General features: G+C 41.3%; 3 protein-coding genes across 13 annotated transcripts in view; 1 reads left to right on the top strand and 2 right to left on the bottom strand.

Annotated features, from left to right (window-relative positions):
* The first annotated feature begins 25,668 nt into the window (after positions 1 to 25,668).
* Positions 25,669 to 78,564, top strand: prkaa2 (protein kinase, AMP-activated, alpha 2 catalytic subunit). Its single transcript, XM_034180443.1, has 11 exons — positions 25,669 to 25,758; positions 25,790 to 25,897; positions 31,314 to 31,455; positions 38,904 to 38,997; positions 55,080 to 55,224; positions 62,291 to 62,378; positions 63,129 to 63,353; positions 64,320 to 64,482; positions 71,153 to 71,491; positions 71,591 to 71,717; positions 73,700 to 78,564. The coding sequence occupies exons 2-11, from the start codon at positions 25,798 to 25,800 to the stop codon at positions 73,948 to 73,950; spliced, it is 1,674 nt and encodes a 557-aa protein (XP_034036334.1). The 5' UTR covers positions 25,669 to 25,758; positions 25,790 to 25,797; the 3' UTR covers positions 73,951 to 78,564.
* A 1,681-nt stretch (positions 78,565 to 80,245) lies between these two features.
* LOC117519131 (titin) lies at positions 80,246 to 134,387 on the bottom strand. Of its 4 annotated transcripts, XM_034180433.1 has the most exons (20): positions 134,153 to 134,387; positions 131,091 to 132,322; positions 130,802 to 130,971; positions 117,818 to 118,012; positions 117,480 to 117,744; positions 117,243 to 117,352; positions 111,777 to 111,805; positions 110,256 to 110,290; positions 109,971 to 110,139; positions 99,234 to 99,393; positions 98,993 to 99,122; positions 98,876 to 98,910; positions 98,708 to 98,792; positions 96,867 to 96,913; positions 93,998 to 94,055; positions 91,843 to 91,917; positions 91,734 to 91,753; positions 87,934 to 87,964; positions 83,771 to 83,901; positions 80,246 to 80,304 (listed from the first exon to the last, which is right to left on the bottom strand). In XM_034180433.1, exons 1-19 carry the CDS (start codon positions 134,159 to 134,161, stop codon positions 83,811 to 83,813), a joined length of 2,946 nt encoding a protein of 981 aa, XP_034036324.1. In that variant the 5' UTR covers positions 134,162 to 134,387; the 3' UTR covers positions 80,246 to 80,304; positions 83,771 to 83,810. The 4 variants fall into 4 exon arrangements, with proteins under 4 accessions (XP_034036324.1, XP_034036323.1, XP_034036325.1 ...); XM_034180432.1 differs by lacking the exon at positions 80,246 to 80,304 and having other exon boundaries at positions 83,439 to 83,901; XM_034180434.1 differs by lacking the exon at positions 80,246 to 80,304 and having other exon boundaries at positions 83,439 to 83,901; positions 91,734 to 91,750.
* An 8,407-nt stretch (positions 134,388 to 142,794) lies between these two features.
* dab1a (DAB adaptor protein 1a) overlaps positions 142,795 to 144,179 on the bottom strand; it is a 929,000-nt gene continuing 927,615 nt past the window's right edge. For 7 of the 8 annotated variants that reach the window (XM_034180437.1, XM_034180436.1, XM_034180438.1 and 4 more), the window contains one exon: positions 143,053 to 143,089. The gene's annotated coding sequence lies outside the window, so the exon portion shown is untranslated. Of the gene's footprint in view, positions 142,844 to 142,939; positions 143,090 to 144,179 lie in introns of those variants that run through there. The other variant, XR_004563183.1, reaches the window with a different exon arrangement.

The raw sequence follows: 144,179 nt of genomic DNA, 5'->3' as shown, positions 1-144,179 counted from the left end.
CCTGATGTGGTTCCACAGCTACCAGCTGGTTTTATTTGTTTTTTTTATTCCACTTAAGCGGTGTGATGTGGTCCCACAGGTACCAGCTGGTTTTATTTTTTATTTTTTATTCCACATAAGCGGCGTGATGTGGTTCCACAGGTAACCAGCTGGTTTGATTTATTTATTTATTTATTTATTTATTATTCCACATAAGCAGCACGATGTGGTCCCACAGGTACCAGCTGGTTTTATTTATTTATTTATTATTTATTCCACATAAGCAGCACGATGTGGTCCCGCAGGTACCAGCTGGTTTTATTTTTTTTATTTATTCCACATAAGCGGCGTGATGTGGTTCCAAAGGTACCAGCTGGTTTTATTTTTTTTATTTATTCCACATAAGCGGTGTGATGTGGTTCCACAGGTACCAGCTGGTTTTATTTTTTTTATTTATTCCACATAAGCAGTGCAATGTGGTCCCACAGGTACCAGCTGTTTTATTTATTTATTTATTTATTTAATTATTTTATTCCACATAAGCAGCGTGATGTGGTTCCACAGGTACCAGCTGGTTTTATTTTTTTTATTTATTTATTTAATTATTTTATTCCACATAAGCACCCCGATGTGGTTCCACAGGTACCAGCTGGTTTTATTTTATTTATTTATTTATTTAATTATTTAATTATTTTATTCCACATAAGTAGCCCGATGTGGTCCCACAGGTACCAGCTGTTTATTTATTTATTTAATTATTTTATTCCACATAAGCAGCGTGATGTGGTTCCACAGGTACCAGCTGGTTTTATTTTATTTATTTATTTATTTTATTCCACATAAGCAGCGCGATGTGGTCCCACAGGTACCAGCTGTTTTTAATTTATTTATTTATTTATTTAATTATTTAATTATTTTATTCCACATAAGCAGTGTGATGTGGTTCCACAGGTACCAGCTGGTTTTATTTTATTTTTTTATTCCACATAAGTGGCGTGATGTGGTTCCACAGGTACCAGCTGGTTTTATTTTTTTTTATTTATTCCACATAAGCGGCGTGATGTGGTTCCACAGGTACCAGCTGTTTTTTTTATTTATTTATTTTATTCCACGTAAGCGGCGTGATGTGGTTCCACAGGTACCAGCTGTTTTTTATTTATTTATTTATTTATTTTATTCCACATAAGCAGCGTGATGTGGTTCCACAGGTAACCAGCTGGTTTTATTTATTCATTTATTTATTTATTATTCCACATAAGCAGCGCGATGTGGTCCCACAGGTACGAGCTGGTTTTATTTATTTATTTATTATTTATTCCACATAAGCAGTGCAATGTGGTCCCACAGGTACCAGCTGGTTTAATTTTTTTTTATTTATTCCACATAAGCGGCGTGATGTGGTTCCACAGGTACCAGCTGTTTTTTTTATTTATTTATTTTATTCCACGTAAGCGGCGTGATGTGGTTCCACAGGTACCAGCTGTTTTTTATTTATTTATTTATTTATTTTATTCCACATAAGCGGCGTGATGTGGTTCCACAGGTACCAGCTGTTTTTTTTATTTATTTATTTTATTCCACGTAAGCAGTGTGATGTGGTTCCACAGGTACCAGCTGGTTTTATTTTTTTTTTTTTTATTCCACATAAGTGGCGTGATGTGGTTCCACAGGTACCAGCTGGTTTTATTTTTTTTTATTTATTCCACATAAGCGGCGTGATGTGGTTCCACAGGTACCAGCTGTTTTTTTTATTTATTTATTTTATTCCACGTAAGCGGCGTGATGTGGTTCCACAGGTACCAGCTGTTTTTTATTTATTTATTTATTTATTTTATTCCACATAAGCAGCGTGATGTGGTTCCACAGGTAACCAGCTGGTTTTATTTATTCATTTATTTATTTATTATTCCACATAAGCAGCGCGATGTGGTCCCACAGGTACGAGCTGGTTTTATTTATTTATTTATTATTTATTCCACATAAGCAGTGCAATGTGGTCCCACAGGTACCAGCTGGTTTTATTTTTTTATTTATTCCACATAAGAGGCGTGATGTGGTTCCACAGGTACCAGCTGGTTTTATTTTTTTATTATTTATTCCACATAAACGGCATGATGTAGTCCCACAGCTACCAACTGGTTTTATTTTTTTATTTTTTTTATTCCACATAAGCAGTGCAATGTGGTCCCACAGGTACCAGCTGGTTTTATTTTTTTATTTATTCCACATAAGAGGTGTGATGTGGTCCCACAGGTACCAGCTGGTTTTATTTTTTTATTTATTCCACATAAGAAGTGTGATGTGGTCCCACAGGTACCAGCTGGTTTTATTTTTTTATTTATTCCACATAAGAGGTGCGATGTGGTCCCACAGGTACTAGCTGGTTTTATTTTTTTATTTATTCCACATAAGCAACGTGACGTGGTCCCATAGGTACTGTCTGGTTTCGTTTTTTTTAGTCCACATAAGTGGTCCGATGTGGTGCACCTTGCACTGTTCCTGCTCAAAAGACACCGTCGCGTGCATGAGCTCTCGCACCGGGGTCGTGCACGTCTGCCCGTCAGCATCATGTTTTGTGGTCCGCAAATTCGAACTGTTTCTCCGTATTTGTCCAAACGTCATCTAAACTTCGCACTGTGTGAAATGGCCTTTAACAATGAACCAGATGGGGCCAGAAGTACTCTTTCAAAATCTTTCTGAAATATGTTTTTATAATGATGGTGAAAAATGCAGCAGCTTACATTAAGTTAAGACCTGGTGACTGAAAGCATTAAAATTTTGTACTTTTAATAGTTTAGAATGTTGAGCAAAGACAGCATAGTAGCAGTGGTTAGCAACTGCTGCCTCAAAGTGAATAGGTACTGGGTTCGCTTCCCACCTGGTCCCTTGTGTGTGGAGTTTGCATGTTCTCCTTATGTTCCCATGGGTTTCCTCCGGGGGCTCTGCCTTCCTGCCACTTCAGAAGACATGCAGGTTAGATGAAGTGGAAACTCTGAACTGACTTGGTGTGAGTGAGAGCATGAATGTGTTTGTCTGTCTGTATGTGGCCGTGCAATAAACTGGCATTCTGTCCAGGGTGTCCCTGGCCTCTTGCCCAGTGACTGCTGACTGCAGCCCCCTGTGACCTGTAACTGGAGTAAGAAGGTATAGAAAATGACTGTAATAAATGTTGAGCAAGGTCCTTTATCACCAAGTGATGTGCAGTTGAGCATGGTCTAGCAGCATCCTGACATTAGTGTGTGTGTGTGTGTGTGTGTGTGTGTGTGTGTGTGTGTGTGTGTGTGTGTGTGTGTGTGTGTGTGTGTGTGTGTGTGTGTGTGTGTGTGTGTGTGTGTGTGTGCGCGCGCGTGTGTAGACTTTCATCTCAGATGTACCTTCTGGTAAATGTAGATGAACTTTCAGGTCTTCTTTTTAAGAAAATTCTCCTTTATACCACTTCATCATGAAGCTGTATAAGTGGAGATACAAAATGTAAAACATGCACTATGCAGAATTTCTCCATTCATAGCCACAGAAGCCTGTGACTTCTTCTGGGTTGTCTGGGTGTCTTGGTGGCTTTCCTCACTCTCCTTCTTGCACAGTCACTCAGTTTTTGAGAACTGTCTACTCCACACAGATTTACCATAGAGTGCCATACTGTTTGTATTTTTTCATAACTGATGTAAATAAAGTTCAAGACATATTCAGTGACTTGGAAATGTTCATGTATCCATCCCCTGACTTGTCTGAAGAAAACTGGCAGTAAAACTGATTATTTACAGATATTATACCAAAGTGGTGCATTATGCACCCCATCATCTTGGCTTTTATATTTTTATTAAATTTATATCAAGTTGTAGAGATTTACTTTGAGTTTGACTTCAAGGATGCTAATTTTAGATTTTTTTTTTTTTTTTTTTGTATTTGAAATGGCATAAACAAATGAAAATGCATGAAATACCAAAGAGCCAAATACATTTGGACTGAACTGTATATGAGCACATGCAAAAGGTGCAGTTCCTCGATGAGGCATTACGAGGGGAACATATACAGCCTCAATAATTTAAAACATGTTTATCTCCATACAAATAAAAACTTAATTTGCCATACATACATTCAAATTTCTCAAAGCTTCATTGTTGTGTTCATGAGTCTTGTTACCCGTACTGGGTATGATACACCAATCAAACAGACTTTTTAAGAGACACGCAGCTTGCAGAAGTTGATAATAGACAGAAAATTACAAATCTCATTCTACATTTGTGGCCTTGCTACAAAATCAAAATAAAATAAAATAAAACTTGGCTGAATGCTAAAGGAGCTCATAGTTTAGAACCCATCATGGAGTAGGCTCAATGAAGGCATTGCAATCCACACAGTGATCTTCCCATTAGTTTTTTTCCTTCAATTTATATTTACAGTGTATATTAATAAGGAATAATACATTTTTTAAAACTTGTGTTTGTTAAAGTTGATCAGAAAAGCCTTATGTTTCAGCTCAGTTATGGATAATAAACATGAGTTCAAGTCAGATGAGTCTCCTGTGTTTTTTCACCCAAAATCAAGCCGACTCTGCCATCTCGTGGTTAAAATATGAATAATTAATTTATGTTCTCCACTCAAAAATCTATTTCAAGATGTGAAATTGATGTGGATGACCCCAGACATAACAGCAGCATTAAGGCTATGCCTCTGTTGCGCCATTATGTGAAGATAATTTGATATGGATACAACACATGTGATGTCACACCTTCTGTACAAAACTCAACGGAGGCCGTCTTTAATTAAGCTCTTGTTAATATGTCAAATCACATGCAGTCAGAACAATATTTTAGACTTTGTAGAACATGGAATGTCAGATTCTGTCATTATCGTACTTGAGTCTGAAAATGGTTACAGGTAAGAAGTTAGCAGCGTCATCTCCCAAAGAGAAGGTCCCCGGCTCAGGACTGCTTCTGTCCTCTTGTCCATGCATCTGGAGCCAAATCAGGAAGGGCATCCAGTTGTGAGCAAGCACTTGGCGACAGTGGGAAGGAAAAACTCCCTTTTAACAGGAAGAAACCTCCAGCAGAACCAGGCTCAGTGAGGGGCAGTCTTCTGCTAGGACTGGTTTGGGCTGAGGGAGAGAACCAGGAAAAAGACATGCTGTGGAGGGGAGCAGAGATCAATCACTAATGATTAAATGCAGAGTGGTGCATACAGAGCAAAAAGAGAAAGAAACACTCAGTGCATCATGGGAACCCCCCAGCAGTCTAAGTCTATAGCAGCATAACTAAGGGATGGTTCAGGGTCACCTGATCCAGCCCTAACTATAAGCTTTAGCAAAAAGGAAAGTTTTAAGCCTAATCTTAAAAGTAGAGAGGGTGTCTGTCTCCCTGATCTGAATTGGGAGCTGGTTCCACAGGAGAGGAGCCTGAAAGCTGAAGGCTCTGCCTCCCATTCTACTCTTACAAACCCTAGGAACTACAAGTAAGCCTGCAGTCTGAGAGCGAAGCGCTCTATTGGGGTGATATGGTACTATGAGGTCCCTAAGATAAGATGGGACCTGATTATTCAAAACCTTATAAGTAAGAAGAAGAATTTTAAATTGTATTCTAGAATTAACAGGAAGCCAATGAAGAGAGGCCAATATGGGTGAGATATGCTCTCTCCTTCTAGTCCCCGTTAGTACTCTAGCTGTAGCATTTTGAATTAACTGAAGGCTTTTCAGGGAACTTTTAGGACAACCTGATAATAATGAATTACAATAGTCCAGCCTAGAGGAAATAAATGCATGAATTAGTTTTTCAGCATCACTCTGAGACAAGACCTTTCTAATTTTAGAGATATTGCGTAAATGCAAAAAAGCAGTCCTACATATTTGTTTAATATGCACATTGAATGACATATCCTGATCAAAAATGACTCCAAGAGGTCATCCATATCTTTATGTCTGTAAGACAATCCTGCAGTTTAGCTAATTGGTGTGTGTCCTCTGGCTTCATGGATAGATAAAGCTGGGTATCATCTGCGTAACAGTGAAAATTTAAGCAATGCCGTCTAATAATACTGCCTAAGGGAAGCATGTATAAAGTGAATAAAATTGGTCCTAGCACAGAACCTTGTGGAACTCCATAATTAACCTTAGTCTGTGAAGAAGATTCCCCATTTACATGAACAAATTGTAATCTATTAGATAAATATGATTCAAACCACCGCAGCGCAGAGCCTTTAATACCTATGGCATGCTCTAATCTCTGTAATAAAATTTTATGGTCAACAGTATCAAAAGCAGCACTGAGGTCTAACAGAACAAGCACAGAGATGAGTCCACTGTCTGAGGCCATAAGAAGATCATTTGTAACCTTCACTAATGCTGTTTCTGTTGGGAAAGTGTAGTGACACCGACCCACAACAGGGGGCGTAAATGAACGGACAATGGAAGGAGTCAAATTATAACACTTTACTGTTGTGAATGACACAACCAAACACAGCAGATTTCAGAATGTGCAAAAGTCAATCAATAAAGGTGTCGTGTGGGCAGGCTCGACGATAAGAGACGCCCGTCTGGAAACGAACCGGAACCACACGATTTCCACTACCACCGAACCCGAGGAATACTGGAGCCGCCAAGTCCCGAAGTCCCCAGGTGGCCACCGTCTCAGCGTGTCGGATCTGGTACTGCTGGCAGAAAGCAAAGACAGTCAAGTGTGGGTGTGTGAACACCCAGCAACAATCCTGGTGGGAATTCCACCTCCACCTCTCACTCAATACTTGCAGCGGAAGGAAAAAGAGTGCAGTATTGCACAGCCTCCACAAAAGGACCGGTACTCCTGCAAACACTCACAATAAACTGATTTACAAAATATCACAAAAAGGCTGAGGATATTACCTCTAGATGAAGATGATATCTCGGCAGTGTGGTGGAGGTGTCTTCCTGCTTTTATTCCAGATGTGGGTTGGTTGATTAGTGACAGCTGTCACGGATGATGGGTGACAGCTGTCATCATGGCTTGTTCCTGAGGCGGCAGCGCCCTCTCGTGCCTGAAGCCCGCACTTCAGGCAGGGCGCCCTCTGGTGGTGGGCCAGCAGTACCTCCTCTTCTGGCGGCCCACACAACAGTTTCTGTACTATGATGAATTCTAAAACCCGACTGAAACTCTTCAAATAGACCATTCCTCTGCAGATGATCAGTTAGCTGTTTTACAACTACCCTTTCAAGAATTTTTGAGAGAAAAGGAAGGTTGGAGATTGGCCTATAATTAGCTAAGATAGCTGGGTCAAGTGATGGCTTTTTAAGTAATGGTTTAATTACTGCCACCTTAAAAGCCTGTGGTACATAGCCAACTAATAAAGATAGATTGATCATATTTAAGATCGAAGCATTAAATAATGGTAGGGCTTCCTTGAGCAGCCTGGTAGGAATGGGGTCTAATAGACATGTTGATGGTTTGGATGAAGTAACTAATGAAAATAACTCAGACAGAACAATCGGAGAGAAAGAGTCTAACCAAATACCGGCATCACTGAAAGCAGCCAAAGATAACGATACGTCTTTGGGATGGTTATGAGTAATTTTTTCTCTAATAGTTAAAATTTTATTAGCAAAGAAAGTCATGAAGTCATTACTAGTTAAAGTTAAAGGAATACTCGGCTCAATAGAGCTCTGACTCTTTGTTAGCCTGGCTGCAGTGCTGAAAAGAAACCTGGGGTTGTTCTTATTTTCTTCAATTAGTGATGAGTAGTAAGATGTCCTAGCTTTATGGAGGGCTTTTTTTTATAGAGCAACAGACTCTTTTTCCAGGCTAAGTGAAGATCTAAATTAGTGAGACGCCATTTCCTCTCCAACTTACGGGTTATCTGCTTTAAGCTGCGACTTTGTGAGTTATACCACAGAGTCAGGCACTTCCGATTTAAAGCTCTCTTTTTCAGAGGAGCTACAGCATCCAAAGTTGTCTGCAATGAGGATGTAAAACTATTGACGAGATACTCTATCTCACTTACAGAGTTTAGGTAGCTACTCTGCACTGTGTTGGTATATGGCATTAGAGAACATAAAGAAGGAATCATATCCTTAAACCTAGTTACAGTGCTTTCTGAAAGACTTCTAGTGTAATGAAACTTATTCCCCACTGCTGGGTAGTCCATCAGAGTAAATGTAAATGTTATTAAGAAATGATCAGACAGAAGGGAGTTTTCAGGGAATACTGTTAAGTCTTCAGTTTCCATACCATAAGTCAGAACAAGATCTAAGATATAATTAAAGTGGTGGGTGGACTCATTTACATTTTGAGCAAAGCCAATTGAGTCTAATAATAGATTAAATGCAGTGTTGAGGCTGTCATTCTCAGCATCTGTGTGGATGTTAAAATTGCCCACTATAATTATCTTATCTGAGCTAAGCACTAAGTCAGACAAAAGGTCTGAAAATTCACAGAGAAACTCACAGTAACAACCAGGTGGACGATAGATAATAACAAATAAAACTGGTTTTTGGGACTTCCAATTTGGATGGACAAGACTAAGAGTCAAGCTTTCAAATGAATTAAAGCTCTGTCTGGGTTTTTGATTAATTAATAAGCTGGAATGGAAGATTGCTACTAATCCTCCGCTTCGGCCTGTGCTACGAGCATTCTGGCAGTTAGTGTGACTCGGGGGTGTTGACTCATTTAAACTAACATATTCATCCTGCTGTAACCAGGTTTCTGTAAGGCAGAATAAATCAATATGTTGATCAATTATTAAATAATTTACTAACAGGGACTTAGAAGAGAGAGACCTAATGTTTAATAGACCACATTTAACTGTTTTAGTCTGTGGTGCAGTTGAAGGTGCTATATTATTTTTTCTTTTTGAATTTTTATGCTTAAATAGATTTTTGCTGGTTATTGGTGGTCTGGGAGCAGGCACCGTCTCTACGGGGATGGGGTAATGAGGGGATGGCAGGGGGAGAGAAGCTGCAGAGAGGTGTGTAAGACTACAACTCTGCTTCCTGGTCCCAACCCTGGATAGTCACGGTTTGGAGGATTTAAGAAAATTGGCCAGATTTCTAGAAATCTGCTCCAGAGCTGCTCCATCCAAAGTGGGATGGATGCCATCTCTCCTAACAAGACCAGGTTTTCCCCAGAAGCTTTGCCAATTATCTATGAAGCCCACCTCATTTTTTGGACACCACTCAGACAGCCAGCAATTCAAGGAGAACATGCGGCTAAACATGTCACTCCCGGTCTGATTGGGGAGGGGCCCAGAGAAAACTACAGAGTCCGACATTGTTTTTGCAAAGTTACACACCGATTCAATGCTAATTTTAGTGACCTCCGATTGGCGTAACCGGGTGTCATTACTGCCGACGTGAATTACAATCTTACCAAATTTACGCTTAGCCTTAGCCAGCAGTTTCAAATTTCCTTCAATGTCGCCTGCTCTGGCCCCCGGAAGACAATTGACTATGGTTGCTGGTGTCGCTAACTTCACATTTCTCAAAACAGAGTCGCCAATAACCAGAGTTTGATCCTCGGCGGGTGTGTCATCGAGTGGGGAAAAACGGTTAGAAATGTGAATGGGTTGGCGGTGTACACGGGGCTTCTGTTTAGGACTACGCTTCCTCCTCACAGTCACCCAGTCGGCCTGCTTTCCCGGCTGCTCGGGATCTGCCAGAGGGAAACTAACAGCGGCTAAGCTACCTTGGTCCGCACCAACTACAGGGGCCTGGCTAGCTGTAGAATTTTCCACGGTGCGGAGCCGAGTCTCCAATTCGCCCAGCCTGGCCTCCAAAGCTACGAATAAGCTACACTTATTACAAGTACCATTACTGCTAAAGGAGGCTGAGGAATAACTAAACATTTCACACCCACAGCAGAAAAGTGCAGGACAGACAGAAGAAGCTGCCATGCTAAATCGGCTAAGAGCTAGTAGCTGCGCTAAGCTAGCGGATTCCTAAAAACACACAAAGTGAATAATGTGTAAATAATTTAGAGGTGATTCAGCAGAGGGAGTGCTTTAGTTAAGGCACGTGAAGATTACACTGTGAAACAAATCGTTATCTAGTTAACTAGATCAATCTAACTGCGCAGATTAAACAGCTAACAGATACAGCAAGTCCAATGCCTTAACCACTAGACCATCACCTCTTGCCCCTATATACAACTCCTGGACCAGAGTGACACAGAGATGGTTGTCACTCCTTTGGCAGACTACAAATTTTCTGTGGCTTGTTGTCACCCATCCAATCCTTTCAGGTAGCTCTGGAGTCTCGCTGAGGTTCACCACCATTTTGGTTATCATGGGTTTGATAGCACTGTCAGTCTGAATAAGCTTTGGCTTATGTTGGAGCAAGGGCTCTGACCTTTAACACCTCATTAATAACATTGTACTTGATTATAGGTCTCTCTGTGACACTGGGGTCATCTGACAAAACAAGAGGGACAACAAGGGCTTCTGTTTCTCCCTCCTTTTGCACATCTTAAAGTCCACTTCAACCCAGCCACTGAAGGAATTTCAACTGCCAACCCATCAATGTCCCCTCTCACCAATCCATTCTCATTCCCCATCTGCTTTGGCCTCCTATATCCTCGGGATACATGACCATACTCGCCACAGTGGAAATAATAGTCACAGTGATGTCAGTGGTCAATGTGTTGAAGGTCTTAAATCAGTGATGACCAAAGTATTCCAGAAAGGACCAAGAGGGTGCAGGTTTTCTTTGTAGCCACGATGTTCATCAGTGAAATCACCTGCTGGAGTCAGTGAATGTAAAGAAAATCTGCACCGTCTTGGCCCTTTCTGAAATACTTTGGACACCACTGTCTTAAATACAAGAATAGATGTATATTATTAATTGTAATCCAATTACATTTTTTCTGCAACTCTGATTGGTTAATCGTGTGAGATTTCAGACAGTATAATATCGGGTGTATGGTCACAAAATATTCAACCATTTCACATTTCATGTATTACTCCGCATCCTGCTGCTACGGAGATAGCTCAGAGCGAGAGAAAGTCTTGTAGTGACAATGATACCAAAATGGGTGAATTTAAGCTACCTTACGAAAGCATTGATGTGGATTCTGATACAGAATTACCATTTCACATTTGATGGATTTGATGGCTTTTCCCATTTGATGGATTACTCCATGCCCTGACCACTGTTGGAGCGACGCTGCCTCGACGGTTAGCCTCGCCGACCGAATTACCTACAAAAAACTAAACTGTGCAAATAATGGAATCGGATTAGAATGGGAATAACCCCCTTGTGTCTGATGATTTGCGGACATTCATGCTGGATTACAGTCGCAAATATCTGCTGGTCAAGCTCAATTTGTGACCGTAAAACCATCTTGAACGTCCGCACATCATCAGACACAACAGTGTTATTCCCTAAATGCAATTACTTTAATCACACAAAACATGAAATGTCTTGGGCTTGTAAATAAACGTTTTGTGTGTGTGTGTGCGTGCGTGCGTGCGTGTGTGTGTGTGTCTTGTAACTTTGATCAATAAGGGCAGAGCAGATCTTAACCATATTTTCTGGAGTATAAGTTACACCTGTCAAAAAATGTCTTTTGAAGAGATAAAACCATATATGAGTCGTACCTTTTTCGGTATTATGAACGCTTTAATTTGAAATTTATGTTCACTGTTGCAGTGTACTTTTTGTTGCTGACATTTGCTGTTTCATATGTATTTTGGGTCAACGATGAAGCTGCCAAACTGGAAAGTTGAGGGCACTAATTTTGACTATCTTGGAGAAATTAGGTATATTAAGCAACAACAGTGAACAGTGGACATTGATAATTAAATTTTGGACTCACACACCATTCCAGCAGGGGGCGGTAAATCATCTCTATATTAAAAGCCAAGTGGCCTCTGTGTACATGTATGTGTGCGTGTGTATAACTTTGATCACGGACAAACTGGGGAGAGCTGACATTTGCCATTTGGTATGCTTATGTATTTTGGGTCAAGGATGAATGTGGCCAAATTGGAACACTGATAGGGCCAAACTTTTGGAGCAACTATGGAATGGATATTGATGAATACTTTATTGAGCAAGTTAAAAACATTTATACATTGCTCACATTCATCTTTGAAAATCCGTACATTACTCAAAGGGAGTAGAATGAAGTAAAACTTATATTTTCTACCCCCTTTCACATGTTTTATTTTTGACTACGCAGACAACAATAAATAAAAAAATTTTGAGATCATATATACCTATATAAACACACACCTTGCATTATACATATCAACATGTATTTACATAAATACACTACCTCTATACACAAATACCCTTGCATACACCAATACACACACTAGATTCAATGAGATTTGACAGTATAACACTTTTAACCCACATACATGCACCCATGGGCACCCAGCCCATGCATGCACGCACATTTACCTATATTTGATTAAACTTGATGATATAATAATTTTTTTTTTCCCCACACACATGTATCATGGGCAACTCGTGTGCATTCATATTTCCCATATGTTCGTCATGCCCAAATAATATAACAGTTTAGATCCACAAACATGCACACCTGTATGTATACTAAGAATTATGTTATTCAGTTTCATATTTTTTTAATATTTTGAGTTTTAAATTTCTTTTGAATTGATGTACTATAGTACATACTTTGATGTCCTCAGTTAGGTTATTCCATAAATCCACCCCATGTCTCGTAAGGCACATTTGTTTCATTGTTGTACGAGCACACTGTTTTTTTTAAATTATATTTCCTTCTTAGATTGTAATCTCCCTCTCTTTCACTAAACAATTTTTGGAGGTTATCTGATAGTAGATTTTGTTTCACTTTAAAAATAATTTGTAAAGTTTTAAATTCTGCAAGATCTCTAAATTTTAGTATTTTGGATTGTAAAAACAGTGTACTCGTATGATCTCTGAAGCCTACATTATGGATGATTCTTATTGCCCTTTTCTGTAACTTGAAAGTGTGTCTACATTACTTTTATATGTATTACCCCATACCTCAATGCCATAGCTAATATATGGTAATATTAATGTGCAATAAATAATATATAAGGACTCCTGATCTAAGAAATGTTTGGCTTTCCCCATTATGGAAATACTTCTGGCCATTTTGGATCGTATGCTAGCAATGTGGGGTTTCCAGCACATCCTGTGATCGATTATTATTCCTAAAAATCTATGTTGTTAACCCTTTCAATAGGAACCATGTCAATTTTAAGATTTAGTTTTGTTTTCATTTCTCGGTTTCCAAAGAGCATTAATTTTGTCTTTGAAATATTAAGTGACAATTTATTACTATCAAACCAATTTTTTAATTTAATAATTTCTATTTGCATTTCGATCACAAGTTGTTCCAGGTTTTCCCCAGAACATACTATCGTTGTGTCATCAGCAAAGAGGATAAATTTCAGTTTTTCAGAGATGAATTGCAAGTCATTAATATAAATTAAAAAAACTTTAGGTCCTAAAATGGACCCTTGTGGAACTCCACAGTGTATCTGTTTAAACAAAGATTTATATTCTCCTATTTGTACATATTGTTGCCTGTTGTTTAAATAAGATTGGAGCCAATTTAGTGCAATACCCCTTATGCCAATTTTTTTCCAATTTACGTAATAATATGTTGTGGTTAATAGTATCAAACGCCTTTTTTAAGTCAGTGAAGATCACCATTGTATGTTTCTTTTTATCAATATTATTTGTTATTTCTTCCACTAAATCAATTAAAGCTAAAGTTGTTGATCTATTTTTTCTGAAACCATACTGGTTATCATTTAATATCTTGAACTTTTCAATGTATTGATCTAACTGTACTGTATATAGTTTTTCTAAAATTTTTGAGAATTGAGATAACACAGATATAGGTCTATAATTTGAGAATAGATACTTATCTCCACTTTTATATATAGGTGTAATTTTGGCAATCTTCATTTGACTTGGAAACTCTCCATTAATAAAAGATAAGTTATAGATATGACTTAGAGGTTTTGCAGTTTCATTAATGACTTGTTTAATTATTGTAGTGTCCAACTTATTGCAATCTACTGATTTTTTTGCCTTCAATTCATTAACAGTGTTTATTATTTCCATTTCGTCTGTTGCTGATAGAAAGAATGAATTTGAATTTACTTGTTCAGTACCTATTTCTGAGGCTGAATATGGCATTTTTATTTCAGCTGCCAATTCTGGCCCTATATTGACAAAATAATGATTAAATGCATTTACTAGCTCTTCGTTGTTATAGATCTTTTTTATCACTGTCAATGAAATAGTCCGGCAAGGTACTACGGTTCTCCTTTTTCCTGATGACACTATTTATTACATTCCAGAGACCTTTAATATTTCCCTTGTTTTGTTCTAGTTGTGTTTTATAATACATCTTTTTACAATTTCTTAATACACATGTCAACTTATTTTTATATATTTTATATTTATTTTCTGTTTCGATTGTTCTTTCTTTAATAAATATCCTGTATAGCCAGTTTTTCTTTTTACAGGCATTAATTAAACTGCTTGTCATCCATGGGTTGGTTTTAGCTTGTTGTTTGATTTGGATTGATTTCAAAGGGCAACATTGATCATAGAGAGTCAAAAATTTATTCAAAAAAGTGTTATAAGCCGAGTTAACCTCAGTTTCATCTAATATTACTTTCCAGTCTTGTTTTAATAGACTTTGTTTGAATATCATTATTGATTCATTTGTTTTTACTCTTATGAAATTAGTAATCTTAATATTTTTCTTGGCTTTCCTATAGTTATAACTTATTTTCATAGTTTAAAATACTGGTAAGTGGTCACTTATATCGTTTATTAATATGCCACTGGAAATGTCATTGTTTAATATGTTAGTGAAAATATTATCAATTAGTGATGAACTCTGTGCAGTGATTCTGGTTGGTTTAGTTATTTTTGGATGGAATGACAAGCTATACATAGTGTCTATAAAATTTTCCGTAGGCTTATGTGTACTCATTTTTAATAAATCTATGTTAAAATCCCCACATATAAAAACATCTTTATGTTCCATTTTCGTATACAAGTTATGCATTAGTTCCGTAAACATTTCAATACTTGATCCAGGAGATCTGTAAACACACGTAATCAATATATTTTTTTCTGTTTTCCATTATCAGTTCAATTGTTATACACTCCATAATATCATCAATAGCCAATGTCATGTTGTCAATCTGTTTTGCATGTAAGTTTTTATCCACATATAATGCCACACCACCTCCATTTTTTTGTTTCTGCTCTGTGCAAACATCTCATAATCTTCTAACATAAAGTTGTTTGTTTCATCATTTTTTATCCAAGTTTCTGAAATTGCTAATACATTAAACAAAGTACCCAACTGGCTCAAGTAATCTTTTATCTTTTCAAAATTTGCATGAAGGCTGCGACTATTGAAATGGACAATTGACAACATCTCATTAGGTTTATTCTGAGTTGGTATTTGCTGGTCTTGATAATACATGCAGTCATCATTTATGTCATTATAAAAGTTTATATCCGGGTCGACTTCATCTATAACATGTTTCATTTTAGATTCACTACATTCAAAAGTTTTAAATTGCATTTCTTGGTTTTGTACTTTCATTGTCCTCTATAGGCAGGGAATTGTTAATGTTTAATTTGTCATTTTGAATTGAAGGTAAAACTATCTAGATTTTTTATTTATATTTCATTTTTCAATTGTATTTGTTCAGTTCATGTTCTTCTTTGATGCATAATACCTTAGCTTCTTCTGGTGTACCTAATAGTTTTATGTAAACTCTGCAGTTAGAGGTCCATGTTCCTTGGATTTTGTTTTGTTTCTTTAGTAGATGGGCTTTTCTAGCTATATCTGCATTTTTTTTGGTCAGATGATCATTTATGTATACCTTGGTCCCTTTAAGTTTCTTTCCCTGCTTTAATATGGTTAACTTATGTTTCCTGTTAACAAACCTTACTATTATTGCTGATTTTTGTTGCTTGTCTTTTCGGGGCAACAGATGACATGCCTCTATATCCTGCGTGTTCATTGTAATTCCTTTGGTAGCAAAGAAGGTGACCACCTGCTGCTCCATTGATTCCAGGTCTTTGTCAGTAGGCTCCTCTTCGTTGGTTACTGCTCTTGCATAAGTTCTTGGTTTGATGTCAAGGCCTGTAACCATAAGATCGTTTATCCTGGAATATTGTTCAAGCTCTGATACTCTATTTTCAAGAGTTTTAATCTTCACGTCTTTCTCCATATTTTGCTGTTTCAGTTCATTCACTTGGGCCATTAAGTCTATAATTGTTTTTTGTTGGTTCGATATGTTTTGCATGTCCAGTGTTATAAAGTTCAGAGACTTCTTAATGTCCTCTAGCTCCTTTTCAAGGGTTGGACCTATGCTTAAAGGGACTGATCTTATGTTTGACTCTGATGTCTCTGTGCCGCTCTTTTTTGGCCCCATAATGGTTAATAAGCTCGGTCCTGTTACTTATGCTAAGCTGCTAGCTGCCAGCACGCCGCCTGCTTATAGCCGACTACTTTTAGTTGCCTCACCGGTCAACCACAATGTTTCCCCGCCGGACCGTTCGGGTCCAGAAGAAAACAACTGTTTAGCAGAGATGGCCACCGAGCAGAATTTAATGCGGTTTTTTCATCTGTAACATCGCCGCGCCATTAACGAACAACAGTGAACAATGGATGTTGATAATTACATTCTGGACTCACATGCCATTCCAGCAGAGAGCAGTAAATCATCTATATATTAAAAGCCAAGTTGCCTCTGTGTACGTACATTCCTGCATGCGTGTGTGCGTGCATGAACCTTCAATCATGGAGAAACTGGGGAGAGCTGACATTTGACTTTTGGTATCAATCAATCAATCAATCAATCAATCAATTTATTTTTATATAGCGCCAAATCACAACAAACAGTTGCATGTATTTTAGGTCAAGGATGAACACCACCCAAACGGAATGTTGATAGGCCTAATATTTTTGGAGAAACTACGGATATTATCTAACAATAGTGAACAATGGATGTTGATAATTACATTCTGGACTCACACAACATTCCAAATCATTACAGAAACTTTGTATAATTTATTGCCACCTTTGAAAAATGTCAGCTACCTATTTTATAAACACTACCCAATCTAGAGCCCGGGGATAACCACGGGCAAATGTGCTAGTTGGCATTTATGCTTTTATTGTTGAAGTTTATTTTGTTTAGTGTTTTGATTCCTGGGAAAGTCCTTTATAAATAGTTATCATAATTACTAGTATTAATAACAAAAGTAAATGTCACAGAAGCTCCGACACAAGTAAAAAAAAACTTGAAATATACATGAAAAATGTGGTATAGTATCTGTTAAGAGGTCTTCAAAACTTTAAAAAGATGCACTCTGCCACTTAATATAATTAATATCCTGCCATACAGTAATGGTCCAGTCTCCTTTGCTGACATGCAGAGTGAAAAATCATCTCTTCATTTGCTCTGGGTCATGTTTTACTTTGACAGAATATTTAATTTCCCAGCTGAACATGTGTCATTGTGTGCATTTCTCAGAAAGATTACACCTATATCAAATGCTGTTTCAAGTTTGGATTTGAATATTGAAGAAAATCAACATGCACTTTTCAAATTCTTCTTTTACTGCTGTAGCACCATCTAGCGGTAAGAGCAAGGACATAATGAACATGTTTGAAAGGATCCAAACAAAAAAGCAAAGTATCAAATAAATTAAACACAGTTACATTCGTATCAGAGAGAGAGAGACCTGGTGAAACACAGAACAAAATGATGGAGTATCTCCATGACCAGCTGAACAAGTGTTGGATTTCCCTCTCTCGAGCCCCCATATTCCTCTCCTGTGGCATGCCTGAGAAAGAAGGATGGAAGTCTTCACCTGTGTTGTGACCACAGGGAGCATTGAACCAGTGCCTGACCATCAGTCCATCCCTCGAATGCATGACATAATGGACTGCTGCAGTTCATGGTTCTCCATTCTCAATTTCAATTTATTTAGTTTATATAGCACCAAATCACAACAAAGTTGCCTCAAGGTACTTCACACGAGTAAGGTCTAACCATACCAAACCCCAGAGCAAGCACAGAGATGACCGTGGTAAGGAAAAACTCCCTCTGATGATACTGAGGAAGAAACCTCAAGCAGACCAGACTCAAAGGGGTGACCCACTGCTTAGGCCATTCTTCCAAAAAAAGTTTACAATACAGCATACGACACAACAACAATTGACAAAGTGTCCAGTCCACCATTGGGGGTTGGGGGTGGGGTGTTATCGTGCCACTTGTTGGATCTGTTCCGACAGTGTTGTAAAGCGCTTTTGAGCGTCTGATGCAGATGGAAAAGCGCTACATAAATGCAGTCCATTTACCATTTACAGTGGAGTCTGTCCCGTGTCCGGCACAGGAATCGTCCAATCCAGCACGTAGATCCAGCCGCATCTCAGACAGAGAGACAAAGAAAACAGAATCAGTCGGTCACAAAAACTACACTTAAGGTATAATTCGTCAGCACTGAGCAACAGGAAACCAGAAGAAATACTAAGGTGATCGCCGGCCACTAGCCCTAAGATTCACTAATAGACCCAGACTTTCGATAAAGTTGAGGCCGCGACCCGCTCTTTTTAATAATAAAATGAATTTAAAAGGGTAGGAAGCATAGTAACATACTATGCCAGTATGCTAGCCCTAAGAAAGGGAAAATAAGTGCTTAAGTCTTAAGTCTGGACTCGAAAGTTAGTACAGAATCTGACTGTTTATTGACGTAGGGAGATCATTCCACAGAACAGGGGCAAAATAAGAGAAAGCTCTGTGACCCGCAGACTTTTTATTCACCCTAGGGACACAAAGTAGTCCTGCACCCTGAGAACACCGAGCCCAGGCTGGTACGTAGGGCTTGACTAGGTCAGCTAAATAGGGAGGTGCTAGTCCCTGAATAATTTTATAGCTTAATAGTAGAACCTTAAAAAAAATGCACTATGCACAATTTCGCCAATCATAGCCACAGAAGCCTGTAACTTGTCTGGGTGTCTTGGTGGCTTTCCTCACTCTCCTTCTTGCACAGTCACTCAGTTTTTGAGAACTGTCTACTCCACACAGATTTACCATAGAGTGCCATACTGTTTGTATTTTTTCATAACTGATGTAAATAAAGTTCAAGACATATTGAATGACTTGGAAATGTTCATGTATCCATCCCCTGACTTGTCTGAAGAAAACTGGTGGTAAAACTGATTATTTACAGATATTATACCAAAGTGGCCCATTATGCACCCCATCATCTTGGCTTTTATATTTTTATTAAATTTATATCAAGTTGTAGAGATTTGCTTTGAGTTTGACTTTAAGGATGCTAATTTTAGATTTTTTTTATTTTTTTTTTGTATTTGAAATGGCATAAACAAATTAAATGCATGAAATACCAAAGGGCCAAATACTTTTGGACTGAACTGTATATGAGCACATGCAAAAGGTGCAGCTCCTCAAAGAGGCATTGTAGGGGAACATATACAGCCTCGAAAGTCTACCCTTGTAAAACATGTTTATCTCCATACAAATAAAAACCTAATTTGCCATACATACATTCAAATTTCTGAAAGCTTCATTGTTGTGTTCATGAAAGTCTTGTTACCCGTACTGGGTATAATACACCAATCAAATAGACTTTTTAAGAGACACGCAGCTTGCAGAAGTTGATAATAAACAGGAAATTACAAATCTCATTCTACATTTGTGGCCTTGCTACAAAATAAAATAAAATAAAATAAAACTTGGCTGAATGCTAAAGGAGCTCATAGTTTAGAACCCATCATGGAGTAGGCTCAATGAAGGCATTGCAATTCACACAGTGATCTTCCCATTAGTTTTTTCCTTTAATTTATATTTACACTGTATATTAATAAGGAATAATACACTTTTTAAAATTTATGTTTGTTAAAGTTGATCAGACAAGCCTCATGTTTCAGCTCAGTTATGGATAATAAACGTTAGAGTTGAAGTCAGATGAGTCTCCTGTGTTTTTTCACCCAAGATCTAGCTGACTCAGCCATCTCGTGGTTAAAATATGAATAATTAATTTATGTTCTCCACTGAAAAATCTGATGTCCTCTAACTTTTTTCATCACTCCATGGGGCCTCTATCAGTAGACAAGTATTTCCTTTAGCCTTAGTTCCACCCATGCTGAGTTCCAGAGGAGTATGGAGGAATGGGGATCAGGCCTCAGAGACAGAGTATGTCAGTCATACCTTGAGATAAGCTTATACCTACTCCCACCATTGAAGACCACCTGGGCCATGTGAGAATGGTGGTAAAGCGGTGGGCTTAAGGCCAGAGGATCCTTGATTCAAATCCCTGTCAAAGCCACGAAGGACCCTTGGACAAGGTGTTTAAGCCCCAAATTGCTGTGCAGTTGAGCACCTTGCATGGTGAGAAGCTGATATTAGTGTGTGAGTGTGTGTGAATGTGAGACATCATTGTTAAGAACCTTGAACATCTGCTACAGATGGAAAAGAAATGCAGAGTATTTTTTTTTGTGTGTGTGTGTGTGTGTATGTGTGTGTGTGTGTGTGTGTGTGTGTGTGTGTGTGTGTGTGTGTGTGTGTGTGTGTGCGTGCGTGCATGCGTGCGTGTGTGTGTGTGTCCAGGCAAATATTTCAGGAATAGTTTGGCCAATTTCATTGTTATTGCACACGTGAATTACTAGAGATAACATCTGGGCATGACATTAATATGAAGATCAGTGATAGAGGTCAAGAACGGTCTTTGAATAGTCCGAAAGTCACTTTTTTCACTACATCAAAACCAGGAGAGCTAGATGAATGACATCCAGTGGTGAATCACCAAACCCAATACCATCTGTTGTTCTATGGTGAATCCCGAAAGTATTCACAGCGCTTCACTTTTTCCACATTTTGTTATGTTATATTCCAAAATGCATGAAATTCATTTTTCCCTCAAAATTCTACACACAGTAGCCCATAATGACAATGTGAAAAAAATCCACTATGCCATAAGCCGAGGTATGAAGAGCTGTTAGGATGAAAACTTGAACAAATTTCTGATGTGATTTTTCGCTGGACTGAGGAAGTACACAGAGTCTCTCTCTTTTTTTTTTTTTTTGAAGTATCACGGACTACACCGTCAGAATTATTTTTGAATTATCTAACTGGTTTTCCAAGTTGACTGAGAAAAATTTGGACTCCTATTTAAAGTTTGTGTTGGACTGCTGATGTCAAAGCACTAGTGATGCACATCAATATGTAAGTCCCTTTTCTGTTGTTTATAAATTAATATAATATCAAATGACAAGGATCTGTTTCAGCGGTGATATAAAACAATTAATGAATTCTTTCAATGGAACAAAGATTTAATTTGAAAGATGGAATGTTCCATCTTTCACCTCCTGAAATATTCGTACCATTGAACTCATAAACATTCATTATTTGTATATTACCTTATTAAAGGTCACTGGGGGAGGGGACAACACCCTATCCCAACAGTTACTAGGTGAGAGGAGGTGGTACACCCTGGACAGACACCAGGCTACCACAGGGCAGACACACATAGATGATCAAACTTGGTCACACAGTCACTCACACGTATGGTCACTTTAAAGTTGCCAGTTCTTCCAACTTTTATTTCTTGGGAAGTTGGAGGAATCTGGACCACCCAGAGGTAATCCAAGCAAACATGAAGAACACATGCAAACTTCACTCAGAAAGTACTAGTTTGGAAGCAAACTTGCAACCTTCTCACTGTGACACAACAGTGCTAATCACTAATCCACGATGGTGCCTGTGTTTAAAAACTCCTGTGGGAAATACTACAAAAACTACAATTAGTCAGTTCATGTGTGAACGTGAGTATGTAAACAGGATGCAACCAAGCTACTTTAGAAAATCAAAAAATCAATCAAAACAATCAATTTTGACCCCATTATATTTTATACTTTTTAATTGACCCCATTATTATATTTTATACTTTTTAATGGCTCTGTTTGTGTTTATCAAACTTATACTGCTTTCTTTATCTATGACAGCTATTCCAAAATATAATACTAATATGTATATGTCGGGGACATGAACGAGCAAACTGGCCCCATGGCAAGTTGTGATTTAACAGTAAGAAATATACATTAATCTATTTGTTTGTGATATTGTGACGAAAAGCGCCTCATTTTCATCACGGCAGCACAAATTCATTCTAATTCATTCCATTATGGCTGCACGAAATTAAAAGTGAAGCGGGGGGGTGGTTACGGTTAGAGTGGGGGGAAGAAAAGGAGTAGGATTAGGTTATGGTTAAGGTTAGGGTTGGGGGTAGGAGTAGGGTTAGTAATATTGAGTTAAAAAAAAAAACCCTGTCACGAAAATTTGACTCCTTTCGTGACGGGAGCACAAAAAAACAAAACAAAAAAAAAACGTGAGACTGGGCTGGAACGAGCGAAGCTCTTCAGCATCTCACCATGTCGTTTAGGCCCTTCAGACTTTTTTTGAGTAAGTGCTTCAGGGGAGCATTAGCATGGCTAAAACCTTTGAGCTCCCCCCGACACTGTCTTTTTAAGCATTTTTCTTTATTTGCCTCTCACATGCCTGGAAGCTCCTCATAATCTAACCATGTCATTTAGGCACATCAGACTTTTTTCAGTAAAATGGTTCTTGGGAACGCACTGTTGCCTCACAGCAAGAAGGTCATGGGTTCAATTCCCGTGGCCTTTCTGTGTGGAGTTGCATGTTCTCCCCGTGTTTGCGTGGGTTTCCTCCGGGTGCTCCGGTTTCCTCCCACATCCAAAGACATGCGGGTTAGGTGGATTGGTATCTTTAAATTGTCCGTAGGTGTGTGTGTGGGTGTGTCTGTGTTTGTTTGTCTGTTTGTAGCCCTGCGACAGACTGGCGTCCTGTCCTGAGTGTACCCCGCCTCACGCTCTATGGCTGCTGGGATAGGCTCCAGCCCCCCGTGACCCTTAATTGGACTAAGCGGTAGAAGATGAATGGAATGAATGGTTCTTGGGAGCATGAGCATGGCTAAAACCTTTCACCTTCTGGGGAGCTCCACCCCCCCAGACCCCCACTTTTTTAAAACATTTTTCTTTTTTTGCCTTTCAGCTTCTGTGGGGCAGAGCCCCCCCAGACCCCCTACTAACAGCCCTCTTAACCCCCTGCCACTTTAAGCATTTTTTTAATGTAGATGTAAATTAATATTCAAAGTTTTCAGCTAGTTGACAGTAGGGCTGTACAATATGGCCAAATTATCATATCGCAATATTGTCATATCAATATGATATACGATATGACTACGATTTCACACAAAGTGCAGCAACAGTGAAAATTAAACATTCTTAAACAAAACAGTAATAATACCACACTCATTTTGGACTCATCATAAGGTTAGGATACTGTGCCCTCCAAAAGTATTGGAACACTTGGAATTTCACACATTTTAATTTGTTTATGCCATTTTAAATACAAGAAATACAAAAAATATAAAGAATAAAAATTTCTAAAATGATCTTCCTCAAACTCAAACTGAAAGCAAATCTCTAAAACTTAATAAATCCTGTAAATAATAATCAGTTTTATTGCCAGTTTTCTTCAGACAAGTCAGGGGATGGAAACATAAACATTTCCAAATCACTGAATATGTATTGGACTTTATTTACATTAGTTATGGAGAAATACAAAAGTTTCTTTCACCAAAACATCAAAGCTAGGCTTTCATCTCAAATGTACTTTCTGTCAAATTGTAGCTGAACATTCAGGTCTTCTTTTTATGAAAATGATCCTCTACACCACTTAAGCAGGAAGTAGTATATTATATATTTAATTAATTTATATGAAGTTGTAGAGATTTGCTTTCAGTGTGAGCTTAAGGAAAATGACTTTACATTTATTTATTTATTTGTATTTGAAATGGCATAAACAAATGAAAATGTGTGAAATACCAAGTGTTCCAATACTTTTGAGTACAGTTGAGAAACACTGTGGCATGTGTATTTTTAAGTGAAATGCCTCATCCTGGTGTCACTCAGAGAGCAAAATTAAGAGGTTATTTAAGTCCTTCAGACAGCAAAATTCAGAGGTTATTTAATCAACAGCTGCCTGCTCATTTAAAAATCACTGTAGACACACGCATATATAAAACAACCTGAATTGAATGAGAAATGCCTCTTTTAACAACCTGGACCTCATTTCTGGCATAAAATATGGTTGTTTACTCACCAGTATAACTTTGGTGTCATTATTAGTCCAAGGTTCAAATGACGTGTTCAGTTCAAATCTGAGGCAAACATTTTTCTTCTTCTACTAAGGTGGATTAGAATTTTTGGTGGTACACAGCAACAACTACTGGACAGGAGGAACCTATCAGTCAGTGTTACTCACTGATTTCAAAATGCAACTCTTTTCAAACAGACATGCAGTGCCAAGACATGTCAATCATCTGTGTCCAATCAGATTTCAGGAGAGTCCAGTGCATCCCTAGCCTCCACTTTAGCTCCATGCCAGAAACATTTGACATTTCCTGTTTCACTGTGGACTCAAAATTTGGCACTTCCTGTTTCTGTGTGAACTTGCCACTGAGTTCCCCATTCCATGGGATCTTGTCTGTCAATCCAGTAAGTGTTGATCCAGGAAGTGTTTGATATGTGACATTTCCTGTTTCACTTTGGACTCAAAATTTGGCACTTCCTGTTTGGGACTCCCTGTACCATGAGCGAGCTTTGCGCTGCTGCACGGCACTTCACTCATATAATTATTCCTTTTATGTGACAAAAACAAAGCCTGTAATGTTTAAAAAACACTGTGGTAAATAAATAAATAAACATTTAAATTAAAATTAACATTTAAATTATCTCTAAACATTTTAGTTGCTGAAATTATTATTATTATTATGAGTATTATTATTAGTAGTAGTAGTAAAAAAAAAGGCTTCAAAAGTGGACCTTAGGCTAGGGGTTTTGTGGGGGGGGGGGGGGGGGGTCCCCTGCCCTGCCCTGCTCCATGCCCACTTTCTGTTTGGATTCACCCCTGCTTTGGCATTTGAGCATGAAGAAGGGATGTTTATTTATGCAGAAAACACAACCAGATTGACAAGTTTTTCATGTTTTTTATCTCATGTCATCTTCAGAAAGAGAGTTTAGGTGTATTTGGGTGGAAAAAAGTGTTAGTTATTAACACATCACGGATCAGCTGGACACACAGAGCAGCTCAGAGTTTTTAATTAAAAAGAAGTTTAAAAATGTCATCATCGCACTTTGAGAGTTGACGGCTATTTTTTCAACTCAGAGCTGCTGCAGTTTGCCGAAAGTGAGCAAAGTAGTCAGTTCAGTCATTCGAACCCCGACCCCCTGCCCACGACCAAGTGTAATGCTGCAATCGACCTGCATTGCAAAAATAATAGTAATGCAGTGACTTGCAGGAGTAACTTTAATCTGATTACTGATCTGGAAAGATTAATGCCTTAGATTACTCGTTACTGACCAGCCTATTGAATTTTTTTTTTTGGGGGGGGGGGGGTGCTACAGACCCGTGAAGCTCCAACCTTAGGTCGCCTTTGTATGCTGTTGCATCATAAAAGAGTCAGTCGGTGAGTCTTACTGTGCGGGCAGAACAGATTTTTGACCAGGTGCCAAATGTGCAGTAACTGTTTGTCTGATTAAGTAATGTATGGCGATGACACTTTGTAATCTCTGACAGAGATCATTTCTAGCTATAACGCCTTCCTTTCCAAACCCGAACGTGCGTGTTTAAACCTGTTCATTTTGTTGTTGTTGTGCCCCTGCTCCGCCCCTCCGTGCGCCCCACGGGCACACAGGCAGCGCACCCTCGGACGGAGCGCGAGCTGGGCTGCGCCAAGCGTCGCAAGCGGAGAAGATGGCAGAGCGGCAGCAACAGAAGCACGAAGGCAGAGTCAAAATCGGACATTACATTCTCGGCGACACGCTCGGAGTGGGAACATTCGGGAAAGTGAAGAGTTAAGTCGTGTTTTTATGTCTCGCCACCCAGCATGTGTACATTTGTGCGTTTCTATGGGGAAATACGTGAAGTAAATCGCTGTGTCTCGCTGACTACGTTGAAGTTCCCGGTGGCCAGTGCGCAGTTTGCGGACCTCGCTGCGCAGCAACCGCAACACAATGGATTTAAAGCGTAAATTAGCTCTGGGAATTAGGCTGCTTCAAAGTCAAATTCTTTCACTGAAGCCCCTGTCTTAGTGTCACCAGCTATGGCAGGTGGAATATACCTGCATGTCGAAATGACTTATTCTATTCGCATTTGTAACTTTATAATGTTGCTGTAGTCGTACACGCTTTCCGGTAATATTTAAGGACATCCCCGACGATAAAACCCACTATCTGAGCTGCAAATGGAATCAGTTTATTACTGAAAGTGCGACAGTTAGCTAGCTAATGTGACATATTATCGCGTTTAGTAATTAGCAATTAGCCGACTGCTTTAAAGACGTAAAGTTTTGCACAAGAACATGACACAATCTTTTCAGTTATGGTGGTGTTTGTCATGACCTTGTCAGATGAGCTGGAAAACCATCTAAAACATGATGTATATAACTGTGTTTGAGGTGAAATGTGTCCTAGCAAGTGGGGACAGCCAATGGAAAGCTTGAAAGGTTTAAGTGTAAGTTTGTGATTATAAATACGTAGTTGGCATTATAATAGCTGCTATACCATACAGTACGCTTGGTGAAGGGATCATATTATCCACAAAGTAATATTAGTCTGACAAGGTTATTTGCATGTTCACTGTACGAGTTAGCTTGATCTGTTTATAATAGTGGCTATCTATATGTAGCCTTATTAAAAAGGCAGTGGATATTTTGCCGGATATGGCAAATACGCATCCAGCATATTTGACCGGATCGCTTCGCTGATTGGCTAGTTCAAATTACATCATCGTATTTCAACATGGCGGCGCCCTCGGCAAAGTTGAACTGGACGATATTTCGCCATACGCGGCACCGGCAAAAAGGCGGGTTGCACTGTTTTGCCGGCCGTCTAAATTTACTCATGATGGACGGAAAGGAATGGCCGTGGTCAGGCGGGAACTTAAAGGCGATCGGAGTTTAACCCTCTGGGGTCCGAGGGCATTTTTTTGGACAGCTCGCCTGGCATAAATGTTTTATTATTGCTGTTAACAGCTCTCCCTGCATCCCACAATCAAGTTTTATGTCTCTTTTTTCAGGACAACCTGTGCTTTCAGAATATATATGTTTTTGTTGTGTTTTATAAGTGTAATAAAGGTTTACAATCAAAATAGGCAAGGAAAAAATAAAGCGCAAAATAATTTTCCACACATTTATTCAAAACACATAGCAAACTATAATAAACAACTGTTTTGACACTTTATAAAGGTAATTTGAGGTCTTGTGTGAAAGTCTGTACAACAAAAAGGTTCAAACAGTAAACACAAATGCACATTTTGAGCAATATATACAAAATGGTCTATGTGTTTTGTCATCCATTGATATGGTAAACAGTGCTTTACGGCAAACACGCACCTAGCGATATTTGACCGGATCTCCTCACTGATTGGCTAGTTCAAATGACGTCAACGAAGAGTTTATTTCAACACGGCGGTGCCCTCAGCAAAGTTGAACTGGACGATATTTCGCCATAGACGGCACCGGCAAAATGGCGGGTTGCGCTGTTTTGCCAGCCGTCTAAATTTACTCACGATGGACGGAACGGAATGGCCGCGGTCAGGCGGGAACTTAAAGGCGATCAGAGTTTCAGATCTCCTTATTTCACATTCATGATAATAGCTCGATATTGGTGATTTTCATTATTGAAATTGGTATATTTTACCATTCACTATTTTCAGCGGTGGATTGATCGAAGGTTTTGCAGACATGACACTGACAGAGAAAAAACAGGATAAACACGTGCCAATGTGGACTTCTGTATTTTCGTTTTTATTCTGTCTTGAATTTGCAGGTTTTGTTTACCATCCCCGCCCTACACAGAAAATTATTTCCACCGTGCCCTAAATTATTTCCACCGCGTGGTGAAAAGCGCCAGTGGACATAATTTTGGGCGCAATGGTGGAAATAATTTTCGCCACATGGTGGAAATAATTTCGGGCACAGCTCTGCCACGTTTTTGAGCTGCTTTTAGCATCCAAGAATCCCTCGAGCTATTTCCACCATGTGGCAAAAAGCGTCGGTGGAAATAATTTTGAGCACTGTGCAAATAATTTTCACCACATGATGGAAATAATTTCAAGCACAGCTATGCCATGTTTTTGAGCTGCTTTTAGCGTCCGAGAATCCCTCCAACGGTAGGTGATTTTCTGTTCAGATTCAAACGGCTTTATGGCACCCAAAACGGCATAAAATCCCTCTGCCATTAGGTGATTTTCTGTTCCGAAACGACTTTATGGCACCAAAAACGGCATTTAAAGATGAAAAATTAGCACCAACACTCGGCATTTAAAGATGAAAAATCAGCACTAACACTCAGTACCGAGGGTGCCACTGCCATGTTGAAATACCCTCTACAATGATGTCATTTGAACTAGCCAGTCAGCAAGGAGATCTGGTCACATATTGCTAGGTGCGTGTTTGCTGTATCCGGCAAAATATACCCTATGTATTAAAAATGCAAAATTCAATTCGTACTCAGTGTTTCTGAATGGTCAGTATAGGTCACGTATATTTATTTGTGTAAAAAAAAACCTCAAAGTAAGGATCTTAAGCACTTCCTGTGTTTCCAAAATATATGTAATATCTGTTTTTTTAACTACTGCATTCACTTACTATTTGAAACAAAAAAAAAAGAAAAAAAGAAACAGTTGAAGATGATTGGGATTTGGACCTGCTTGGTTTGGCTGACACCCTATCAGGTAAGAGTTCCTGGACAACTGCCAGATTGCTGTAAGAACAATGAAAATGCATTTACAAACTATACAATTGCGGTTTGGCAGAATATACTCCAGCACCGCTCAGGCGCAGTCATGGTGCATTCAGGTACATTCGGCCACTGTTCGACGTGGTGGAAACATGCCAAACGTCCACCCAAACACCATCAGAATGTCACAAATGCCGTTTTCACACTGTCTGATTGTTTATAATGCAGTCAGACTGCGGTCAGACAGCACTTTGACTGCTGTTCAACAGTGGTTCCACCTCGCGCCATCCCTGTTTTGAACATGTGCAAAACATTTGTTGCGGCTGCACGACTGTTTAGACTGCTCTGAGAATGCTGTCAAACGTTTTCGATTGCACCTCAACACTCCCAGAATGTGGGTAATATTTCATTTTTGATGTGATTCGGGCTCATTCGGCTTCTAGTGTGATGGGGGTATTACAGAGGGTTTTAAAAGCAGAGACTTTTTCCAGCGGCACAGCAAGTACTTTGTTGCATAACTATTTTGTTTATAATATTTTGAAGTAAAAACAGCATATTGAACCAGCCAGAACTAGTCACTAGGTGCTTCTTGTTCTGTGATGTGTCACATATAGGATACCCCGAAACAGGTGGTTTTTCTTTTTCATCATTCATCAGCTCAGCACCTACAACTGCTCTGTGTTCTGTCGTCCCCAGATTTTGGAGTAAAATGGCTGTAGCAAAGCAGTATTACAAATGTGCTGAAGTGAAAAGGGCATTACTGGCTCAAAAAATGACTTGAGTAAAAGTACAACTACAGGATTACATGAGAAAGGTTAAAAGTGCTTTATAACAGTCGCCAGCAGCCGCGTTCCCACCTCATAATTAAAGTAGACCTGCATTGAAATAAATGCAGTCAGATCTTTGGACAAAAAAATGACATATTTACACATAAGATCCTTCTGAATGTAGTAAAGTAAATCTGCAAGCCCAGATCTGTCATTCAATGGAGAAATCAACATTAAAAAATGACAAATTTACAGCTAAAATTTAGCCCTCCGCAAAACTGTCAGCACATCCGGGACGTTGCCGAGACGTCAAAGAGAAGACCCTATCCCAGCACGCATTGCGCGCGCCAACTGTAATTTGTGGATTTATGTCAGTTAGCATCTCTTACAAAAGCACCTTTTTATTGTCTTATACGGAAGGATTGAGTTTTTTTAAAACTTCATATTGTCTTGCGGTACATTTGGTGAGTACACATTTCTTTTATTTTTGCTTGAAAATTATTTTTGGGGACTTTCATACGCCCATTTGATTGAGTGGTGTCGCATTGAAAATCTACTGTCTATAGCCTCCGGTGTTACCGTTGCGGGGTACGGATGTGGGACCCGCAAAGAATCCAAGTCATTAAAAAGATACAAACCTCTCTCAGTGGCCACAGAGCTCTGCGGCTGCAATTACAGAGAACGTGCTGCGCTGCGGATTTTTCCGCAAGAAGTCTGTCCTTGCGGGCGGGCGGCCGCTCCGCATCAAAACAGTGAGCGTAGTCTCTGGACTTGTTGCCAAGTTGGCTGCACCTCCATTCAGTAGACAGGGACGTGGTGCCGGAGTTGGCCGCAGCTCTGCACAGCAGACACGGGGGCGGTGTGAGTGGCCTGCTATGGCGTTTACCGAGCCTGCAGACTTGGTAAGCGCATCGGAGGCAGTGAGACAAGGTGTAAGGGTCGGGGAAGAACGTCGCCCGCTGTCGATGTCGCCGCTGATCTGAGCATGCAGAGCTGTATCTCGCATTCATTGCAGCTTACTTTTGGATGTTGAAACCAGGATGTGTATAACAGTAACATTACTAACAGATAAAATCAATTTCAATGTGGGATCCGACTGAAGGCGCCAGCGCTCCGTCTTCTGCCGCACGTCAGTGCAATGTCCCGGATGTACAAACAGTTTTCGCAGAGGGCCAAATTTTAGCTGCAAATTTGTAATTTTTAAACAAAGATTTCTCCGGTGAATGCAGCTTTACTTTACTGCATTCATAAGGGTCTTATAAATACATATCAGCTATTTCTTTCTGAGATCTGATCACATTTATTTCAATGCAGGTCTACTTTAACATTTGTAAAATAGCTTTTTGACATTTACAAATTCATTCGTAATTGTCCAAAGTCTCCATCGTGATGCATCGAAAAACATTTTCTTTTCCACACCCTGCACTTCCCTAAAAATATTTGGTGGAAGTATCAGTATTTTTCTTACATTTCACCCTGAGAGGAAATTTGAATAAAGCACTTTCCCTAACAGAATGGAGAGAACTAAAGTGCTTCAAATTTTTGTTTTATGGTAATCTCCAAATGTTTAATTTGAGCTTTCAAACAGTGCCCATGTAAAAACATACATGCTTGATATTTATATTTATTGTCGATTTTGGTGTCGTAGAGCATGAATCATTTCTGTTTGCTTTCATGTATCGTATGCCTTGTCAACAGACATTGTATAGCATAATTTCCGTTGTTAACCTATGTGTATACTGCGTCAAATCTTTGTTTTCAGTTGGGGAGCATCAGTTGACAGGTCATAAAGTTGCTGTGAAGATCCTGAACAGACAGAAGATCCGCAGTCTCGATGTTGTGGGGAAGATCAAACGAGAAATCCAGAATCTCAAACTATTCAGACATCCACATATCATCAAACTGTAAGTGAAGAAAGATGATGCATCTTTTAGATTAATACGTCAGTGCTGGCTGTTATATGTAACTTGACAAGTTCTGTTTAAGAGCTGTAGTAACGTGAGTTCTGATGTGCTGCAGCATGCTTTGGTTGATCCTGTTTGTTTAGTAATGCTGCACTTCACTGAACATGTTCACAGGAGGGAGAATACACAAACATTCACATGTACACACTAGCTTTGAGTTAGATGAAGACGTCTATGCCCGTTTGTATAAATCTCCTGTTAAGGTCACAGAAATTTCAGTAATTCCTCATGGCAAAATTATTTTCCTCCGGCTGGATTTGGCATTTCTTGGATTTTTTTTTCCCATTGACCTTGTCTTCTTTCTTTCTTTGTCTCTGCTTCCTTGGTCTCATTCTTTTTCTTCTTGTGAGTTCATGTCTTGCTGGCTCTCTCGACATTCTGTTATTTATAGGTCAGGGTTAGGGTTGTTCACTGGGAGTTATGAAAGATATGTGAGCTTGATATGACCGTCCACATTCATAAATGTATTAGGCACATGAGTATTCTGTGGCAATGCTAACCACAACTCAAGCACAAAGGCTCTTCTTAATAATCCTCCTCTTAATGTTTGTGTTGTACATTGCTCCTGTTTGTAACATCATCAAGAAATAGTGACTACGTTTACATGCAGCCAATAACCCTTTCATAACCCTTTCATAACTGGAATATTAGCAATAACCCGGTTGCTCACAGCCATGTAAACACCCACAAAACCTGAATATGCTCATATTCCGGTTTTTAAAAACCCGAATATGACCCCTGGTTTACTCCTTTTCTAACCCGAATATCAGGTCATACAGTAGTGTTCAGAATAATAGTAGTGCTATGTGACTAAAAGATTTTTGAGTATATTTCTTATTGTTACATGGAAAACAAGATACCAGTAGATTCAGTAGATTCTCACAAATCCAACAAGACCAAGCATTCATGATATGCACACTCTTAAGGCTATGAAATTGGGCTATTAGTAAAAAAAAAAAAGTAGAAAAGGGGGTGTTCACAATAATAGTAGTGTGGCATTCAGTCAGTGAGTTCACAATAATATTAGCATCTGCTGTTGACGCTACAAACTCAAAACTATTATGTTCAAACTGCTTTTTTAGCAATCCTGTGAATTACTAAACTAGTATTTAGTTGTATAACCACAGTTTTTCATGATTTCTTCACATCTGCGAGGCATTAATTTTGTTGGTTTGGAACCAAGATTTTTGCTACGCAGATGATACCCAGCTTTATCTATCCATGAAGCCAGAGGACACACACCAATTAGCTAAACTGCAGGATTGTCTTACAGACATAAAGACATGGATGACCTCTAATTTCCTGCTTTTAAACTTAGATAAAACTGAAGTTATTGTACTTGGCCCCACAAATCTTAGAAACATGGTGTCTAACCAGATCCTTACTCTGGATGGCATTACCCTGACCTCTAGTAATACTGTGAGAAATCTTGGAGTCATTTTTGATCAGGATATGTCATTCAATGCACATATTAAGCAAATATGTAGGACTGCTTTTTTGCATTTGCGCAATATCTCTAAAATTAGAAAGGTCTTGTCTCAGAGTGATGCTGAAAAACTAATTCATGCATTTATTTCCTCTAGGCTGGACTATTGTAATTCATTATTATCAGGTTGTCCTAAAAGTTCCCTGAAAAGCCTTCAGTTAATTCAAAATGCTGCAGCTAGAGTACTGACGGGGACTAGAAGGAGAGAGCATATTTCACCCATATTGGCCTCTCTTCATTGGCTTCCTGTTAATTCTAGAATAGAATTTAAAATTCTTCTTCTTACTTATAAGGTTTTGAATAATCAGGTGCCATCTTATCTTGGGGACCTCATAGTACCATATCACCCCAATAGAGCGCTTCGCTCTCAGACTGCAGGCTTACTTGTAGTTCCTAGGGTTTTTAAGAGTAGAATGGGAGGCAAAGCCTTCAGCTTTCAGGCTCCTCTCCTGTGGAACCAGCTCCCAATTCGGATCAGGGAGACAGACACCCTCTCTACTTTTAAGATTAGGCTTAAAACTTTCCTTTTTGCTAAAGCAAAGGCTGGATCAGGTGACCCTGAACCATCCCTTAGTTATGCTGCTATAGACTTAGACTGCTGGGGGGCTCCCATGATGCACTGAGTGTTTCTTTCTCTTTTTGCTCTGTATGCACCACTCTGCATTTAATCATTAGTGATTGATCTCTGCTCCCCTCCACAGCATGTCTTTTTCCTGGTTCTCTCCCTCAGCCCCAACCAGTCCCAGCAGAAGACTGCCCCTCCCTGAGCCTGGTTCTGCTGGAGGTTTCTTCCTGTTAAAAGGGAGTTTTTCCTTCCCACTGTCGCCAAGTGCTTGCTCACAGGGGGTCGTTTTGACCGTTGGGGTTTTTCCGTAATTATTGTATGGCTTTGCCTTACAATATAAAGCGCCTTGGGGCAACTGTTTGTTGTGATTTGGCGCTATATAAATAAAATTGATTTGATTTGATTTGATTTGAATTTACACTAGAACGTAAATGAGTTTTTATTAATGTAGACTTTTTTCATGGGAAAAAGACACTGCGCTTTGAGTGGATTTACAAGAATTTACACAACAATATGTGACTTTTTTGCTATAAGGTGTGTGATTGATATTTTACCATGATTTTCAATATATTCTGCAAGCTTTAGCTGTGGTTTTTGAAATGGTTTTACAGTCTTTTCAGTCTTTATAAATTTCATGTAGTTTAACTGTTCTGAGTTAATAATATGGGTTACAATTAAAAGGAAAATCATTCCAGGTCCTACTTCCATGTCATGTTCTGTAATTTCAACATTATCATTGATAGTTTAAATGAAAGGTTGACTCTAGGATTCTACGACATTTTTTTTCTTCCAAAATATGCTGAAAATGTATTGTTAGATACAAAATGAGCACGAGACCCCAGCTTGACCCCTTGCAAATTTTCCTCAGATTTCACAATTTTCATTTCACAGCCCTGATAAATATATGAGTAATGCATACGACATGTTGATATTCGTTTGTGTCCATTTTTGTCCTGTACAGATCCTTTTCTCATTTGTTAAATGTGTTTCTTGTCAGCTGATATCCGGCAAGTCCATCTGAAAAATTTGTGCATGGTGAAATCTTTAAGTGGGCGTCAGATGTCGAGCTGCCCCGGTGATTCCATGATAGTTTACCATTTTGTTCTGAGTTTGCTCATTCCCTTTCCAGTGTATGTCCGGTAGACATTAGTTTGATCCATGTATTATGCATTTTCCTTCTATCTGCATCTGATAGCGCTGCGCACCCACATTCTGTGGTTGTCTCCTCATTCCATCAGAACCCCAAATCCACCGGAGACTGACAGATTAGGTGATTTTTGCCACAAATTATTTCAAACCATTACATATCAGTTTACTCAATCTGTTACAGTGTGACCGCACCTTTTTGTAATGCTGTAATCCTTGCAGAATCAGTGGATGCCCTGATTGCAGCTTTGCACTTGAGGGGCTGAGTCAGCAGTTGGAATTTTTTGGGTTGTGATTGTCCTGGATCAAGATGAAATATCCAGGCTTTTAATGGCTTCCTGAACTTGACCATCAGATGTGTGTATGTATGTGGCAAAAGTACTGAACTCATAGAGAGATTCACTTATCTTGGCAGTGAGTCTCATGCCCCTTGGTTCTTTACCTTTGAGATCGAGAGGCACTTGGGAAGAGCTCGTGCAGTCATAAGGTCACTGGACATAGGTGTTTGAAGATGCCGATATCTTGCAGGAGAATGATGGTCCAAGAGCCATAAGGTCACCGGACATAGGTGTTTGAAGATGCCGATATCTTGCAGGAGAATGATGGTCCAAGAGTTTAGGGTAAAGAGGACTGTATGGTTGTTGTATTTGGACATTAATCAGCGACTTGAGGTGATGACTGTACCCCTTTGGTACTACATCTGTATGGAGGATCCTTGGGTACCTCTGGAATGCCTTGTTTCAAACAAAGGGATACTTTGGGAGACTCAGGTGAGGATAATTACTTATATCATGACATGTTTCTCTGGGCATGATCCAACATGCAGGGCCCTTGGTGTTGAGGACCCTAAAAACTGGAAAAGGTCAAGGGGATACCCTTGTTTCACCTGACTGCAGCAGATAGATGACTACTTTTAGAGGTGGGGCTTGACACTTTGTCTGCCTCGGTGGTTGCCATCCAGGACCCAAGGAGGTTATGTAGTGTGGTAGATGCAGCAAAGTGCAGCACCAGTGCATGGTCCTACACCTGACCTGTCCTGACCTGATGATGTATAAAAAGAAAAAAAGCAGGTAAAATGTTGTGCCAAATTACACTCCCAATTCCACTGAAGTTGGGACGGTGTGTAAAATGTAAATAAAAACAGAATACAATGATTTACAAATCCTCTTCAACCAATATTCAATTCAATACCCCACAAAGACAAGATATTTAATGTTCAAACTGATAAACTTTGTTGTTTTGGGGCAAATATTTGTTCATTTTGAAATGGATCCCTGCAACACGTTTCAAAAAAGCTGGGACAGTGGTATGTTTACCACTGTGTTACACCACCTTTCCTTCTAACAACACTCAATAAGCGTTTGGGAACTGAGGACACTAATTGTTGAAGCTTTGTAGGTGGAATTCCTTCCCATTCTTGCTTGATGTACGACTTCAGTTGTTCAACAGTCCGGGGTCTCCGTTGTTGTACTTTGCGCTTCATAATGCGCCACACATTTTGAATGGGCGACAGGTCTGGACTGCAGGCAGGCCAGTCTAGTACCCGCCCTCTTTTACTATGCAGCCACGCTGTTTTAACACGTGCAGAATGTGGCTTGGCATTGTCTTGCTGAAATAAGCAGGGACGTCCCTGAAAAAGACGTTGCTTGTATGGCAGCATGTGTTGCTCCAAAACCTGGATGTACCTTTCAGCATTGATGGTGCCATCTCACATGTGTAAATTGCCCATGCCATGGGCACTAACACACCCCCATACCATCACAGATGCTGGCTTTTGAACTTTGCGCTGGTAACAATCTGGATGGTCTTTTTCCTCTTTTGTCCGGAGGACACGACGCCCATGATTTCCAAAAACATTCTGAAATGTGGACTCATCAGACCACAGCACACTTTTCCACTTTGTGTCTGTCTCTTTCAAATGAACTCAGGCCCAGAGAAGGCGGTGGCATTTCTGGATGTTGTTGATGTATGGCTTTCACTTTGCATGGTAGAGTTTTAACTTGCGCTTGTAGATGTAGCGATGAACTGTGTTAACTGGCAATGGTTTTCTGAAGTGTTCCTGAGCCCACACGGTAAGATCCTTTGCACAATGATGTCGTTTTTAATGCAGTATTGCCTGAGGGATCGAAGGTCATGGGCATTCAGTGTTGGTTTTTGGCCTTGCCGCTTACATGTAGAAAGTTCTCCAGATTCTCTGAATCTGCTGATTACGAGTATATTATGGACTGTAGATGATGGAATCCCTAAATTCCTTGCAATTGAACATTGAGAAACATTGTTCTTAAACTGTTGGACTATTTTTTCACGCAGTTGTTCACAAAGTGGTGATCCTCGCCCCATCTTTGCTTGTGAATGGCTGAACCTTTTGGGGATGCTCCTTTTATACCCAATCATGACACTCACCTGTTTCCACTTAACCTGTTCACCTGTGGAATGTTCCAAACAGGTGTTCTTTGAGAATTCATGAACTTTCTCAGTCTTTTGCCCCAACTTTTTTGAAACGTGTTGCAGGCATCCATTTCAAAATGAGCAAATACGGTAGTATTCAGAATAACAGTAGTGCTATGTGACTAAAACGATTAATCCAGGTTTTGAGTATATTTCTTATTGTTACATGGGAAACAAGGTACCAGTAGATTCAGTAGATTCTCACAAATCCAACAAGACCAAGCATTCATGATATGCACACTCTTAAGGCTATGAAATTGTGCTATTAGTAAAAAAAGTAGAAAAGGGGGTGTTCACAATAATAGTAGTGTGGCATTCAGTCAGTGAGTTCATCAGTTTTGTGGAACAAACAGGTGTGAATCAGGTGTCCCCTATTTAAGGATGAAGCCAGCACCTGTTGAACATGCTTTTCTCTTTGAAAGCCTGAGGAAAATGGGATGTTCAAGACATTGTTCAGAAGAACAGCATAGTTTGATTAAAAAGTTGATTGGAGAGGGGAAAACCTATACGCAGGTGCAAAAAATTATAGGCTGTTCATCTACAATAATCTTCAATGCTTTAAAATGGACAAAAAAAAAAACAGACACGTAGAATAAAACGGAAAACAACCATCAAAATGGATAGAATAATATCCAGAATAACAAAGGCTCACCCATTGATCAGCTCCAGGATGATCAAAGACAGTCTGGAGTTACCTGTAAGTGCTGTGACAATTAGAAGACGCCTGTGTGAAGCTAATTTATTTGCAAGAATCCCCCGCAAAGTCCCTCTGTTAAATAAAAGACATGTGCAGAAGAGGTTAGAATTTGCCAAAGAACACATCAACTGGCCTAAAGAGAAATGGAGGAATATTTTGTGGACTGATGAGAGTAAAACTGTTGTTTTTGGGTCCAAGGGCCGCAGGCAGTTTGTGAGACGACCCCCAAACTCTGAATTCAAGCCACAGTTCACAGTGAAGACATTGAAGCATGGTGGTGCAAGCATCATGATATGGGCATGTTTCTCCTACTATGGTGTTGTTCCTATATATCGCATACCAGGTATCATGGATCAGTTTGGATATGTCAAAATACTTTAAGAGGTCATGTTGCCTTGTGCTGAAGAGGACATCCCCTTGAAATGGGTGTTTCAACAAGACAATGAGCCCAAGCACACTAGTAAACGAGCAAAATCTTGGTTCCAAACCAACAAAATGAATGCCTCACAGATGTGAAGACATCATGAAAAACTGTGGTTATACAACTAAATACTAGTTTAGTGATTCACAGGATTGATAAAAAAGCAGTTTGAACATAATAGTTTTGATATTGTAGTGTCAACAGCAGATGCTATTATTGTGAACACCCCCTTTTCTACTTTTTTTTTTACTAATAGACCAATTTCATAGCCTTAAGAGTGTGTATATCATGAATGCTTGGTCTTGTTGGATTTGTGAAAATCTACTGAATCTACTGGTACCTTGCTTCCCATGTAACAATAAGAAATATACTCAAAACCTGGATTAATCTTTTTAGTCACATAGCACTACTATTATTCTGAACACTACCATTGCACAAAATATCTTGTCTTTGTGGTGTATTCAATTGAATATAGGTTGAAGAGGATTTGCAAATGGGGTTGTATGAAGACGTGAGAGAAACTAATATCACACACTGATTAAAATGTAGATGTAAGATGCAACATGAACATGAGTTGATGAGTTGATAGTACTTGTATATCAGTGCCACTATATGTTTGTTTAAGGTACCAGGTGATAAGCACACCCACAGATTTCTTCATGGTTATGGAGTATGTATCTGGAGGAGAGCTGTTTGACTACATCTGCAAGCATGGACGGGTAAGATGTTTGTCTGTTGATGAAAGATTCTAATATGCATTTTCTGGGTTCCAATAGCCATCAAATGTTCGAGCCCCTTCACACATAGCACGCATAAGTTCGAATCAGGGCAAATCAGGGCGAAGCAGCCCGAATTAGCGAACCCCGAAAACATCGAGCTGACGTCGGGAAGGACACACGGTTGGGCAGGCGTGAACGATCCCGCTGCAATGGTGTTGTGCACGCTTATGCATGTCCACGAACACAGTGCAAGCAGCTGGAGCATGTGGCACCACATCTCGTGCTGCTGCTGTGGAGAAAAAAATAAAAACCACACACCATAAAAAATACCGCAGTATTCAATATTTAATCTGTCTTATGGAGCGGACAATACAAGTATGATCCCTCTGTTCCTCTGTATATGACCCATGGTCACAGACATACAGTCATGAAATGACATGAATGAAGCAGTGTGCTGTTATTATGTCCATCCGGGTATGTAAATAATTAGTAACTATGTTCATGCACATTTACATGACAGAACACAGAAACAGAGAGTGACAGGTGGGCGTGGCCGCACACAGCAGCAGCTGGTGAACACGTACCGTGTCGTGATGGACATGACATTACAACTCTATGCCGTGAGGTGCGTGTGTGTGCTTGCTGTCCTCACTTGGAAATACATAAAAACATATATCGCCTTTGCGATGGGCTGCAGCGAGCGCAAAAGCTCGCATCGACAGGCTGTGCCAGGTGAAATGGACCATCAGATCATGTGTACACTCAGCTGTTGATCTGAAAGTCACTTCACAGGACACGCGTGTCCGGCCGGGCCCGGGCACGTGTCCAGCCGGCCCTGCGTGTCCTGAGAGCAGCGCGCCGAAGGAGAGACACCGCGTCATGTGGACCATAGCTCATGTGGAGTTTGCATGTTCTCCCTGTGTTTGTGTGGGTTCCCTCTGTGTGCTCCGGTTTTGTCCCACATCTAAAGACATTAGGTGAATTAGATGAATTGGAAACTTTATAATTGTCCAGGTCTCCCTTGCAAAATAGATCTTGATCTCAATGGATAAATTTAAATTAGTGCAGGGCTCCAGACTTCAAATTAACCTTGTTCTGTAGGAGCACTGTCGCACCTTACTAAAAATGATTTCATTGGGAACCACAGGGCTCTACTTAAAAGTGTACAGTTGGCCTTTAGCCACTGCCATCATCTTGAGTTAAATGAGGCTGACAACATGAGATTTTTTTGAAACAGCAGTCAGACTTATTTGTACAGAAATTAACATCTCTTCTTTTTCACAATAAGAATGATTTGTCATTGTGTCTAACAGAGGCAATGCTGTGCACGCATGTCCATGCTCCCACGCGCAAATACTCACATGCTTATGTCTCTGGCTGCATGTCTGTGTTATATGGCACAGGTAAATTTTAAAAGATGAACACTAAATTCATTGTGGTTTGCTGCTTTAAGTGACGCCCCTCGCTCAGTTCCTCAGCCATGGTCAGAAACAAAACTTAAAAAAGCTTTTCTGATGGCTAACTGCTTTCATACCTCTAACAAACCACATTTCCCCTGCAAATCACAACTGTTTGTTGGTCATGTGTCTTGATCAGTGGTGGGCACAGTTCCAATAATCCGATAACCGATAATTATAAAGTTTTCATTATTGGATTATCTTTTCAGATAACTTTGAAAACCATTATCAAACTAATTATCTTCCGATAAATTTTTGTCCAATAATTTTTAGACCATTAACATGGTAAACAAAGGTGAACAGATGTGTAGTTAAAACTAATTTCTTTTAACCCCACATTGATACGCGGCCAATATCACCCAAGTCATCCAGAGGCATACATTTTTAACTTATGGTTCAAATTTTAACCAAACTTATTTTGGACAAGTTATTTAAATTAACGTCATGTCTGAAGTTTTATAAAGTGAAAATATCAGATATATGTTTTAGTTTTAAAGTAATGCGCTAATTTTTTTAAGGTTTTAGTGTGGACATGCTGTGTCCAGGTGCAGTATGGGTGATAGGCAGGGTTGGGAGGGTTACTTTAAAGTAGACCTGCATTGAAATAAATGCAGTCAGATCTTTGGACCAAAAAATGACTTATATTTACACATAAGATCCTTCTGAATGTAGTAAAGTAAATCTGCAAGCCCAGATCTGTCATTCAGCGGAGAAATCTTCATTTGAAAATGACAAATTTACAGCTAAAATGTAGCCCTCCACAAAACTGTCATCACATCCGGGACGCTGCCGAGACGTCAGGGAAAAGACCCTATCCCAGCATGCATTGCGCGCGCCAACTGTAATTTGTGGATTTACGTCAGTTTGCATCTGCACCTTTTTCTTGTCTTATACGGAAGGATCTACTTTTTTTAAAACTTCATATTGTCTTGCGGCACGTTTGGTGAGTACACATTTCTTTATTTGTGCTTGAAAATTATTTTGGGGGACTTTTTCATATGCCCGTTTGATTGAGTGGTGTCGCATTGAAAATCTACTGTCTTTCGCCTCCGGTGTTACCGTCGCGGGGTACGGAGGCGGGACCCGCAAAGAATCCAAGTCATTAAAAAGATATAAACCTCTCTCAGCGGCCACGGAGCTCTGCGGCTCTGATTACCGAGATGTGCGGTGCTGCGGAAAGTCTGTCCTTGCAGCAACAGGTGTCACTGGCTGCTCCGCATCAAAACAGCGAGCGTAGTCAAGTTGGCTGCACCTCCATTCAGTAGACAGGGACGTGGTGCCGGCTGCACAGCAGACACGGGGGTGATGTGAGTGGCCCGCTTCAGCGTTTACTGAGTACGCAGACTCAGTAAGCGCAGCGGAGGCAGAGAGCGAGGCGTCAGGGAAGAACGTCGCCCGCTGTCGATGTCGCCGCTGATCTGAGCATGCAGAGTTGTAGCTCACATTCATTGCAGCTTACTTTTGGATGCTGAAACCAGGACGTATATAACTGTAACATTACTAACAGATAAAATCAATTTCAATGCGGGATTGGACTGAAGGCGGGAGCGCTCCGTCTTCTGCCGCACGTCACTGCATGACCCAGATGTACAAACAGTTTTTGCTGAGGGCCAAATTTTAGCTACAAATTTGTCATTTTTAAATGAAGATTTCTCCGCTGAATTACAAATTTGGGCTTACTTTACTGCATTCATAATGGTCTTACAAATACATATCAGCTATTTCTTTCTGAGATCTGACCACATTTATTTCAATGCAGGTCTACTTTAAAAATGTATTCCGATACAGTTACTCGTTACCTGTTGAAAAATGTAGTCAGTAACGTAATCCATGTACCATAATATTAAAGTAATGTAATTTGATTACTTTCAATTACTTGTGGATTACTCCAATATCAAATATGCTAATACAGACAAAAGAAACTAAATAGAAATAGTCTTGACCACATAGTACAGTTTATTAAGCAAAAATAAAACTGTTTCTTTTACATGGCATGCTCTGTTTTACTTCACATTATGAATTAAGAACACCCTCGATATTGTTTTAAACACACCCATTGTTCACCTGCTAAATTTTCAACAAAAAAATGGCACACAAATGAAGGATAATGAAAACTCAGGCGGTATGCGGATGAATTTGTAATTAAAAGGGGCTTGCAGAACAATATACAAAACAAAAAAAAGTCTACTACTTGTTCAGTAAACATAAAATTATCTTACTTTAGTCTTTCACATAGCATTCGCACCATGTTTAACATATCAGTCCACTTATTGAACTTTCAAAATAAGAACAAGAGCATAATTAAAACCATTAAGTAAATCCTGTCAGTAAGGAGGCGTGATCGCCATTTTAATTCCGGGCAAGTTAGTGATTTGCGTGCATAGAAGTTCAAGAAACAGGTGGAATATACCAGAAAGCTACGCATGTTGGCAAAGCCACAAACGGAGGAACAACAGAGACAATATTTCCTTCCATAAGTAAGTGGTTTTGGTTCTTCTTGTCACTTTGTCCGTGATATTTGGATGATAAACAGCTGTATGTTTCCTGCCATACCTGTGTCGCCCGATGACATGGACCATTAACTCTTCACTTATGTCTAGTTGATATTTTCCACTGCTAGACCAATATCTAGTTAAAATACTTGTCGTTAGTGATTAAAATTGTTCGACAAGACTGAGAATTTTTTTTTAATTTGCACCTTAAAATAATGAGATTTTAATGACCCGCGCTGTGCCGCTCACAGTCACACCCACACATAGAGATGTGTACCCACACTACTGACTTCATGAATGAAACTCGGTCAATAAAGGATAATTGTGTAAAATATAATATAATATAATATATATACAGTGTTCCCTCGTTTATCGCGGGAGTTACGTTCTAAAAATAGCCCGCGATAGGTGAATTCCGCGAAGTAGCAGCGTTATATTTTTTACAATTATTATAGATGTTTTAAGGCTGTAAAACCCCTCACTACACACATTTTCTCACTTTTCTCTCCTGTGTAAACACTCTCAAAGTTCAAACCTTAGTACAAAAATAAGTCCAGTATTATATAGAATGAAACCAAAGATCAAAACCTGTTTTCAGGCCCAAACATTTGTTTGAGAAATAAAAACAGAACTGTTGTGTGGGCTGCCAGAAGAGGAGGTACTGCTGGCCCACCACCAGAGGGCGCCCTGCCTGAAGTGTGGGCTTCAGGCAGGAGAGGGCGCTGCCGCCACGGACACAACCAGGAGTGACAGCTGTCACACAGCAACTCATGACAGCTGTCACCCATCATTTCATCACTCCATAAAAGCCGGATGTCATCTCCACCTCGCTGCCGAGATATCGTCTACCTGTGAAGGTAATATTCTCTGCTGTATCTGAACTTAACACTGACTTTATAGTCTGAACTTCTTTGCAGCCGTTTTCCTGTGGGTGTTGCCTTATCTGTGGGATTGGCATTTTGGTGTGATCAGCGACGGCTTCGCTTCACACCCCAACCAGATAAGTGGTTAACAGGAGCTGCACGAGTGTGTGATTAGAGGTGGAGGTGACTTTCCACCTTCTGACTGTTTTTGTTACTGGGTGTGCACACACCCACATCTCACTGTTTGTGCTCCTCGCCAGCAGTACCAGATCCGACAGCCGGGGACGGTGATCACCTGGGAATTCGAGACTTGGCGGCTCCAGTATTCACCAGGTTCGGTGGCGGCGGAAATCGTGTGGTTCCGGCTCTTCTCAGGACAGACGTCTTCTATCCTCGAGCCTGCCCACACGTCACCTTTGTATATTGACTGCTATCAGATTCTGAGATTGTCTGTATATTCGTTGTGCACATTCCCAACATTAAATTGTTACCTTTTGGCTCATCTATTGACCGTTCATTTGCGCCCCCTGTTGTGGGTCCGTGTCACTACACTTTCCCCAACAAGAACGTTTTCCTATAAATAATTATGATGGCTTTTAGAACTAACAAATTTAATTTTAACGATCAACCTACGAGGTTGGACACATAAGAAATTATTAATAGTAACTGACCAGTATGTCACAGTTCCTCTGATCGTGCCTCTTTGTCGTGGCGCCGCTGCGCAGCGTCTTTTTCCACCTCGGGGCAGGTGTCTTTTTCCGAGTGATACGGGTAGTTGTTGTCGCTTTTTTTTTCTTCTGAGCGAGAAGATTCTTATAAACAGACACACGCAGAACACAATGCGTGTGCTTTTTCTTCGCTGCTGCAGCGCTCATCAAAACAGCAAGTGTAGTCTCTGGACCTGTTGCCAGATTTTGGCTGCAACTAAGAAAAACAGACAGTTAAAAAAAGAAGAAGCATGCAAAATTGCACTAAAAAAAATCTGCGAACTGGCGAGACCGCGAAAGGTGAACCGCGATATAGCGAGGGACCACTGTATATATATATATATATATATATATATGAGGTCTGTCCATAAAGTATAAGTCCTTTTTATTTTTTTCAAAAACTATATGGATTTCATTCACATGTTTTTACGTCAGACATGCTTGAACCCTCCTGCGCATGCGTGAGTTTTTCCACGCCTGTCGGTGACGTCATTCGCCTGTGAGCACTCCTTGTGGGAGGAGTCGTCCAGCACCTCATCGGAATTCCTTTGTCTGAGAAGTTGCTGAGAGACTGGCGCTTTGTTTGATCAAAATTTTTTCTAAACCTGTGAGACACATCGAAGTGGACACGGTTCGAAAAATTAAGGTGGTTTTCGGTGAAAATTTTAACGGCTGATGAGAGATTTTGAGGTGATACTGTCGCTTTAAGGACTTCCCACGGAGCGAGACGTCGCGCAGCACTCCCAGGCGCCGTTGTCAGCCTGTTTCAAGCTGAAAACCTCCATGTTTCAGGCTCTATTGATCCAGGACGTCGTGAGAGAACAGAGAAGTTTCAGAAGAAGTCAGTTTCAGCATTTTATCCGGATATTCCACTGTTAAAGGAGATTTTTTTAATGAAAGACATGCGGACGGGTCCGCGCGTTGGGACGCAGCCGGCGCGGTGCGGCGGCACAATAAAAACACCTCCGTGTTGATAACCATTTCTAAAATCCAGGCGGCTTTTGATGGCTTTCAGTGGAGTATATGAGAAATTGTTTAACAGGTGGACATGTTCCAACTTGTCCTTAAGGCTTCCAACGGAGGTGTTTTTCCTGTGGCGGAGCGTCGCGGCGGCTGCGAGCCGACGCTGCAATCCGCCCGCACGTCTTTCATTAAAAAAAATCTCCTTTAACAGTGGAATATCCAGATAAAATGCTGAAACTGACTTCTTCTGAAACTTCTCTGTTCTCTCACGATGTCCTGGATCAATAGAGCCTGAAATGTGGAGGTTTTCAGCTTGAAACAGGCTGACTACGGCGCCTGGGAGTGCTGCACGACGTCTCGCTCCGTGGGAAGTCCTTAAAGCGACAGTATCACCTCAAAATCTCTCATCAGCCATTAAAATTTTCACCAAAAACCAGCTTAATTTTTCGAACCGTGTCCACTTCGATGTGTCTCACAGGTTTAGAAAAAATTTTGATCAAACAAAGCGCCAGTCTCTCAGCAACTTCTCAGACAAAGGAATTCCGACGAGGGGCTGGACGACTCCTCCCACAAGGAGTGCTCACAGGCGAATGACGTCACCAACAGGCGTGGAAAAACTCACGCATGCGCACGAGGGTTCAAGCATGTCTGACGTAAAAACATATGAATGAAATCTATATAGTTTTTGAAAAAAATAAAAAGGACCTATACTTTATGGACAGACCTCGTATATATATATATATATATATATATATATATTGTAATGGTTTTAGGAGCCGCTCTGTGTTGAACACAGCTGCTGCAGCTGACGCCTCAGCTCAGCAGCTTGAACAGTGCAGATCCGTGTAACTTTCAACACTAATATTTGGGCATGTTTGTGTGTCCGAGTAAGTTTAATACTTTCCTGACATAATTTAATGTCATTTAATTTTACTGGCTCGATATCCAGGTCAAAATGGCATTTTTTAACACGTATTTTGCGAGCATTTTTCTGAGTGTGTTCAGTCACGAATCTCTATTGAAAATGCATTAACATTGGGGTACTTCATCAATATTTTGCCCGGTTAGGAGACGCCATGCTGTCCACGTTTTTGTTTCAAAGAAAAAAAATATATACAGATAATATCACAAAATGCATTAAAATTGTAATCCTGTGAACTAATCCCCAGTTTTCCTAAATATACCTGTAATCTGAATACGTCTTTTTTTCTGTAACTGTGCCAGTTACCTTTTTTTGTATCCTAATTACGTAACGCCGTTACATGTATTCCGTTACTCCCCATGCCTGGTGATAGGGTAATCTCAGTACGTTCACGACAGGCAAAATGCATTTTAGACACTCTGATCAGGCTCCACGGACAACAGCATTAAACTCTAGTGCCTAAAACTCTCGTGAATATATTCTCTGAGTTTACAGACGTTATTGTGTTTGCGTTTATTAAATTGCACGCATCTTAAATGTAGCAAGTAGCAACACAGATTATCTGGAATTTTGTTTTGGCAAGTTTTCAAGGTCTCTACTGCCATCTACTAGCCAGTAGTGTTCATGGCAGTATTCAAACTGAAGCTGGGCTGATATTTTCAATCACTGTACTTGGTTCCAGCTCAAACTGTAGCTCAAACCACAGAACCGCACGGTGTAAAAGTTCAGAGCGCACGATTTATGTTCTCACACACATTGTATGTTCAAAAACCACATGTCGGACTCAAGCAAAACGTAAACAGAAGCTTTTTTCAAACGTAATTTACAAAAACTCTCAATGGGAGACATCAAAGTTTAAAAAAAAACAAAAAAACAAAAACAAAAAAACATTACATGACAGGTCTGCGGTGTTTGCACAGGCACAGTGCAAGAGGTTGGCGCTTATAGCGCTTCAGCAGCGGGATACCCTCATAACGGCTGACCAGAATATCAAATAAGTTTGATTTTCATCTGACCATATGATCGCCAATCAGGCGGTGGTCGTGAAATGTTAAACGCAGCTCGTTACTCCATGTATACTAAACGATGCAGGACGCGTGATTAACCTGAAACTCTGTGTGATCCAAAAAACTCTCGTACGAATGAATAATCAGCTGAAAAAGGGCCAAAACTCACACTGGCACCAGTAGATCATGGCAGTGTTTTATTTATTTTGACACCGGTTATATCAGAGGGTTATCTAATTACAACTTGGCTTTTTTTTTTTTTTTTTTTTTTTTGAAAATGCCTTTTTTTTACAAATAAAAAAATGGCATATTTTACAAAAGCACATTTATCTATAAACATCAACACACGACACACCTCACACTAACGTATTGATTTACATAGAATGAATCAACCAATCAGTGTGCGTGGAGGCACATTTTACCCAGAATGCCATCTGTCTGTATTTAGTGCATTATTCAACATTAAAAGATATATGTTATATCTTAACTCTTAAATGACAGAATTGACATTAATGGAGTTATTCTATCAGTATTCATTTTATTTATACACCAAACCATAACTCAGCACTGCTTTATTAAGACCTCGTCCTGACGGCAGTGCTGTGATTGAGTAGAGAGTTGAGCTTTGTGGCTCCTTTCAGCTTGCTTCTGTGCTGGAAGCCATGTAGTAAACGGGAGCTTCCAGCAGGGGGCAAGATACTCAAAGACAGAAGTGCTGACTCATTGTTTGGGTCTGTTGATACTTGTTGTTGTTGATACTTCCAAAAGCGATTGTGGCGTTAAGACTCAAAATCAGCTTATTAGTAGTTGCAAGTGTACCGGAGACAATACTGGAATTTATTGGTTATCGGTTATCTGTAACTTCAGATACATTTTTGGGCAGTTTATCGTTTTAGCTTTATCGAAGATAACTTTTCAGTTATCTGATTATCTGTTATCAAAGTTAATTTTTTTGGTTATCTGTTCCCACCACTGAAAATGATGACAATAAGTTGACATCTTACTGGCTCTTAAAGGTAGCAGAACACATATGACAGAATGTGTCATATCATTGGACAGTTTTATTTGCACAAATTTTCATATCTGCAGATCATTTTTTACGCTTTTATCAGCTGAAACTACCAATGTTTTCTCGACATACAGTATGTCTCTAACATTAAAATATGTACTGCTTATCCTACATATAGCATATTTGTTTTTATTTCTTATTCATCTGTACAGCACTTGAAAACAGAAAATGTAGCATTGTTAAAACAATTTACCTCAATATTGTAGACATTCATTATTTGCAACTGGCTTCAAGACTAACTGAGAATGCATTGTTAGCCCATACATTGCTGGAAAAAAGCTCATTGTTTTTATGATGAGATTGTTGGGAAGGTGTCGTAGCACGGACCCACAACAGGGGGCGCAAAATGAACGGACAATGAGTAAGCCAAAAGGTAACAATTTACTGTTGTGACAATACACAACGAAATGTACAGAAATTGCAAAGTCAATTAACACCAGGTGACGTGTGGGCAGGCTCGAAGATAGAAGACCCCGACGAGAGAGAGACCGCGTCCCACACGGCCTCCACCACCAACGGTCTGAAGAACACCGGAGCCGCCAAGTCCCGAATCCCCAGGTGACCTCTGTCTTCGGCTGTCGACCCTGGTACTGCTGGCAGAAAGCAGAGAAAAGATGAATGAGTGTAACTCCTTACACTCAGTGGTCTATAGTCTGTACACAGTTAGGAGGAGAACCTCCACCTCCGAATCACACACTCGTGCAGCTCCTGGTGTGACCACTTATCTGTAGCGCGGTTGTCGTCGTCACGCTCCACGCCACTTCCCAGATAAGGGCGAACACCACAGGATACCGGCTGCAACAAAAGTTCAGGTTGTTACTCAACGTATGAGTCAGCAGAGAAATTACCTTACGGTAGTCGATTTCTCGGCGAGGAGGTGGAGTTCCGATCCGGCTTTTAAGATGGTGATGCTGATGATGAACGAGTGACAGCTGGTGCAGGGGATGAATGACAGCTGTCACTTCTTCAGGGTCCGGCGCCCTCTCGTGCTTGGAGCCCGCACTCCAAGCAGGGCGCCCTCTGGTGGTGGTGGGCCAGCAGTACCTCCTCTTCAGCGGCCCACATAACAGGACCCCCCCCTCAACGGGCGCCTCCTGGCGCCCGACCGGGCTTGTCCGGGTGTCGGCTGTAGAACTCGGCCAGGAGGGCCGGGTCCAGGATGAAGCTCCTCTTCACCCAGGAGCGTTCTTCAGGTCCATACCCCTCCCAGTCCACCAGATATTGGAACCCCCGGCCCTTACGACGGACGTCCAGGAGCCTGCGGACCGTCCAAGCAGGTTCCCCGTCGATGAGCCGGGCAGGAGGCGGCGTAGGTCCAGGTGCACAGAGGGGCGAGGTGTGGTGAGGCTTTATGTGGGACACGTGGAATACCGGGTGGATCCGCAGTGAAGCTGGGAGTCGGAGCTTCACCGCGGCTGGGTTGATGATCTTGAGGATTGGGAAGGGTCCGATGTATCTGTCTTTCAGTTTGGGGGAGTCCACACAGAGGGGAATGTCCTTGGTCGAGAGCCACACCTCCTGCCTGGGCTGGAACGTGGGGGCCGGGGACCGTCGGCGGTCGGCATGGGACTTGGCCCTCGTCCGGGCCTTTAACAGGGCAGAGCGGGCGGTCCGCCACACCCGGCGACATCTCCGAAGGTGGGCCTGGACCGAGGGCACACCGACCTCTCCCTCCACCAGCGGGAATAATGGGGGCTGGTACCCCAAACACACCTCAAAAGGGGAGAGGCCGGTGGCAGACGAAACATGGCTGTTGTGGGCATACTCGATCCAGGCCAGATGGTGACTCCAGGCCGCCGGATGTGCGGAGGTGACACACCGAAGGGCCTGCTCCAACTCCTGGTTGGCCCGCTCTGCCTGGCCGTTGGTCTGGGGGTGGTACCCGGACGAGAGACTCACGGTGGCCCCCAGCTCCTTGCAGAAACTCTTCCACACCTGTGAAGAGAACTGGGGACCACGATCCGAGACGATGTCCGACGGTATCCCATGCAGCCGCATGACGTGGTGGACCAGGAGGTCTGCCGTCTCCTGGGCCGTCGGGAGCTTCAGGAGGGCCACGAAGTGGGCCGCCTTGGAGAACCGGTCCACTATCGTGAGGATTACGTTGTTGCCCTGGGACGGCGGGAGGCCCGTGATGAAATCCAGGCCGATGTGAGACCAGGGGCGATGAGGCACCGGCAGGGGTTGGAGGAGGCCCGTCGTCCTCCGATGGTCTGCCTTGCCCCTGGCGCAGATGGTACAGACCTGGATGTAGTCCCGGACGTCGGTTTCCAGGGACGCCCACCAGAAGCGCTGCTGGACTACTGCCACGGTCCTACGCACCCCGGGATGACAGGAGAGCTTGGACCCGTGACAGAAGTCCAATACGGCAGCTCTTGCCTCTGGTGGGACGTACAGTCTGTCCTTGGGGCCAGTCCCCGGGTCCGGGCTCCTGGTCAGGGCCTCCTGGACGGTCTTCTCCACGTCCCAGGTAAGGGCGGCCACGACAGTGGACTCGGGGATGATGGTCTCGGTGGGGTTTGACAGCCCCGCTTTGGCTTCTTCTTCGTGCACCCGGGACAATGCATCTGGTTTTTGGTTCTTGGTCCCGGGGCGGTATGTAATCCGGAAGTCAAAGCGCCCGAAGAACAGAGACCAGCGGGCTTGCCTGGGGTTCAGCCGCTTGGCGGTCCGGATGTACTCCAGGTTCCGATGGTCAGTGAAAACCGTGAAGGGCAACGAAGCCCCCTCCAGCAGGTGTCTCCACTCTTCAAGGGCCTCCTTCACCGCAAGAAGTTCCCGATTGCCAACGTCATAGTTCCGTTCAGCTGGGGTCAACCTGCGGGAATAAAAGGCACAAGGATGGAGAACCTTATCAGCCTCCATGCTCTGGGACAGCACGGCTCCTACCCCTGAGTCAGAGGCGTCCACTTCTACTACGTACTGGCGATCAGGATCAGGCTGCACCAGAACTGGCGCAGTCGAGAACCGGCGTTTCAACTCCTGGAACGCGGCTTCGCACCGATCCGACCAGGCAAAGGGGACCTTGGTGGAGGTCAGGGCAGTCAGGGGGCTAACTACCTGACTGTAACCTTTGATGAACCTCCTGTAAAAATTTGCAAAACCGAGGAACTGCTGTAGTTTCCTGCGGCTTGTTGGTTGGGGCCAATCTCTCACCGCCGCAACCTTAGCCGGATCAGGGGCGACGGAGTTGGAGGAGATGATGAACCCCAGGAAGGACAAAGAAGTGTGGTGGAACTCGCACTTCTCGCCCTTCACAAACAGCCGGTTCTCCAACAACCGCTGTAGGACCTGACGTACAGGCTGGACATGGGTCTCAGGGTCCGGAGAAAAGATGAGTATATCGTCCAGATATACGAAGACGAACCGATGCAGGAAGTCCCGCAAGACGTCATTTACCAAAGCTTGGAACATCGCGGGGGCGTTAGTGAGGCCGAACGGCATGACCAGGTACTCGAAGTGACCTAACGGGGTGTTGAATGCCGTCTTCCATTCGTCTCCCTTCCGGATCCGAACCAGGTGGTACGCATTTCTAAGATCCAATTTCGTAAAGATTTGGGCTCCATGCAGGGGCGTGAACACTGAATCTAACAGAGGTAACGGGTATCGGTTGCGAACCGTGATCTCGTTCAGCCCTCTGTAATCAATGCATGGACGGAGTCCGCCGTCTTTCTTGCCCACAAAAAAGAAACCAGCACCCATCGGGGAGGTGGAGTTTCGGATCAGCCCGGCAGCTAAGGAGTCCCGGATGTAGGTCTCCATTGATTCGCGTTCCGGACGTGAGAGGTTGTACAACCTACTGGACGGGTACTCAACGCCCGGGACTAAATCGATGGCACAATCGTACGGCCGGTGCGGAGGAAGAGTGAGCGCCAGATCTTTGCTGAAAACGTCAGCAAGATCGTGGTACTCCTCTGGCACCGCCGATAGATTGGGGGGGACTTTGACCTCCTCATTAGCTGTAGTGCCGGGGGGAACCGAGGATCCTAAACACTCCCGGTGGCAGGCTTCGCTCCACTGCGTCACAACCCCGGACGGCCAATCAACCCGGGGATTGTGCTTCACCATCCATGGAAAGCCCAAAATCACTCGGGAGGTAGATGGTGTTACATGGAACACTATCTCCTCCCTGTGATTCCCAGACACAACCAATGTCACTGGTTGTGTCTGATGTGTGATCAATGGAAGCAGGGTGCCATCTAGTGCTCGCACCTGCAATGGTGCCGGCAGAGCCACCAGAGGGAGCCCTACTTCCCTTGCCCATCTGCTGTCCAGCAGATTCCCCTCTGACCCCGTGTCTATCAGTGCTGGGGCGTGAAGGGTTAACTCCTCACAAAGGATTGTTACTGGGATTCGTGCCGATCTGCGTGGTCTTTCCGCGTGTGTGTTATGACCCACCCTTAGCCCAGATTCTAAGGACGGGCGTTTGTAGTTTGACCGTTCAGGGCAGTCCCTCTGCATGTGCTCACAAGAGCCGCAGACAAAACACTCCCCGCGGGCCAGTCTCCTTTGTCTGTCACTTAATTTTACTTTGGCCCTGCTCGTGTCCATAGCCTCCTCAGCAGGGGGAGCTGTAGCCCCACGGGGCCCTCTGGCAGTGAAGCGTGGGGACAACGTCTTATCGGAACCGGAAGGGGGAGGGACGGCTCGTGCCCGGTCACGCCCCCCGGCCTGCTCCCGACGATGCTCAGTCAAACGGTTGTCTAAGCGCATAACCAAATCGACAAGCCCGTCAAAATCCCGCGGTTCCTCCTTCGCCAGTAGGTGCTCCTTGAGGACCGGTGACAGTCCATTTACGAAGGCGGCGCGGAGCGCAACGTTATTCCAGCCGGACCTCGCTGCCGCGATGCGGAAGTCGACTGCATACTCGGCTGCGCTACGGCGCCCCTGTCTTATCGACAGCAGCACGTTTGAAGCAGTCTCGCCTCTGTTAGGATGATCAAACACTTGTTTGAACTCCCGTACAAACCCAGCATAAGACGTTAGGAGCCGTGAGTTCTGCTCCCAAAGCGCCGTAGCCCATGCGCGTGCCTCTCCTCGAAGCAGATTGATAACATAAGCTACCCGGCTAGCATCTGAGGCGTACATGACAGGGCGCTGTGAAAAGACGAGCGAACACTGCATGAGGAAGTCCGCGCACGTCTCGACACAGCCCCCGTACGGCTCCGGAGGGCTTATGTAAGTTTCAGGGGATGGTGGGGGGGTTTGTTGAACGACCAGTGGTACGTCTGATTCAGGCCCAGGACCAGCCAGAGGAGGAGCTGCAGCAGCGCCCTGATCGTGCGCTTCCACCCTGGCGGCGAGAGCCTCCACTCTCCGATTAAGGAGGACATTCTGCTCGGTCACTAAATCCAACCGAGCCGTGAAGGCGGTTAAGATCTGCTGCAGCTCACCCAACACGCCTCCTGCTGACGCCTGCGCTCCTGGCTCTGCCATTGGCCGTTCACGCTCGAGCTGATGCCCCTCGGAATCCATGACGATTGGCCGAGAAATCCTGTTGGGAAGGTGTCGTAGCACGGACCCACAACAGGGGGCGCAAAATGAACGGACAATGAGTAAGCCAAAAGGTAGCAATTTACTGTTGTGACAATACACAACGAAATGTACAGAAATTGCAAAGTCAATTAACACCAGGTGACGTGTGGGCAGGCTCGAAGATAGAAGACCCCGACGAGAGAGAGACCGCGTCCCACACGGCCTCCACCACCAACGGTCTGAAGAACACCGGAGCCGCCAAGTCCCGAATCCCCAGGTGACCTCTGTCTTCGGCTGTCGACCCTGGTACTGCTGGCAGAAAGCAGAGAAAAGATGAATGAGTGTAACTCCTTACACTCAGTGGTCTATAGTCTGTACACAGTTAGGAGGAGAACCTCCACCTCCGAATCACACACTCGTGCAGCTCCTGGTGTGACCACTTATCTGTAGCGCGGTTGTCGTCGTCACGCTCCACGCCACTTCCCAGATAAGGGCGAACACCACAGGATACCGGCTGCAACAAAAGTTCAGGTTATTACTCAACGTATGAGTCAGCAGAGAAATTACCTTACGGTAGTCGATTTCTCGGCGAGGAGGTGGAGTTCCGATCCGGCTTTTAAGATGGTGATGCTGATGATGAACGAGTGACAGCTGGTGCAGGGGATGAATGACAGCTGTCACTTCTTCAGGGTCCGGCGCCCTCTCGTGCTTGGAGCCCGCACTCCAAGCAGGGCGCCCTCTGGTGGTGGTGGGCCAGCAGTACCTCCTCTTCAGCGGCCCACATAACAGAGATGGCCTTTTGCCTATTGGTATTTTTACCCAGAAACATCCCTGAAAATGCTTTCTCTACACTTGTATCAGAGAAATTCCCAGTGGAATTTCAGTTTTTTGGTTCCTGCTGCTTTGCTTGTCGTCGCCACAGCAGATCCAGTATGGATCTGCATCTTGATTTACCACAAGATTTACACCGGATGCTCTTCCTAACACAACTCCAGATGTACATGGAGAATGAGGCAGAGGTTGCCTTGAACCAAGGTCTTACTGTTTAGGAGGTGAGTAAACAACCACTGTGCTGCCTCTTCCCAGAATGTCAGCTTATTCATACCTATTCCTATTTTGTTTTTCAGGTGGGGGACACAGAGGCCCGTCGTCTTTTCCAGCAGATTATCTCAGCTGTTGACTACTGCCACAGACACATGGTTGTCCACAGAGACCTAAAACCTGAGAATGTTCTGCTAGATGCCAGCAGGAATGCCAAGATAGCTGACTTTGGTAGGATCCTCAAATGCCGAGAGGAATAAAAGCACTTGTCTGAGATTTATATGGATAATAACAGGATATATATCCAAGTTTTTACCACACACACACACACACACACACACACACACATACATATATATATATATATATATATATGTCCTCACTTATATTCTATTTTTCACATAATCTGTTCACATTAGTATTTAGCACCCACCAGCAAACATTGCAATATACTTTAATTGCCTTTCTTTAATGTAAATATTTTTTATTGTCTTTTCTACTGTACGACTTGCTGCTGCAGCAAGTGATTTTCCCTGCTGTGGGATCAGTAAAGTTTTTCATATCTGATCTTACAATAAGGGGCATCTGTGGTTATGAGTCAAACAAAAATATTTTTAATGATAGAAGTTTCATTTGCGGATGGGTCAGTGAAAATAAATTTTGAGCATGCCATTCAAATACCTAAAGGCTAATGTAAGTGTTTAAGAAATAAATGTTTTCTAAAACACCATTGGTTGAATAACTAGCACATGCTTGCCAAAGACACCCGCATGATTGGAAAGTGAACATGAGGACTGTGCAGGTGAAGTTGAAGAAGGGAGAATTTAAAATAAAATAAAGCACACTCCGGGATTGAAGCCAGACACATGCACACAGGCCACTTGGCTATTAATATATAGATTTGTGTGTGTGTGTGTGTGTGTGTGTGTGTAATTTTCACTTTCTGAATTGTCTGACAAAAAACATTGAACAATTTAACAATATTCTTCTTTTTAAGGTGCACCTGTACTTACTGTTGAAAATTAATTCATTTTATCAAGTCTTGTGTCACTGCAAACTATATGGATCTAGTTTTGGAACACGTAATGCATTGTACCTTCTGGATTTGATTAAATCTGATTGTATGGCTCAAACGTAGCTGCCCACATTTTGTAGCTTGTAACTGGACCTCTGTGTGAATTTGCCTGTCAAAATTCTGCCCCTTACAGGGCAGAACGTCGCTTTCTCAATAGACTAGGAAAGCAGGAAAACTCTTGCAATGTGCTTCTAAACCTGATTATTGACCGAGAATATGTATAATTGAGAGTTTTCTAATCAGTTGGAACATCATTCAAGGTGACTGCTGAAGGAATATGTGAAATAAGCATTGAAAAATTAAGGTGTTTTTAATACACACAGGTGCTTGTGCACAGCATGGTGAGCGTGGTTTAGAGAGTTCTTCGAGCAACAGGCAGGTCTCATATCAACTCTAGCAGGAAACCTAGAGGCCCACTGTCATCTGATAGGGAAGGAATCAGAGGGTGGTTGCAGCAGAAGTGTTTTGGCTGAGAGCAACAAACACTGGCCAAACAAGTGAGAGTGAGGGAACAGGGATAAAGATAAAGAGAGTTGCACAGTCAGCCTGTTGGACAATGTCTGGGTTTTAGCATACAGCTCATTCAGTGAGATTAGATCTGTTTTTAGGGCTTCAAGTCTAAGCAGGTGAAGTAGAATTAAGATGTCACTATAGTCACCTTCTCTAGCTGTGACAATTCATGTACTGATTTTTATTGTTTTCAGACTCCTATTTGATGTGTTCTCATAGGTCTCTTCAATCGAGGCGAAGGCTTAAATCAGGAACTTCCTGGTCTTTTATGATTAGGTGGAACATATTTACAAAATGGCTTATGTAATGTAAAATGCAGACCTGGAAAAGGAAGGTTGTTGGAAACATGTTGTGAAGGTGTGACTTGAAAAGTTGCAACTTTTTTTTTCCTCCTATGATGCCAAATGGCAGTCAAAATACTGAGATAAAGTCCATGGCCCTATCAAGATGATTTAGCGATCATGGTCTAAAGTACATAGCGCAAGTACATTTGGGGTACATCCAGTTGAATTTAACAGTTTACACTGCATGTAATCTGAGTACAGCGTGGCGTGAAGAGGAGTTGTATTCGTAACAATGGGTACTTGGGTATGACCCCAAAGCAGAGAATGAACCAGATGTATACGTCTATTTATTTCAATAAAACAGGGGACCAGGAAGAAAAAGACAACTGCCTGTGATGTGGCATGTTGAATAGTACGGCAACTCAGAATATTTATAGGGTCCAGTTACACAGGCCACAGAGGGTTTCCAAAAACCAGGCTGCATTCGGAAACAACAGTTTCATACCAAAAGGTCAGTCCAGAACAGCAGGCAAAATCTCAAAGATCTCAGCATGTCAGCAAAGGTCAATAATCTGAAAGTGGGAACTAGGAATACAGAAGACTTCTGGAAACACTTTGAAAACACTTAATGATCCAGAAAAGCATTTTAGGGAGTCAATCACTGTGACACAACATTGATAATGGAGATCAGCTGTGGAATTAATTATTGGACACACATGATAAGATGACAGCTCAGGACAAAAAAGCGATTTTGCTGAAAGAGGACACAAGATTCAGCTTGGGACTCTGACGAGGGCAGTCGCATCTCCTCCACTCTCCCTTATCTTTGTTCTCTGCTTTAACCTTCAAGTCCCTACTTCACCAGACTGTGAAGTCCTCAAATTATATTGGATACTGGATCTATTGGACTACTATTGGATTAACCATGGAATTGATCAGCTGGTCTCTGAACGCTGTTGGCACCATTTTTTCTACAAGAAGGTCAGGACCGGGTGATCCTACCTGCCCAGATGGAACACATCCTGTGGGCTATGTTCTCAACTCCTGGAGCTCTTGGCGTGTTGCATGCTTGGCGCCTTTCTCCATTGAGGACGTTGAGGATTTATTCATTTTTTGTCTTATGGTAGCAAGGCTGGTACTTTTTGGCTTATGTGCTGCCCTGATCTACAGGAAAATTGGCAAGATGGCAGCATCAAGAACCATGGCCCCTCGCTTGTCTGTCATGATTAATGAGGTTGGCATGGCAGTGCATTCTCAGACTGCGATGACTCTTGAACTCAGTCGCAAATTGGATGACATCTTGGAGCAGATGCATGCCTTGCAGTTGAAGTGAAGATTTCAGAGGCCAGTGAATTTTCTTAATTCATAATTGGGAAATTCTTAATTCATAATTGGGATTTGGTTGCGCAAGTGGAACTGTTAAAAGTGTTTTTCACTGCTCAAACCACAACATTACAGGCTTATCAAGACTGAAGGTCAAATTGCCCACTGTTTTCCCTCCAGAGGAATTTCTTCGGCCTGGGGAACATTTGGCTGTTTCTTATCTCAACTCACAAAGACAATAAACTGTTTTCACAGGACTGAAGCATGCTTCATTCCCTCCCCCCACCCCGTCCTATCCCCCATCAAACATCCCCCACTCTGGCGCCTGCTCATGTCATTCCTTTCCCCTTCTGCGGGGGCGGTGCAGTTTTAGCTGCAGCTGGCCTCTGTTCCTCCCCCCAAGCTGATGGCGGCACATCTCAGGGTTGTTGCGTGGCCTTCACCCACTTGCCTCAATTCGGATAATGGACTTCTTCAAACTTAGTGCACATAAACAATGTCAAATGTGTATGTGCTGTCTTTAATTCGGATGTGTGCCATTATTATGGTAAACAAGTAATAATTGTGGACTAATTGCTGTCTGAGGTAACTGGAGTATAAACATAATTTCTCCACTGTGAGATCAATAAAGTATATCTCATCTCAAGATGAAGCCAGAGACCAGAGAGAAGAGATGGGACAGTGACCAAGACGGAGACTAAAGCCATGTTTCCACCGAGCGTTCCGGGATTGTACGGCACACTATTTTGTGTGTTTCCACATCTGGATTTAGGAAGGGGTACCACAATAACAGACCCATACCGCACCACATTTTCGGCACCCTTTAGCTGGGGTCCCAAAATTTTGGATCAGTTACAAAAAGGAAGCGCCAGCCAGCTGCTCTCCATTGATTGGCTCAGTAGCTAAAGGGAAACCTGCAGACCTCATGCTAACAGTTCAGACTGTTTCAAATATTAAAAGGTAGGTAATGTGTATATATGTATGTATGTATATATGGGGTGGGCGTTTATAAGCTTTGCTTCTGCTCACCCCCTTTTTGGTCACACATGTCACTGTGGAATTGTCTTGTATATCAGTTTTTGTTATTGACGAGTTGTGTGCCAAATAAATAAGTTCAATAAAAAAAAAACATTCACACACTGAGTAATTATAAAGTCTTAATCTTACCTGTTACGTCATTTTAGTCAGATTCATCATCACAGCTGGATGAAAACTTATCCATATAAAGTGTCGTTATTTTGGAAAAAAAAAAAACAATGTCTGGAAATAATTTAATTCCTTGTTGTGGCAGAAGAAGCGTAGCGTTTTTAAAGACGTCCCTTTGTGTTTGTCTGCTCCAGGTGCGTTTCTCAGCCTGAACCAAAGGATGCCGACGCTTTGTCCCACAACAAGAGAATTGCCTTATTTTAAAAATTGAAAGCATCACAGCGCCTCATTCATTCACGCCAGTATTTACTACAGCCATATGTAGACGCCTCAGTATTCTGCACATGCTGAAAATAAGTCCTACGATCCACCAAGACAAAAATAAATTTAAAATAACATAAAATTCCACTGTGTAGAGTCCGTGTGGAGGGAGAGAGGTGACAGCTTGACAGCGTACGCATTCTCGATGACGTGCATGTCTACATCTACATGCTCCGCCTACCAAGTAAAAGGTACTGCTGGTGGTGGAAACAAAAGCCAAGCCAGATTTAACCGTTCTGACCCATGCCATATCGACCCTGACCACTCGATGGAAACGAGGCTTAATAAACACAGGGATAAGAAGACAGACTATTAACCATGAGGTAGAATTAACACAATAACAAGGAAAACAAATAACACATGGAGAATGACTCTGCAAAGGGGATAATGTGGAGAATTTACCCAAACACCAAAATGTGGCGCATGGAAGTTTTGAGTATCTTCATTAATCATGACTATGTTTTAGGCATAACATGAATAACACCAATCAGATTGTCATCTGTCCTTGTATTTAATAACCAGTTGTACTGGCATCTGTGACATGGCTGCATAGATGGTCATCTCTTGAAAGGGTTTCTGGTGGCAAAATGAATCTGTGCAACAAAACTGTCTCCCTGTTTTATTTTGATAGTCTTTTTCCATGTCTGTTTCTCTAACTTGCTTTGAGGTTTTTTTTCACACACTGGTTGGTTATTATTTTTAATTAGGCCTAGTTCCTAGTTCTTTTAAACCCCTCTCTTAGATTCCCCACTGCCAGTACGTCCTTTCTTTTCTCACGTTTGTTGGATACTGTTCTTGTGATCCCTTGTTGTATTTTCCAGTCATTGATTTCTTCCTTGTGTCTGCTGTTTTTTGGATGGTGTTTGCCTGTTATGAACATCTAACCATGAGCGACCACTTGTGCTTGGCTTTGGATACAGCCTCTGCCTGCTCCCAACATTACATGCACCACACTGATTAGTCTCCTTACCTCTGACCCCTGGTCTGCTTATTGGAACTGTCTCTGCCTGATCCCCCCAACACTTCTGATACGAGGGTTAGCTGAAAAGTTCTGCCTGCTATGCAGTTATTTCAAGAACCAGCAACCTACTCACGTGAATCGCATATCTGCTAAAAGCTTGGAATGTTCTCTGTCAGATAGTGACAATACTTTTCCGTGTAGTTACATTCCCTTTCCACACAATTACGGCAATGCCAGAGAAGTTTTACATTCCATTGGCGAAGCAGTTGTGTCTTCTCTTGGCGCCAGCGACGCACAGCTGCTTGCACCTCTGCATCATTAGCATAACGGTGTCCCGTCAAGTGTTTTGTCAGCTTCAGTAAAACGAAAAAGTCAGAGTGTGTGACAGTCCAGCGGAGGAATGTGTCACCTTCCTGTGCACGTGGAGTCAGAAGTTCCTGATAAATCCACATTTCATTCAGTTTCATGTTCAGAATCAGCATCTGTGGGACCCATTGTGTGCTCACAACACAATGTGATGGACCTGCTTTTTTGAAATACCAACCGCTATGCTTTTCTGCTTGACAGAGAGATGGGCACAAAGCCACTCCTTCAATTGCACTTGATGCTGTTTATCTGTGGCTGTTATTGCGCATCTGCTATGAGCTTAGGCATGCAGATTCATCTTGGCTGGATTTTTTCCCTTCAAACCCCTTGCCCACCTCCTGACTGTACTCCACACAAGTGTCAACATAGATAACTCATTCATTGATGAAAGTTTATGGGTGCACAACTCTGCGTTGTGAGGAATTCAGTAACAGCACATTATTTCAAAAGCATATGCATGTACATCACTATTTTTTACTGATTACCTTATGCATGTGTTACAGTGATTATGCGTATGCAAATGGTGAAAACCATTTGGTGTTGCTATAGTCAAAAGGATTATTCTCAAACCAATTTCAGTATCTTGCTTGTTATTCAAATAATTGCACCAGAGGCAGTACTTTTCTGCTGAAATTCCTTATTTAGGTCAATACTGGTATATGGAGTGCCTGGATTTTTAGCCAAAGAACTTTACACTTACCAATCTGTGATTTCTGCATAGGGGTCTCTGATCAGAGTCATTAGATAAACATCAAGTGGATCATTTAAAGGACCACTAAAGTTCCCTGAGGTGAAGCATTGAGGTGGTCTTTTATTTTTCCATTAGTGTTTACTTCTATTTTCTTTTGTTTAATTCAGTTTAGTTGTAGTTTGATGCACTAATGCACATCCCTGTGTGTACAACCACAGTGCAAGCAAAACACTAACCCTTATATGCAAGGTGTTTCTAAATATTGGATCATGAAATAACTGTGCACTTCACTTTAGACAAGGGTTTTAGTTATCTGTAGTGCAGTCTCTTTCTGCTAACTCATGATAGTGTTGCACCAACACTACGCCTGATCACACCTTGTTTTAAGACCATCAGGCCCTTGGGAATAAAGATGAGTGCAAGTACTATAGCTGCTTACGCAACCTGTGTACTGGGTGTGAAAAGGACAGCTGTTCAACTAAAAACTAGCACTGACATTTGCACTGCACCGTGTACCACTTTGCACCGGGAGCAAGACCAGCTCAGTGTCTTTTAAAGTGTTGTCAGTGCAACAGAAGTGTGTATTGTTGATATGTGTTTGCTCTGTATTTGGCCAACAGGTCTGTCAAACATGATGTCAGATGGAGAGTTCCTAAGGACGAGCTGTGGCTCACCCAACTATGCTGCTCCAGAGGTCATCTCAGGACGGTCTGTGTGTGAATACAGCAGTGCCTCATGATTAAAGCTGCAATAATATGGCAATAGTTTTGTTCAAGTTTCCATGCAGTTTTGGGCTTTTGCAGTCAATGAAAGCCATGTTATCCGAAAATCACCACATACATATTTTTCTGTTAAAGCCATAAATAAACATGACTGTAAATATATGAATTGCTATGTCAGTCAAACGCATTAGGGGGTGATGGATATTCTGCACACTCCACACACCGATACATATAAGTACAAATAAATATGACATTTTTCAATTATGTATAACCTCATTATGTGACTTCTGTGCAACTTCATTATGAAGTAATTCATACTAATCAATCACATAATTTGTTGATCAATATGTGCTTTAGCTCATAGCTATCTAGGCATCTTGCTTGTTGAGATGTTCACAAAAAGTTTTTTTTTTTTTTTTTTTTTGGACCATGTTTTCCTTGATTTTGACCTTTGTCCAAACTATTCCAAAATCTGATCACCTCTCAATGTCTGTCAAAGTAATATTACCACCAATTTTGAAGGAAATCCATCTAGCCTTGTCCATCAACACACACATTCAACGATACCCTGCAGTGGCTGTTTCACCACAGTGCAGTGTAAAAATTAGTGCTCATTTGATCTAAAGAACCACTCCAAGATGGAAAAAATACAGACTATCCCCACACTGAAGAGTCAGTTACTTTAAATTTGCTGTTTTATGTGTTTCTTTTTCCCATCCTCTCATCACTGTAACAGGCTTTATGCAGGTCCAGAAGTAGACATCTGGAGCTGTGGTGTGATCCTGTATGCCTTGCTGTGTGGTACTCTGCCCTTTGATGATGAACACGTACCCACACTGTTTAAGAAAATCAGAGGAGGTATATTCTACATCCCAGAGTACCTCACCCGCTCTGTGTCCTCACTGCTGATGCTCATGCTGCAGGTGGACCCTCTGAAGAGAGCCACCATCAAAGACATCAGGTACTGACTAATGGGTCACTTGGGCCTAAGAATCAAGTGTCATCTTTTAAGATGCACGGCCACCAATTGGAAACATGCAAATCTAGATCTACATTATGGTACAGGGTGTGAATTTAGGGGAGGTGATGGTCTAGTGGTTAAGGTGTTGGGCTTGAGTCCAGAAGATCATGGGTTCAAATCCCCACCTGACTGGAAAATCACTAAGGGCCCTTGGGCAAGGCCTTTAATCCCGGTTGCTCCGGTCTATAGTGAGCGCCTTGTATAGCAGCACCCTGACATCGGGGTGAATGTGAGGCATGATTGTAAAGCGCTTTGAGCATCTGATGCAGATGGAAAAGCGCTATATAAATGCAGTCCATTTACCATTTACTTTATTAGTTATGTGTGGTGTACACACAAAATTTGGAAAAGTAACAGGCAGAAATTCCAAATGAAATAAGTGAGAGAGGCCTTGCTGGCTTCAACTTTAAAAATTTAAGTTGGTTTGAGAAAAGTTTGTGGTCTTTTTTCCATTGCAAATTCAAGAGTGCCTTATGTAGATGTAGTGGCATCAAAGCTCCCACCTCTGAAATGCCACTACACAAACAGACTGCTGTGTTTGACAGCAATTTGGAATCTTGCCATGGCCCTGCGATGGACTGACGCCCTCCCAGAGTGTGCCCTGCCTCTCGCCCAGTGACCACTGGGATGGGTTTCAGCTCCCCTGTGGCCCTTAACTGGTGTAGAAAGTAAATGAATGAATGAATGAATCTCACCCTGCTTTGGCATTGACACTACAAAAATCAGGATTACCTTGTAAATCATGAAATTATGTGGTAAATGAATGATCCTCATATACAATGAAAAAGTAAAACATGCAAGTCCTCAACAGGAAGAAGCAACATGCAAGATTTCAAGAATGATGTTTGATTTCACATTGTGATAACTGTTGATATTCAGTGGACTGTTTATGCTGTTCTTTGTCAGGGAACACGAGTGGTTTAAGCAGGACCTGCCAGGCTACCTGTTTCCTGAAGATCCATCTTATGACGCGTCAGTGTTGGATGAAGAGGCTGTCAGGGAAGTCTGTGAGAAGTTTGAATGCACAGAGTCTGAGGTTATGTCCAGCCTTTACAGCGGAGATCCACAGGTACACTCAGAATGCCACATTGTTAATGTTTTTAACCTTGGGGTAATTTTTGATCCTACATTGTCCTTTGACCTCCACATTAGAAATATTACGAGGACTGCTTTCTTCCACCTGCGAGATACGAGGTCTGGCAATAAAGTAACGGTCCTTTTTATTTTTTTTTAAACTATATGGATTTGATTCATATGTTTTTACATCAGACAAGCTTGAACCCTCGTGCGCATGCGTGAGTTTTTCCACGCCTGTCGGTGACGTCACTCGCCTGTGAGCACGCCTTGTGGAAGGAGTGGTCCCGCCCCCTCGTCGGATTTTCATTGTCTGGAAATGGCGGAATTATTTGGACTTTTTTTCCATCAGAATTTTTTCAGAAGCTGTTAGAGACTGGCACCTGGAAACCATTTGAAAAATTTATCTGGCTTTCGGTGAAAATTTTACGGGATTCACAGAGAATAAGGACTGTTACTACAGCTTTAAGGACGGCTTTTAGGACGCTCAGCGCGCCGCTCAGCTGCAACGACGAGGCAGAAAACGCCAGCTCATTTCTAAGCTGATGGCTCTGTGGATACAAGACCGTCGTGTGCACTTTCTCTGGTTATCACAAGAGCTGGACATCAGCCATTTTCCAGCAGATTTCACGTTTAACAAGAGATTTTGTGATGGAAAGCCGCACGGAGGCTTCGTGCGTCAGGACCGATTCGCTGATCGAGCGAGACAAAGGAACACCTCCGTTTCAGAGTGCCAGGGGACAAGTTGGGACATCTCCATAATTTCTCTGATACTTACTGGACTGGTAAGCATTGAAAGCCGAGATAGGCATGCTTGAACCCTTGTGCGCATGCGTGAGTTTTTTCACACGTGTCGGTGACGTCATTTCCCTGTGGGCAGGCCTTGAGTGAGATGTGGTCCGTTTCCGTGACGACTCGGCAAATCTGTGTGCGCCGCGACAGGAAAAACACCTCCGTGTTGAAAACCATTTGTAAAATTCAGGCGGCTTTTGATGGCTTTCAACAAGTGAGTAACTGAGAAATTGTTTAACAGCTTGGGCATGTTCCAACTTGCCCGTTAAGGTTTCCAACGGAGGTGTTTTTCCTATCGCGACCCCCCGCGGTCGGGTCCGGCCCGACATGCGACTCTGCCCGCACGTTCTTTCATTACAAAATGTCCGTTAACAATGGAATGTACGAATAAACTCCTCATGCCGACTTCTTCTGAAAGTTCTCTGTTCTCTGACGACTTCCTGGATCAACAGAGCCTGAAATGTGGAAGTTTTCAACTTGAAACGGTGAGACGCTTCCGCCTCGAAGCGCAGATCGCCGACAGGCGCCGTGGGCCGTCTTTACAGCAACACTACCAGACCAAAATCTCTCATCAGCCATTAAAATTTTTACCGAAAACCAGCTGAATTTATCGAATGGTGTCCACTCAGTTGTGCCTTACAGTTTTGAGGAAATTTTGATCAAACAAAGCAGCAGTCTCTGAGCCATTCCTAAACAATGAAAAAAACGACGAGAGGGTGGGCGACTCCTCACTCAAAGACTGCCCACAGGCGAATGACGTAACCGACAGGCGTGAAAAAACTCTCGCATGCCCACGAGGGTTCAAGCATGTCTGATGTAATCACACGTGATTCAAATCCATATGGTTTTTGAAAAAAATAATAAGGTCGGATACTTTTCTAATAGACCTCGTATATATATATATATATACACACACACACACACACACACATACAGTGGCGGGCACAGTTCCGCTAACCGCTAATTATCGAAGATAGTAAAGTAAGTCCCTTCACTGCTCCCTTGTTTGCACTTGGGGTCACCACAGCAAATCCAAGGTGGATCTGCATGTTGAATTGGCACAAGTTTTATGCCGGATGCCCTTCCTGACACAACTCCACATTACATGGAGAAATGTGGCAGGGGTGGGATTTGAACCCGGAACCTTCTGAACTGAAACCAAGCACTTTAACCACTTGGCTGTTTTCATTATCGGATTAGCTTTTCAGATAACTTTGAAAACCATCATCAGACCAATTATCTTCTGAGAAGTTTTGGTTCGATAATTTTTAGACCATAGATGCACAGTTTTATCCTCTGCAAACAGAGAAGAGCTGGTTCCCGAAGGAAGTGCTCTATCCTCTGCAAGCAAAGGAGAGCTGGTCACAGAAAAGAAAAAAGCTCATTTATTTTGAGCCCATACTGATATGCTGGTAATATCACCCAAGTCATCCAGGCATACAATTTTAACTTATGGTTGAAATTTTAACCAAACTAATTTCAGACAAGTTATTTAAATTAATGCCACATCTGAAGTTTTATAAAGTGAAAATATCAGATATATGTTTTAGTTTTAAAGTAATGCACTAATTGTGAAGGTTTTTGTGTGGACATGGTGTGCCCAGTGCATTATGGCTAAACTCAATACATTCACTACAGAAGAAATGAATTTGAGACTCTGATCAGGCTCCACACGGACAACAGCAATTTGTATATTGTGCCTAAAAGTCTTGTGAATATATTCTCTGGGTTTATAGATGTTGTTATTGTGTTTGTTTTATGTAAAAATGCCAGCAGAAGCCCAGGTTGCTTCTTCATTATTTTCAATTGGAATCATTGCAATCGATTCCTGTTTACGCTTTAGAGTCCTTTTTATGTCAAACACTGTCTGTTGTCTTTGTTCCAGAGTAATATATATAAGATGTCTGAAATTCAGTTTGTGTTTATTAAATTCCACACATCTTAAACGTAGCAGACACGGATTATCTGGAATTTTGTTTTGGCAATTTTCATGGTCTCTACTGCCATCTACTGGCCAGTAGTGTTCATGGTAGTATTCGCCCTAAGTACTGAGCGTCTGGGCACCAGTAGATGGCAGTGTTCTGTTTATTTTGACACCGGTTACATCAGACCGTTAGCTAATTACAACTTGACTTTTTTTTTGCAAATGCCTTGGTTTTTTAAACAAATAAAAAATGGCATATTTTACAAAACCACATTTATATGTAAACACCAACACACATCCCACATTAACGTGTTGGTTTTTACATAGAATAAATGAGTCAACCAATCAATGTTAGCGGAGGCACATTTTACCCATAATCCCTTTGGCACCTGTCTGTGTTTGTTACAAAACTTCAGAATTAGTGCATTATTTATCATTAAAAGTTATATGTTATATTTTAACTTTGTACAAATGACAGAATTGACATTAATGGAGTTATTCTATCTGTATTAATTTTATTTATAACTCAAAACCATAAGTCAGCACTACTTTATTTTCCAAGACCTCTGCCTCACGGCGACGCTGCTGTTGAGTAGAGAGTTGAGCTTTGCTGCTCCTCTCAACTGCTTCACTGCTGGAAGCTATGTAGTAAACAGGAGCTTCCAGCAGTGGGCAGGGTGTTCAAAGACAGAAGTGCTGACTCATTGTTTGGGTCTGTGATCACTTTTGAAGCTACCAGAAGTGATTGTGGTGTTAAAACTCAAAGTCAGCTTGTTATTAGTTGCAAGTGCACTGGAGACAATACTGAAAGTTATCAGTTAGGTGTAGCTTCCGATAATTTTTTGGGTGCTTTATCGGCTTAGCTTCATAAAAGATAACTTTTCAGTTAGCTGATTATCTATTATCGAAGCTAACTTTTTGCTTAGCTGTGCCCACCATTGTGTGTGTGTGTGTGTACATATATATATATATATATATATATATATATATATATATATATATATATATATATATATATATATATATTAGGGCTGGGCAACGTTAACGCGCTAACGTTGCGCGTTAATTATTGAGGTCATTATCGCCGACAATTTTGTTCCTCCCCTTAACGCTGCGGGTTTTTTTTTTTTTGTTTTTTTTTTTTTTTTTTAGCCTTTTATGACTGTTTGTCAGTCGGGAGCGAGTTTATGCTGCTGCTTCCTGCTGACAGCTGAGTTCACACAGAAAACGACACGAGGATCGAGAAAAGTACAGGCTATGCAATGCACAACGAAACAAAATGCAGAAAGACGCCAAACTTTTGAATGGACATTTTCGGTACAAAGTTCTACAGGATCAGGCCCGGATCCAGACCGGTTTGGACCGATGCAGCTGCAATTTTTTTTACGCATCGTTCGTCATCGGTAAAAAAAAATCATGAATAACGCTGAATAGTGCCAAACGTGTCCCCGCGGTGAACACAGCTTTTCGGTGGTTTTCATGTCAACCTGTAGTCCATAAATTATATGGATTTTTTTCCGAGTCATACGACGTACAAATAAAGTCAGATATTCAAGGTTTGGTCTGCAGCGGGTCAGTAATCAACCGTTTCTGCAGCGCGGCTCCACTTTGAAACCATGAACCATTGAAGCAATGCTTCGATCCAGTAGCTCTTTGGTTCTTTGATTCACTGCTCTTCGGCAGGTCTGCTTCTTAACCCCTCTCAAAGACATTAAAATATCGACAGTCACTTTTGTGTGGATTAAAGTCACTAACTGGGACTCTTGTCTTGTTGCTGTCAAGAAAAGAGAATCGTCCTCCTTTCCGTTCACACAGCTCGAAACGCTGCGCGGCTCTCTGCCGGGACAGAGTCCGGTCGGAATTAATAACTTCAAAATGAATCGCCGCTTTAAATAAAATGACACCTCTTTCCAAACGTTGTAATACAGACAAGAAACTACAATCGACTAAAACATTTTTTTCCTTCCAAAATGAAACGTGCTGTATTTTCTTTTCAAATTACATCCTGAAGTGAAGTACAGCAGCTGTAAGAGCTCAGCTCAGATATATGGAAAGACATTTATGCCAATAATGTCTGAAAGGAAATGCTTTTGACAAAAACTACAGATTTTGTTTATTCCTATTTATGTCCAGAGATCAAGGATTCACCATGTAGAGTTTATTATGTCCAAAGTTTAAGGATCCAGTGACCAATTTCATATTTATTTACTTTAAGACTTAATGTTCAATTTCAGTTCAATTGAATCAGCTTATAAAGTGCCAAATCACAACAAAATCTAAATATACTAAAACAAATACATCACAATTGTACACATATCAAATTGTGGTATGTGTACAGTTGTGATGTATTTGTTTTAGTATATTTAAACATGGACATGAATATTGTTACCTGCTGGACTGTTTCTAATTTTGATTGGTATCAATGGAAAATGTCTTCTGTGAACTGTCTGTATCTCAATATATTATTAAGAATATATGCAGTCAAATTTTTATTGATTTTATCAATTGAAAAAAAAAATCATATATAGATTCAGGTATAATTGAAAGATTTGGGCAATAAATTTGATCCTGTTTACAGTCACTTTTTGTTATAGTGTTTTTTTTTAGGACATCATATTTATACAAGTAAGAAGTGTTCACTATGGTCCATGAAGTATAATAAATACATAAAAAAAGTGTGACAGTGTATGTTGCACACGAATAAAAGAATGAAGATTGAATAACAAGACGCGTATGATTTTTATTTTATCATTGGGCAAAAATGCATCTGTCAGATTTTCACTCTGGATCCATCCCTGCAGGATGGCACATTGGAGAAAAGCAAAGTTATCTGTAATCATTGCAACGCAGAATTTGCGTTTCACCAAAGCTATACAAGTCTCAGGTACCACCTCAATGGTTACTGTTTTATTTATTTATTTATTTTTACAGATTCTCATTTTGATATGAAACAGGATAACAAATGACCTGCCAGTGGTTTTATATTTGATTTCATTTGAGTGTTTCAGTTGAAATTTACATTTTCAAATGCAACATTCATTTACATTTTCAAATAAAACTGTGCTTTTAAGCGGCTTTTGAATTAATTTTTGCGCTTCACATATACCATGCGATTAATCATGATATCACATAAAGTCATTGAGTTAATGCGATTTTTTGTTTGCCAACCCCTAATATATATATATATAGATATAGATATATATATATATATATATATATATATATGTATATATATATAGATATATATATATATATATAAAATCAAATATAACGTCTTATCTTACCTGTTCGTTTCAGTCAAATCCATCATCGCAGCCTGAAAAAAACGTATCCGTCCTGATTTTGAACAACGTCTGAAAACGGTTCCTTGTCGGCCATAATTATTAATAGAAAATGCAAATTTTGAAAATAACTGTAAAAATTTGTTTTATTTAACACTTAGAAAGACGCTATTGTACAGATTTTTTTTTTACAAGATGTCCCTTTTTAATCCAGTTTGCTTCTTGTATGAAGTGATAAATGCAACTTATACTCTGGTGCGACTTATATACTTTTTTCTCTTAAAGAGGCATTTTTGGACTTAGACTTATACTCTTATGCGACTTATACAGTAGGTTAAAATTGCCATTGAGCTCATGACTTTCTAATTAAAAATGGGAGACGTGGCTAGATTTATTTCACTATATTTTCAGTGTTGTTTGTGTAATGTAGTGGACATGAAGGTGGGCAGTAGAAATGTGGATTTTCCTGCACATTCAGTATTTGTAACTTCACATCTTGCCATAATAAAATTGTGTACATATTTTTGCTGTTTATATTTGGTATTTGGTCTGATCACACCATGCTGGATGATGCTGGTTGCAGTCTTGCTGTTGTCAGTCAGGAAATAATCCATAGAGTGCGTGGTGTTCCGAGTGAATTATCTTTTATCTTCTCCGTTTGATAACAGGACCAGTTAGCAGTTGCCTATCACCTTATCATAGACAACCGACGTATCATGACCCAGGCTAGTGAGTTCTACTTGGCTTCAAGTCCTCCTCAGGGCTCCTTTATAGAGGAGGGCATGTCTCTACCTCCTGGTGTCAAACCCCATCCAGAGAGGATGCCTCCACTCCTGGCTGACAGCCCCAAGACACGCTGTCCCCTGGATGCTCTCAACACCACCCGGCCCAAACCGCTGGCAGTGAAGAAGGCAAAATGGCATCTGGGTATTAGGAGCCAGAGCAGGCCCCATGATATCATGGCTGAAGTGTACAGGGCTATGAAACAACTCAACTTTGATTGGAAGGTGGTTATTTATTTCCTGAACAGCTGCTTATATCAATATATAGTTTATGTAGATGTATAAACCAGTGCACAGATGTACAACTATTATTTTGTGTTGTAGGCAGTGAACCCGTACCATCTGCGTGTGCGAAGGAAAAATCCAGTGACAGGCAACTTGGTGAAAATGAGCCTCCAGCTCTACCAGGTTGACAGCAGGTCCTACCTCCTGGATTTCAAGAGCATTGATGGTTAGTCACCGATATTATATTGTTCAGATAATCAGATTTTTGATCAGATAATTCCTTTGATTTCATGCTTGGTTTGTGCTCTGACATGCACTGTCAACTGGGGGACCTTATATGTAGACAGGTATGCGTCTTTCCAAATCATGTGCAATCAACTGAATTTAGCCCAGGTGGTTTTTGGTATTGTGTTGTGTAAAGCGCCTTGATGCTATCTCATCGTGAGTTGGCGCTATAGAAATTATTGCATTTGAATTTGAATTTGCCTCACATTCACCCTGATGTGAGGGTGCTGCCATACAAGGCGCTCACTACACACTGGGAGCAAATAGGGGATTAAAGACTTAGTGATTTTCTAGTCAGGCTGGGATCCGAACCGAGGATCCTCTGGTCTCAAGCCCAATGCTTATCCATTAGACCATCACCTCATCCCCCCCCCCCCCCCCCCCCAAAAAAAAAAAAAATTTTTTTCCCCATTGTCATTATGGTGTATAGTGTGTAGAATTTTGAGGGTGAAAAAAAACAAAACAATTTCATCCATTTTGGAATAAGGCTGTAACATAAAAACATGTGGAAGAAGTTAAGTGCTGTGAATACTTTCCAGATGCACTGTATATTGTATATTAATGTTGTGAGTCGAGGAGTTTGCCAAGTGGATGTAGACCTGGGGTTAAATTGCGCTCATGCTACCTGTGTGTGTCCTTGGATAAGACAGGTGGGGTCCTGTCTTACTGTGCTGCGTCTGTGGGGCCGTTGTTGGAGATGCGACATAGTGAAAAATTGTAGTTGGCATCTCACTGAATTGGTACAAACAACACATTAGCACGTCACCAGAATGTTGGCCGAATGTCAGCCGAATATTGCATGGATTTGTTGCGAAGATGTCTGCATACATCTCGCGTGAGTGCCACTTGAATGCCATACGGCACTCTCTTGAATGTCAAGCGCAGCCTTCGCAGATCCAACAATCTGCTGATTTGCACACGAATGCCATGCGCCATTCAGTGCGGATGTCTAACTCCACTCATGGCTGATATGATGTCATGTTTGCACACAAAGTGTTTAGCTGGTATTATCCTCTATTATGTGAATAGAGGCTGTAGAAATTTGCCTGTACCCAGTAAGGTACACCCCAGAAAATAATAATAATAAAATAAGATTAATAATAAAGCAAGAGCAATCCCAGATATCTGACATTTGCCAAGGCTTGACAAGGACTCAAAATAAAAGATATGTGATTCACATCGTGACCCGGACTTCACTTGGATCCGGATTCCACAACACAATGCAGTAATTGCATACTGATCCAGAATGATCCAAGTGGTCAAGATGTTGCAATCTGATATTTGATTCACAAAATGGCAAACCATGAGTTTGCGTCTGTGGTGCAAATCTGGTTAAAAACCTATAAAGTGAAATCCTGAGCCAGAATCCGGATCCGGCTCACGTCTGAAATTCAGTGGAGTCTTCCATGGCCTAATATCTATCTGTGGTTAAAATTCTGTCAAAATCCATGCAGTAGTTTTGACGTAATCCTGCTAACAGACAGACAGAGACAAATAAATAAACGCCGATGATGTTATTACGTCCTTGGCGGACGTAGTAGAACCCTTAATCTACAGTACATTGTCTCAGTCCACCCAGCTGTAAATGGGTACTGACCTCAGCTGTACCCTGCGTCCCATCCAGGGGGAGTCATATGATCTCATCCGCTTGACTCCACAGAATCCAGAGTTAAGCACTGGCACCAGTGGACTTACTTCTTCTTATTATTATTATATTGCGGTGTGTAGCACGCACAGCGTATAGCCCTGCATCAGCTCTCTGTTGCCTTTTATTTTTAACAGTAACAACAGGAATTTAAATGTTTTAGAAAAACAGTGTACATTTGTTTACTACTGCACAAATGCACATGAAGTTCATAAGATGAAATTATTGCTTCCTTTCCTCTGTTGAATGCTGCTTTCCTGTGATCATCTGGCCCACAGATGACATCATGGAGGCAGTGGGCTTCAAATCCGGTTCATCCACTCCTCAGAGATCAGGCTCTGCAGCTGGTCTCCACAGACCCAGATTGAGCATAGACTCAGCGAACCCTGTGCCGGATCTGTCCCTGCTCAGCTCGTCCCTTCCAGGATCCCTGAGCAGTAGCTCCCCGCTGTTCAATCTGTGCCAGGGATCGCACACTATGGACTTCTTTGAAATGTGTGCCAGTCTGATCACCACACTGGCTCGCTGAGGTCTTCAGCTCTCCACCCTGCTGTAATCCTGGATGATGCTTGGAGTGACTTCCTCTTTCTGTTTCACCTTCAGAAATGACCCAGCTGTTGTGGAATCGAATGGGAAACATCACTGTGGAAAGAAGTGCAGGTCAAGTGTTTACCTCAAATGAAGGAAAACGAGGCAGATGGCTTTGTCAGATTAATGCTTTTTTTTTCTCAGTTGGTGGAAGAAGAATCTGACTGAGTCCAGTAAGGTGAGAGTTTGAGGTCAAAGTTCAGTTCTGTTGTGGGTGGGAAAGGTCAAGTTCTCCATCACTCCTTCCTCAAATACCTTCAATATCTTATGAGCTACTGTCATCCAAACCTATAACCGTTTATGGCAGGACACTTAGAGTAGTTCACCCCAGACACAGATCTAAGTTCAGTTAGTTCCTTGTCCTGTGTTGTGATTAGAGCAGCTGTCACAAAACGAATATTTAGATGTTGGCTTGAGGAAACTTTATCACATGTAAAAATATAATTTCCTAGTTTAGAAAGAAACAACTTTTGTTATCCATATATATTATATTTATATTATAGTCACATTACGTAGCTGAAAATGTTGACAGAGTCATACCAAATAAACTTTATGCATCAGAAAAGACTATTATTTAGATATCAGAGCCATATGTATTTTGAGAGATAATTTATGGACAGTTGAATTGTTTATGCATTGTATCTACACTCAGAGTTTTATGTGGATTCTGATTGTCGATTTATGAGTTCACAGAGACAGTAAAATATTAGAACAAAAACTGCATGGTAAAGATTTGCTGATTTTTTTTTTTTTCTTTTCACTTTATTTTTGCTTTTTGACATACAGTGAAAAGAAGAAGCGTGACTTCTTTTTTCCTTTGTGTCTTCTTCTTTTTGTCATCCAAACCTATAACCTAGGGGTAGGCAACCTGTTCCAAAAAGAGCCATGAGGGTGCAGGTTTTCTTTGCAGCCACTGACTCCACCAGGTGATTTCACTGATTCCATCTGCTCAAAGTGATATTAATCAGTAAAATCACCTGGTGGAGTCAGCGGCTGCAAAGAAAACCTGCACCCTCATGGCTCTTTCTGGAACAGGTTGCCTACCCCTGCTATAACCTATAAGGAAACACGATTTAAATATGTACATTGGATGCACGTGATCAGCATATGTGCAAATAAATAATGTCAGACATTTTCATTTAAAAATCTGCTAAGTGAATGTTCAAATCTGGATGAAAATCATCATGAATCAAATATTTTTGCACATTTAAAAGATCCGTGGCTGTGTGTAATTAATTATCTTCTATTCTTAAGCATTTTAGCTCAAATGTCCGCCAAAAATCTGTTATACACACACACACACGCACACACAAAGACTTTTTAGATATTTCTGTGACAGTTATTAGAGCAAGTTTTCTGTAAGAAAAGTAATTAGTAGGCATTTGCCTTACATGTGGAGCATGTTGTCTTAGAGCAACATAAAGAGCTGATCCAAGTGCTGCAATGATTATTGATGAACAAATTGATGACATTTGGTGTTATTTTTTTGTTGTCACTACAAACAACAACAACAACAAAATTCTGGCCTGACCCCGATGTTTACAAAAGTACAAGTACAGAATAATAACCTGGTCAAAAGACATCAGGAAGTGTGGTTAACCAAGAGTTAACTATTTTTGTTATAGGTCTATAATTAATCTTAATTCAGACATTATTTTGACATCCTTAATCTGTCTGTCTGTCTATCTGCATACACACACACACATGCTTTATTAGAATCATTATTTGACTGTTCAGTTTTCTTTATAAGATACTATGCATGCATAACTTACAGATTTATATTCTACAAAACCGTCACAAATATATGCAACAGAGAAAATACACTGCAGTTCAGTTGGTTACTCAACTGTTACTGTGCTCTTCACAGATACACACTATTAACCAGACAGGTGCACACAGACAACATATGCAGTTTATTGCTCCAGTTAGTAATTATTGTTGCTTTTATTTGAAAGTTGTTTTGTACATTAGCTGAACTGTCAGTAAGGCTGTGAAACATCAAAATACTAGAAAATATCCTTCAGAAGTTACCTAGGTTGCACAATACAAAAAGATTGAACAAATTTTACACTTTCGCACTGTTATTTATTTTTCCAACATAAATGAGTAAAATGTGAATTAGTTTTGTAAACATGGTTTGAAGAGATTATATATGTTATGGAGTAGACCTATCACTTGAGCAGTAATGAGTGAGTAACAAGCCATGTGTACACAACGTGACAACAGAAATGAAGCGACACAGGAGAAAACACGTGAGATGGCGGTTACCTGTTTCTTTCTCCAATTGCCTTAAAGATGCAGCACACTCAATCTGTCCACATCTAAAACATGTGCACGAGTCACAGGAACATGTAATCATGTTGGGCTTCGAGTTTGTTTGGAGGATTGTTGTAGTAAATCCTCTCTGATCAGCAGAGCGTGCAGAACCCGCTGCAGTGGTTTGGTGTGTTTGTGGCGTGACCTCACTGTTTCTTCTTTCAGAGTACTTTGTTGAAGCGAGCACATTGCACATTCTCTACACACAACAACAATTCTAAAAGAAATGATCACAAATGAGAGTCGTATATTAGCCTGTCACTGTGTGCTGTTTTTGACCCTACGTTTTGGTGAAGGGTGCCGTATTATTACTCCTAAAGGACTTCTGCCTCCTGTCAGTTTGTACCATAGCGGTGACGTGTGTCATCACCAAATGTTTCCTGACTGAATGTAAAATGAAAGCCGGTGATCCTCAGAATACTCACCATCTCTGTTTTATGATTTTGTTCTGTCAGTTTTGCTGTCATGTCATTCAGATGGTGAGAGAACGCTGCCTTCTTTTTTTTAACTACTGTTGTTTTATTTTACTTGTTGTTGGTAGGAACAGTGTTTAAACACAGTACAAGATGTTTGTGATCGTTGGGACACCTGGAGTAGCACAGCCTCAGAAAATTAGCTGAAGCCAATAATAATCCATCATAAAATTTGCTGTTACTGTATTTAAAATGGGTGTGTGGAACACCAGAATGACCAAATATTAAATCAGTTACACAACAAACAGATGCTGCAGAGGAATGGACAGATACAATCTGAAATGTAAGAATTTAGGCTGTGTGATTGGTTGAGGTATGAGTTGACCTGCCCTGAATATTTTTTTTTTAAATTGTCACTGGACGAATATCGGTTTGAAAAGAAACAAAGCATCCTGGGAACTGAGGTGTTATGGCAGCGACAAAATGCCAAACCAGTCCCTCACTGTGAGTTACGTGTCCGTCTTGTTCCCCATTTCCTCTTTTATACTGTGTGCTGTTAAAAAAAAAGTAAACTTGAGTTTTGAAAAATGCCACTCTGAAGCTAAAATTGCAAAATATATAAATCGGTGCACTGAAAATAATAGTGTCAAAATATGATAAACATGAATTTATAAATTAGTGGTTTGTTTAATTTCTGCATTCACAGTAATGTGTTGTGTTTGATTTAATACTGGCTGTGCTGGAGTTCCACAGACAATGCTGTAGAATATCACACTTTCAACAAGTGACATACTGTCAGCATGTTATGTGTAATCTGTTTTTTTTTTTTTTTAGTTTACAGTCCTTTTTTATAGTTTTGGCCTTTCGAGTGCAGCTTTTTTGTTAATGCAGGAAGCCAAATTCCTCACAGCTCTGCCCAAAGCCTTTTTTTCCCTGTGTGTTGAGTTTATGTGTCCTGTGTGTGTGTGTGTGTGTGTGTGTGTGTGTGTGTGTGTGTGTGTGTGTGTGTGTGTGTGTGTGTGTGTGTGTGTGTGTGTGTGTGTGTGTGTGTGTGTGTGTGTGTGTGTGTGTGTGTTTTTACGTGTTCTGTGTGTATTGTTGGGGTAAACTCGCCATCGTTTGTGGCCATTATGCATTTCCTCCTGACACTGTTGTTTGTGACTGTCACATATTGGTCAGTGACTGATCAGTGCTGTTTTGTCAAAGTCACAGGTCAGTCTTCAGACTCTTGTGATACTTACTGTCAGTTATGGTGCTGCTGTACCATTACCGCTGTATGCAGCTTATCAGCAGCATGTCGTGATGTAAGGTGTCCTTGGTCTTCAGAGCTGGAAGCGGCAGACTGTCTGTGTTCTACCAAAGTCAGTATATTTATGGCAAAGATGTTTATCTTATTAATGTAACCTTCAAAAAAGGGGCGTGCCTCCATTATCGTGCATGTTTTAAATCTGAGTTGTTGCAAGCAAGGAAGCTGGATGTGCACTTTGCAGAAAACCACATTTTAGGTTGCTCTGTTTGGAGCTTGAATGATTTATTTGTATGTATGTGTGTGTGTGTGTGTGTGTGTGTGTGTGTGTGTGTGTGTGTGTGTGTGTGTGTGTGTGTGTGTGTGTGTGTGTGTGTGTGTGTGTGTGTGTGTGTGTGTGTGTGTGTGTGTGCGCAGAAACACTTGTGAATGTGAAGTTCTGTTCCAACACTTGTTATGACTGTTATGGTGCGTTCAGGTGTCAGATCAAAGTTTGGATTTCTCTTATTAAGCACTGCATGATGTTATTGTCATTTGCACTTTAATGAGTATTTATTGAAAAATAAACAAACATATAAAAGAACATGGTTTTGTCCTGGAGTCTACCCATCACATATGACTTTTTTTTTTTTCATTTTTTCCAGGAATAAGAAAGCTTCAGATGTCAAAAGCAGTATTATACACAAACATGACCTCAGGTGACCGACACAACATTGCAGTACGTCTACATGAGCTTCCAAAAGTCACATTAATAATTACATCTGAGGATCATACTTCCTATCAGAAGATACAATGATCAATGTAGCACATTTGATGAACACAATCCTTCTGGAGTATATTATACATATATGAGTGTGTCACTGAATCTGATTATATGTCAACTAATAACAGCATTTAAATATGTTGACATGCACAGTTACAACAGTTCCAGAATCCATTATCAATACTTATCAAATCATTGATGGTAAATAAAATTACAAAGTAGAAAAGAAAGTTCTTGTACAAAATAAAGCACAGCAATAGAAATGCTTGGAAAAATAGTGACTGATATCTGAGCTGTGTACATAAAGTTTCAGGGTTGAACAGATCAGGGGAAAAAAAAATTTCTAATTGTTTCTTGTTAAACCAATATGTTTACTGAATGTCAATTTATTAACGGCTTTGATTTACGTTTGCGACCTGTTTATCAAACCACTGATACAATGATTGTGGACAGATTAATATGTCATGATTTTATATTAATATATCATAATTAATATGATACACAAGCATCAATTTACTGATGATCAGCCTGAAGAAAAGGAGAGTGAGGAATGGAAACATGAAAAAAGTGTGATCTGCATTATTGTCTGAGGGAGAACAAAACTGTCATCACCCCGTTTCCTGCCAATTAAAAATGACTGTTTTACACAGAAAATATTTTTGCTGATTTGATAATTCAGAACCTCAGAAAATGTATGTCTGCAGCATTTTGTCATTTCTCTTAACCGTCTGAACTCTCCTTTTCTTCTGTGCTTTGAAAACAGAAGCATCACACCAAAAGTTCAGGTGGCTGTTGGGTAGCTGGGCAATAAATCACCTTTATTCCATCATAGTGTAAATCTAGAAATGCAGCCAAATTCAGATAAGGTCAAAGCAAAGAGCATAAAATTATTGTCACAGTATGTAAGATTGTCAGTGTGCAAGTCATCACAGACCACATCTTCTGTGGTGCACATTCATGGAGTTCTGGATAAACTGGAGGAAAGAATTATCTGAGGAGACAGAGCTGCCCTTCAGTAAAGAAGGCAGATGTTTAACAAATCAGTCTCTCAGTGTACACACAGTACACTGACAATGACCTCAGGCTGGTGTATTGTTCTATGCATCTGATGTAAACATTCCAACACATACACTTCTTTCAGTTTTAACAAACAAGGAAACAGATTATTTCATATTACAAGTGAGTATTTTAATTACTTTTTATAGTTAAAAAGCCAAAAGTGAGATTTTTGCAGATTTATTAAAAAAAAATGGAAACTACATGTACTGAGACCATGAGAAACAAAATTCTCTGGTCTGGTGAGTCAAAGATTGAACTCTGGTGTGAATTCCAGGTGTCATGTTTAGAGGAAACCAGGCACCATCTCTACAGTGAAGCATGGTGGTGGCAGCGTCATGCTGTGGAGATGTTTTTCAGTGGCAGGGACTGGGAAACTAGTCAGGATTGAGGGAAAGATGAATGCAGCAATGTACAGAGACATCCTGGATGAAAACCTGCTCCAGAGCGCTCTTGACCTCAGACTGGGGTGACAGTTCATCTTTCAGCAGGACAGTGACCCTAAGCACACAGTCAAGATATCAAAAGAGTGGCTTCAGGACAACTCTGTGAATTTCCTTGAGTGGCCCAGCCAGAACCCAGACCTGAATCTGATTAAACATCTCTGGAGAGATCTGAAAATGGCTGTGCACCGACACTCCCCATCCAACCTGATGGAGCTTGAGAGGTGCTGCAAAGAGGAATGGACAAAACTGCCCAAAGATAGGTGCACCAAGCTTGCGGCATCATATTCAAGAAGACTTGAGGCTGTAATTGTTGCCAAAGCTGCATCAACAAAGTTTTGAGGATAGGATGTGAATACTTGTGTACATGTGATTTCTTGACTTCGTTTTTTATTTATATAGTTGAAACAATTTAAAAAAAAAAACCTTTTTTTCATGTTGTCATTATGGGGTGTTGTGGATATAATTTTGATGGAAAAAAAATGAATTCACTCCATTTTGGAATAAGGCTGTAACATAACAAAATGGAAAAAAGTGAAGTGCTGTGAACACTTTCCGGATGCAGTGTAAGAAAAAAATACTGTGGCCAGATGGAATTGTCTACATACATGACAAGCTGCTCCTGTATACTGAATGAGGTACTGTGATTCACAAACCAGAGCAGAAGATGGTGGTAATGTACCTTTAAGCTGTAACTTAACTGCCATGAAACAAGAAGATCTGAAGAATGAGTTAATTAAGAAATCATGCTGTCAAACTGAAAGACCAACACTTTTGAATCAACACAGGGAATATAGCTTTAATACTACTTGGCACAACACTTGTTTGGACTGTGTGAGACAATAAAAATAGGTAATGCTAAGCTGGTAAGTTAAGACTATTAACTTTTACAAATTACTTTTTAAACACTTAATTATACCTTTACCTTTGACTATCTGTTTAATGGTGACAAAAAGCAGTTTTGTGTCTCATACAAAAACATCTTGTTTTCTACTGCTAATGCAGTTGCATTAAAAAGTAAACACTGCAATTTCAAATGTTTAATTACACATTTACCTCATCTATGGTTTTCTGGTCAGTGGTGAAAAGCATTTCAGTTATGTGCCTCATACAATATTATTAATTAGTTGTTAGTTTCTACTTGCTGTCGCAATGTTTGCATTATTAATAAATAATGCATAGATTTTTCAAATGTTTAATTACAGTGCATATGTTCCTCACCTATGATTTTCTGTTCAGTAGAGAAAAGCAAGCAACTCAATTTTGTGCCTCGTATAATACCATTAATTAGCTTGTTAACTGGGGCAGCATGGTGACTTAGTGGTTAGCACTGTTGCCTCACTGCAAGAAGGTCATGGGATTGAGTCCCACCTGTGGCCTTTCTGTATGGAGTTTGGTTGTTCTCCCCGTGTTTGTGTGGGTTCTCTCCAGGTGCTCCGGCTTCCTCCCACATCCAAAGACATGCAGGTTAGATGGACTGGAAACTTTAAATTGTCTGTAGGTGTGTGTATGTGCAGGTGCGCGTGTTCATTTGTATATATGTGGCTCTGTGACAGACTGGTGTCCTGTGTACCCCACCTCACACCCTGTGGCTGCTGAGATAGGTTCCAGCCCCTCTGTGTCCTTTCATTGGGGTAAGTGATTGAAGATGAGTGAGTGAATGAGCTTGTTAGCTTCTGCTAACTAATGTTGTGTTTGCACCAATTAAATAAATTTTGGCACTTGTTTCATGAAGTGGTAACAACAAACCACATTTCAGTAATTCTGAAACAATGTTGAGCAGCTTTGCCATCACTTGTAACATGTTTAAACTCTTGTCATTTTCCTTTCTTTGAGATAACTTGTAGTCACAATTTCTAATTATTCTTTGGCTTTATAAAATCTCAGGCGTTCACCTTGTACAAGTAGTGGTGGTCTTGGTGGAGACCAGACCTAGACTTTGGAAATGAAATAAAGTGACAGACAAGCTAATTTCAAGCTAGTGTATATACAGATTCTGCAGGATTTGTGTGAAGGTTCGACTGTTAATGAGTTTAGACTAACTGCTGTCAATTACAAAATAATGACTAAATTTCCGCCAAAACATTCTGTCTCTTGCACTGATAACCACATCTGCTCCTAATCCATCATCAATTCAACATCCACTAACCATCCAGCACGTGGCACACGTCTATGGGATATTACATAAACTGGGGGTGACCATAGTTTGATGACCCGAAACCAGGACACTCAGCCCGGCAATGAGATACTCAAATGATACTCGGTTGGCAGCCGGTACAAATTGGCAGAACCGGAACGGTTTGCAGAACCAGAATGATAATACAATTGACAGAATGCTTAACAGAACAGCACCTTACTATGCCCCCTACTCTGAAGATATTGATCACCAATCTCAAGATAATGTCATAAAGTGTTATCATATAAAACAGAACGTCCCCCCGTCATGTTCAAAGCACAAACGTTTCTCTTTTCTGTCCCAATTAGCACTAATCGCCGATATAGCAGATCACCATATTGGGAAATTTACCCTCACTAACACTAGATGGCACCACACAAGTCTGCCATTCCGTCACTGTTCTGTTAAGAGTTTGGGGCTTCTAATGCCAAGCTATAGCTTTATATAGTGGCTAAATAACTTAATGGTGAGACCTGATCATTGCATCAATACTTCTTTGGGTGTGTAATATATGCAAAAATGACCCATTCCACCTTTCCAGTCCCATTCCGCCTATAGTTCCGGTGTTCTAAAAATGTAAAAAAATATAGTTCTAAAAAAATAACCCAGGAGGCCACAGGACATGAAAACTGGACATGTCCTGGGAGAACAGGATGTTTGGTCACCCTAACATAAACAAAACATTGTTTTTTAAGTTGACGTGGTTCCTCAATGATAGATTGTTCCAGGAAATTGTCTTATCATCACATGCATAATGGAAGTTAGAAACAGGTGTGGTAGACGTTATATATATGGGGAGGTGATCAGCGGTAGGTTTGAGACCAGAGGGACTCTAAGGTTCCTTGGGCAAGGTCCTTTGGCCCCATTTACTGCTGTTGTCCAGCTGAGCACCTTGAATGTCAACATGGTGACATCAGTGTGTGTGTGTGTGTGAATGAGTGAAAATGAGGAAAAGAGTTTGCAAAAAGTGTGATATAAATGCAGTCCCTTTGCAATGTTTGACTTAAAATCAATATATTTGGTAGTTTTTATTTCCACAGGCCAGTGATGTCCATCACTGCTTGTATATCAACAAAGAATTGAAAATATTCATAAAATAATGGAGACATATCTGTGCCAAAATCATGAAAGCACAACACAAAGTTGTTAGTGCAATCTAACCTACTTTGCGTGAACAAATTAACAGGAATTTGTTTTATCATATTGCAACTGTATATGATTTGAATATGTACATTCCAGTATTTTGCATTGCTTCTTTTCATAGAGTTGTACATTCAATAAATTATGCTTGGTTCCCTCTTTGGTAATGGTGAGCAGCTTTGCATATTGGCACAGTGATGATACATACACGATGTGAGCCCATCTTTGACCACGACTCATGATGACAGTCAGGAGCCATCAGCGTAAAGGACAGGTGGAGGTAAGATGGGCATGTCCAGATCGCCAATATTCATGTCCTCCTTCAAAGTTGTTCCAGGTCTACAGAGAAAAAGCACATTACTTAATTAGGATGTCAGAAAATCTAAATACTGGAGACAACAGACAACAAAGTATAAGTTTTATTACTCATACATGCAATAACACATTTAAAGTGTAGGTGACACCAAAATATGTGCACAAGTAATCACTAAAAATGATGAAATGTTTATATTTTAAAAATTATGAACAATAAAAGATGATAATAAGTGTGCAGGTGAAGGATAAACTGTAGCTGCCTGAAACCTATGCTCTATTTCAGTCCCGTTCAGCCCTTAGCTGTGGCCATATTGTTGCTATGTTATCACCAGAACGGCACCTGTGGATTCAATTCAATTCAGTTCAGTTCAATTGTAAACATGGATACAACTGATGCACTGGTGCCAACATCTTAATCTTCTGATTATATTATGGACTGTAGATGATGGAATCCCTAAATTCCTTGCAATTGAATGTTGAGAAACATTGTTCTTAAACTGTTGGACTATTTTTTCACGCAGTTGTTTACAAAGTGGTGATCCTCACCCCATCTTTGCTTGTGAATGGCTGAGCCTTTTGGGGATGCTCCTTTTATACCCAATCATGACACTCACCTGTTTCCAATTAACCTGTTCCTCTGTGGAATGGACCAAACAGGTGTTCTTTGAGCATTCATCAACTTTCCCAGTCTTCTGTTGCTCCATCCCAACTTTTTAAAAATGTGTTGCAGGCATCCATTTCAAAATGAGCAAATATTTGCACAAAAACAATAAAGTCTATCAGTTTGAACATTAAATATCTTTGTGGTGTATTTAACTGAATATAGGTTGAAGAGGATTTGCAAATCATTGTATTCTGTTTTTATTTACATTATAAACAATATTCCAACTTCATTCGAATTGGGGTTGTATATGTAGCCCTGCGACAGACTGGAATCTTGTCCAGGGTGTACCCCACCTCATGCTCTATGACTGCTGGGATAGGCGACCGGCGACACTTAATTGGACTAACCGATTGAAGATGAGTGAGTGATGAGTGTGATGATGATGATGATAATACTACTACTACTACTACTAATAATAATAATAATAAAATTCTTAACACCTAAAACATTCCATCAGTATCCTAGTTTTACTCCTACAAATCTGTGTTAAATGGAATTGAGGAACACTATAAAAATTGGTTTACTTTTAAAACTTTGAAAAAATAAAGCAGAAAGGAGAAGCTTTTATTAAAGATAACATTTTTTTTTTTTTTAACCTAATAAACTCGGTGTACAGCTGCTTAAGATCGGTGTAGAGCTGCGTAGTCTGTACGCCACATTACACAACTCTACGTAGTGTTATGTGTCGGACGCAGCTCGGAGAACCGACCAGCGTTTGAAGGACCCAGTATGAAAGAAGCAGAGCACGGTACAAAGGCTAACTGAATTTAATACATAACAGTGATGTGATACAAAAACAACAAAAGAGTGTGCGGTCTGGCGTGGTGGTGATACGGTGCGCTCCCAGCAGCGCTAACGGTCCGGAGCCAGAAGCCGTTCGGACCCAAGGACCCCGCCGACACCCCCCAGGTGGCCGCAACAAACCGAGTCTGTGAAAGAAGGAACCATTATGTGAGTCCACACTCTACACACAGAGAGACCACTCAAAGGTGTACATAAACAGCAAACACTTCCTGGCTTAATTACTAATCAGCTTCCCAACCTGCAGGCATGGAACATCCAGTTCACAAAACTCCACTGCAGTGGAAGCCGATACATGACTAACGTACAGCTCAATATAATAAGGTGTGAGGGACACCACATTTACTGACTGTATAAATGTTAGTCACAAAATCTAACGTACCTCAGGAAGTGTGCTGACGAGCGTGAGACCTCACCCCCTCCTCTTTCACAGACCGTGCATCAAACCCTGGACGTTCTCTGCATCCACTGATGATAAGATGGCTCCCGAGACGACGATCTCACCCGTCTGGTCACAAGGTCGAGTCTCTGGCAAATACACACTGTATACTCCAGTCTTAAATGCCACCATGTTCCAATCCATATAGATGCACCACAGCTGTGAGTCCTGACGAGCCGCAGGTGATCAGGGTGAGGTCCTGATAACCTCAGCAACACAGCCACTCAGTCCCAAATGCAAGCCACCTGGAAGGAAAAACAAAAGACAGAAACAAAAAGGCAGCCAGGCCCCCCAGCCATACAACAGTACCCCACCCTCACGGGAAGCCTCCCGGCGACCACACAAACCTGGCCCAGGAGAAACACCCCCCTCCAGGGACCATGGCTGGAAACCGCATCTGCATTCGTCTTCCAACAGAATGGTTGATGTCCTCTCCTCTGGCTGCATCCTTGCCTTTTTTTCAGTCAGTCACTTAGCACAGGTGTGGCCAGGAGTTCTTAAACCTATGCGGTCAGCCTTTATCCAACCATGTGCGGTCATTAGTCATAAAACAAAAAAGACAAACACAAACAACCAAACCACCCCCCCCCCCCCCCCCCAGGGGACCGTCCTATCAAACCCCGGGAAGAGGAGAAAAGAAAATACCCCAAACTTAAGCTTACAAATAAAAGCGCTAAACCCCCCCCCCCCCCCAAACGACATGTAGGGACCAACACCCCCCAGAGGACTTCCCGCCAGCTCCAGGAGTAATAACCACAGCCGAGGTCCCTCTGGGATCCAACGTCACCCACGGGGACTCCCAGCGCCTCCCAGAGGACCACTCGTCAACCCCAGGAGACGCCTCCCCTCATGACCAACGGACCCAGCCCCGGCCGTCTATGGCTAGATGGACCCACAGCCCTTTCCCCCCCAGAGGACACCACAGTCAAACCCTGAGGGCGGAAACTGGGGGGAAAAACAAGAAGAGAGGAAAAAAAAAAAAACATACAAACAAAACAACCCCAACCCCACCCCCTTGGCGCAGTGGAAACTGGAAGCACGTCCAGTGTCACCAACCGTGACTATACCCCAGAAGCCAACCGGGAGGAGTGGAACAGCGGTTATGGCAAACAGCACAAAACGGCGCCACTCCTCCGACTTCTACACCAGCCACTAGCTGCGGGTATATCCCACTGCCCCAAACCTCAGCCACGCCGATGGCAGATGGCCAAAGGCGTGCTGAAGCCGGAGGTGGAACAGGGAATCAAAAAACACCCCCCCCCCAGGTGCAGAGGTTACCCGGGAAACACCCAGTATAACCACACTGCACCACTCCAGCAACGACGACACTACGGCTCCCCCGGCTGGAGCCAGAGGAGAAGAGAGGGAAGAAAAACAAAACAGCCACTCAGTCCCAAATGCAAGCCACCTGGAAGGAAAAACAAAAGACAGAAACAAAAAGGCAGCCAGGCCCCCCAGCCATACAACACGTAGGCCCAGTGTGAAAAGAGCCTAAATACATGGCACACGTGTTAACTTGTGCTTGCAATACATTTCTCTGCAAATGCAATATGTACAAAAATCCAATTATTAGATTAGGACTCTGTATTAGAAGATACTCAAGGAGATCTAACCTCAACTTGCCCAGCATGGCAAGTGACCTCTAGGAATAACCCTGTTTGTTATTCTTGACTTTGCAGACGATGCTGTGATCTTTGTGGAATGAATGGATAGACTGATTGCAGCATTTCAGAAGCTGAGTGGTTCAGTAATTATTTGTTCCATACAGGTTTTGCTGCATCTCTTTTCTGTAAATAAATATAATTGAAAATAACCAGTAGACGGAGATCGGAGCTCTGAAAATCACACAGCCTTTTCTACTGTGTTTTCACTAAAAGAATGTAGGCGCTGCCAAGTTTCCATAGTGACAGAGATAAATCATATCACTGTGACAAAACACAAAATATGACACTGCTGTAATGTGAGCGCACACTGCAAGGAGATTACATTTCATTGTCCTTTCAGGACACAAACAAACCCGTTCTTCTGGAGAGTAGTGGATCAGACTCACTCAAACAGTCATTCACTCATTACATGAAAAAATGAAAACAAAACTCGTGCAGATTACATAACATGTCCAAATTTCCCTTTGTGAATGGACACTTTTACTTACTGTTGAACGATATCTATCATGCTCACAGGACCTGTACACACAAAGTATTTTAGTATTACTGATATGGTATCTTTTAAGTTTAAAAATCTGTCAACATCATATGGTTGAGAAATACTGTCATTTAGTGTATTTATCATATTTATCATATTTATCACTTGATTAGATGATGTTTTAAATAATAATATACAATGCAGAATGTGAGACAAAGGTTATATTGTAAAGTATATAGTATATACAGCAATAATTGTGTGTGTATAATATAGACAGAGTGTTCATACATGCACAGGCCACTTTATTAAGCACACCTAATCAACTGCTCATTAAAGTCATTATAGAACTCATGAGTCATAAACTCAATACCTTTATGCATGTATATGCAGTGGTGGGCACAGATAACCAAAAAATTAACTTCGATAACATATAATCAGATAACTGAAAAGTTATCTTCGATAAAGATAAAATGATAAACCACCCAAAAATGTATCAGAAGTTACAGATAACTGATAACTTCCAGTATTGTCTCTGGTATAATTGCAACTACTAACAAGCTGATTTTGAGTTTTAACACCGCAATCACTTCTGGAAGCATCAAAAGCGACAGACCCAAACAATGAGTCAGCACTTTTGACTTTCAGCACCCTGCCCCCTGCTGGAAGCTCCAGTTTACTACATGGCTTCCAGCACAAATGACTGAAAGAAGCCAGAAAGCTCAACTCTGCCCAAACAATGTGCTGCCATCAGGCTGAGGTCTTGGAAAATAAAGCCCTGCTGACTTATGGTTTGTTGTATAAATAAAATTAATACTGATAGAATAACTCCATTAATGTCAATTCTGTCATTTGTGCAAAGTTAAGATATAACATATATCCTTTAATGTTGAATAATGCACTAATTCTGAAGTTTTGTAACAAACACAGACAGATGGCATTCTGGGTAAAATGTGCCTCTGCTACACCGACTGGTTGATTAATTCAATGTAAACCAACATGTTAATGTGAGGTGTGTTGTGTGTTGGTGTTTACAGATAAATGTGCTTTTGAAAATATGCTATTTTTTATTTGTAAAAAAAAAAAAAACAGCCATTTTCAAAAAAAAAAAGCCAAGTTGTAATTAGATAACCGTCTGATATAACCGGTGTCAAATAGAACACTGCCAAGTACTGGTGCCAGTGCGAGTTTTGGCCCTTTTTCAGCTGATTTTTCATTCGTGTGAGAATTTTTTGGATCGCACCGAGTTTCAGGTTAATTGCACGTCCTGCACCGTTTAGTATACATGGAATAACGAGCTGCGTTTAATATCTCACGACCACCTCCTGATCGCCGATCATATGGTCAGATGAAAATCAAACCTGTTTGATATTCTTGTGCCTGTGCAAACACCGCAGACCTGTCTTGTAATGATTTTTTTTTAAGTTTGATGTCTCCCATCGAGAGTTTTTGTAAATTAAGTTTGAAAAAAAGCATCTGTTTACGTTTTGCTTCTGGAAACACGAGTCCGACATGTGGTTTTTGAATGTACAATGTGTGTGAGAAAATAAATCGGGCGCTCTGAACTTTTACACCGTGCGGTTCTGTGGTACAGTGTCTGCCCAGCTTGAGTCTGAGCACTGCCATGAACACTACTGGCCAGTAGATGGCAGTAGAGACCTTGAAAACGTGCCAAAACAAAATTTCAGATAATCTGTGTTGCTACTTGCTACATTTAAGATGTGTGGAATTTAATAAAAGCAAACACAAAAACAACGTCTATAAACCCAGAGAATATATTCACAAGAGTTTTAGGCATTAGAGTTTAATGCTCTTGTCCTGATCAGAGTGTCTGAAATGCATTTCTCCTGTCATGAACGTACTGAGATTACCCTATCCTACCCATAATGCACTGCTGAGCAAAGCATGCCCACACTAAAACCTTATAAATTAGCGCATTACTTTAAAACTAAAACATACGACGTCTGTTAGAAAAGTATCGGACCTGATGGATTTGGATCATGTGTGTTTGCATGAGCCAACCTTGAACCTTCGTGTGCATGCGCGAACTTTTTCACGCCTGTCGATTGCATCATTTCCTGGTAAGCAGCCTTTGTGTGGGACATGTGCAGCGCGCTCGGCGGATTTTATTTCAAGGAAAAAGACGGAACGACTGGAGCAGCACCGCATCAAATTTTGCATTTTGAAACTGGGCGACAGCCAAGTGGAAACCATTCGGATGATTCAGATGGCTTTCGGTGACTTTTCAGTCGTGTGACTATCCGAGAAATTGTGGAAGAGGTGGGCATGTCACAACATGTCCTGTGAGACTTCAACACAAAGGCGCTTTTGCTCCACCGTTGGCAGCTTCATGCCGAAGCCATCGGCATGATTTTCACCGCCACTCTTTTCATGGCCAAATCTTCTGTCACAGTGGAATGTGCCGAAAAAGTGCTGATGTCCACCTCTTCTGCAATTTCTTGGACAGTCACACGACAGTCCCGCATCACCACAGCATTCACTTTGGAAATGATCTGGTCATTTCAGCATGTTGATGGCCGACTGGAGCGTGGCTCCCTCTCCACCGTTGTGCGGACGTCTTTAAACCGGTTGTACTGCTCCTTAATCTGTGTGATGCCCATAGGATCGTCACCGAAAGCCATTGGAATCATCCGAATAGTTTCGACACACACCTCACACAAAGGCTGCTTACCAGAAAATGATGCAATCGACAGGCGTGAAAAAGTACGAAGGTTCAAGGTTTGCTCATGCAAGCACACGTGATTCAAATCCATCAGGTTTTTGCAAAAAATAAAAAGGCCCGATACTTTTCTAACAGACCTCGTATATCTGATATTTTCACTTTATAAAACTTCAGAAGTGACGTTAATTTAAATAACTTGTCTGAAATAAGGTTGGTTAAAATTTGAACCATAAGTAAAAAATGTATGCCTCTAGATGACTTGGGTGATATTGGCCACATATCAGTATGGGGTTAAAAAAAAAGGGTTTTTTTTTTTGTGACCAGTTCTCCTTTGACTGCAGTGGATAAAGCAGTTTTTTCTAGAACCAGCTCTCCTCCATTTCTTGAGGGTAGAACTACACATCTGGTCACCTTTGTTTACTATGTTAACGGTCTAAAGGTTATTGGACAGAAATTTATTGGAAGATAATTAGCCCGATAATGGTTTTCAAAGTTATCTGAAAAGATAAAATGATAATGAAAACTTTATGTTCGATAATTATCAGTTATTGGATTATCGGAAGTGTGCCAACCACTGCGTATATGAGTATATGCGGAAATTCAAACCAAACATCAAAAAGTGGAAGAAATGCAAATTAAGTGACTTTGAGCGTGGCATGGGTGTTAGTGCCAGATAGTTTGAGTATTTCACAAACTGTTGGATAAGGATTCAGACTAACAACACGTACCTAATAAAGTGGCATGCGTTTTAGTGAACAGCACCTGTGGAAGTGTACACTCATGTATACCTTTTTACTTGGTAGTACCAAGCAGAGGTGGGCGTAAGTCACTGTCAAGTCATTCTCTAGTCATCAACCTCTAAGTTCCAAGTCAAATCTCAAGTCAGCTTGCAAACAGTTGGTGGTCATTATGACTTGAGAATTGACTTGGGACTTGCTGATTCATGACGTGAGAGTGACTTGATGGCAACTTACCCCCACCTCTGGTACCAAGGTGTATCTAATAAAGTGGCATGCGTTTTAGTGAACAGCACCTGTAGATGTGTACACGCACGTATACCTCTTTAAGAAGTGTTTGATTTAGTGTTTTTTACATATCGGAGCCAAAAATATGCAAGAAGAATAGCTTACGTGGATCTGGTTTCATCCTGCTGTTCGAAGGAAAGAAAAAGGAAAATTACAGTTAACCCCCACTTCTTTGCCTGTATTTTAATGATATGGAAGTACATAGTGATTTTACCTGGCACTTGGCTGCCCCAAAGTTTGGGGTGTATGGAAAAAGTTTGCCAGCTTTTGAAGTGCTTCGTGTTTTGTTCTGGAAAACAAACAAATACATTTGGGGCATTTGTTCACAACTTCATTGTATGTGTAATGTGTTGTTTAAGCACAAATATGTTTTCAGCCACGAGCTGAAAGCTAAAGGTTGTGCAACTGTGAAGACAGTTGTCAGAGAAGTCAGAGAAATAACTCCAGCATTGTTCAAGAGCTAACACTGTAACTAAGTCCCTTGGGCTTCTCCCGTGTTTTCACTCGAGGTTACCATAGCAGATCCGAGGTGGACCTGCATGTTGATTTGACACAAGTTTTACGCCGGATACTCCGCCCATTCACTCCCCTCGGGATGCAACTCACGATCCTAGTCATGGTGTTGTGTGTTGGGGGGGGTTTGGCTGGACAAGGTTGGGTTGTTTTGTGTTTATTTTCCTTCCCAGGTGATTTGGGGCTGTTCTCTGAGGAAAATGTGCTGCAGAAGAGTCTCTCTCCTTTGTTACGATGATTGGCTGCACCTGTTGCATTCTCGTGCGGCTCTCTATCAGGACAATCCACGACACCTGTGATGTTCACGTGCCGATCTGAGGACTTCCAGCTGGTACCAATGTAGTGATGAAGAACTACATTTAAACCAGCAGTGAGTTGGATAAGATTGCCAGAGAATACGACCTTGTGGCGACCGTGTGGGGACGCTGAGGGCCGTTTCAGAGTCTGACATCGCGCCTGTGAAGGAGGACGAGGGTGAGAGGCAAACGTTGTCAGCACACGACAGAGGTGAATATTCTGAAAAGTTTATCCGTGAATGTAAATTGGCGTTTATACGCAGCTATAAGTAATTATTGGTGGAAATTGTTTGGCGTGCTCCTCACGGCAGTGGCGTGCGGATTAATGATCCTCCACTAGCTGTGAGCAGCAGCCTCTTTGAACTAAGTTTGAAACCAGACCTAAACGTGTAGCTGATAAGTTTGCCTCTAAACAATATTTCGTAGTAATAAGTGTTGAATAATCTCATCTCTGTTCCTCCTTCGCAGAGTACAGTCTGGGAAAGTCACCTGGGGGGGGTGTTGGCGGAACTCCTGAGTCCTGAACGTTCGGACTCTGACTGTTGAGACGCTGAGACAGCGCGCCGCCTTTTCACCTCACCAGAACCTTAATTATTTAGTATTTCATGTATAGCACAAAGGGAGAAAAATAAATGTGTTTTCTTTTGGAACTGCTTCTGATTATTTCATGCTGGGTTCAGTCAGATACTGGACCGCTCCTCAATCTGCGTCTAATCCATAACACATGGGAGTCGGACTCTCTACCCAGAATGCTAAAACCCAGGGCTCTGGCCTTGTGACCAGAGAATTCTTTTGAGCTGTTGGGAGTGAGGTTTAGTAACTACATATGCACAGCGACTCCTGCTGGCCTCCGTTACACTGATTCTCGAAGTCATTGATAGTACGCAATAATTTCCAGGTATTCGTAGTCTTAACCGGCTTCAGTCATGTTCAAACTTCTTTAAACAGGGTATTCGTAGTGACTATGGCTTGAAACTTGTTGGACTGTGTTCAGTTGAACAGGTAGATCATGTCTGGCCGACACCGCTTAAATTGTAAGCGGTGAAGCAACTCATTAATTTTTGACACTTCAACTTTTGCTTTTTTTTTAAACACCTTAAGCCCTAGAGCCTGTTTCACCAAAATCACAACCCCTACATTATGATTTATTTCTCAACTTGTACAAGGTCAAAAATGCAAAACTTTGGATCAGCTAAAAGACAGGTCCTAGGGGATGTTGTGGATGCAAAAAAATTGAAAGTAAATAATACTTGGTAGGAGTAAATGAAGTTTGTTTCCCCCCGCAAAAAAATGAATTCCGATTTATGTCTTTATTTGCTTGACGTTTCAGCTGTGGTTAGTTGATATGTGATTGAAGTGGACACTTTTGTAGAGGAGACTTCGCTTGACATTTTGATGTATAATAAGTGTATGTTGGTGTCAGCATTGGTTAGTTATGAGTGTTCAAATGTTCCAAAACAGGGCAAGTCCCCAAATTTGGGTACTCTAGGGTTTAAGAGGTTAAACAAACAAACAATTTTACACAGTCTAATCACTTTAAGAAAAAGTGGCTGAACTCACCCGTCTGTAGCGGTGTCACTGTGACTGTGCTGGTGATTTATATCAATCTCTTGGGTTCCTAATAAAAAAAAAGGAAAAATCATAATATAAACACCTGCAACATAATAAGACTAATCATGGACTCAAAGCTTAAGTGACCAAACCACAGCTCCCTGTTAACCACTTGATTCCTGTGACTTCATACGGCTGTAATTCATGTTTAGCTGGCTTTTTTTTTTTTTTTTTGGTTGTATGACTTAAATTACTTTGAACGTGGCTTCTACCTTTCATGTTCCGGTACAGTTTGGGGTATTTTTAGTGCATGTACCAACCAGGGATTTCATATCCACATTAGGAAGTGGATTTGTATTGTGATTTAAAACACACACAAGGAGATGGTACTTGAAATACACTAATTGAAGACATAATATTTGCATATACCTTGGCTAAAAACTTTCAAACTCAGTTTTCCCCACTTGCACTTTTTTCCATTTTATCAAACAACATGTGTTCAGTCAGTTACAGTCTTACTTTATGCACATGTTTATTTACAAGTTTTTTTTTATTAGTTACAGGGTATATTTACAACAGTTTCTCTTCACTCTGTTAAAGTTTCAGTGGGTCACAATTCAAATGTTCAATTTCAGTTTATTTATGCAGCGTCAAACAATAACATAATTTACCTGAATGTGCAACACACAAGTTAGAATTAACCCTTACCCAGCCCCTGAGCAAGCCCAATGGCAACAGTGGCCAAGAAAAACTGTCTCAGGCATTTTAATTATAGGAAGAAACCTTAAGCAGACCTGACTCAGTGGGCTGACCATGCTAATTTTCTGTGCCCACATTTGGGTGACGTGCTAACATGTCACCCAAATGTGGGCACAGACTGACGGTGGAAATACGGCCAAAAATCATGTATAGTCTACGTACACAGTGCGCAAGTGCTGCTCGAATGCCCCATGGCACTCTTGCGAATGTGGAGCACCACTCATGTGGCCTTTACAGGTGCAAGGATTTGTGCATGAATGCACGGCTGAAATGATGACACAAGTGCTCAGGATTGCTGTGGACTACTATTATATTGCATTTATGTGAAAAGACTCTTTGAAACTTCCCGACTGCAGGCACAGAAGAAAAAGCATTGTAAATAATAATAATAATAATAATACAATAAATAATAAAATAATATTGAATAAATAACAATTTAAAAAGCAGGAAGAAAAGTATGGACAGCACACTTGCTGACTTGCAGAATGATGTCCAGGAGCTGCATCTTGTCAATATTATTGTCCCTGTAGGATCTACTGTCCTGTCCTCCTTGGAATGACCAGTATAGAATCTTCCACTGGCCAGGCTCTGGGATCCGTTTGAACTCCTCCTCTAAGTGCACATGGGCCCCAGGATCCTCTGGAAGCCTCCTTGATGTACTGAAACAGCCACCTCTCCAAGGATAACACAATAAAACATTAATCTTACTTCCATGGATGGCATGGCTCCTCCTACACTGTACAGGACTTCTCCAGTCTGCTGACATACGTGCATGGCCATGCTGTTGCATAAAACTTGCTTCCATGGATGGCACAGCTCCTCCAATCCTGGACAGGAGCTCATCCAGCCCTCTGGCATGCATGCATGGTAAATCGGATTCTTAAATGTTTTACCAATGTGGTCCTCAATAAAAATAAAATAAATGAATGAAGCCTGAGAGCTGAATGCAGCAGAGGCTGCTGAATGTGCTCAGCCATTTCTAGAAGTGCTGTTCCTCCCAGATCTTATAAAAGCTTGCTTCACATATCGCACACGGTCATGGAGACTACATTCAGAGGGATTTGTGACACTTGTGTGACTACTTGGCGAGGAACTTTGTCTCACAATTTTTTTGAATAGTTTAATAATCAGATGACACGTGAGTGACGATCTGCAACTCATATTAGGGCCTGGTGAACCCCTGTGAAAGTTTTGCAACATTTCACAACATCCCTCGTGGATGCTGGTTGCAAGTTGCCAGAATCCAGTGAGATACTCCCCCAACTGGTGATGTAACAGACAAAAGATGCACTTTGCACAGTTTCTCAGATCACAGCCACAGAGGCCTCACTCATCTCTTTCTTGCACGGCCACTCTGCCTCCTCCAGACAGATTTGCCATGCTGTTTGAATTCCTTAATGATTAATATAGATTAAGTACAAGACATATTCCGTGACTTGGAAATGTTCATGTATCTATCTTGTCTAAGGAAATCTGACAGTAACAGTAATTATTAGTCTAATTGCTTTTGGTGTCTGAAATGGAGGGACTGTGTATAAAAATGGTTGTAATTCCTAAACGCTTAATGTGACATTTCAATTAAACCCCTTGAATTATATACATATTTGGGGCATATGCAATAATTGGTAGTGGGGGAGAAAGGATTGGGATAAATAAGCTGATGCTTCACTGGTGGGTACATAGTGTTAATTATTTTAGGATGATGGGATTTGACTTTGTGTTGTGTTAAATATGTTTGTGCCCAAGCAGAGGGACACCCCTTGAAGTCTGGTCTGCTTGAGGTTTCTTCCTCAATACATCAGAGGAGTTTTTCCTTACCACTGTCGCCTGTGTGCTTGCTCTGGGGGTTGGTAATGAGTATGTATGTATATAAGGGGTGGGTGTTTATAAGCTTTGCTTCGGCTCACCCCCTTTTGGTCACACGTCACTGTGGAATTGTTTTGTGTATCAGGTTTTTTTTGTTGTTGTTGAGACTGTGTGCCAAATAAATTCATTCATTCATTCATTCAATTAAAGCTGCAAGTCTACACTTAAATCATGTCTTGTGTCATTTTTTTTTTTTTGTCAGTTTTCTGAGATTAAATACTTTTTGATAAAGTGGCTCATGTTGGGTTCTTACCCATTTCTGGCATGGAGCGTGGCCTTGTGTCTCTGGTGTCTCTGGTGCTGAAGAAAAGAAATTAAAGCCAAAATTAATATGAAGAAAAACATAAAAAAATACTGTGAATATCAGCACATAAACAAACAAATTATACTGTCCAAACAATTACACCTAGTTAGTGAGCAAGGATTTGCTCAACAATAAACATAGGAATCAAATGTTGAATAAAAATATGCATCCATCCATTTTGCCCTGCTTATCCAGGGTTGAGTCGCAGTAGCAACAGAGTAAGAAATGTAACCCTCACATCCCGTCCTCATGCCAGTCTGTTGCAGGGCCACATATAGACAAATAAACATTCACACCCACAGCACCTGTCAAGCTCCATCAGGTTGGATGGGGAGTGTCAGTGCACAGCCATTTCATTTTTTTTTAAAATTGTTGCAAATATATTAAAAGCTAAGAAATCACATGTATATAGGTATTCACACCCTTTCCCTTTGGCAACGATTACAGACTCAAGTCTTCTTGAGCTTGGTGCACCTATCTTTGGGCAGTTTTGCCCATTCCTCTTTGCAGCACCCCTCAAGCTCCATCAGGTTGGATGGGGAGGGTCGGTGCACAGCCATTTTCAGGTCTCTCCAGAGATGTTCAGCCAGATTCAGGTCTGGGCTCTGGCTGGGTCACTCAAGGACATTCACAGAGTTGTCCTGAAGCCACTCCTTTGATATCTTGGCTGTGTGCTTAGGGTCACTGTCCTGCTGAAAGATGGACCGTCACCACAGTCTGAGGTCAAGAGTGCTCTGGAGCAGGTTTTCATCCAGGATGTCTCTGTACATTGCTGCATTCATCGTTCCCTCAATCCTGACTAGTCTCCCAGTTCCTGCTGCTAAAAAACATCCCCACAGCATGATGCTGCCACCATCATGATGAACTATAGGGATGGTGCCTGGTTTCCTCCAAGCATGACCCCTGGTATTCACGCCAAAGAGTTCAATCTCCGTCTCATCAGACCAGAGAATTTTATTTCTCATGGTCTGAGAGTCCTTCAGGTGCCTTTTGGTAAACTCCAGGTGGGCTGCCATGTGCCTTTTACTAAGGAGTGGCTTCCATCTGGCCACTCTACCATACAGGTCTGATTGGTGGATTGCTGCAGAGATGGTTGTCCTTCTTGAAGGTCTTCCTCTGTCCACAGAGAAATGCTGACAAAGCTCTGACAAAGTAACCATCGTGTTCTTGGTCACCTCGGTGACTAAGGCCCTTCTCCCCGGATTGCTCAGTTTAGACGGACAGCCAGGTCTAGGATGAGTCCTGGTGGATCTGAACTTCTTCCATTTACAGATGATGGAGGCCACTGTGCTCATTGGGACCTTCAAAGCAGTAGAACTGTTTCTGTACCCTTCCCCAGATTTGTGCCTTGAGACAATCCTGTTTCAGAGGTCTACAGACAATTCCTTTGACTTCATGCTTGATTTGTGCTCTGACATGCACTGTCAACTGTGGGACCCTATATGTAGACAGGTGTGTGCCTTTTACTGTGGCCAGCCTAAGGCACACCTGTGCAATAATCATGCTGTCTAACCAGCATCCTGATATGCCACACCTGTGAGGTGGGATGGATTATCTCAGAAAAGGAGAAGTACACACGAACACAGATTTAGACAGATTTGTGAATAATATTTGAGAGAAATAGGTCTTTTGTGTGTATAGAAAATGTTCTAAATCTTTGAGTTCAGCTCATGAAGAATGGGACCAAAAACGAAAGTGTTGCATTTACATAGACAGACTTATTTTGAAGATGGATTTATAAGGTATATGTTATAGTGCACATAAGGTAGATAGAGGCAAAGATGACTCACGGTGGATTCAGATGATCTGTCGTTTCAGTAGGTGAAGACATGTGTTCCTCATCATCACCGGTCCATTCCTCACTGTCATCTGTGACTGAACACAACATCAATGTCACACTACAGTTTATTTACCTAATAAAAAAATAAAATTCAACATGTGAAAAGGAGAAGACTTACAGCTGCCGGTGGACAGTGGGTAATGATTAGAAATTCTGAGAACAAGAAAAACTGTTAGAAATCTGTTATGAAAGAATGGTGACAGTGACGTTTTTCTTTCCCATGCTGCATCTGTACCTGCTGCCCGTGCTGGTGATGTCCGTCTCAATAGCTTTTGTGCTGGCCTTGCGGGTATGTGCTGCTTTCTTTCCCAGTTCCAGCATTTCCTTGATGTCCAGCTCCACATGATCCACAGAGATATACCCATCTACAACATGTCAGAATCCACACTCGAATACCACAGTACATCATGTGACCGCTACTGGAAACAGTCTGATTTGGTGGCAGAAACATGTATGTTGTGTCTCGTCACACTCACAGTTATTGCTGCTGTCCCTCGCCAACCACTTCCCTTTGGGACAGTTAGTCGTTCGGATAATGCTGACGATCTCGCCACTCTGAACGGGTAGATCGTTCTTTCGTCCCTTGTTTGTGACAGTTACTTTTGCCTGGTAAATTGCATCCTCCTGTCCTGTGATCTAAACAAAAAAGCAATTTTAAAGCACATATTCTTTATGTTCACACACACAAACAGTGATAGCATGTTGCACTTACAATATGTGTACATGATATAAGTCCTAAACAGGTCCTGAGGCCTATCAGACCATAGCTTATCCCTGGAAGCATGAAGCAGATGAGAGTATACGACTCCCCCTGAATAGGACGCCAGTTCATTACAGGTTACTTTCCCAGCCAAGGCTGGTACCCATTCACAGCTGGGTGAACTGGAACGATGCAGGTGAAGTGTATTGCCCAAGAACACAGACCGCATGAACCACACACTTAGATTTGGACCTCAGTGTTGGTTATCTACCTCCTATCCTATGGACAGATTTTAATTTACTGTATTTTCTGTACTGTAACTCCCAGCTTATTTTTATTTTTTTGAAGGTCCTGCAACTTATATTATGAATGGACTTGCATAAAAAAAATTGCATAGTCATCTATGGCCACAAGATGGCACATTCTACACGCTTGACAAGCTGCTCCTTTATAGTCAGGACTGTGATTCACACTCCAGAACAGAAGATGGGAGTAAAACACTATTAAGGTGGATGACAACCACTGTAAAACGAAGAAGAAGGAGCAGAAAAAGTAGTAGAAGAAGGAGAAGAGGATCAGATTGAGAGATGTTCTGTGTCACGGAGGAGAAAATTTAACAAAGCATGCTCTCAGACTGAAAACTTTCATATTACTCAGCATAAAACTCGCTTGTGAAACAACAAAAACAGCAACTGGAGGTCAGAACATCAAATCTCAGATAAGTTATTTCATTATAAGTAAATACATTTTCAAACATTTAGTTATACTGAACATATATGTCACCTGTGATCGTCTGTTCAGTGTTGCCAAGAAGCAGTTTACTCCCAATTTATGCCTTTTACAAGAACAACACTTAGCTTGTTAGCTTCTGATTACTAATGCAGTGTTGGCCTTGTAAATACACTCAACAAAAATATAAACGCAACACTTTTGGTTTTGCTCCCATTTTGTATGAGATGAACTCAAAGATCTAAAACTTTTTCCACATACACAATATCACCATTTCCCTCAAATATTGTTCACAAACCAGTCTAAATCTGTGATAGTGAGCACTTCTCCTTTGCTGAGATAATCCATCCCACCTCACAGGTGTGCCATATCAAGATGCTGATTAGACACCATGATTAGTGCACAGGTGTGCCTTAGACTGCCCACAATAAAAGGCCACTGAAAGGTGCAGTTTTGTTTTATTGGGGGGGGATACCAGTCAGTATCTGGTGTGACCACCATTTGTCTCATGCAGTGCAACACATCTCCTTCGCATAGAGTTGATCAGGTTGTCAATTGTGACCTGTGGAATGTTGGTCCAGTCCTCTTCAATGGCTGTGCGAAGTTGCTGGATATTGGCAGGAACTGGTACACGCTGTCATATACGCCGGTCCAGAGCATCCCAAACATGCTCAATGGGTGACATGTCCGGTGAGTATGCCGGCCATGCAAGAACTGGGACATTTTCAGCTTCCAAGAATTGTGTACAGATCCTTGCAACATGGGGCCGTGCATTATCCTGCTGCAACATGAGGTGATGTTCTTGGATGTTGGCACAACAATGGGCCTCAGGATCTCGTCACGGTATCTCTGTGCATTCAAATTGCCATCAATAAAATGCACCTGTATTCTTCGTCCATAACAGATGCCTGCCCATACCATAACCCCACCGCCACCATGGGCCACTCGATCCACAACATTGACATCAGAAAACCGCTCACCCACACGACACCACACACGCTGTCTGCCATCTGCCCTGAACAGTGTGAACCGGGATTCATCCGTGAAGAGAACACCTCTCCAACGTGCCAAACGCTAGCGAATGTAAGCATTTGCCCACTCAAGTCGGTTACGACAACGAACTGGAGTCAGGTCGAGACCCCGATGAGGACGACGAGCATGCAGACCCTGAGACGGTTTCTGACAGTTTGTGCAGAAATTCTTTGGTTATGTAAACCGATTGTTTCAGCAGCTGTCCGAGTGGCTGGTCTCAGACGATCTTGGAGGTGAACATGCTGGATGTGGAGGTCCTGGGCTGGTGTGGTTACATGTGGTCTGCGGTTGTGAGGCTGGTTGGATGTACTGCCAAATTCTCTGAAACGCCTTTGGAGACGGCTTATGGTAGAGAAATGAACATTCAGTACACGAGCAACAGCTCTGGCTGACATTCCTGCTGTCAGCATGCCAATTGCACGCTCCCTCAAATCTTGCAACATCTGTGGCATTGTGCTGTGTGATAAAACTGCACCTTTCAGAGTGGCCTTTTATTGTGGACAGTCTAAGGCACACCTGTGCACTAATCATGGTGTCTAATCAGTATCTTGATATGGCACACCTGTGAGGTGGGATGGATTATCTCAGCAAAGGAGAAGTGCTCACTATCACAGATTTAGACTGGTTTGTGAACAATATTTGAGGGAAATGGTGATACTGTGTATGTGGAAAAAGTTTTAGATCTTTGAGTTCATCTCATACGAAATGGGAGCAAAACCAAAAGTGTTGCGTTTATATTTTTGTTGAGTGTAAATACAGTTTGTTCTGTGGCCAAAATAAGTGTTTTACTCGATTTCTTTGTGCCTTGTACAATAACAATAATTAGCTTGTTAGCTTCTGATCAGTATTGATGCTATCAATAAACAGTGCACCAAGTTTTAAAATGTTTAATTACATTGCAATTCATTTTGTTTGTTACTGCATGAAGTGGCAGCGACATATTTAAAAAATAAATGTGACTTATTTATGTTTTTTACTCTTCACAACACATTTTTGGATAGATGTGACTAAGACTCTGGTGCAACTTATAGTCTTGAAAATATGGTAATTTGTGGAAGCTAATTAGATGACATCCAATCAACTCGGATCCAGCATCTGGTGCTCAGTATGAAGTAAATACATTATTGAGAATGTCGTAAAATACTCAAAAAACTGCTCTACAGTTTCCATACCCACAGTTGTCTGTGCATGAGTTATGTTTATTGTAGCCTGTCCAGCCATTTCTTCAACATGACAAAATAAAGGGATAAAGAATTTAAAACAAGTCCGTGGATGATGACACATCTGCTAAGTTAACAGATGCTGGTGATGCTCATGAAGGCATGAAGGATGTGCACTGTGATGTTTTAGGTCAAGGGTTATGGTGATCAAGCATTCTGTGCACTGAACTCTATATAATACTGGATAGCTCATTGGCCAATATTTTTGAACCATATTACCACTCGCATGTGCTATATCGCATGAGCTATAAACTGCACAAATCACCAGTTCAGCTTGGGACTCCGACGAGGGCGGTCGCATATCCACCACTCTCCCTTATCTCTGTTCTCTGCTTTTAATCTTCAAGTCCCTACTTCACCAGACTGTGAATTCCTCAAATTATATTTGGTACTGGTTCTACTGGACTACTATTGGATTAACCATGGAATTGATCAGCTGGTCTCTGAACGCTATTGACACCATCTTTTCTACAAGAAGGTCAGGACCAGGGGATCCTACCTGCCCAGATGGAACGTATCCTGCGGGCTATGTTCTCAACTCCTGGAGTTCCTGGCGTGTGGCATGCTTGGTGCCTTTCTCCGTTGAGGACGTTGAGGATTTATTCATTTTTGGTCTTATGGTAGCAGGGCTGGTACTTTTTTGGCTTATGTGCTGCCCTGATCTACCGGAAAATTGGCAAGACGGCGGCATCAAGAACCACGGCCTCTCGCTTGTCCGTCATGATTAACGAGGTTGGCAAGGCAGTGCATTCTCAGACTGCGATGACTCTTGAACTCAGAATTGGACATCTTGGAGCAGATGAGGCTGGTGAATATTCTTAATTCATAATTGGGAATATTCTTAATTCATAATTGGGATTTGGCTGTGCAAGTGGAACTGTTAAAAAGTGTTTTTCACTGCTCAAACCATAACATTACAGGCTTATCAAGCCTGAAGGTCAAACTGCCCGACTGTTTTCTTCCAGAGGAATTTTTTTGCAGCCTGGGGAACATTGGCTGTTTCTTATCTCAACTCACAAAGGCAATAAACTGCTCTCCACAAGTTCTTTTATACTCACTCAACTGGTAAGCACTGAAAGCTGAGATAGACATGTCCCAACTTGTCCTCTAACACTCCGAAACGGAGGTGTTCCTTTGTCTCGCTTCATCAGCGAATCGGTCGTGACGCGCGAAGCCTCTGCGCGGCTTTCCATGACAAAATCTCTTGTTAAAAGTGAAATCTGCGGGAAAATGGCTGATGTCCAGGTCTTGTGATAACCAGAGAAAGAGCACACGACGGTCTCGTATCCACAGAGCCATCAGCTTAGAAATGATCCAGTGGTTTGTGCCGCAACGTCGCAGCTCGCAGCGCGGCGCACCGACCGTCTTTAAAGGGGTCCTTAAACCTGTAGTTAAAGTCCTTATTCTCTGTGAAGCCCGTAAAATTTTCACTGAAAGCCAGATAAATTTTTCGAATGGTTTCCAGGTGCCAGTCTCTAACAGCTTCTGAAAAAATTCTGATGGAAAAAAAGTCCTTTTCATTCCGCCATTTCCAGACAATGAAAATCCGACGAGGGGGCGGGACCACTCCTTCCACAAGGCGTGCTCACAGGCGAATGACGTCACTGACAGGCGTGGAAAAACTCATGCATGCGCACGAGGGTTCAAGCATGTCTGACGTAAAAACATATGAATGAAATCCATATAGTTTTTGAAAAAAATAAAAAGGTACGATACTTTATGGACAGACCTCGTATATATATATATATATATATATATATATATATATATATATATATATATATATATATATATATATATATATATACACACACACACATTGGTGAGCACAGATAACCAAAAAATGATAAAGTTAAAACAGTAAACCTCCCAAAAACGTATCGGAAGTTACAGATAACCGATAAATTCCAGTATTGTCTCTGGTACACTTGCAACTACTAACAAGCTGATTTTGAGTTTAACACCACGATCGCTTCTGAAAGCGTCAGAGGTGACCACAGACCCAAACAATGAGTCAGTACTTCTGTCTTTGATTGTCCTGCCCCCCTGCTGGAAGATCCTGTTTACTACATGGCTTCCAGCACAAATGCAGCTGAGAGGAGCCATAAAGCTCAACTCTCATAACACTGATTGGTTATGTAAACCAACACGTTAATGTGAGGTGTATCGTATGTTGGTGTTTACAGATAAATGTGCTTTTGTAAAATATTACATTTTTTATTTGTTAAAAAAGGCATTTTCAAAAAAAAAAAAAAAAAGCCAAGTTGTAATTAGATAACAGTTTGATATAACCGGTGTCAAAATAAATAGAACACTGCCATGATCTACTGGTGCCAGTAGTTTTGGCCCTTTTTCAGTTGATTTTTCATTGGTGTGAGAATTTATTGGATTGCACCGAGTTTCAGGTTAATAAGGAGTAACGAGCTGCATTTAACATCTCACGACCACCTCTCGCACTGTGTCTGTGCAAACACCGCAGACCTGTCTTGTAATGTTTTTGTTTTGTTTTTAAACTTTGATGTCTCCCATCGAGAGTTTTTATAAATTAAGTTTGAGAAAAAAGCTTCTGTTTATGTTTTGCTTCTGGAAACATGAGTCCGACTTGTGGTTTCTGAGCGTACAATGTGTGTGAGAACATAAATCATGCGCTCTGAACTTTTACACCGTGCAGTTCTGTGGTACAGCTGAGCTGTAACCAAGTATAGTGTTTGAAAATATCAGCCCAGCTTCAGTTTGAATACTGCCATGAACACTACTGGCCAGTAGATGGCAGTAGAGACTTGCCAAAACAAAATTCCAGATAATCTGTGTCTGCTGCTACTCTGCTACGTTTAAGATGCGTGGAATTTAATAAACGCAAACACAATAACGTCTATAAACCCAGAAGATATTTTCACAAGAGTTTTAGGCACTAGAGTTTAATGCTGTTATCCGTGGAGCCTGATCAGAGTGTCTCAAATACATTTTTCATGTCGTGAACGTACTGAGCTTATCCTATACCCATAATGCACCTGGACACAGCACGTCCCCACTAAAACCTTAAAAATTAGCGCATTACTTTAAAACTAAAACATATATCTGATATTTTCACTTTATAAAACTTCACACGTGATGTTAATTTAAATAACTTGTCCGAAATTAGTTTGGTTAAAATGTGAACGATAAGTTAAAAATATATGCCTCTGGATGACTTGGGTGATATTGTCGTCATATCAGTATGGGGTTAAAAGAAATGAGTTTTTTGTTTTGTGACCAGTTCTCCTTTGCTTGCAGAGGATAGAGTGGTTTCTTCTAGAAGTAGCTCTCCTCTTTTTGCAGAGAGTAGAACTGCACTTCTGCTACAAAACTTTTAACAAGTAGGTGCTCAACTGATTTTAAATTTTATAAACGTTTGTAGCTATTCAGCTTTGTTTACCACGTTAACGGTCTAAAAATTGTCGGACAAAAATTTATCGGAAGATAATTAGTCCAATAATGGTTTTCAAAGTTATCTGAAAAGATAATCCGATAATGAAAATTTGGGACATGCCTATCTCGGCTTTCAGTGGCTTACCAGTCGAGTGAGTATAAGATAAATTGTGGAGAGCTGGGCATGTCCCAACTTGTCCTCTGACACTCCAAAACGGAGGCGTTCTTTGTCTTGCTCCATCAGCGACTCCGTCGTGATGCGCGAAGCCTCCGCGCTCTGTGGACCGCATCACAGCACCGTGGCAGGAACAAGTTTTACAGGTGTAAGTTCCGTGGATCCTAGGAAACTGATTTATATATATATATATATATATATATATATATATATATATATATATATAGATCTATAACACACAGATCAGTGTCCCTGGACTTATAAAACTTGATTGTCGTAAAGAAACAAACCGCTTCGCAATAAGCATCTAAAAAAGCCTCAGTGACGATCACGATTACAGAATACAGAGTTTACAACCGCTAATGGATCAATTTCTACAGAGTGCAGATAAAATTGCTTATCGTTATGCCCCATGTTCCTGCCACGGTGCTGTGATGCAGATCACATCTGTCCCAGATCCGTGCCAGACATGGTCTGTAAACTGTTGGTGTTTTGCGGATCCAGTTCAGATCTGGTCCGGATCTGTTCCAGAACTGTAAAGCGGAGCCATGCCGGATCTGGGCCAGGGTGCAAAAACTGTCTGGACCGGATCTGTTTTCAGGATTGGTACCAGATGTTGGACTACATCTGGCCCGGATCTATTTGCTGTCTGGGATTTGTCTGCCATTACAGAGGTCAGACGTTTCCTGTAGTTCTTGACCAAGTTTTCACACACAACAGGGATTTTGGTCCACTCCTCCATACAGATCTTCTCCAAATCTTTCAGATTGGAGTTTCAGCTCCCTCCAAAGATTTTCTATTAAGTTCAGGTCTGGAGACTGACCAGGCTACTCCAGGACCTTGAAATGCTTCTTACGGAGCCCCTCCTTAGTTGCCCTGGCTGTGTGTTTGGGGTCATTGTCATGCTGGAAGACCCAGCCATGACCCATCTTCAATCCTCTTACTGAGGGAAGGAGGTTGTTTGCCAAAATCTCGCAATACATGACCCCATCCATCTTCCATTCAATATGGTGCAGTTGTCCTGTCCCCTTTGCAGAAGAGCACCCCCAGAGTATGATGTTTCTACCCCCATGCTTCACGGTTAGGATGGTTTTCTTGGGGTTGTTCTCATCCTCTAAACATGGTAACTGGAGTCGATTCCAAAAAGCTCTATTTTGGTCTCATCTGACCACATGACCTTCTCCCATGCCTCCTCTGGATCATCCAGATGGTCACTGGTGAACTTCAAACGGGCCTGGACATGTGCTGGCTTGAGCAGGGGGAACTTGCTGCCCTGCAGGATTTTAAACCATGACAGCATCATGTGTTACTAATGTAATCTTTGTGACTGTGGTCCCAGCTCTCTTTAGGTCATTGACCAGGTCCTCCTGTGTAGTTCTGAGCTTTCTCAGAATCATCCTTACCCCACAAAGTGAGATCTTGCATGGTATCCCAGACCAAGGGAGAGTGACATTCATCTTGTGTTTCTTCCACTTTCTAATAAATAATCATAACCGTTGTTGTCTTCCACCAAGCTGCTTGCCTGTTGTCCTGTAGTCCATCCCAGCCTTGTGCAGGTCTACAGTTTTGTCCCTGGTGTCCTTAGACAGCTCTTTGGTCTTGGCTATGGTGGACAGGTTGGAGTGTGATTGATTGAGTGTGTGAACAGGCGTCTTTTATACAGGTAACAAGTTCGAACAGGTGCAATTAATACAGGTAAAGAGTACAGAATAAGAGGGCTTCTTAAAGAAATATTAACAGGTCTGTGAGAGGCAGAATTCTTACTGGTTGGTAGGGGGTCAAATACTTATTTTATGCAATAAAATGCAAATTAATTATTTAAAAATCATACAATATGATTTTCTGGATTATTTGTTACATTCTGTCTCTCATAGTTGAAGTGTACCTAAGATAAAAACTACAGACCGTTATGTACAAATCATTGCTATGGGAACACTGGCGTTCCACATTATATACCACTGGTAATTAATAGATTTTTTTTTTCTTGATATGTTGTAGTTATTTTGCGTGATTTCTCAGTATGGACCTGGTGTCTGAAATAAAGTATCTTTTTGCACTGAGGGTGGCAACAGCAAATCCGAGGTGGATCTGCATGTGAATTTACCACGGATATATACAAGGTCTGTTAGAAAAGTATCGGACCTTTTTATTTTTTTCAGAAATCATATGGATTTGAATCACGTGTGACTGCATCAGCCAAGCTTGAACCTTTGTGCACATGTGTGAGTTTTTTCACACCTGTCGGTTGCATCATTCGCCTGTGAGCAGGCTTTGTGTGAGCACTGGTCCACCCTCTCGTCGTTTTTTTATTGCGAATAAATGTATGAACGATTTGGAGCTTTGCTGCATCAATTTTTTTCCAGAAACTGTGAGAAACCTCCAGGTGGACACCATTTGGAAGATTCAGACGCATCCCTTCATTGGCTACCGGTTTCTGCCAGATTGGATTTTAAAGTTTTATTGTTGGTTTATAAAATTGTTCATGGACTGGCACCTTCCTACGTGGCGGACTTGGTTAAGCCCTACGTACCTGTGAGGCCCTTGCGTTCGCAGGGCGCAGGGCTTCTGTGTGTTCCGAGGATGAACAAGACGTCTGTGGGGTATAGAGCCTTCTCCTACCGTTGTCCGACTCTTTGGAACGCTCTACCTGCTATTATTCAGCAGTCTGACACGGTGGAGACTTTTAAATCAAGACTGAAGACCCACTTTTTTAGACTGTCTTATCATTAATTTAATTTGTGTTTGCTTTGTAATTTCCTTTTATTCTTTTGTGTTTTATCTTTTTATTGTGCTTTTCTTGCTTTTAATTTTGATTTTAGATTAATTTGTGTTGTTGTGAATTGTGTGAAGCGCCTTGAGACGGCTTTCGGTGACTTTTCAGTCGTGTGACTAAAAATTGTGGAAGAGGTGGGCATGTCACAGCATGTCCTGTGAGACTTCAACACGAAGGCGCTTTTGCACCACCGTCAGCAGCAGCATGAATTTCACCGTCACTCTTTTCATGGCCAAATCTTCTGTCACAGTGGAATGTACCGAAAAAGTGCTGATGTCCACCTCTTCCGCAATTTCTCGGAGAGTCACACGACGGTCCCGCATCACCACAGCGTTCACTTTGGAATGATCTGGTCATTTCAGCATGTTGATGGCCGACCGGAGCGTGGCTCGCTCTCCACCATTGTGTGGCCGTCTTTAAACCGGTTGTACCGCTCCTTAATCTGTGTGATGCTCATACCATCGTCACCGAAAACCGTCTGAATCTTCCGAATGGTTTCCACTTGGCTGTCGCCCAGTTTCTGGCAAAATTTGATGCGGCGCTGCTCCAGTCGTTCCGTCTTTTTCCTTGAAATGAAAATCCGCCGAGCGCACAACACAAGTCCCACACAAAGGCTAATTACCAGGAAATGACGCAATCGACAGGGGTGAAAAAGTTCACGCATGCGCACGAAGGTTCAAGGTTGGCTCATGCAAGCACACGTGATTCAAATCCATCAGGTTTTTGCAAAAAATAAAAAGGTCGGATACTTTTCTAATAGACCTCGTGTGTATATATATATATATATATATATATATATATGAATATGTGATGCAATAATCATGACTTGACTTTTCTAACCTGGAGTTGAAATACAATTCTGATGGATCTGTCAAAAGTGTGGAGTCGAGATGCTTTAACTCTGCATGAACAGATCTTTCAGATCTCAGATTTCACATGTTAAAATATAAATCACGTCCTCACCGTAGGAGAGGATTGCTGGAGAAAGACTGCAGTGTGTCAGAACTTTGAGAAACAATGCAGACAGTGTTTACACAGATTCCACCGGAGGCTGCACACGCTGCAGCTCAACTACTCCACCAACAGGAATGAATCCCGACTGCTTTGTACGCCAAAACATACGCCACACCCCTCCGCCGTTTCACCTTCCATACCACCAGAAAGACAAGAACTCACTTTGAATTTTTTCTGCATCTCATTCTCCCTCTTCTCCCTCTCCTTCTGTTCTTTTTTCTCTCTCTCCTTTTGCTCTTTTTGCTCCTTCTTTTCCTTTTCCAGCCGTTGCTTCTCTTTCTTTTTCAGCTCTTTGTCATCAGTCACCTCTGGGGTGGTTTTATTCTCATTCCTTTGAACAAACAAAATAATTTGAAATCACACCAAAAGAGATTCTGAGAACAACGGCGAGACACTAAAAGTATCGCGAATAAGAAAAGAGGACTCAGACATGAAATTCTGAATTACTTGCTGAACCAGTCCGTCTTGTGTTTGTCTTCATTCTGTAAACAACAAGAAAGAGATATGAAGTCACTGTTAGAAACATCAGAAAAAATAAAGTCCAATATCTGTGTTAATGTGAAGGAAATTTCCTCATAGATTTTTTTCCCCACAGGTGTTGTACCCATGTATTAGGTTATACTCCACATTCCATGTGTACCGCAGTGTCGTTTGACGTGTCTTTATGTGACATAGTCACAAATGATCAATGGACTCATGATGAGTGACATGTTTTCCAGGAAAAAAAATAAAATAAAAAATAAAAGCACAAAATCACTTTGAATCTCTGACTTTGTTGATATGAGACAGGTGCACTATTAACATGCCACTGTACTACTCAAGATAGCAAAGCTAAGTTTCAATATCTGCACACAATTTGATTCAGGTTCAGTACACTTATAAGCCTGACTTTACTGTCAATAACATTGGGGTGCTGGTGGTGCACCTGCCATGAAACAAACGTGTTGGTCATCACAAATAGTTCTTGCCGCTGAAACACATCCCCACAGTGTGATGCTGTTACCACCATGCTTCGCTGTAGGGATGGTTCCTGGTTTCCCAAACATGACGCCTTGGCATTCACGCCAAAGAGTGCAATCTTTGTCTCATCAGACCAGAGAATTTTGTTTCTGATGGTCTGAGAATGTTTCAGGTGCCTTTTGACAAACTCCAGGTGGGCTGCCATGTGCCTTTTACTAAGGAGTGACTTCTGTCTGGCCACTCAGGCCTGATTGGTGGATTACTCTAGAGATGGTTGTCCCCCTGGAAGGTTCTCCTCTCTCCACAGAGGAATGCTGGAGCTCTGACAGAGTGACCATCAGGTTCTCGATCACCTACCTGACTAAGGCCCTTCCCCACCAATCGCTAAGTTTAGATGTGCGGCTAGCTCTAGGAAAAGTCCTCATGGATCCAAACTTGTTCCATTTATGGATGATGGAGGCCACTGTGCTCATTGGGACCTTCAAAGCAGTAGAAATATTTCTGTACCCTTCCCCAGACAGTCCTGTCTCGGAGGTCTACAGACAATTCCTTTTCTTCATGCTTGGACCTTATATGTAGACAGGTGTGTGTCTTTCCAAATCATGTCCAATCAACTGAATTTACCCCAGGTGGACTCCAATTAAGCTGTAGAAACATCTCAAAGATGATCAGTGGAAACAGGATGCACCTGAGCTCAATTTTGAGCTTCATTGCAAAGACTATGAATACTTGTGATTTCTTTTTTTTTATTTTTAATAAATTTGCAAAACTCTTAAAAAAATGCACATTGTTATTATGGGGTATTGTGTGTAGAATATATATATATATATATATATATATATATATATATATATATATATATATATATATATATATATATATATATATATATATATATATATATATATATATATATATATATAGTGTTGACAGATCATTTGAATCTTCAACACTTCTTCAAACAGATGTTCACATTTGATAACACTAAATTCAAAGAAAGATACTTACTTTGTCATGTGATCCCTCAGTGTATGGATCTGTGATTTAAAAACAGAGCAGTGAAATAGTTTTATTTTAAATCAAATTACACTATAAAGAAAGATGAAAGCATGTGGCAATATACTACTCAGTTTCTGATGCAATTCACAAGATGTTAATATAGTTATAAATGCAACATTTTTTGTTTACATCAAAGATGATTGGAACTGAATTTTCTGATTCTACGTATGAGTGTAATATTTCCATTTATCACAATTTCATGCAGTGGATGTATTAAAATGACAAATAGCATACTGATTATTGGTTTGATGTAGATCACATTTTTTTTAACAATTATGATCACATTAGGTAGTGCTACAACTAATTATTTTCATAGTTGACTCTTCCAGTTTTTATATTAATCACAAAGAATGCAAGTAATAAAATAATAAAATCTTGTTTTAAAATATATATTTCCTATGAACAATAAAAAAAAAAATTACATTCAAATTAGATAAAGTTCGACATTGAAAGTTGTAAATATTTCTTTCCTTTTCTATTTTAGTTCAGAAAATAGCAAGAATACATAAATTATGTATATTAGAAATGCATGTTTTAAGTGAAATCAAGATGAAAATTTTGACTAATTATTAGTATGAACACAAAAGCTGTTAACATTCTTTTCATAATGTTGTATACATTTTAGTTTACCATTTTGTCACCTCCTGGTAAATTGCTGTGTCGTACAATTTTTTAAAATTGTGGCGCAGTCCTAATACTGCTTGTTTGTAACCACATTTCTGCTCTCACAACAAAATATTGGTACACCAAAACAAGCAGGGCTCTGGATGCTGAAAGGAGACATGCAGAATGTGTTCTTCACTCCAAAACGTTTACTGTAGCATACAGTGCATCCAGAAAGTATTCACAGAGCTTCATTTTTTCCACATTTTGTTATGTTACAGCCTTATTCCAAAATGGATGAAATTCATTTTTTTCCTCAAAATTCTACACACAATACGCCATAATGACAATGTGAAGAAACATTTTTTTTTTTTGATTTTTGCAAATTTATTAAAAAAGAAAAGGAATCACATGTACATAAGTATTCACAGTATTTGCCAGAACTCAAAGTTGAGGTCAGGTGCATCCTGTTTCCACTGATCATCCTTGAGGTGATTCTAACGCTTAATTGGAGTCCACCTGGGGTAAATTCAGTTGATTGGACATGATTTGGAAAGGCACACACCTGTCTACATATAAGGTCCCACAGTTGACAGTGCATGTCAGCGCACAGACCAAGCATAAAGTCAAAGGAATTGTCTTTAGACCTCTGAGACAGGACTGTCTCGAGGCACAAATGTAGGGAAGGGTACAGAAACATTTCTGCTGCTTTGAAGGTCCCAGTGAGCACAGTTGGCTCCATGATCCATACATTGAAGAAGCTCAGATCCACCAAGACTCTTCCTAGAGCTGGCCGCCTGTCTAAACTGAGCGATCAGGGAAGAAGGTGACCAAGAACCCAATGGTCACTCTGTCAGAGCTCCAGCATTCCTCTGTGGAGAGAGGAGAACCTTCCAGAAGGACAACCATTTCTGCAGCAATCCACCAATCATGCCTGTATGGTAGAGTGACCAGATGGACCAGACTCCTTAGTAAAAGGCACATTGTAGCCAGCCTAAAGTTTGCCAAAAGGCACCTGAAGGACTCTCAGTCCATGAGAAATAAAATTCTCTGGTCTGATGAGACAAAGATTGAACTCTTTGCCGTGAATGCCGGGCGTCATGTTTGGAGGACACCAGGCACCATCCCTACAGTGAAGCGTGGTGGCAGCATCATGCTGTGGGGATGTTTTTCAGAGGCAGGAACTGGGAGACTAGTTAGGATTGAGGGAAAGATGAATGGAGCAATGTACAGAGACATCCTGGATGAAAACCTGCTCCAGGGCACTCTTGACCTTAGACTGGGGCGACGGTTCATCTTTTAGCACGACAATGACCCTAGGCACACAGCCAAGATATCAAAGGAGTGGCTACAGGACAACTCTGTGAATGTCCTTGAGTGGCCCAGCCAGAGCCCAGACCTGAATCTGATTGAACCTCTCTGGAGAGATCTGAAAATGGCTGTGCACCAAAGCTCCCCCGTCCAACCTGATGGAGCTTGAGAGGTGCTGCAAAGAGGAATGGGCAAAACTGCCCAAAGATAGGTGAACCAAGCTTGTGACACCATAGTCAAGAAGACCTGAGGCTGTCATTGCTACCAAAGGTGCATCAACAAAGCATTGAACAAAGGGTGTGAATACTTACGTACATGTGATTTCTTAGTTTTCATTTTTTTTTAAATTTGCAAAAATTTTGAAAAAAAAATGTCATTATGGGGTGTTGTCAGTGGAATTTTGTGGGAGTAAATGGAGTAAATGTAGTTACTCCATTTTGGCATAAGGCTGTAACATAACAAAATGTGCGCTATGAATAGTTTCCGGATGCATGGTATACACACACACACACACACACACACACACACACACACACACACACACACACACACACACACACACACACACACACACACACACACACACACACACACACACACACATCATTACATCATCAAAACAATTTGAATCCATTTCTATAAACATCTAACTGCAATCAGATATTTTGTAGATTTTTTATCTTTGAACAGATTAGTAACGACTGCTACTATTGCTGTGTAATCAAGTAATCTGTAATAAAGTACTGTAACTTTCATGTTATTACACATTTTTCCAGTGTGTTTTGGTTTGATTACATTTACGTGTCCGAATACATCCCATATTCATGTAATCTGTTACTACCTAACCATGCTTACCATATTAATAGTACAAGAGTCGGCTGAAAAGTTTTGCCTCCTACACAATTATTTCAATAAAATCAAGATACTCATTTGAATCACATATCATTTTAAAGCTTGGAATGTTTTCCATGACTTTTCTACTTCACCTTCCTTTTCCACACACTTATGCTATTGCCAGATATATTTTTGCATCCTGTTGGTGAAGAAATCAGTGTCTTGGTAAAAGTGACACACAGCTGCTTGCACCCCTGCATCATTTGTCTAATAGTGTCCCTTCACGTTTTGTATCAGCTTAGGGAGAAAAAAAATCATAGGGCATGAAATCCGGACTGTGTGGTGGGTGTGGTAAAATTTGAGCCGATGTAGTGAATCCAGCATGTGTTGACTCACGTGGATGAGTATTGTCATGCTGAACAATTGCATCTTTTCCAGGAAGAACCCACTTTGGGTGTACATGCAGCTTTTGCAAAGTGTCCGCATATTGGTCAGATTTGACAGTGTTGCCGTGTTCAAACAATTCTGTGATGACTGTGTCATTGCACCTACACTTGATGCTGTGCATCTGTCGCCATTATGAGGCACCCACTATAGGCCTGATCATGCAAGCTCGTCGCGTCTGGATTTTCACCCTTCAAACTTCTTGCCCATTTCCTGACTGTACTGACATCCACACAGGCATCTCCAAAGACAACACCCATTCTTCGATGAAGTTCATGGGTGCACAACCTTCCGCCACGAGGAACTCAATCATTGCACTTTGTTTAATGCACATCTGTGTATGGCGCCATTCTTTACTGAATACTGTGCACATGTGTTATGTCAAAGGCGATTCTACACATGCCTGAAATTGTAGGCGAAAGCCATTTGGTGTCTAAATAATTAATGAAATTATTGAAATAATTGCATTGGAGGCAGAACTTTTCAGCCGACCTTCATAGATAAAGATGAAGTTTTTAGTTCGTGGTTAATATTGATGCACCAAATCAATCCCCAAAGCAACTTTCTTTTGCCCATGTAATACCCCACAGACATCTCCAGACTCCCACCTGCTGGATGGTTAGTGGAAGCTGGATGGATTATGGAAAATTAGAAATAGCTGCCTGCTTTCACATGAGCACCAGCTAAAAACCTAGCAAAAACCAGATACATGATGCCCACTATGTGGGCAAATACAGGACGAAATATGCAATAGAACAGAAAAGTAAAACCATGATTCCAATCCAATTACATTTGTTCCGCAAATCTGATTAGTTAATCGTATGAGATTTCTGACCATGAGAGAGCAACAGAAACTTGTGCAGCGACAATGATGCCGAATGCATTGCCTTAAGGGATTTAACTGGATTGATTGATGGATTTACCATGGATTTAACTCAGTGCAGCTGATGAGCTGGAGAAATCTGTGGGTCTGCTCACAGAATTTTGCAGATTGGCATGAAGACGCTGTTGCTGCGGTAAAAAGATATATCCGTTTTACCTAAAACTCAGTTTGTGACCGTAAAATCCAGCATGAATGTCCGCAAATCGTCAGACACAACAGGATTATTCCCTAATTTAAGAATGAGTAGAACGTGGGGCTGAGGATGTTGTCAGAACTTTTCTTCTGTATTTTTATAGTTACTGATGGAAAACTCATAACACTGTTAAGAATGTTTCAAAACCTTTGCAACACCTGTATTTTGAAACACTGTCCCATAGGTCGTATCAAATGGAAGAATCATGCTGTGCTGAATGGGGCTTCATTACATTACCAAATCAAAATGAATGTTTTGCATCATTCCTTTTTATTTGCCCCCTGGTGGTGTGCTGATACATCACAAGTGAATGAAGTGGAATCACAGTGTTTTATTTCATAGACAATACTTAAAAAAGTAGTAATATTAATAGAAAGGCTACTGTTAGCACCCTTTCTGTACATGCACTAGCACATAAATTAATTGTTAAACAGTCACGTTAGGAATGCCATTGCCATCACTCCTAAACATCTGCATGTGGCCATTTGGGCCAACCACCTTTCCACTCGTCATCCTTACTAATCTGTTGCATTTCCTGAATCACTCTCTCCACATTATTCCACTATCTCACCTTCTCGTGTTCTTTATTCATCATCTCCTCAAAGTGCTACCTCCACCATCTGAACACACTCTCCTTGCTTGTCAGTACATTTCCATCTGCATCCTTTGTCACTCCAAACTGCTGCACATCCTTTTGAGCTCAGTTCCACTCAGTGACAAATCACGGCACATGCTTTTCTTTCTGCTTCCTTGGTGTCTAATGTCACTTACAACTTGTTGTACACCTTTTAATTTGCCAGCTCTCTTTTCCCATTGCCCCATATCTCATTGTACTCATGTCTACTTGCCTCCTATCTCAAAATATCCTAATTCTTTTTCATCAACTTTTTCCTCGTTATGCTTTCTGCACTTCCTCATTCCATCACCAAGTGTTCTGGTCTTTCTTACTCTGTCCAGATGTCACACTCAGCACTTTCCTAGCTTTCTCCTTCACCACCTCGGCATTAGTTGCCCTGCTGACCAGTGCAGTTTCATTTAATATGACTTTGTATTATTTATACACACCCAATGCTTTGATTTGGTGTGATTTCTGTACCTGTTTAGGTAACATGTCAGAAAGTTATGAGGATTCATAATGGTGCCTTACTCTTTGGTGGTCCTTTGCGTTTCTTGGCAGTTTTCTTTTTGGCAGCAGCCGAAGTGACGTCCTCGTAGACATTTCCGGAACTATCACACATATCTTCGTCTACTTGGAGCCTGAATAGGACATACAGATAAGGATGACCAGACAGGACTCACAATTAGGTTCTATGATGCATGATTTTTATAATCACACATAAATGTTAACATTAAAAATATTTAAAGAATAGAACTCGTGTCACACCCTGGCTGTATTTGGAGATCCTGATTAACAGGGAAGAAGGAGTTTGGTTGTCGATTATCTTGGTATTCCTTTCCTAATGTTGACATTCCATGAACCTCTGCTCCTTGTAGCCCATTGCTGAAGAATGTCTGAGGGTTCTGTCCATCTTGACAATCAAGCTCATAGTCAGCATTCCCCCAGTCTACTACTGGATGAGCTGGAGAAGAGGCATGTGAACCCACATCCTCAAAATGTGGCTGTGAAAAGTCAGCGGCGTTTTCTGCACCTGGTAGGGAAATATTAAAGTTAAAGTAAAGTGTCAGTGGACAGGAACAGCCTGGCATCAGTGAAGGTCATACTTTTGCTTTGAACATTTGTAGGGTTGAAGACATCCAGATTGACAGATGAAGACCTGGCAGGCTTTTCTGGAGTAGGACCTGGAAAGCCATGTTTAGAATGGGTGTTTTTAGGTAGGGGAGGTGGAACCTCCAACAGCTCTGGAGAATCAGGAGAACCTTCCTCTGCAATGTCAGCCAACACAGTGGAGGCTTGTCCTGGGAACAGGTACATCACATTCAGTCCGACAGAGACACATCAGAAGGGATTACGTGACACCTATTTTAACTGAAGGAATCACAAGTGAACAAAACATCACAACAGTTAAAGAGCAAGCTGAATGGAAAAAAAATAATAATTTGGAAACCAAATCAGTTGAACACACTGTGTAAGCAGCTGTGATGTAACACTACCAAGAGGAATAGCGCAACATAGCCTTTTGATACTCTGTGTGCTTCTTACCCTGTGTGCTGCTACACAGTGCTGCTGGAACCTGAGGGAATCTTCCCAAGGTATCAATAAAGTTCTATCTAATCTAATGTAATCTAATTAGAAACTAAAAGACTGAACATGACTCAATATTGAAAAGGTCATATTGTGCACAATCATTTTTTATTGACCAACTACATTTAAAGAATTATGCTTTCATTAGAAATGATCAAAGTCTCACAGTTCCCTGTGTGTACATGTTAAACAGCTTTTGATGTGACAGTAGTTCATGAAAGTGCACACTGTATTTGGTCTTTTGTTTCCTCTGTGAGGCATGTCCACTGACACGCCCACATAACCTCTGAGAGAAAAACTTTTCAGTCATTTTGTTAGTTTCATTTGGACCATTTAGGATTACTCGTTGACGATGGGGTGTTTTTCACAAACTTTAAAATATGGACGGGAAGAAATTTAGAATGTCCAAACATTCTGTCTAGTCTCAGCCAAATCAAATGTACATTAAAAATAAAAATAAAATAAAAACAATTTCATTTGAGAAACTCATCAGTTATCGTGTTAAGTCTAATTTTCAATCTTAAAAAATAACACCATGTGTGCACATTATCAGTAATCTTTAAACAAAAACATGAATTTATTTTAATAAATCATGGAAGACTGCCAAAGCAAATTATGTATTTTTAAAGGTGAAAAGCAATCACACATTTTACTTATTTATACAACCCCTGGCAAAAATTATGGAATCACCGGCCTCAGAGGATGTTCATTCAGTTGTTTAATTTTGTAGAAAAAAAGCAGATCACAGACATGACACAAAACTAAAGTAATTTCAAATGGCAACTTTCTGGCTTTAAGAAACACTATAAGAAATCAAGAAAAAAAGATTGTGGCAGTCAGTAACGGTTACTTTTTTAGACCAAGCAGAGGAAAAAAATATGGAATCACTCAATTCTGAGGAAAAAATTATGGAATCACCCTGTAAATTTTCATCCCCCAAATTAACACCTGCATCAAATCAGATCTGCTCATTGACATTGACCCTATGTGTCTTTTTGCAAGGAATGTTTTTGCAGTTTTTGCTCTATGGCAAGATGCATTATCATCTTGAAAAATGATTTCATCATCCCCAAACATCCTTTCAATTGTCCAAAATATCAACATGTGCATTTATTGATGATGAGTGCCTTTACCTAACATGCAGCCCCATATCATCAATGACTGTGGAAATTTACATGTTCTCTTCAGGCAGTCATCTTTATAAATCTCATTGGAAAGGCACCAAACAAAAGTTCCAGCATCATCACCTTGCCCAATGCAGATTCGAGATTCATCACTGAATATGACTTTCATCCATGTCATCCACAGTCCACAATTGCTTTTCCTTAGCCCATTGTAACCTTGTTTTTTTCTGTTTAGGTGTTAATGATGCCTTTCGTTTAGCTTTTCTGTATGTAAATCCCATTTCCTTTAGGCAGTTTCTTACAGTTCGGTCACAGACGTTGACTCGTTTCCTCCCATTCGTTCCTCATTTGTTTTGTTGTACATTTTTCGATTTTTGAGACATATTGCTTTCTGTCTTGACGCTTTGATGTCTTCCTTGGTCTACCAGTATGTTTGCCTTTAACAACCTTCCCATGTTGTTTGTATTTGGTCCAGAGTTTAGACACAGCTGACTGTGAACAACCAACATCTTTTGCAACATTGCATGATGATTTACTCTCTTTTAAGAGTTTGATAATCCTCTCCTTTGTTTCAATTGACATCTCTCGTGTTGGAGCTATGATTCATGTCAGTCCACTTGGTGCAACAGCTCTCCAAGGTGTGTTCACTCCTTTTTAGATGCAGACTAACGAGCAGATCTGATTTGATGCAGGTGTTAGTTTTGGGGATGAAAATTTACAGGGTGATTCCATAATTTTTTCCTCAGAATTGAGTGATTCCATATTTTTTTCCTCTGCTTGGTCTAAAAAAGTAACTGTTACTGACTGCCACAATCTTTTTTTTCTTGATTTCTTATAGTGTTTCTTAAAGCCAGAAAGTTGCCATTTGAAATGACTTTAGTTTTGTGTCATGTCTGTGATCTGCTTTTTTTCTACAAAATTAAACAACTGAATGAACATCCTCCGAGGCCGGTGATTCCATAATTTTTGCCAGGGGTTGTATGTATATAAGTTTTAGCTACACCAGATTTCAATACTTTTTAAAATTTTAGGCATGCTGAAGTCAGGTCTGGGAGCATGCACTGGTGCTGTGCTTTTGATACCGGATGAAATCTTCAATATTTCAGTATTTTTGTCATGTTATTTTTTTGAATCTGTGTCTTAATAAAGTAAAACTACCACAATCCTTGTGGATAAATCTACTCTAATCTATCTGAAATTCCCCCAAATGAAAATACTCTCTCTCTTTATATATATATATATATATATATATATATATATATATATATATATATATATATATATATATATATATATATATATATATATATATATATATATATATATATATATATATATATATATATAATTTAAGACATATATAAAATCTCCCAAATAACACTAACTTTATAATTAGGTTTCTTTAGTCACAGTAATTATTCCTCATTTAAAAAGACAAAACAAAAACATTGTTTATCATCTTTGACATCAGAAAAAAAGTGATGAGGAAGGGCAGATTTTTTTTCTATATTTGAATTTTATTTATTTATTTATTTTATCTTTCACAAGTACAACAAGAGATAGGGAATTTCTTCAATACAAGATGTGAAATTCAGCTACAGTTTGCCAGAAGGCACATGGAATAAATTGTGCCAACACAGAGATACAACTCCCTAAGGAACCTTGCCACCATTGTACTTAGTGTCCAAGCTACCTCCATTGTTGGCCCGGCTCGGTAGACTTTTGCCGTGTTCGACCAAAGCACACTTGCCACCTAACAGGCCAATTTCGGCATGCAGGCGGGGATGATAAACAAATGTTTTTTATGGGGCCTTATAAAATATGAGTTGATAATAAAAGATTATTAACCGAGCGCAAGGTCTGTACAGGAAAATGTCAGACAGAGATGTTTGATACTTCTGTGTTTTTCGCATGGACCTCGCTGATGCTCGTTCTGTACTGTCAACACCTTGTTCTGATAATCCCGTACAGACCGAGCTACCCAGGTTAATAATTTATTATACTGAGGCTTTTCAGGTTTCAAATCCCGCAAAACCTTGGAGAGGTCGCTGCGCTGCGAGATCTCAGTAACACTGAGAACTGCATTGATACGCTCTGATCACGGTTCACTTTAACCGCTGCACACAGACAACACCATTAACATTGCAACATAAAACTATTTTTATATTGTGCCCAAAACTCTCGTGAATATATTCTCTGGGTTTATAGATGTTGTTATTGTGTTTGTTTTATGTAAACATGCGAGAATCACAGGCTGTCTCTCCGTTATTTTCAGTGTGGAGCTACAATCGCTTCCTGATCATGTCGTTCTGGGGAAAGTGAAGTTTGCTCTTTAACGTCTTGATTATTGTTCTTTACAACACTGTTTGTCCTCTTTGTTCCAGACTAATATATATATAATATGTCTGAAATTCGGTTTGCGCTTATTAAATTCCACACAGATTACACGTAGGAGACACAGATTTTTTTGTTATAATTGTTTTAGCAAGTTTTCAGGGTATCATGCAGCAGTCTCTTATTAACGTGATGAAAAGCATAAAAAATGACATTTTTGTAGTATAATATTCATTTACAATTGTCATTGTGTGGATTCTCTATGTTGTTTTGACTGCAGCAACTCTCTGGCACGCAAGGGATTATGGGATACGTGAAAACCTCAAATAGCTATTATATATACATATATATATATATATATATATATATATATATATATATATATATATATATATATATATGTGTGTGTGTACTCCCCCTCTAGCTGCCACCTTATCGTGGTGGGGGAGTTTGCGTACCCGGATGATCCTAGGAGCTATGTTGTCGGGGGCTTTGTGCTCCCTGTAGGGTCTCCCAAGGCAAACAGGTCCTAGGTGACGGGTCAGACTAAGAGCAGTTCAGAACCTCCATGACCAGTAAAAGAACAAGGGCCGTGACATCGCCCGGTATGGCGGAGCCGGGGTCCCACTCTGGAGCCAGGCCTGGGGTTGGGGCTCGCGCGTGAGCGCCTGGTGGTTGGGCCTTAGCCCATGGGGCCCGGCCGGGCTCAGCCCGAAAGAGTGACGTGGGCCTGCCCTCCTGTGGGTTCACCACCTGCAGAGGGGGCCATGGGGGTCGGGTGCAGAGAGGATTGGGTGGCGGTCTAGGGCGGGTGGCCAGGCGGCCCGGTCCATGCTCACAGCCCCTGGCTGTTGGGACGTGGAATGTCACCTCGCTAGGGGGGAAGGAGCCTGAGCTTGTGCGGGAGGTTGAGAGATACCGACTAGAGATAGTCGGGCTCACCTCCACGCACAGCTTGGGCTCTGGTACCCAACTCCTGGAGAAGGGCTGGATGCTTCATTTTTCTGGCGTCGCCCACGGGGAGAGGCGGAGAGCTGGGGTCGCATTGCTTATTGCTCCCCAGCTCAGTCGCCAACGAGAGGGTCGCGTCCCTACACCTTCGGGTCGGGGACAGGTCTCTCACCATTGTCTCGGCCTACGGGCCGAGCAGCAGTGCAGACTACCCGACCTTCCTGGAGTCCCTGGGAGGGGTACTAGATAGCGCTCCGACTGGGGACTCCATTGTTCTCCTGGGGGATTTCAACGCCCACGTGGGCGGCGACAGTGAGACCTGGAGGGGGTGATCGGGAAGCACGGCCTCCCCGATCTGAACCTGAGTGGTGTTCAGTTGTTGGACTTCTGTGTTAGTCACAGTTTGTCCATCACGAACACCATGTTCGAGCACAAGGGTGTCGACAAGCGCACGTGGCACCAGGACACCCTGAGCTGGAGGTCGATGATCGACTTTGTAGTCGTATCATCTGACCTTCGGCCACGTGTCTCCGACACTCGGGTGAAGAGAGCGGCAGAGCTGTCGACTGATCACCACCTGGTGGTGAGTTGGATCCGCTGGGAGGGTAGGAAGCCGGTAAGACCTGGCAGGCCCAAACATATCGTGAGGGTCTGCTGGGAACGACTGGCAGAACCCTCTGTCAGCGAGGTCTTCAACTCCCACCTCCGGGAGAGCTTCTCCCAGATCCCGGGGGAGGTTGGAGACATGGAGTCCGAGTGGACCATGTTCTCCACCTCCATTGTCGATGCGGCTGCTCGTAGCTGTGGTTGCAAGGTCTCTGGTGCCTGTCGCGGTGGCAATCCCCAAACCCGGTGGTGGACACCGGAAGTAAGGGATGCCATCAAGCTGAAGAAGGAGTCCTACTTATCTTTGTTGGTAGGTGGGACCCCAGAGGCAGCTGACAGGTACCGGCAGGCCAAAGCTCCTCGGTGGCAAGGCTCCTGGGGTGGATGAAGTCTGTCCTGAGTACCTTAAGTCTCTGGATGTTGTGGGGCTGTCTTGGCTGACACGCCTCTGCAACATCGCGTGGCGATAGGGGGCAGTGCCTCTGGATTGGCAGACCGGGGTGGTGGTCCCTCTGTTTAAGAATGGGGACCGGAGGGTGTGTTCCAACTATAGGGGGATCACACTCCTCAGCCTCCCCGGTAAGGTCTATTCCAGAGTACTGGAGAGGAGAATTCGACCGATGGTCGAACCTCGGATTCAGGAGGAGCAGTGTGGTTTTCGTCGTGGTCGCGGCACACTGGACCAGCTCTACACGCTTCATCGGGTGCTCGAGGGTTTATGGGAGTTTGCCCAACCAGTCCACATGTGTTTTGTGGATCTGGAGAAGGCATTCGACCGTGTCCCTCAGCGCACCCTGTGGGGAGTGCTCCGGGAGTACGGGGTCCGGGGTCCTTTGCTAAGGGCTATCCAGTCCCTGTACGACCGCAGCAGGAGCTTGGTTCGCATTGCCGGTAGTAAGTCAAACCTGTTTCCAGTGCACGTTGGCCTCCGCCAGGGCTGCCCTTTGTCACCGGTTCTGTTCATTATTTTTATGGACAGAATTTCTAGGCGCAGCCAGGGTGTAGAGGGGGTCTGGTTTGGGAGCCACAGAATCTCGTCTCTGCTGTTTGCGGACGATGTGGTTCTGTTGGCTTCGTCAAATCAGGACCTTCAGCGTGCACTGGGGCGGTTTGCAGCCGAGTGTGAAGCATCCGGGATGAAAATCAGCACCTCTAAATCCGAAGCCATGGTTGTCGACTGGAAAAAGGTGCTTTGCCCTCTTTAGGTCGGTGGAGTGTCCTTGCCTCAAGTGGAGGAGTTTAAGTATCTCGGGGTCTTGTTCATGAGTGAGGGACAGATGGAGCGTGAGATCGATAGATGGATCGGTGCAGCATCTGCAGTGATGCGGTCGCTGTATCGGACCGTCGTGGTGAAGAGAGAGCTGAGTAGGGGGGCAAAGCTCTCGATTTACCGATCGATCTACGTTCCGATCCTCACCTATGGTCATGAGATTTGGCTCATGACCGAAAGAACAAGATCGCGAGTACAAGCGGCCGAGATGAGTTTCCTCCGCAGGGTGGCTGGGCGCTCCCTTAGAGATAGGGTGAGGAGCTCGGTCACTCGGGAGGAGCTCGGAGTCGAGCCGCTGCTCCTCCATGTCGAAAGGAGTCAGTTGAGGTGGCTCGGGCATCTTTTCCGGATGCCCCCTGGATGCCTCGCTGGAGAGGTGTTCCGGGCACGTCCCACTGTGAGGAGGCCCCGGGGAAGACCCAGGACACGCTGGAGGGACTACATCTCTCGGCTGGCTTGGGAACACCTTGGGGTTCCCCCGGAGGAGCTGGAGGAGGTGTGTGTGGATCGGGAGGTCTGGGCGGCTTTGCTTGAGCTGCTGCCCCCGCGACCCGACTCCGGATAAAGCGGAAGAAAATGGATGGATGGATGGATATATATATATATATATATATATATAAAATAAACACGCAAACTTATTGGTCTGATCATTAGCTGGTTAGCTTTCAATCTGTGTGTTTTTTCCCATGCAGTTTAGATATTTATGGAGTATGTTCATGCCCGACTTGGCTTTTCTAATTGTGTTTTTAGCTTTCTGGTTTGTAACGAATGTGATACACAGTCCGGACCGATTGTCATGGTAACAGTCTGATATGGGAAAATATGAGACCATAAATCAGATAATCAGAGCGCACGTAGTGTCGTAGCCACATAATAAATAAAATGTATTTTATTTATTAATTATTAAATATGTAATCAATTAATAATTAACAAATAATAACTTTAATAATAATTAAATATAAATAATTATTAAGATTATTTACTATTTATTAATATTATGTTATTAATCCATTATTATTGATTTATACTTAATAAATAATAATAATTGCTAATTTATCAATTATTTATTAATTTATTGATTATTTTAGAAATTTATAATTTATTAATATTTATTTATTAATAAATAAAATGTATTTTATTATGATCACAGCCAATAAATTTGGCTATAATCTGTTGAATCATTAGTGTTTCCTAAGAGCAATTATCAGGAAAGTACTGAGAAACATGTTCCAGGGTCCTTCAAATTATATATTATGAATCCAGTTGCAGTTTATAATTGGCAAATGCTGTCATTGTGTTGCAGCATTTTTTCCTTGTTTTAGTAATGTTACATTCATTATATAATATATATATAATAATGTTGTGTTATTGGTGCTAGCTTGGCATAAGGTGCGATGTTAAGGCACTGACATCTCACCTAATATTAGCTGAGCGCCTTCACTTACTCAATTTTAAAAGTAACTAAGTTAGATTACAAGTAACTTTATTAGTTACATTCAGCAGCTGCTGAGAACAACCCCCCTCCACCACCTCAATATGAAAATGATAACCTGTTTTGCCAACACTCACTTTATTGGAAGTGCATTTTTTAACAGTTTTAAAAATTAAGGTTGAACTTAAATACTCTTTCCTGAAAAAAGGTTTTGTAAAACATGAAATAAAGTCAGTCTTTCTAGACTTCAATGACCATAAATACTTGTTTTACAAAAAATAAAATAAAGACAGTAAAACTTAAAAATTAAAAAATTAAAACTTAAATTCTTTCTAAACATTTTTGTTGTTTAAATTATTATTATTATTATTATTATTATTATTATTATTATTATTATTATTATAAATAGTAGTATGAAAAATTGTCTTCAAAAGTGGACCTTTAATCTAGGGGTGTTGCGGGGGCTGCATCCCCCCAGGGCCCCTTTCCATCTGGAATCGCCCCTGGTTTGCAGTCTGAGAAGGAAGAAAGGATAATGTGAAAGTACTGCCAGATTGACAGTAAAAAAGGTTTATCAGCATTTTTTACGTCATGTCATCCTCACAAGGAGACTTTAGGTGCATTTGGGTGGAAGAAAACTGTTAGCATTTGCTGTTATTACGCATTGGTTCTGGGTCTTCAGCTGTTTTTAGCAACAACACTCAGAGTGACACAGAGTTATAAAGAAAAAAAAGCGTAAAACTGTCTCTGTAAAGCTCAGTGCAGGTGTGCTGCGACTGCTGCTGTCATTGTGCTTCGAGAGACAACAACTTTTTTTCAATTCTGACCTGCTGAACAAAACAGCAGTTAGTTAGTTAGTAATGCGTTACCACGGCATCACAGCCTTATTCTAAAATTGATGAAATTCTCTTTTTTTTCCTCAAAATTCTACACACAATACCCCATAATGACAGTGTGAAAAGTTTTGTTTTCTTTTTTGTTTTTGTTTTTTAGATTTTTGAAAATTGAACAAAAACCAACCAAACAAAAAACCCTAAGAAATCACATGTAGATAAATATTCACAGTCTTTGCTATGAAGCTCAAAATTGAGCTCAGGTGTATCCTGTTTCCAGTGATCATCCTTGAGATGTTTCTACAGCTTAATTGGAGTCCACCTGGGTAAATTCAGTTGATTGGACATGATTTGGTAAGGCACACACCTGTCTTCATATAAGGTCCCACAGTTGACAGTGCATGTCAGAGCACAAACCAAACATGAAGTCAAAGGAATTGTCTGTAGACCTCAAAGACAGAATTGTCTCGAGGCCCAAATCTGTGAAAGAGCACAGAAACATTTCTGCTGCTTCCTAGAGCTGGCTGCCTGTTTAACTGAGCAATTAGGGGAAAAGTCCCTTAGCCAGGGAGGTGACCAAAAACCAGATGGTCTCGCTGCCAGAACTCCAGCATTCCTCTGTAGAGAGAGGAGAATCTTCCAGAAAGACAACCATCTCTGCAGCAATCTACCAATCAGGTCTGTATTGGTAGAGTGGCCAGATAGAAGCCACTCCTTAGTAAAAGGCACATGGCAGCCCACCTGGAGTTTGCCAAAAAAGCACCTGAAGGACTCTCAGACCATGAGAAACAAAATTCTCTGGTCTGATTAGACAAAGATTGAAATGTTTGCTGTGAATGTCAGGCATCATGTTTGGAGGAAACCAGGCACCATCCCTACAGTGAAGCGTGGTGGCAGCATCATGCTGTGGGGATGTTTTTCAGCTGCAAGAACTGGGAGACTAGAAGGATTGAGGGAAAGATGAATGCAGCAATGTACAGAGACATCCTGGATGAAAACCTGCTCCAGAGCGCTCTTGACCTCAGACGATGGTTTATCTTTCAGCAGGACAATGACCCTAAGCACACAGCCAAGATATCAAAGGAGTGGCTTCAGGACAACTCTATGAATGTCCTTGAGTGGCCCAACCAGAGCCCAGACCAGAATCTGACTGAACATCTCTGGAGAGATCAGAAAATGGCTGTGCACCGACGCCCCCCATCCAACCTGATGGAGCTTGAGAGGTGCTGCAAAGAGGAATGGACAAAACTGCCCAAAGATAGGTGCCCAAGCTTGTGGCATCATATTCAAGAAGACATGAGGCTGTAATTGCTGCCAAACGTGCATCAACAAACCATTAAGCAAAGGATGTGAATACTGATGTGCATGTGATTTCTTAGTTTTTTATTTTTAATGTATTTAAAAAAAAACACTTCATGTCATTATGGGGTGTTTTGAGTAGAATTTTGAGGGGGAAAAATCATTTTGGATTAAGGCTGTAACATAACAAAATATGGAAAAAGTGAAACACTGAGAATGGAGGGTTTTCAATTACATGACTGATTTGCTGCGGGACAGTTACTGTCTCCATCTTGGATTACTACGTGGCTGGCGCGTGAAAGAAAATAGAGAGAATGAAAGCTTATTATGAACCTTTAAACCCTCAAGATAAAGCTGTTTATCATGATCGATGTGTAGCAGTTGCTTCAGTGGATCCGTATGTTTTTTCTTTATGATGAATTTAATGCCGATGTAACGAAGTGGCCGGCAGTTTCACAGCGTAATGACCAGAACCAAGTAGACCGCCCGTAAATCCACCGGAGGAAAAGCTTCGAGGAAGCAGCTGGCTACCAAAGCCGTCCGGAAGAGTGCTCCGGCTACCGGTCCGCCGCTACCAGAAATCCACCGAGCTGCTGATCCGCAAGCTGCCAACCAGGTCAGCCTCACTGGCCTCCTGCAGAGCATCACAGCAGATCTCTAAAAGCGGAGGTCGGTCTTGAAGTCCTCAGTGATTTCTCTCACCAGGCGCTGGAAGGGCATGGCCTTGGTAGCCAGCGGAAACCACTGGTGTCACATCAAGTGATGCTAACATGCTAATATTAGCTTGAGCTAAATAACTCCATTGTGAGCTACGGAGTTTATAGTGTCCTCTAAAAAAATACCCAAGACTAAACTATCCATTTAGTCTTGGATGTATCTTCAGTATCTTCAGCCCCTTCACTCCAACTGGGGGTCATGGGGTGCTGGAGCCTATCACACAGTCAAGGGGCATGAGGTGGGGTACACCCTTGACAGGATACCAGTGTGTTGCAGGGCCACATATAGACAGATAAACACATTCAAACCCACACGCACACCTACAGACAATTTAAAGTCTTTGGATGTGGTCCTCCCACATCCAAAGACATGCAGGTTCAGTGCATGTGCAGGGGAGGGAACCCACACAGACATGGGGAGAACATGCAAACTGCACACAGAAAGGCCACATGTGGGTATTGATCCCATGACCTTCTTGCTGTGAGGCAACAGTGCTAAACACTAGATCACACTGCTTCCCGTTTAAACCACATCAACTATTTTTAAATCTACTTTAAAGGTTGAATTATGCAATAACATAACAACCCCTTAATGTCATAGAAACCAGGAAACAGCTGTGGGACAGCAGATGTCATGAAATGTTTCCACACTTAAGCACAAGTCTGAAATCGATGTACGGTGTATCCAGAAAGTATTCACAGCGCTTTACTTTTTTCACATATTGTTATGTTTCAGCCTTACTCCAAATTGACGGGCTGATCAGACCAGAGAATTTTGTTTCTCATGATCTGAGAGTCCTTCAGGTGCCTTTTGGAAAACTCCAGGTGGGCTGCCATGTGCCTTTTACTAAGCAGTGGCTTCCGTCTGGCCACTCTACCATACAGGCCTGATTGGTGGATTGCTGGAGACATGGTTGTCCTTCTGGAAGGTTCTTCTTTCTCCACAGAGGAATGCTGGAGCTCTGACAGATTGACCATCGGGTTCTTGTTTATCTCCCTGACTAAGGCGCTTCTCCCCTTATCACTTAGTTTAGACGAGTGGCCAGCTCTAGGAAGAGTCCTGGTGGATCCAAATGTCTTCTGTTTACAGATGATGGGGGCCACTGTGCTCACTGGGACCTTCAAAGCAGCAGAAATGTTTCTGTACCCTTCCCCAGATTTGTGTCTTGAGACAATCCTATCTTTGGGGGTCTACAGACAATTCCTTTGACTTCATGCTTGGTTTGTGCTCTGACATGCACTGTCAACTGTGGGACCTTATATGTAGACAGGTGTGTGTCTATCTAAATCATGTCCAGTTATCTGAATATACCCCAGGTGAACTCCAATTAAGCTGTAGAAACATCTCAAAGATGATCAGTGGAAACAGGATGTACCTGAGTTCAATTTTGAGCTTCATGGCAAAGGTTGTGAATAGTTATGTGCGTGCAGTTTCTTAGTTTTTTTTTTAAATAAATTAGCAAAAATCTAAAAAAAAAAAAAACTTTTTCGCATTATCATTATGGGGTATTGTGTGTAGAATTTTGAGGAAAAATTTTTTATTTCACCCATTTTGTGGAAAAAGCGACGTGCTGTGAATACTTTCCAGATGCACTGTACTGTAAGTAATCTGTCATCGCAGCTGGCAGATGTGATTGTGCCATTGCTGACATTCCTGTGCAGCTCTGCCCTGCTCAATTGTTTCAGGCACACAAGTATGTCAGCATTGTTCTCTTGGTGCATGAAGGCAAACTTTACACTTCTTTTAATCATCAGCTGAGGACATGCTACAGCATGAACTGCACACACCAGGTCCCCATAAATGTATCGTAAATGATGTTACGTAGCCGTATAATACATACCTGGTAGATTGAGTTGATGGATTCTTCAAAACATCACATTCAGGTGAAGAAAAAACACAAAATCAGCTAATTTATACAGCAGTTTTTCTCAACTTACTGTGATCAAAGCCATTAACTTGTACAGGTGTTGGTGGGAGACCTTTCTCCACCGGAACCTCATAATCAGCTGGTGGAAAGTCTGAGAAAGAGTCGGTGAGGCTGAGAGAAGAGAGTAGTTCCTCGCTTGGCGGGTTGATTGGGTAAAATGTGGAAGGGTTGGTCTGCGAACTGCAAACAGATATTTCATAATGTGTTCATTTTTAAACAGAATCAATACAAAAACATTTTGTGTCATTCAGCTCATTGTGCCAGTGGTGTTGTACTGCTGACGAGTTGCGTGTTGTTACCTCGTTGCCTTCTTGCGAGCCTTCTCCAGAGCATCAAAGATCCTTTGGTCACACGAAATCCGTTTGCCGGTGTTCTTGTCCCCTGCCCGTTCCAGTACTGATAACGCTGAGACTGAACTCTCAGTTTTGGGAGATGGCATGACGGATGACGAGTCTGTCAGTGGCGGAGATGGTTTTTCCATAGCAGCTATGTTTGCTGCTACAGCTACAAGCTCTGGCTCTGCAGGTGATGGAGCTGCAGTCGAGGCTACTGGTCCTGGGATGACTTGGTCTGTACAACTGGCTGTAGGGTTTGTGTCAGTTCTCGGTTTCAGCTCATTTGGGAAAACTGCACTGGGAGCATTCAGATTTGGCAGGGAGAGATCTTTTATTTCATGTTGGGGATCAAACTCTAGGGTTGGGTCTCTATATTCTGGAATTTCAGGAATAAAAACAGGAGGTGGAATGAATTCAGGAGAGGCAGGACCCTCTCCTGAATTCATTCTGCTTACCTCCACCTGTCCTATAGAAAGTGGAGAGGTGGGGGTAAGTTCCATTGTAGCATTGGAGTCAGGTAAGGTGGGCATCTGTGGTAGAGTAGCCTTAGGGGCTGAGATTTCAGGCTCTGGGGCTGCATCACAAAAGTCAGGGGGTACTGGGATAAGTGGAATTGGTCCAGCAACATCTGAGGTGGGAGTGTCCAGGATGGGCTCAGCTGGGACCTCTGTGGATTCGGTTTTTGGTGTCTTCTTAAAACCAGGGAAGCTCTTCTTCTTTGGTGTGGTAGCGGTAGGGGGCGGATTAGCTGGCACTAGCACTGCTGTTTGCTCTTTAGGTTTAACAGGAAGCACCAATGGGAGCTTCTTATCTTTACCATAATCCTTCTGCTTCTGCTGCACCATGTCCTCACCACGCTTGTCTTTGCTTACATTTGGTGTTCTGTCTTTACTCACTTTCAGTTTACCTCCACCCTTCTCTTGTCCCATCGAATTTGACTGGATGAGTGGCTTTTTGCTCTCCTTCTTGTCATCTTTGAAGACCACTCTGGGGACATGGAGTGTCTTGCTTTCCAAGCTCTGGTTGATAGAGGTGAGTAGGGATGGACGTGCTCCTGCAGGGAGATAATGAGTGGGGCTGGACGAAGGAGGGATGACTCTGGGCTTCTCTGGTACAACGGGTTTAATCTTAGGTTGTTTCAGTGGAATATCTTCTTCCTGAAACTTGGCCATCAGGGCCTGAAAGTCCATTGTGGTCTGGTGAAAGGATCACAAAATAGCAGCTTCAGGGACAATACCATTATCAGGTCAATGCATCAAGTGTTTGGAATGCAGTGCACGTTGTAATACAATGCTTGTTTAGTTTGGTTTCTCCTGCTGGGACTTTTAGCTGTGGTCCATGCTGCACTATAAAACAATGAAAATTAACTTAAAAATTTGTTGAAACTGAAAAGAAAAAATAAGTTGCACCAACAAATTTTTGGGGGTACTTAATAAATAAGAAATGTTCCTTTAACTTAAGCATCACACTCATAGAGCGCAAACCTTCACCAACATTAGTTTCCAATTCCACAAATTTTTACATTGGAAAAAAGTTTAGAAACATTTTTTTCATAAGCTAAATTATATGTGTTCAAATGTCAGGAGTATGTATTTAGTTCATGCACTTGAATCAAAGTATTTTTTTGTGGTTTTGTCAGGGTTTTTTTCTTTCAACTTTTTCGGTTTCTGAATTCTTTTTCAGATCATTTTCACAGAACATTGGTTATCTCTGTAATGCACCACTTGTTTTTGCTTTTTGACACTTGGTTTCCGACTGATAACTGGAAGACAGGCATAAAATTGGAACCTTCATGCAATTTTGGTGATGTAGGTCAATCCATAACAGAAAAATTAGAGTGACTGAGGCACTTCTGATTGAGATATAATGCAAAATGGACACCAACTGCGCTTTTCAATAATTTGTAATTAAAATGTCCAGAAAATCCACAATCTGAAGCGGATCTGGATCACACATTGTCAGGTGATAGTGAGTGACAGTCTGCACCTCACTTTCAAATATGAGAGTGATTGGGGCATGTTTAATTAAGATATAATGTAAAATATACAGTAGATGGGGTTTTCAATGTTAAATTAAAATGGCTACAAAATCTGAAATCCATATCAGATCTGGATCAAACTTTTTTAGTCGATAAAGTATACCATCCTACATACAGCTCCCAAATATGAAAGAAATCTTATTTTGTTTGACAATGTTATGAGTTTTTGAAAAATAGTTCATTGTTAAAGGATAGGGATTTTTCCAGTTTTCCAAGTTTTTTTCCTGACTTTGACCTTTGATGTATAACCTTGAAAATTTAATCAGTTTTTGTCCATCAGGATATGAGTCATCTGTAAAAAGTTCTTAACAATATATGAAAAATTGTGGGTTACAGGCTGTTCAACAAACAGACAAACAAAAAGGGGGAGGTGATGATTTAGTGGCTGAGTGTTGGTCTTGAGACCAGAGGATCCTTTGTTCAAATTCCAGCCTGACCAGAAAATCACTAAGGGCCCTTGGGCAAGGTCCTTAATCCCCTAGTTGCTGTGTGGTGAGCACCTTGTATAGCAGCTACCTGACATTGGGGTGAATGTGAGGCATTATTGTAAAGCGCTTTGAACATCTGATGCAGATGGAAAAGCGCTATATTAATGCAGTGCATTTACCATTAATTTTATCAGGTTTTACAGTGTACTGCAGGATGGTAGTGGTTAGTAGTTTTTAGTTTTCTTGTTTACATAAATGTTTGCATTGTGTTTAGTGTTACATGTAAAATCATTGGTCCACATTTAAAGTGTCTGCCCTTACTCAGGAGGCTACCTGAAGCCACCTCACCTACAAGGCCTCCACCTCACCCACAAGGCCTCCACCTCACCCACACAGCCCTGCCTCACCCACAACAACAAATTTGTTTTTATCTCAGATTCTTAATTCTACGACTCAACAACAGAAATTTGCAATCACTAAAAAAAACATGTCGCTCTGTGTTACTTCGACAGACATTAACTTCATAATCGTACGATAAGATTTTAAAGTGACGTACGTACCTGATCCATGGTTTCACTGGAACACCTGCTCACTTCAATAAATCACTTCCAGTGTGCGTCTTCTTCAGTCTGTCATTCTGAAGGCGATCAATATATATCTTAAACAACAACCTTATTAAGGCCTGTTGTCCACTCGGAGTGAGCGAACTGTGCGTCACATGTGTCCCAGAGATGGTTTCAGGTGAGGAATGAAGTTGAGTGGGAAAAACGCACCTTCACCTTTACAAATGCGAAAAAAAAAGAAGCTCAGTCTTGTCAAACGGGTCTGTTTAACTCGGCTCCACACACTCAGTAGCACTTGGATTCTTTTTTTTAGCCCCCAGGAATGTGGCCCGGCTGGCGCTACATGTACACGCAAATGTGACTCAGTGTCATGGAGCGACAGCTGGGTTTCTTTAAAAGGTGCACTGTGACTTATCACATTGACACGGGAGGCTGGTATGTTTGAAAAGCAACATTTGTTACTTTCATATTTATGATTAGATGTGTGACGGCTGGTACCACCGTGACTTACATCTTAAATACTGAAGATAAACACAGGATAAGAGGGGAGGTGGAGGTCGGGGGAGTGATTGGTTCACATTCCACATACTTTACACACAAATACAAAAATATGTAAAGAGGTGAATTGATAATTTAACATGCACCAGTCTCACATGGACGTGTGTGCACAGATAGACTGTTGAAGGCTTTTGGAAGAATGTTCTGTTAGATTGTCCTGATTGGACTTGTTAAGGGTCAGAGAGCATCTGAAATGCTCACAGAGCTGGCCACACCCCCCTGGTGATTGACAGGCTGTTGTTTCCATATGTACCATAAAATTAACATTTAACTGAGACACATTCAGTCACTGGCCAAGTCTGTGAAGAATATATATTGACACTGGACATGAGATTAATAAAAAACAGATTTCTGGTTTATAATGTCACGTGGGCTTTGTTTATGCCGGGGAATTTGTATTGCTTTTGCTTTGTGTTCAGGTTTTGTATTGTTTTGTGTTCTGGTTACTGCACTCTCTTGTTTCGCCTCATTACCTGCTCTTTTTAAGCTCCTCGTTTTCCTCTTTGTCTTTGCCAGTTTGTCGTGCCTTTGTGTCATTGGTACGAGCCTTTCCATTATCCTTGCTTGTTTGTTTTGGCCATGCATTTTGCCTGTTTTTTTACCTGGAGTTTCGCCTCATGATTTGGATACCACTGCTGATTCTTGTCTGCCTTGTTGTGTACCGGCCTCGGCCTCTTTACCAACTAAACTCTTCTTCTTATCCCACGCCTCTGTGTGAGTCTTGCATTTGTGTGCAGCCTTTTTGGGTCCAAGCTCACGGCGTATTTGCAGTCAGTTTAAGGATAAATTAGGGAATAACCCTGTTGTGTCTGATTTGTGGACATTAATGCTGGATTTTACGGTCGCAAATTGAGTTTTACGATAAAAAGGAGTTTTACCGGCGACACTTTAGTGGATAGTGGAGCAGATAACTGTAACAATTGTTCATTTCTGGAAACAGGCACCAAAGTTGGTACAAGTACTCCTTAGACATTACTCTTGAAAAAACTAAGTATCCACCTGAATTTTCAATCAGTGTTCAGGTAGGGGTCAATTGAAGAATTACACAGGGGTCAAAATTTAAAAGCGCTCCAATCATATTGAAAGCTATGCCACATTATTTGTCTGATCACAATGATACCAAAAAGGTATAGTTTGGACTAACTATGACTGAATGTTATGGAGTTATGGGGTAAAAACAGCAAGAATGGTGACAAAGGTCAGCATTAGTTTGTACAGGGGTCAAAAGTTAAAGTTGCTCCAGTTTTGGCAAAAAGTGGTGCAAATTAGTGGTTGAACTAATAGGATTAATAAATGAAATAGTTTTGACTGTGTTGAATGCTTGGTCTGCAAGGTAAAGGTAGAGCAATGTCGACGTCCATTGGATTCTATGACATATGACATATGTTACTCTGTTACATGATAACTAAGGATGACACATAGTGCAAACTATTCATTTTTAAAACCCTATTAACTCAAGCAATAATTTGCATCACATTTTACAATATTTAGAGCAACTTTAATGTCTGACCCCTGTACAAACTAATGCTGACCTTTGTTACCATTCTTGCTGTTTTTACCCCATAACTCCATAACATTCAGTCACATAGTCCAAACTATACCTTTTTGGCATCGTTGTGATCAGACAAATAATATGGTATAGCTTTCAATATGATTGAAACATTTTTAAATTTTGACCCCTGTGTAATTCTTCAATTGACCCCTACCTGGACACCGATTGAAAATTCAGGTGGAAAAGAGTAATGTCTAAGGAGTATTTGTGCCAACTTTGGTGCTTGTTTCCAGATTTGAAGGATTCGTCTGTAAATATTCTGTTATCTGCTGCGCTAAGCTGGTAAAACGGATATTCGCGATATTTTTCTGTAAGCAATTCGACCTGGACCAGATGCCTCTCTGCCTGGCCACTTTCCGAATTGTTGTGAAAGGGTGTGGTCAGCTCGTCAAAGCTTACCGTAGCAACAGCGTCTTCATGCCAAACTGGAAATTCTGTGAACAGACCCACTGATTTCTCCATCTCGTCAGCTGCATTGAGTAATTTTGTATCAGAATCCACATCAATAGTTTTGTATGGTACCTTAAATCCACGCATTTCGGCATTGTCGTAGTTCTGCCAGTTTCTCTCGTGCTCAGCTGACAGTGTCATTATTGACATCTGCATAGCAACACAATCAGGGCGCGGAGTTCTACATCAAATATGAAACAGTTGAATATTTTGCCACCGTCATTGCAATATTTTATGGCCGAAATCTCACATTATTATCCAATCAGATTTGCGGAACAAATGTCACTGTATCAGAATTTACTTATTACAGTGTTAGCAAATAAATCTTTTGGGTGAACTGATGGAAATCACTTTTTTTTCACAAATTGCTGAAAAAGATGTCGTCTACATGGGTATCAATGGCTTGCTGAGCTATATAGGCCCGGAGAGCCATTGTTGCTGGTGTTTATCTGCAGATTCTGTAGCATAAAGCATATAAATAAGAGTCCAACTTCAATTTAATTACAAAGCAGCAAATCACAACATTAATTGCCCCTACCCCCTGAGCAAGAACAAAGGCAAAAGTGGGCAGGCATAGATAATTAATTCCCTCTGGTTTTTGAGTTCTGTCAAGCTGTTTGGGTTTACAGCATAGTCCAAAAAAAAAAAAAAAATCAACCTTTCTTTTACATATGTACGAGGTCTGCGAGAAAAGAAACCGACAGTTTTATTTTTTAAAAAAACTATATGGATTTGAATCACGTGTGATTACATCAGCCAAGCTTGAACCCTCGTGCGCATGCGTGAGTTTTTTCACGCCTGTCGGTGACGTCATTCGCCTGTGAGCACGCCTTGTGGAAGGAGTGGTCCAGCCCCCTCGTCGGAATTCCTTTGTCTGAGAAGTTGCTGAGAGACTGGCGCTGTGCTTGATCAAAATTTTTTCAAAAACTGTGAGGCACATCCGAGTGGACACCATTCGAGAAATTCAGCTGGTTTTCGGTGAAAATTTTAACAGCTGATGAGAGATTTTGGATTGTTTCTATCGCTGTAAGTACTTCCCACGGAGCGGGATGTCGCGCAGCACTCCGAGGCGACGTCGTCATCCTGTTTCAAGCTGAAAACCTAATTTAAGCCTCTGTTGACCCAGGACGTCGTGAGAGAACAGAGAACTTTCAGAAGAGGTCGGAATCAGCAGTTTATCCGGACATTCCACTGTTAAAGGAGATTTTTTGAATGAAAGACGTGCGGACGGATTGGCGTGTTGGCTCGCAGCCGGCGCGGCGCGCCCGCCACAGGAAAAACACCTCCGTGTTGATAACCATTTGTAAAATCCAGGCGGCTTTTGGCGGCTTTCAGTTGAGTGAGTATCTGAGAAATTGTTTAACAGCAGGGCATGTTCCAACTTGTCCTTAAGGCTTCCAACGGAAACCAGCTGAATTTCTCGAATGGTGTTCACTTGGATGTGCCTCACAGTTTTTGAAAAAAATTTGATCAAGCACAGCGCACAGTCTCTCAGCAACTTCTCAGACAATGAAAATCCGACGAGGGGGCTGGACCACTCCTTCCACAAGGCATGCTCACAGGCGAATGACGTCACCGACAGGCGTGAAAAAACTCTTGCATGCCCACGAGGGTTCAAGCTTGACTGATGTAATCACACGTGATTCAAATCCATATGGTTTTTTTTTTTAAATAATAAGGTCAGATACTTTTCTCACAGACCTCGTATAAGGCCAAAGAGCTTTTATAGCTGTTGCAGCACTTAGCAAGCTCAGATACTTGCTAAGTGTAAGGAGCTAAAACTGCAATGACCTTTTAGTGCCATTATGTGATTTCCAGTCCTGCTCAGTGCATACATCATTATAATCCATCCAACACACTCACGTAAAAGTCATTAGCACAATTTTGTTTTTCTGCAAGATACACAATCACTGTCTAATGCCTTGCCTTGTTCATTGAGGAGGAAAGCGAGCGCTCTGCTTTATATTTGCGTGCTAATAAAGCTTATGACATCTTGCATTAGAGGCTGCCACTGTAGCAGAATGTGACAGGCCATTAAAGCTGTGTTAAATTACAACAAAATAGCGTGACACTCCTTCTTTCACAATAGCTATAAGCACACTAGGGTGACCTCTGCAAGGCACAACTCATTAGTCTGCCCCGACGTCACACACATACACAAAAACACACCCAATAAATGGACATATTACTCATTTGGGATGTATTTATTTGTAATAGTAATACATGGTGGAATCCATAAATCAAAAGAAGAAGAAAAAAAAGATCATCTAAAAACCCCACTGCAGAATGTCATATTCATAAAGATAAAAATAATGTGATTTAGATTAAGAAACTGTTAGCTGAGGTAAAGTTAAAATAGGTTTAAAAATGTTACGTAGTCAAACAGCAATGTTTCCCTTTTGCTCAGTTTATTTACTCATCAACTAGTTGTCAAATGTTGAAGTTAATCAGCATCATAATGCAAAAAAAGTTGTTGGGTGACGTGGGGACCCTGGCCATAAAATAGGGAGTCACTGGTGTCACAGTCGATGTATTCCTCGCCTCCCACACGCCAACAGACCTGCAGAGCATCGCCATATTGTACAAACTGTTCAGGACAGAGGACAGCAGCAGCAGCAGCAGTGTGGGTGACCGCGAGGCCTCGTCTACACGTTGAGGCAAACTGCTGAAACAAATTTATTCGTGAAAAATGTTGGGCAGCAGGATGGTAAGAAAGACTCAAATAGTGGACCGGCACAGCAAAACAATTGTTCATTTTGTGATAAAAGCATGGAATTTGGCACACACATTCTAAATTAACTAATGTTTATTTTCAGATATGGAACCATCCTGGAGCTGACCTCCAGTGAGCTACAGGGGTCAATAAAGAATTACACAGGAGTCAAAATTTAAACATGCTCCAATCATGTTGAAAACTATACCACCTTATTTGTCTGATCATAACTATTCCAAAAAGGTATAGTCTCGACTATCTATGACTGAATGTTCTGGAGTTATGGGGTAAAAATGGCAAAAATGGTGACAAAGATCAAAAAAAAAAAAAAAAAAAAAATCAAATTTATTAATTTATATAGCACCAAATCACGACAAGTCGCCTCAAGGCGCTTCACAAACATAATTGAAAAGGCAGAATAAAATGAACTAAAGATTAAAAACATAATAAAAAAAATTAAAACATAAATAAGTAAAAGGAATAAAAGAAGACACACAATCGTATAAAATACTAATGAAAAAACAGGGAAAAAAGTGTGTCTTCAATCTAGATCAGTTTCAATTTGTACAGGGTTAAAGTTAAAGTTGCTCCAGTTTTGGTAAAAAGTGATGCAAATTGCTGAAATAAAAGGAATAATAAATGGAATAGTTTTGACTGTGTTTAACGTTTGGTCTCCAAAGTAAAGGTTAAACAAGGTCGACATCCATTGGATTCTATGACATATGACATGCTACCCTGTAACATGATAACTAAGCATGACAGATGGTACAATCTATTCCTTTTTAAAATGCTATTAACTCAACCAATAATTTGCATTGTTTTTTTTAACAAAATTGGAGCAACTTTAACTTTTGACCCCTGTACAAACTGAAACTGACCTTTATCACCATTTTTGCTGTTTTTACCCCATAACTCCATGGAATTAGTCATAGACAGTGTTGCCACAGTTACTTTGAAAAAGTAATCCAATTACTGATTACTGATTACTCCTTGAAAAAGTAACTTAGTTACTTTACTGATCAATTGGAAAAGTAACTAAGTTAGATTACTAGTTACTTTTTTAGTTGCTTTTCCCAGCTGCCGACAACAACCCTCTGCCACCTCAACATGACAATGATACCTGTTTTGCCAAAACTCACTTTATAGTCACCCTTTCTTGACTTCAATGAAAATAAATACTTGTTTTTACAAAAAATAAAATAAAAACGTCTTTCTTGACCTCATATTTAACTGCTGACAGCACTGTAACAGTAAAACTTGCCATTTCTAACCTACATTGTTTATAAATGTAACTATTGAATTCTTTCTAACATTTTTCTAATATTTAAATTCTCTCTAAACATTTTACTTGTCCAAATTATTATTTTAAGTAGTATTAGTAGTTGTAGTAAACAAAAAAGGCGTCAAAACTGGACCTTTAATCTAGGGGTGTTGTGGGGGGGGGGGCATCCTTGCCCCACGCCCCCATTCCATCTGGATTCGCCCCTGCTTTGGCGTTTGAGCACAAAGAATGGATAACATTTATTTATGCAGAAAACATGACCAGATTTACAGGTAAGAAAGTTTTATTGCGTTTTCACATCATGTGGTCCTCAGAAAGAGAGTTTAGGTGCATTTGAGTGGAAAATAGTGTTAGTTGTTGACGCGTCACGGAGGATCAGCTGTTTGTAGCAGCAGATATGGAGCGGCTCAGCTCAGAATTCTAAATAAAGGAGAAAAAAAAAGCATAAAGATGTCTTTGTAAAGCTCAGTGCAGGTGTGCTGTTGTCACTGTGCTTTAAGAGGTGAGGACGAGTTGTAGCTGCTGTAGAAAACTGCGGATGAAAAGCTCACAGCTCGCTTAAAGTGGGCAGTTCAGTCGAACCCCGACCTCCTGCCCACGGACCAAGTTTAATGCTGCTATCGACCCACAATGCAAAAATAACAGTAACGCACAGTGACTTGGAGAAGTAACTTTAATTTGATTACTGATTTGGAAAGATTAACGCGTTCGATTACTCGTTACTAAAAAAAGTGGTCAGATTAGAGTAACGCGTTACCGGCATCACTGGTCATAGATAGTCCAAACTATACCTTTTTGGAATCGTTATGATCAGACAAATAATGTGGTATTGTTTTCAACATCACTGGAGCATTTTTAAATTTTGACCCCTGTGTAATTCTTTACTGACCCCTGTAGCTCATTAGAGGTCAGCTCCAGGGTGTCTCCATATCTGAAAATAAACTGTAGTTAATTTAGAATATGTGTGCCAAATTCCATGCTTTTATCACAAAATGAACAATTTTTATGGAAATTTGAGCTAAGCTGCACCACTAAAAGGAACAAGTAAGTAAGGTAAAGACGTACTTCAATCAAACACAAGGACAAAACATCTGAGGGGACCACAGCGAAGCTTGGAAATCGAAATAACACAAAGACATGTTGGTACTGCTCGGGTAACGTTGGATTTGCATAACTGAAGCCTTCCTATTTTATGGCACAGATGTCCAGCGGACAAAGTGGTTGTTATCGTTATTTACAAAATGAGTTTGGCAAACAAACCAACGATCAGATGCCTTAAAGCCATGTTGACTCCATAAGAACTATAGAGCAGACCCCAGCGGCTTGATTTGACTTATAAAATAAAAATTTGATTTTTTTTAATTAGTTCTTTTTTTTAATCAGTATTATACAAAAGCTATAGAGAATGAAGAGTTCAATCACAGAAACTGACTCGCTTCCCTCTGGGGGGGTGTCCAATCCTCTTGTCATCTGTCTTTGAGGAGAGACGTTTGACGAATCACCGTGTGTGTGTGTGTGTGTGTGTGTGTGTGTGTGTGTGTGTGTGTGTGTGTGTGTGTGTGTGTGTGTGTGTGTGTGTGTGTGTGTGAGTAGCTCCCAGAGAGTCTATTTCTGCATAGTGATCCAGCAGACACTCACGATAATGGGTGGGTGGGGGGACACACATCCGAAACAACCAACCAATCAAATGCAGTGGTCCCAGAAGTGGGCCAATCCCTGATAAGCCCATCAGAGTCTCGCTCCTCCTGGAGGATCTCCTTACCAGAGATGCAGATTGTGTCTGGTAAAATGAAAGGTGATGCTTCTAATCTCTGTGCAATGTGCGTGTGTGGGAGTGCGCTGGACACAAGGAGGCGCTGCTCGGCTGCACAGTCTCCGGAAGCGCTCGGGAACAGCTGGCAGAAAGAGGGAGGGAGCACAGAGGTAAGGCTGGGTGTGAGTGGCCACAAGGAGCAGCGAGGAGGAGAAGATGGAGCTGTGGAGGGAGAACTGGAGGTGTCTCGTGACTGACGTCCCTCCTGCGCAAAGCGAAGGACTGTGAAGGTTCGCTCTCCTCTCAGGAGGAGAAAAGGCTGCAGGTGGGAAGAAGAGGAATGGAGGAAGCGAGATGGAGAGGCTCCTCCAGGCAGGATGTACCAGACAAACATGCAAAACACACACACACACACACACACACACACACACACACACACACACACACACACACACACACACACACACACACACACACACACACACACACACACACACACACACACACACACACACACACACACAGAAATAGGTGATGGTCCTCCTCCTGCTCTCTCAGGCCTGGTCCTGCGAGTCTCTTTATTTCTTCTCTTTGTTGATCTGGGCATAGAGAGGATCCGTCCCCTTCTGTGCAAAAGAGAGAATAATGTCTCTATAATATCACAACGTATTAAAAGTTTCTAATTCTGTTAAACAATTTCACTAAACTGCAAACCCACAAATGTTTGCTGCTTTCTGTCAGAGCTGCAGCCACCAGATGGCAGTAGCACTCTGTGTGAGGAGATGTCCTATCATGTCAGTGCACTCCAAAAAAAATAAATAAATAAATAAATAAAATCACCTCTCACACTTGAATCCTATTGTGTATGTGTTTGTGTGCGCACATCCATATTCTCTCCCACTGGAGGCTCCCTCCAGGACCAGTATGAATCAGAGTATAAACTAGCGCTTTGAAAGACCAGTTATGAGTCTGTATCTGGTTCCAGCTGAGACGGGAGACAGCAGCAGATGATGGAACACCCTGCAGTCAGAGCGGCAAGCCTGCTGCAGTCACTCACGACGGCTCCGTTATTATCGGACACATAATTACAGCAGCCGCTCGCTGCAGCCTGAGTGCATGTTAAAGAGGGACCTGTTACATCGTGGACGACTTCTGACGCCATGTGCACAGGACTAATGTCCATGTGCATGAAACTGGTGCAAACGTCTGCAAGAGGGCTGGAGTTCTGCAGCAAAATACAAATTAGAAGTGAGCCGAGGTGAACGTGCATCAACACACTGCGACCAAACCAGTCGGTTTGATGTTTGAGTCGAGAATTTGGACGTCAAGTTAACAGCAACCAATTATCTTATTCGTAAGATTTAAAAGGCAACTGCAAATGCAGCACTACCAGCCTTTCCTGGCACCACTGCCTTCAGGTTATTCTCGATCAAACAATAAAATGGTCTTGCGGCTTCTTGAAGCTGTTTGTAGAGAGATAATCCATCAAAGCAAGCAAAGAAAGTGTTGAACTTGTAGAGACAATCCCTTTTCTCAGCAGTGACATTCACATCTCTGGATTCTTGACCTTTAAGATCGCTAGACACCTGGGAAGAGCTTATGGAGTCGTGACATCACTGGATGGGGATGGCTATTCCTAGGAATTGGTTTCTGTGAAACATTAACATGAAGTTATTTATCATATATCTATTGGTCACATGACTTCTGACATTGGAT

The sequence above is a fragment of the Thalassophryne amazonica genome, chromosome 10 (genome assembly GCF_902500255.1).
Source record: "Thalassophryne amazonica chromosome 10, fThaAma1.1, whole genome shotgun sequence".
Classification (NCBI taxonomy): domain Eukaryota; kingdom Metazoa; phylum Chordata; class Actinopteri; order Batrachoidiformes; family Batrachoididae; genus Thalassophryne; species Thalassophryne amazonica.
This window is presented reverse-complemented; position numbering and strand designations above follow the sequence as displayed.

Bases quoted from the DNA above. Each gene is read 5' to 3' on its own strand.
- prkaa2 (XM_034180443.1), top strand. From the start codon at position 25,798: ATGGCAGAGCGGCAGCAACAGAAGCACGAAGGCAGAGTCAAAATCGGA. The intron at 38,998-55,079 runs GTAAGATGTTTG...TTTGTTTTTCAG, and splicing joins ACATCTGCAAGCATGGACGG to GTGGGGGACACAGAGGCCCG. The intron at 63,354-64,319 runs GTACTGACTAAT...GTTCTTTGTCAG, and splicing joins GCCACCATCAAAGACATCAG to GGAACACGAGTGGTTTAAGC.
- LOC117519131 (XM_034180433.1), bottom strand. The intron at 117,353-117,479 runs GTGTGACACGAG...TGTCCTATTCAG, and splicing joins GATCTCCAAATACAGCCAGG to GCTCCAAGTAGACGAAGATA. The intron at 110,291-111,776 runs GTAAGTATCTTT...TGTTGTTTACAG, and splicing joins CTGAGGGATCACATGACAAA to AATGAAGACAAACACAAGAC.